The sequence below is a fragment of the Microtus oregoni genome, unplaced genomic scaffold, assembly GCF_018167655.1.
Source record: "Microtus oregoni isolate MIOR12 unplaced genomic scaffold, Mior012 000007F_ref0000211, whole genome shotgun sequence".
Classification (NCBI taxonomy): domain Eukaryota; kingdom Metazoa; phylum Chordata; class Mammalia; order Rodentia; family Cricetidae; genus Microtus; species Microtus oregoni.
The window spans coordinates 7230890-7375068 of record NW_024543066.1 but is presented as its reverse complement, the minus strand read 5'-3'; positions in this window follow the sequence as shown (position 1 = coordinate 7375068).

Below are 144179 nucleotides of genomic sequence, written 5' to 3'. Positions count from 1 at the left end.
CAATGAGATAGTAAACTGAAAGGAAAAGGACAAAGGCAGCAGTGTAGAGTGACCTCAAACACAGAGCTTCACAGATGTAGATCTAAAATACTACATGCCAAGTAAATGCATTCAAATGGCTTTCATGGAAAGAATACAACACTGTGGAAACATTTCTTCAAAGGTTAGTAATGAACGGGGAGGTTATGAAGAAGAGACTAGCCCCAAACTCACATCCCTGTGTGCCAAATAAGATGTAACTGAGTGTGTGCAAATAATATGGGGTACCTTAAGTTATTAGAATATTATAAAAATAGAGACTTTTAATAAGCCTGAAAGAAGTTCTACATGAATATATACATTTCAGTTTTTCAAAAGTTAGGAAGATTTATGGAACAGTAACAAATCAGTAAAACAGAAGGCTGGGACTATAGCCCTAGGGTTAAGTGAATTTGCTGCTCTTCAAGAGGACCTTGGTTCAGATCCCAGCATTCAAGTCAACAGTTCACAACCATCTCTAACTCCAGACCCAGGGGATCCAGCACCTTTTGCTGGTCTTCATGGATACTCACACATATGTGAGGTAAACATGCATAGACACATAACCTTGTGGCTGTTTTACTCTGTGAGGCAAGCTTTATTTATTAAAATAAAATAGAAATGTCACTACAAAATACTTTTGGGTGGGAGAAATGGTCTTTTTCTAGGGAAGAGCACATCATTGGTTATCCAACACCAAATGGTAAGCCTTAAAAACAAATATACTGTAGCGAGCTGCGTGGTGTCACACCTGATGGAGATGTATAATCAACTCCTGAGATGGCTAAGGCCTGACCTATGCTATGATCACGCAATGATCATCAGCTGCCTGCATATGCGTGGACCTATGGGCAGTGCCCACCTGGCAGTTCGGTGTTGGCAGCCCATGCCTACTTAAGGGCTGGGAGAGGTTTGCCCGAGGAGAGAGATCAAAGAGAGAGGGAGAGAGAGGAAGGAGAGAGGTCAACGGAGAGAGAGGAGAGAGAGAGGGGGGAAGAGAGAGAGAAAGTGAATAAAGTCCTGGAATAAACTGCAGTGAGAAGAGCTCCGGTATGTTGCGTGTCATCCTTGCTGGTCGAGGGTGGCCGTCACAATATACAAGTAACATAATACGTATTTTGTAGGTTATGCTAAGGAATACATATGTATGTGCATATGCGTATTTATGTAATATCAATCAAAAGAGGCCATTTATATGAAAGAGTGAAAGAAAAGGTTATGTGAGGGTCTAGAGAAGTGGTTCTCAACCTTTGTAAGCTGTGAGCTTTTCATACAGTCCTCTAGTTGGGGTAAAAGAAACCATAAATTTATTTTGCTGCTACTTTATAACTGTAATTTTGCTACTCTTATTAATCAGAATGATATCTGAACTGCAGGATACACGACCCCTGTGAAGGGGTCATTTGATTGACCATGCCCCCAAAGGTATCTTGACCCACAGGTTGAGAACCACTGGTCTAGAAGGAGGTGATGGAAGGGAGAGATGTAATTAGAATCTCAAAAACACATAACTGAATTGATTTTTAAAGATGCATGTTCATTTATTATTATTTCTGAGTGTGTGTGTGTGTGTGTGCGCGCGCGTGCGAGCATGAGTGCATGTATATGCACACATGTGCTTCAAATGTTCAGGTGTCCACAAAAGCCAGGAAAGGACATGGGATTACATCCCTTAAACTGGAGTTAGTGGCAATTGTGAACCGCTTGACATGGATGCAGGAAACTGAGCTGCGTCCTCTAAAAAACAGGAAATACTCCTAGCTGATGAACCATCTCTCCAGCCCTGGGACGATTGTTAAAAGTACTGTGATTTAACTAACATCTTGCAATTACTCTCATTTGCTTTCCATCCATAATTTTCAAATTATTTCAGAAATTGTATATGGGCAGCGTCCTAACACACGACGAGAAAATAAATACATTAATGGAGAATGAATAGTGCTGTCTATGAATACACAGAATATGAAGAGAGCCCATTAATTTTCTTAAGTTTTAAAAAGAACAAAGCTGTTTCATTCTTATAGATGATGTTTTTCTAGTCATGTGGAGAATTTTAGTGACTGTTTATCTTTAGTTTTTAAACCTCTTAGAAGGTTAAAAATTGCATGGCTATTCATACCAAGATGCAATGAGGGAAGAAGGGAGGAAAGAGGATAAAAGAGAGAAAGAGAAAGTCAGAGATGTTGAGAGAAGGTGGCTTTGAGGGAGGAAGTTTGCTTACTACCAACAAATCCAAAGAAATCCCCAGATCCTGAAACATCCGAGCTTAAAGCATGAGAAGATTAGATTTTCTTCTTCAGTATTAAAATTCATGAAATATACATTTCCTTGTCCCGAGCTACTCAAATTCACTGTTGTTTGTCACGGCACATACTCCAAGTACTATAAAACTGAAATTTAAGACCTTTACTTTTCATTAGAAATTAAACGAGGAAAATAATTATTAAGGAAAATATGAAATTAAATGCCTAAAACCATTCAGCTAAGATTTAAGTGTTGAGAAAATTAAAGAGGCAATTTCAACAGTAATTAAGGTATAGACACTAAAAAATACAATTATAATTTTGTTCAATTACTCTACCTGTTACACTATGAATCAAATTATACCCCCTCAAGTGGGTAAAGTAAAATTAAAAATTTGGCATAGTTAACCTATAAATGAATAAATACTTGTAATAATTCTATACAGATTTCAGAAATACATTTTCAAACATCGAATAAATGGGACCTCCTGAAACTCAGAAGCTTCTGTAAAGCAAAGGACACTGTCACTAAGACAAAATGGCAACCCACTGACTGGGAGATCTTCACCAACCCTGCAACAGACAAAGGTCTGATCTCCAAAATATATAAGGAACTCAAGAAACAAGACTTTAAAATGTTAATTAACCCAATTAAAAAATGGGGCACTGAACTGAACAGAGAATTCTCAACAGAAGAAATTCAAATGGCCAAAAGACACTTAAGGTCATGCTCAACCTCCTTAGCCATCAGGGAAATGCAAATTAAAACAACTTTGAGATACCATCTTACACCTGTCAGAATGGCTAAAATAAAAAACACCAATGATAGCCTTTGCTGGAGAGGTTGTGGAGTAAGGGGCACACTCATCCATTGCTGGTGGGAATGCAAACTTGTGCAACCACTTTGGAAATCAGTGTGATGACTTCTCAGGAAATTCGGGATCAACCTACCCCAAGACCTAGTAATCCCACTCTTGGGAATATACCCAAGAGATGCCCTATCATATGACAAAAGCATTTGTTCAACTATGTTCATAGCAGCATTATTTGTAATAGCCAGAACCTGGAAACAACCTAGATGTCCTTCAATGGAAGAATGGATGAAGAAAGTGTGGAATATATACGTATTAGTGTACTACTCAGCGGTAAAAAACAATGACATCGTGAATTTTGCATGCAAATGGATGGAAATAGAAAACACTATCCTGAGTAAGGTAACCCAGACCCAAAAAGATGAACATGGGATGTACTCACTCATAAAAGGACATTGAGCCTATAATTTGTGACCCTAGAGAAGCTAAATAAGAAGGTGAACCCAAAGAAAAACATATAGTCATCCACCTGTATATGGGAAGTAGACAAGATTGCAGGGCAAAAACTGGGAACTTGGGGGTGAAGTGGGATGGGGGTAAGGGGAAATAGGGTGAGAAAAGTGAGAAGGGGGAGCTTGGGGGAATGGGATAGTTGGGATAAAGGAAGGGTGGATATGGGAGCAGGGAAGTATATATCCTAATTAAGAAAGCCATCTTAGGGTTGGCAAGAGACTTGAACCTAGAGGGGCTCCCAGATGTCCAGGGAGATGTCCCCAGCTAGTACCTTGGGCAACTGAGGAGAGGGAACCTGAAATGACACTATCCTATAACCATACTGATGAAAATCTTGCATATCACCTTAGAACCTTCATCTGGCGTTGGATGGAGATAGAGACAGAAACCCACCAAGGTCCGAATGAGGAGCAGAAGGAGGGAGAACATGAGCAAGGAAGTCAGGACCGCGAGGGGTGCACCCACCCACTGTGACAGTGGGGCTGATCTATTGGGAGCTCACCAAGGCCAGCTGGACTGGGAATGAATAAGCATGGGATAAAACCGGACTCTCTGAACATGGTGGAAAATGAAGGCTGATGAGAAGCCAAGGACAATGGCACTGGGTTTTGATCCTACTGCATGAACTGGCTTTGTGGGAGCCTAGGCAGTTTGGATGCTCACCTTCCTGAAACTGGATGGAGCGGGGAGGACCTTGGACTTCCCACAGGGCAGGGAATCTGGACTGCTCTTCAGACTTGAGAGGGAGGAGCAATGGAATAGGGGGAGGGGGAGAGGAGTGGTGAGAGGGGGAGAGGAGTGGGGGAGTGGGAGGGAAATGGAAGGTGGGGAGGAGGCAGAAATCTTTTTCAACAAAAAAAAAAGTAATAAAAAAATAATGTTTCACCTTAGCAACGATGTTTCGCCTTAGCGACAATGTTTCGCCTTAGCGACAATGTTTCGCCTTAGTTAGCGACAATGTCTCACCTTAGTTAGCAACAATGTTTCACCTTAGTTAGCAACAATGTTTCACCTTAGTTAGCAACAATGTTTCGCCTTAGTTAGCAACAATGTTTCGCCTTAGTTAGCAACAATGTTTCGCCTTAGTTAGTGACAATAATGTTTTGCCTTAGTCCGTTTACCTTAGTTCTCTGTTCATTTGAACAAGATTTCCTCCCTCCTTTCTCACTGCATGGGAATGAGCTCAAATGTTAATTATGGAACTGGCCTGTGTGCCTCCACCTGGAAAAATAAAGAAAAGAAAATGCGAGAGCAAAAAAAAAAAAAAAAAAAAAAAAAAAAAAAAACAGAATTTCTTTTCTTAAATTTTAACTGCAATTTTGATGAAAAGAAAACTATAATAACTGTACTGGTTTATACTTTTGTAGGAGTAATGGATACTCCACACTTCAACTATATTTGTTAAAAAAAACAATTGCCAAGCAATTAATTAAACTCACTGTGACATTTCTGATTTTACTATTTCCATACATTTAGATAATTTAAGTTTGTTTCAACCTGTTTTTCACGACAGCTGTAAAGGCATTTATTATATAAATTTCCCCCACACGCTGTTGTTAAAGGATAATATCAAAAATAAACTCTATTTATATCATTTTATTGTTGTCTTTATTCTCTTGAATCTCCTCACTCTGTAGTCAGGATACTTCTCACTTTTACAGAATAAATAAAATGCAAAGTTGTTAATTTGCAAAGTTGTTCATTTTTATGGGTTTGCTTTAATTTCTTGTCTTTTGACAAATAACGGTCATAGACAGGTACATACTTTTGTTCCCTTGTTTGCTCTATCTCTATAGCTATAGTCAATATGCAGCATCAATTCACCACATGCAGTGTCGGCGAGAAGCCAAAGCAACACCATAAACATAACCACCCAGAAATTCCATTCATGCTGCTCAAAAATGTTGTAAGCATCAGCCCCAGTAGGTGACTTAGTAATCAATAACATCTCCACTACAACCACTAACTCTCAGAGAGAGCATCCAAGGATTTTGAAACAGGAACGGTGAGACACCACATGGTCTGTACTTCCGGAAAAGACTTGTGTTTGTGGTCAGTATGAACAGTACCCTGATGATACAGCCTGTGATAGGTAATATAAATCACCTAAATATTTATGAAGTAAGGATGGAAGGATGGAAAGTATCTGCTGAACAACAATATTTGAAAGAGTGAGTTTGCTTCCTTTTCTTAAAGCCTGAAATGCAATAATTCTAAAGCTTAAGGGTAACGTCAAATATATCACACCCTTGGTTATATTCAAGGTGTTTATACATGGAGAGGAAATCATGAAGGCTACCAAAGACCTCCACTAAACACAGTCTCTTCACTAAAATAGTAAAATAGGATTGCTTAGTACAGTGTAATGTATGACGAGAATACCTCTCATGACACCCGCCAGTATGTATATAGTGAAAGTCATTATTGTTGATAAATACATCAAAAGAACAAAGGAATCCATCAGGGTTTAGGATACGCCTGCTTTCTCACAGATACAAAGAAAACATCATTATCCTAAATACTGTGAATTGGGTATTTTTATCATGTGTATGTCACATTCTGTTTTGGATGCCCAGACCAGACGTCCTCACCAGGAGAGCTTCCTAAAAGAGTGTATATGAGAGAAAATGATTTATTTGCTCTGTAAATTATAGGCTCATAAATAGTTGAGAACAGGGACTAAATCTATGTTGACAGGTGCTTTGCTGACTTTTCTACATTCTATTTTATATTCTGCCTTGTTAACCTAGATGAAGCTTGGTTTATGGACTATTTGTTTTGTTCCATTTATTTATTTTTATTCCCTAATATTCTTTTTTAAGCAAGAAAACCCAAAAGTAAATGATTCACATTTGTCAGATCATGAAACATATGGATATATTTTTAAAATGATACAATATAATGAAAAGGAAAAGGCTCTCATTCCTGAAGCAATGAAATGAAATTTCAAAAGTTCAAATCTCAGAAACATGCTTATAGAATGAGAAAACATTTCATTATGTCTTGCCATTGTGCACTACATTCCACAACCCAAATAAATTTTATGCCAGCAGGTAAAATATGAAAATTATAACTTTCAACACAGCATACAGCATTTCACTCAAAATAGAAGCAAATTATGAAGAGGTGAGCATAGTGTTTCCTGTTGACAAAAGCCACAGATTTAAAATTTATAGCATGATTTCCCAAGCTGAAATTAGTATGACACTACCTGAAAGTTCCCAAGTGTTTTCAAAGAGTGCCAGGCAAGGCTTCACATAGAATTAGTTGTGTATTTGTATGACTCTCATTATTTCATATCAAATACACGTATGCACAATCTAAGTCATTGCGCGCTATCTCTATTTTTCTGGCTATTCACCACTTCCTATAGTCAAAGCAATTTTTGTCACAGTCATTGTGAAATCAGCCTTTTATTTGTTTTTTTGTTTTTTTTTGAGACAGGGTTTCTCTGTGGCTTTGGCGCCTGTCCTGGCACTAGCTCTTGTAGACCAGGCTGGTCTCGAACTCACAGAGATCCGCCTGCCTCTGCCTGCCGAGTGCTGGGATTAAAGGCGTGCGCCACAACCGCCCTGCTGAAATCAGCGTTTTAAAAGAGATTTCTTTATTTTGATTTTATGTTTATATTTATGTTTTTCATTTGTGTGTGTGTCTGTGTGTGTCTGTGTGTGAGATGTGTCTGTAGAGGTTAAAAGAAGATGTTGTATCTCCTGGAACCAGAGTTAGAGATGGTTGTGAGTGTTCTTGTAGATGCTGGGAATAGAACTGGGTCTTTTGTAAAAAGCAATGTTCTTAACCACTGAAGCATCTTTCATCCTCATGCCAAGAGCAAAGCTCACATGAAGGGCTCCTGCTAACTTTGAACATCACCATCTTCATTTCATCCCACGTACAGTGCAGAGTAAAGGCCTCTGGTTTTCTTAATTATGTCAAAAGTAAAAAGGATATTGGCTAAGGCTAATTAACCTCAAAGATTTAAAAAGAGAGATGAAGCTCAACCAAATAATTGCGGTCGACTTAGAATCACCTAAGTCACAGTGCAAGATGGTTGTCTTCATCCTACCAAAGCAAGGCCTGACTAGTGTTTGAATGTGAAACTAACATCATTCATTAGAGTTTCTTCCTTCCTTCCTTCCTTCCTTCATTCATTCATTCCTTTTTTATTTTAAGAAGAAAACAAATTATCTTTTTTTCATTTAACTTGGCGATCCCAGTTCCCACTCCTCCTCCTCCCCTTCCCTTCACCTAACTCCCCCACCTCACTTCCCATCCTCTCCACAGAGAGGGTAAGGCTCCTTGCTTTGGGGAAGGTTCAAGGCCCTCTGTACTACTATATCCAGGCTGAGCAAGGCATCTATCCAAAGAAAAGAGGTTGCCAAAAATCCAGTACAAGCAGTAGGGATGAATCCTGGTGCCACTGCCAGTGTCCCCTCAGTCTACCCTAGCCATACAACTGTGACCCACATTCAAGGGACTAGTTGGGACCTATGCCGTTTCCTTCCCTGTCCATCTGGAGCTGGTGAGCTCCCATTAGCTCAAACTGTTTCTGTGGGTGTTCCCATCATGGCTTTGACATCTTTCCTCACGTTCTTAGTCCTCCCACTCTTCAACTAAACTTTGGGAGTTCAGTTTAGTGTTCCAATGTGGGTCTTCGCCTCTGTTTCCATCAGTTGCAGGATGAAGGTTCTATGGTGCTATTTAAGATATTCATCAGTCTGACTATAGGGCATGGACAGTTTGGGCACCCTCCCCTCTATTGCTTAGGGTCTTAGCTGGGGTCATTCCTGTGGATTCCTGGGCATTTCTCTAGCTCCAGGTTTCTTGCTAGCCCCATAATGGCTCCCTTAATCAAAATATTTCTTTTTTTGCTCTCATCTCCCCACATCAGACAGAGGACTGATTCCAAATTATATAAAAAACTCAAGAAATTAGACATCAAAATTCCAAATCATCCAGTTACAAAATGGTGTACAGAACTAAACAGAGAAATTTCAACAGAAGAATCCTAAATGGCTGAAAGACATTTAAGGAAATGTTCAAAATCCTTAGCCATCAGGGAAATGCAAATCAAAACAACTTTGAGATACCATGTTACACCAGTCACAATAGCTAAGATCAAAACCACTTTGGGGAGAAAAGAAGACTAAGCTAGAAGATTTATAAAGACAAATCCTTATATTACTGACAGAAAAAGTATAAAAATGGAGAACACAGAGCTCACAGTTAGAGCCTCATCTATACAGTCAAAGCATATGGTACAGGGATATTCAATGGAAAAGCCTGTTGTTTGACTACACAGAATTGAGAAAGCTGAGTGCCTTTATACAAAAAAATGAATAAACTATTTCATATTTCACACTAAATAAAATAGAAAACATATAGTCAAACATTATTTAATCCTTGATTAAGTTTAGAAGTCTGGTAATCTTGCCTCTGGTGATGAGCATGAGAAAGGAAACACCATGAAAAAAATCATTGAAATGTTAGATGTGTTCATTATTTGAGAGTAGCGGTGGCAACAATGATGGTTTTGCGACCACAAGTCAAGGCTTATGAAATTATACTCATTAATGTAATAAGCTTTCAGTATATACCAGTGATATATCAACAAGGCTATTTTAAAATTGAAGAAAGAAACAGGACCCTGGGAAACAGTCCTGAGATACATAAACTCTGCAGGTATCCCTTGGCCACAAGAGAACACAAAGTACCCATTGAAGGAGGGCAGAAGAACATCCATTAGAGGCTTTTTGAGTTTTCAACTTTGAGAGACTAAAAGCGGGTGGGAGGTAAAGGAAAATCTGTCTGAAAAACTCCAGGTGTTCAGCTGTACAAGACTGAGGTCAGGGAAAGCCAGGCAAGGCAAACCTTCCTTTGGGTCTGGTTTTTTGCAAACTAAAAGACCCCCTACTTCCTGTCCAATGAAGAGGGAGTGACAATTGGGTGAAGAGAGTTCTGTAGTACAAAGGGTTGGCATCAGGATGACAGAGACGAGAAAGTGAGGGAGCAAGTGAGTAGAGAGAGATAAAGAGTCAGTCAGACAGACAGAAATAAACGGAGAAATAGAGATAGATAGAGACAGAGAGAGGAACCAAAAATGGCAGTTTAGCCACAGAGCAACAATGAAAAGGTAGACGTTCCTCGTTTCTCAAATTAGGCAAGCAGAGCCACAACAGTGCTTTGTCCCTACTGCCTTTGAATCAGAAAGTTTCTCTCATTCTCAAAGGCTGTGAGGGCAAGTGGGATGGGTGGGCAGGTGAAGGCACTTGTCCTTCAATGTTAGGAATCTGAGTTCAATGGCTGAACCCACCCACGTAAAGGTGAAAGGAGAGACCTAACTCCAGATTGTCTTACGGCATACCCTTCCCATCTATAGGTGTATAGAAAATGAGAATCAGGTACCCCTGGGCTTTGGAGAAGGGGTATATCGTAGCCTCAGCAGGAAAACAGATGGAAGAGTCTTAATTTCCCATATCTTACATAGGGGGCCGCCCATAAAGTCTAAAGTCAGTGTTGAAATAAAGTATCTCCAACTTTAAGAACAGCCCACTGACTTGGAATTAGTCTTTCAAATCCTAATTTCCCAATCTGACTTATATAAAAGGTTTGCTTTTTATGGAGGCAAATAACATGTATTGTCCTCTCTGTTGTCACCTATTTTTTTCTTGTATCAAATACAAGTGTGTAATGGTAAATCAAAATTCAAACAATGTAATGCATTTACTCAAAATAACCAAAGTATTTATCATGCATGACTATTTAAAGACACCATTCTCTTTAATCAAACATAATAAATACTAATTACTATTAGTTCCCCAAACCAGAATCTTCCTGTCATCAAATGAAGCAAATAGAAAGAAACACACAGCTGAGCATGTTATAGTGAAAACATTAGCATTCAGGGCTAGGAATATGGGAAAAATTTTAAAAAGGTTTACTATTCTTGCTCAGGATAAAGTTCAAGTCACAGCACCTACATCAGGTTACTCTGACTACCTATAATTCTAGCTACAGATCAATGTTTTATTTTGATGTCTTCTAGACTCTGAGGTCACTTGTATGCAGGTGAACATACCCAAACACACACACACACACACACACATAAATAAAAACAAAATATTTTTTCAACAAATAAGATATCAACACCCCAATCAAACTGCAGTTGTGACAAGCACACACAGTAAATGGCACACCATCAGTAAGGATACAGAATGATGGCATTTATGTATGAAATAATGGAAGCAAAATGGTTAGATGATGAACAAAAAAGTGTACCAAATAAAGTCACTTTGAATTTTTTTACATTTAATATGTTATTCAAGAATCAAGGTAAAGAAAAACTCAGAATGATTAAAAGAAAGACATTCATTTTGAGTCTATTTGTACTTGAATACACAACTTCAATTTGAAGATGAGAAATAACATAGAGAAAGGAAAATCAGTAGGAAGACAGAAAGAAAAGGAAACTGAGCCAATATTAGAATCCAAATATAGTATTTGATATTAGACTGGCTTAACTTGAATACAGAGGCACATACTAAAAGTTAACACAAAAATATATGCAATACAATATAAAATATAATGTAACAGAAAAGCTGTAATAAGTTTGGAGTCACCCATTAAAAACAACAAAGTACAAAAAAAGATCATCAAACAACAAACAAAATAATTATGCAATCAATACTGAGTTGGAAGAGTTGAGTACATTGGGAACATGGGGACCTTGGGAGAGGATTTGAAGAGGAGGGGGGAGGCAGGGAGGAGAGCAAAGAAAAAATGTAGAGTTCAATAAAAAAGAGCTGAATCCAATATATTAAACCACTACAAAAAATATAAGTGAAACACACAATGTAATTAAAAGTCTAATTAATAGTCAAATTAAGCTGGGCAATGGTGGTACATGCTTTTAATCACAGTACTAGGGAGGTAGAGGCAGGCAGATCTCTGCTATTTTGAGGCCAGCATGGTCTACAAGAGCTAGTTCCAGGATAAACTCCAAAGCCACAGAGAAACCCTATCTCAAAAAACAAATCAAATTAAAAGAATAACAAAATTGAATTAGCATACTCACATATATGGACAGTTCAGCTTTAGACACTGATAAGTTGAAAAGAATAAGGCCAAAATATATCCTCAATACAAATATTAAATAGAATAATACTAGCTTAGCTATATGAATGTTGGTGCCTTTCAACTGAGGACTCTGTTAAACATATATGCTGTGGATACACGATGGAGTCATACTCAGCCAGAAACAAGAACAAATTATTCCAAATGCAAAAACAGTTTGTATATAGAGATTAGCATATTATGAAAATTTAATTACGTTCAGAAAGACATATATCAAATTTTCTATCATTTGTGTATCTTGGATTTTAGGTTATATATGAATATATAGAAACATTTATGTGAATATGAGATAACTAGATTAATAAAGGAGACACGGGAATAGGCAGAGAATGGGTAATATGAAAGTACATGATCAAAGTATATTACACACCTGTATGAAAACCTCCTTATGAAACCCAGCATTTTTCTTTTAATTTTATGTGTATGAGTATTTTGCCTTCACGCATCTCTAACCTCATGAGTGGTTAGTGCCCACATGGAGCCAGAAGATGGTGCTGGATCCCCTGGGTTGTGAACTGCTGTGCAGGTGCTTTAAATCAAACTTGGGTCCTCTGAAGAGTAGTCAGTGTGCTTGAGACCCATCTCTCCAGCCCTGAAATCTAGCGTTTAAAAGACAAGCACAGTATCAAAGATAATGAGATAGTGGTATAGACGTGAAAAGAACACTGGACACTTACTAGTAAAAGGATAAACCAATCAATAAAACATAATGACTAAATGTGATCTCATTGACAGGACTTCACAGTTCGCATCATTAAAGGCAGAAGTAGGATTTCTACGCTCATTGTTAAAGATAACAGTATGTAGTTTTCAATGCTCACTACAAAGCTCATTGAAAAGAATGAGGATGAGTTAAGCAACATTGCCACTGCAAAGATACAATTGTCATTTCTACATCTCTACACACAACCATATGTGTTTCCTTTAAATGTCCTTATGTAAACATCTCTAGGTAAATCAGCAGGTTTGGGGCTGGGTAAATGAATTAAACACAGAGAGGGCTTTATGCTGGTAAAATTGTTCTGCATATATTTTCTGTAAAAGTGTATATGCATTCATCAAACCAATAGACTATAAATTAGTAAGAATGAATACTCATATGCTGTGGGAACTCATTTAGTTTGAGTACCAAAGACACTCTACTTGGAGATTGTTTTCTTCTTCGCAAAACTGGCCTTTGGGCAAAAAGCTGTCCATGCCTCCACCACTAACAAAATGCATGCTGTCTGGAATTGACAAGCAGGATACAAAGAAAAAAGACTGCCAAACCTTTCCAAGACAAAGTAAGACAGTTTTAAAAATATTCCTGCCTCTGAAAATGGTCTGTCAGTTACTCTAGGCCTTAGTCTCCAACGTTGCAAATGAGACTTTGGGTGATTGCCCAGGTAGTCTCTGTCATTTATTGCACCTTTTGGAAGTTTCTTGATTGTGCTTTCTGTTTTCTCAAGTAATATTATTTTCCTTCTTAGGTCTTTGATGGGGTTCTTGATGACTAGTTAGTCATAGTTACTTTCTTCTTATGACTTACCCAAGCCATTTCTAATACAAGACTTAGACTCCTTAGGATAGGATAACTACTAAAATATTTAACATATATTTCTTGCTTGATATTGTTTATGCTAGCTGTAATTCTAATTTTCATATTTGATATTTGTTCTTATTGTATATTGTTTTGTATTAGGCTTAAAAAAATTTTATTTGGAGAAAAGGGGGAGGTGCTGTGGGAAATCCTTCAGCAAATAGTCTTTAAGATGCTGGCCCACTCTGGGCATGACCACATGTACCATATATACAGATGTAAAAACGTATACAGCTCCTTGGCTGCTGGGTTTGGTTCCTATTCCCTGCTCACACAGAGGACTGCTGATTTGTGAATCTTCCCCTAAATAAAGAAAATTTTATTATACTCCATTCTGAGCAAATGTGGGACTATTTGATTGTAATTGACAACATTCACAGATACTATGGCATGTCATGGTAGTAGCATCTCCAATTGTAATCAATGTACTGACATTGATGACAGGGAAGAAGTGATCTGTAGATGTGGGCACAGAATAGATGGACATCTCTGTTACTGTGGGATCTTTATTATATGTAGTCATGAAAAAATGTTGCAGGCTATTTATCCCCTCAAATGTGACTAATTCTCTAAACGTGCCCATAATGTGAAGCAAATTCAAATAATTTATCCATCCAGCAAACTAATGAAAAAGTAGACAATGGTCTTGTGGTAAAGAATCTGCCTGATTTTTCTGCTGTTTTCTTATAGGATACAAGGCTATTCTGCCGTAAGGATTTCCCCAGCTAGAAACTCACCAACCAGTAATTAATAACAGAATAAAAGACGTTTTAGAGTAAAATATGCCATTTCGAACTTCTGGAGGGTCCCAGAGTGGGATTCATGAATGACTTCTACAACGTTTTTCTGTCTATAGTCGGAGATCATAATCCAATGACAAACTAAAGCAATAAAGAGGAAGGCATGCTCTTAGCACTGTATCTCCATGCCAACCTGAACTGTGCAAGCTAAATGTCGTGGCTTTGATCTTTGAGCAACTCTCAGAGTGCGCAGTGTAGTAGTGATAACTGTGCCCTTCCCCACATTCATCAACAGCATAAGGTGGAGAAGACAGCAGGGACGGAAGCTTAATTGTGTTACTGAGAAACATGAGCTTCAACTGATTAAACTTCTTTTGGCAATCCAGCTGCAATTGAAGTCCACAAGAACACATCTTTTGTAGTATATTATTATGTAAGAAAATCTGACTATTGAGTCACTTCAATCTATCATTCTAGCCAACAAACACAGGAACTAGGAAAATTCGATGTTGGCCAGTCAACTCAATAAAAAGATGCAAAGTCACAGCAAGAGGGAGGAGCACACAGAATGCTAAGTCTGAACTGGGGAGGACTGGAGTGGAGAGCTGCAAAGTGACAGAAGGAACTGTGTTAGGAACTGCTGGAGAAGGGGAACTCACACCAGCAGTGAGAAGACAAATCATAGACATGCTACCACTAACCATACACAGCAAGAGGTGAATTCCTGGCCCAGAATGCAGAGTTCAAAGTCAGAGTCCAGACCTCAATAAGTTCAAAGCTACAATACTGATGTGATCTCTGAAATAACTAGTTTTCTCTCATAGATGGAATGATAATTTGTATTCATAGAGTTGTTCCACAGATCAAATCAAAATATCAAAATCATGGGCAAATGGTAATTGCTCAGTTATTAGCAACAATGTCTTTCTTTTAAAATTCATGAAAGTAATTGCCTCCTATGTCACCACTACCTGTGAAAAATAGTGATAGTCTTGATAATACACGGAGGATTAATAGTAAAAGATGAAAGACAAAGTCATAAATATCTAATTTTTAAACATCATTTACATACTCCAAACTACCCTGGAACTTCCTATGTAGACAGTGATGGTTTCAAACTTCCGATCCCCTTACCTTGACCTGAAAGCTGGGATTATACCACACCCAGTTTATACAGTGCCTGAGATCAAACCCAGAGCTCTATGCATGCCAAGCAAGGCATGATACATCTGAGCTATACCACCAACCAACACTAATCTTAAAAATCAATAAACAGCATGCATAAAACAAAGTATCTGACCTATGATGTCAGTTAATGAACCCAAGTATAATCCATTTCTATGACTATTCCAGATCTTGAAACCTGAAATCTTCTAATGTTTGGGAATCAGAAGGAAAAAAAAAATGTGCTTATCAAGAACTTCTCGGGGTGTGTTAGGAAGAAAAAAATTACAGATTCCTAAATACTTCTTAATGTCCGTGAACAATTAAACCCCTTTTTTGCTTGACAGATTGTCTATTACTGGCTGTCAAAAGCATCACCCTTTGTCTTAGAATATATTCCTTTATATCCCCAATATGTAAGTGGATTATAACCTGGCCACAAGCTCTGCTGGTGACCAAGGTATAGTTCAGCAATTTGTTTGAAAGAACACTCCATATTCTGCGGTGGCAAGCTTGACCAGCCAGCCATGTTATTTCCCCGCTTGAACCAATCTCGTTCCAAAGCCCAGCTGCTCCAGTATACTGCCAACAAAAATAGACTTTCATAAATGAGTTTCAGATGGGAACTGGGTTCAGCACACAGCATATGAGACTTCTGGGAATGGCTAGATTAACTTTTTTAGGGACTTCGGAGCCTTCCATCTTCTTTAAGTAGCTTTCAGAGTCCCTAGTGTAAAATGGCTGTTTTGTGTCAGAAAACAAAAGAAACTTAGGGGTTGCATCTGCAGCAGAGATCAGCCTCTCTGTTCAATCTGTGTAGAGCCAACATGCCATTGCGAGCCCAGAAGACACGCCCATTTGTAAAACCAAGCATCATTTAGTCTAAGGACCTATCCAGAGAGTCATAGCTTAACTTGAAAATGCAGAAGCTGTGGGTAAATATATACATTGAAACTAAACTTACAGCTTACCTCTCCAAAATTATCAATATCAATAACAACAGCCAGCAACAATTAAGAAAAAGTCTCAGGGTCTCATTATTTCTTTGGTTTTCTTTTTTGAGACAGGGTCTGGGTATATAGCCCAGACTGACCTCAAATGAAATATTCCTGCCTCAGTCTACCAAATGCTGATTTCCAGAATTGAGCAATATGCCCTGTTCTTTCTTACTCTCCTTTTTATTTTTTAATAATTTGGTCTGTCTCCTTGCCCCCACTGGGTGTCTAACTTGTGGATGTCACAATGAGCCATTAAATTGAAGATATTATTGGATAATGATACTTCAAATTCTAGTCAAATATTTTAATAATATTATTATTATTTCAATATAGAGCCAGTACAAAATAAATGATAAAAACAGTGAAATACACAAGTTTGGCCAAAAGAAACACAGGTGTTTCTTAAATTCTTCTGATGCCATGTCATGCTTTATAAAACAAAACCCTAATTCAGACAGCATCCCTACTGCCTTTCGTAGTGCCGAAAAATTCTTTTTCCAAGTGGAAGTAATTAGTGAGTGATTAAGAGTCGGAGAGTAATTAACACAAAAGAAAAATGCCTTTGTTGGCATCTGACCTGCAAACCCAACAGCAAAGAAGCCTTCACTGAATGCTGTGCAAAAGAAACAGCTAAACTTTTAAGGTTAATTGATTCCTAAGTTAAAAAGCTCAAAACCATCACCAAAGATGAATGAATGAAGGCCATGCAAACCCACCTTTAAATGGGGTGCTCACACTGGAGAGCTCTTTCCAGAATTGTCCTTGACCTTCTCATCCTTCAGGCATGTTCATATGGGGCTTCTCCTCAGAAGGGTGCCCTGGTGGTTCTAGCTAGCCGGTTTGACTCTGTCTTTCCTAGTTTTTCATCATTTTAGGAGTCTAAAATTATGGCGTATTTTCTTTTTAGTTATCTGTGTTTTCTGTTTTGATATAAGCTTTATGAGGTCAGGGAGTTCACATTCCATTAGGTCTCCAGTTCTCAAGACAGTGCCTGACCCATAGTAAGTAATCAGTGAAATGCGTGTGGAAAAGTGAATCCCTAACACCTGAAGCTTCTCCACTTCTTATAAATATCACTTCCATGGGCTGGGGCTGGGGCTGGGGCTAGGGGTGGGGCTAGGGGTGGGGCTGGGGTGGGGCTGAGGAGGTAGAGTGCTTGCCCACTGCACATGAGTCCTCGATTCAATCCCCAGCACTTTGTAAACTGGACACCGTAGTGCAAACTTCTAATATCAGTACTCAGGAAGTATAGACAGAAGGGCGGTGCATATAGCAAGTTCAAGTTCAGGCTAGACAACATCAGACTCTTTGTTTTTTTTTAAAAAAATCTTTGTTACAATAAGTAATGGTCAGTTTTATGGGATTATAATTACCATGGAAATAAGCCACTAGGTGCATCTGCAAGGGACTGTCTACCCTGGGTTAAATGATGTGGGAAAGGGATATCCTGTATACAGGAGCACCATTTCATGAGTTGGGATTCTGTATGTAATCAGAGGAGAACAAATGAAGTGCCAGAGTTCATCACCTCCTGCTTTTCCAGTCGGCAGATGCAATGCAACCAACCCCCTCAAATGTCCCAACTGCTGCCATAACTTTCCAGCCAGGATGGACTGCATCCCCTCAAACTGTGAGCCAAAATAACCCCAACCTTCCTTAAATGCTTTTGCTAGGTATATAGACACAACAGCCAGACAAAGACTGGCCATTGAGAAATACTTTTCCCTTGGGTAACAGTTGTATGTGCTTTTCAGCATATAGAACACTCAGCTGGTGTGTGCAATAGTAACCAGAGTCATTATCAGGAAGCCTATCACCGCCTCCTTCAGAACACTCCTTGCCTGAAGATTTAATGAATTTCTCTGTTAGACTCTGCTCAACAGTGCACATGTTTTCTTCTATAGCAAAACTCAGTAGTGAGGTCTGTGTCCATTATAGCTTTACAATTGCTTCAGTTTCTAATACTACATACAGCCTACCTGTCTAAGAAAATCATATCAAATGAGAAAGGCAAAACATATCAGAACACAGACTTTCTTCCTGTAATAGTATATTCTATCCAAATATCTGACCAAAACTCTGTCCACCGGTGCTTCACCGACCCCAAAGTATTGTCCTATTTTCCTTTACAGTCCACTGCATGCCCATTATTATACCTGGATGGTCCAGACAATGTACGATATGTTGTAACACAGTTTATAAAGCAATGGCTGTCACTTGCTAAGTTTGCTGACTTTTATTGGATGCATAGGAATCTAGGTGTTAAAAGCATTGAAATCATTAGAAATCACTGGACATTCTTTTTGCCTGCCCATCTTTCTGCCACAGCAAAGAAGTTGATTTTCTAGCTGATCCTAAAAGATCAACTTGTCTTAAGGGAAAGTGAGATCTAAACCTCTTGGCATTAAGAAGGCCTCAACAGGAGGGTGAGCACACACAGGACTCACTGTTAATTATTCATGCAACAAGCTGTTTGTGAATTTTAAATAAATTTAAGATCTATTTATTCATCTTAATATTGTCAGAAATTTGAGGTAAAATTCCTGTAACTGATTTTCCACTTTGTATTTTACTTGATTCATAATCTTTTATTTATTAAAGATGTCTATTTTGATGAAAGTATTACACATGATAAAACTAGAGATAAAATTCTACAGGTGTTTACAGATTTACAAAGACTTTATAAAGTCACTTTCCAAAAGCTACACATACTTTCTCTTTAGTGAATAATTATTTGTTCCCTTTTTAATAAAGTCGATAATACCTTTATTAAATAATACCTCTCATTTCCTAGAGAAAAACAAGCTCATTCTCGATATTCAAAAATATAAACTGAAACATATTATTGTATATTATACCAAGGTGAAATAAACGTTATAGCCTGAAGTTCTTACATGGAGAAAATAGAAGCAAAACAACATTGGAGTTCTGGTACCATTTAAAATGTTGCCTATAGTCATACACTGAATTTAAAATAATTTTAAAGTCAGTGTGGAAGAGTGCAATTCAAATCAGGGCATTGCTTTAGGTAAGTCCCTCATTCACTTCCAGGGTGAGTATCGTCCCTACTTACCATAAGTGTCACTTAAAAATACCAGGATCCCAAAGGTAATGTGTTACCAAGACAACATCAATCATTCTACCTCTCTAAAGGTACTCTGACTAAAATGTCCACTCAGCAACTTGTGGACAGTTCATATATAAGGGACAGACTTGCATGTTCAAGATCAAGAGGCAGATTCCATCAGTAGGCCTGAACCTACAGGAAGGAGTGTATAGTACTTCCTAGACAAAATTGAGAGGAGCTCTGCTTGTGCACAGCCAACCATGAGCACCATCACACTTTGGGAGACTTATTAATAATTCTGTTGTTAGTAGTTTACTGTCCATTCAGTTTTCCTTAGTACAAATACTATTTTTTTGTGTCTCTATGGTTATTTGAGTCATAAGCTATGTTACTAAACATGTATTATTCTGTTCTTCACGTACCTAGGAATAAACCCTAAAAACCCAAATACAGCTGATACTTTCCTACAGGCATCTTATGTACAGATAGATTTATTGATAAAGAGTAACTTTTGCAACAAAAAAAGATTGTTGACCAAAACATTTATAACTCTAAAAAAACTATTTTTCTGAAAAAATTGTTGGAAGGCATTTTAAATGGTCATCAATCGATACTTGTGTAGCCATATTTGAATACACTATCAACTGGGAACAAATCTATATTTTGCATATCCATATTTGGATACAAACTTCTGATTGGAAACATTGTTATCAAATACACACATGTTCTACTTAAGAAATCTTTGCCCACCTACACAGTTTTTCAAAGCCCTTCGTAGGCTTTTTTCACATTGAGCCCTCATCTCAAACCACCTGAAATGGTGTGAGATGGTAGTCTATTTAAACATTCCTTTTACACCTAGCCATTCAATAGATGCAGAGCCGTTTATTGAAAAGGTGTTCCTTTGCAATGCTCTTTTGTCAAGTCTTTGTGGAAATGAACTGTAGAGAGATAAATCAATCAGGAGATGATGGGTACGTGATGATGGACAGCTGGAAGAGGACTGATAGATACAGGATACATATGTAGGTAGATACTTTGTGAATCTCTGATCATTGCTTCAAATATCACAATATCTAAGCTTCGTGACATTGTTATAGGTCTTGATTTGAGGGTGTAAAAATCATCTTCATAATTATTTTTATTCTCTTGATTTTTCACACTTCTACATAAACTGTAGAGCTGAGCTGACGTCTAAGGATTCACAACTTTATATCAAAGCCTCCTTAAACTTTAAGGCAGATGACATTGGATCAGTGAATTTTGAAAAGTCTTACCTTTAGACTTTCAGGTCTTTCCATCTATAAATATCATTTCCATGTGTGCAAACTATCTTTAAGTAACAGATATTTGTTATTTACATAGCATGGTTTCTCCATTATGGTAAATTTAGTCTTAATTATTTGAATTTAGGCCGATTACTTTACTCTCTTTCCTTTCTATTTGAATATTTCTTTTTTTTTTTTTTTGGTTTTTCGAGACAGGGTTTCTCTGTGGCTTTGGAGCCTGTCCTGGAACTAGCTCTGTAGACCAGGCTGGTCTCGAACTCACAGAGATCCGCCTACCTCTGCCTCCCGAGTGCTGGGATTAAAGGCGTGCGCCACCATCGCCCGGCTTTGAATATTTCTAAATCATGTTCCAGCTCACCAATTCTATGTATTGCATTCTAATTCCTAGTATTTTATTTTGACTCGCTAGACTTTTCACTTGACTAATCACAATGTCCAGTTCTCTAATAACATGTGTAATATATCAGCTATTCTCTTGACACATTATTTATTTTGAATTTGGTTTCAAAAAATTTAATATCTTTTTGCTTTGGGTTTCTGAAGGCGTAAGTCACAAACAATGACACACCAATTCGGGGTTATGATTATTAGGGTGGTATTTATTTAAAGGGGAAAAAACTTACAGATCACTGTCCCAGGCAACAGCCCTCTACGCAACCAGGAAAGGAGTCTAGTCGCAGGCGGAGCAGGAAGTGAAGAGAGCGAGGAGAGGGAAGTGGCCGCTTTTTTAAAGGGAGAGAAACCACGCCCCAGTGGGCTGGTACCTCAGCGGTGATAGGCTGGAGGAGTGGGAGGACCTCCCGCAACACCTCCCCCTTTTGTTTAAATAAGAGAGTTCTAAACCTACTATGAAATTATATACAATAAGTACAAATATCCTATTCTAACTAGCTTAGGTCTTGTATAATAAATAACTTGGCCAAGTCATGAGAGAAAGTAACTACATTTATATAGTCTTCAACCCCATCGAAGATCTGAGAAGGGAAATAATGTTACCTGGGTAATTAGGAAGTTCAGTAAAACAACTTCCAAAACATGCAACAAATTACAGAGACAACTAGCTACCTAGGCAATCACCCAAAGTCACATTAGCAGCGTTGAAGCAACCAACTTTGGCTAAGGCCTAACATAACTGACATACCATTTTCTAAGGCAAGCAACTTTTCAAAACTATCTTACCCTGTCTTGGCAGGATATGACAGTCCTGTTTTATCCATTGATGCATGCTCTGTATCTTTGTCAGTTGTTGAGGTATGGGCATTTCTTTGCCCAAACGCCAGTTCTGCCAAAAAGAAAGGCTCCAGGTGGAGTGTCTTTGGTGCTCAACATTCTCTCGGGAATAGAGTGGTGTTGCCAGGAGCAATTGTGTCTCACTACCACAAAACTCTGAGTTAGATTAAAGGCCATTTTCTACAGCTCTTTGAAGAAGTTGAAGATTATCTATCTATACTGAGTATAATCTCTATATATCTAAAGAACCTGATTAGTCTATTATAAATGACAAACTTAGATGACTATTAGTCTATATAATTCTCAATATCTATCTAACTTAAAGACTAAGACAATAAACGACTGTGAAACAAATGAGGACAATGACCTCCAAATATAAACAATGTACAAATAAACATTGCAGTAGGTAAATATATATCAATACACAATCATTATATAAGTATCTTAATCAGAGGTAGAAATGTACACTGCAATATGGTAAATATATACAATATATATATATATATATATATATATATATATATATCAATACAATATATGTCAATACATAAAAAAATGTTTTAAACAGAGGTAGAAACATGCATGTGTACAATAGTCAATATAATTTAACTTTGTATCAATATACAAGAATCTATAGCAATGTATTTGTCTAAAAACAGTAACTCACAATTACAAATCTATTATCCCATCATCCCTCTTTTTTTTTTTTCAAAATGATCCCTGAGCGTATAAAATTCCTCCCCCAACCCTCAATCGTATACTAATTATAATCAACCCCTAAATGATGTCCCTAAACCCAAGGGCAAGTTTTATTGGGAAAGGGGACGTCGTCCTCTAGAATTACTTCCAGCTGTCATGGGGGCGACGTTCTTTCTGGGGGATCCTGTGAAAGTGAAATGATGGTTAAATTTCAAGATCAATGTCTTTTAAAATTGCCAATAGTCTCTGAGTATTTTGTGCAGGTCTGGCCAAAATGTTGTATAAGATGTGCACCATTTCAGCTAACCAAGTTGGAACTGTCTTGTGCAGCTGGTACCAAAAGCAGGTCTTGTAGTAGCGCTATCAGTATCATGACATCATATCAACCAGGTGGAGTTGTTGTTATGGGGCCCCATCTTCTTCCTGGAAACTTCAAATGTCACTTCAAAAAAAACTCATTGTTCATTATGAAAAACTTAAACATTAATCATATAGACATATATAGACATATATATATATTCAATGAAAGACATGATAGATATATTCAATGAAAAGTATGATAGATATGAAGAAAAGCAAAGATGTTTTCTAAACTCATATTTCTTTCTGTCCCATATCATGGCTCTTGACATGAGACAGAAACTCCAGAAACTCTGGGTTTTTCTCTTACTAACAGGCTTGGAATTGGAGAGGGACTGAGCCAGAGTCCAACTTCAAAACCAGCTTTATAAATTTAGAAATATGGTTTAATATTACTTACACAACCCATTCAGTTGTCTTGATATTTCCTATTGGGCAGGTATTTTTCCATCTGTCAGTATCCAAACATCCAGGGTCCCTTGAATTTCTCAAAGATGAGTGTTTTCCTGTGGAGATAAGAACAGAACCCTGCCCCCATTCTATATGTTTTTCTTACCACCTGTATGAATATCATCGTTGTGGATGAGTTGTCATTTCTCCTTTCCAAGAGGTTTCTCCTCTTCAAATCGAAACTTTATTAATTTTGATGGTATCCACAATTTTTCTTCTCCTGTGGAAACAAGAGCAAAACCCCTTCCCCAACGTAGCACATCTCCTGGCTTCCACTGAGAGGTCAGCACATCTTTGAAATAAATCGGTTGATTTAGTTCAGCAGACTTTTCCATTATCCAATGTCTTTCTGCTGCTGTCGTTCCTTTCTCATTAGCGTTAAGAAAATTCAAGGTTAATAAAGCATTATGTAATCTATTTCTGGGGGTATTTTCAGTCCCTTTCTGTTTGTTCAGCATATCCTTTATAGTACGATTTGATCTTTCTATAACTGCCTGACCTGTAGGATTATTTGGTATACCTGTAATGTGTTTTATATTATAATAATCAAAAAAGCGTTTCATTTTCTTAGATACATATGCTGGACCATTATCTGTCTTTATTTGCGCAGGTATACCCATGATGGCCATAACTTCCAATAAATGTGTGATTACTGAATCAGCCTTTTCTGAGCTCAGGGCAGTAGCCCATTGAAAACCTGAATACGTGTCTATGGTGTGGTGTACATATTTTAATTTACCAAATTCCATAAAGTGGAACACATCCATCTGCCAGATTTCATTTCTCTTAGTACCCTTTGGGTTACTCCCTGCAGGCAACGGTGTTTGGTTATAGAAAGAACAAGTAGGGCATCTCTTTATAATGTCCTTAGCTTGTTGCCAAGTAATGGAAAATTCTTTCTTTAGGCCTTTACTATTGACATGATGCTTCTTATGAAATTCCGAGGCCTGCAACACACTTCCAATCAATAATTGATCAATCTCAGCATTGCCTTGGGCTAGAGGACCAGGCAGACCTGTATGGGACCGGATGTGTGTTATGTACATCGGACAAAGCCTGTTCCTGATTATGTCTTGTACCTGGATAAACAATGAAGTCAACTCTGTGTCATCTGGTATAAATTCAGCGGTTTCAATATGCAAGATAACTCTTTCTGCATATTGTGAATCTGTAACTATATTAAGAGGTTCTTTAAAATCCCTTAGCACCATAAGAATGGCATATAATTCTGCCTTCTGGACAGAATTATAAGGGCTTTGTTCCACCTTACTCAATTCATCTGACTTGTAACCTGCTTTCCCTGATTTATTTGCATCAGATTAGAACGTACGGGCTCCAGTTATTGGAGCATCACGTACAATTCTAGGAAGAATCCAAGAAGTTCTTTTTATGAGATTAAGTCTATCACTTTTGGGATAGTTGCTATTAATTTCTCCCAAAAAGTTAGCACAAGCTCTTTGCCACGGTTCATTGTCTTCCCATAACTTTTTTATTTCTTCAGTAGTAAAAGGCACTATAATTTCTGCTGGGTCTATACCTGCTAGTTGACGAAGTCTCAGCTTACCTTTTATAATTAATTCAGAGACCTTTTCCACATAAGTTTTTAATTTTTTACTTGGTTTATTAGGTATAAATATCCACTCTAAAATAATATCTTCCCTCTGCATTAGAATCCCTGTAGGAGAAATTCTGGAAGGCAATATGACTAGGATGCAGCTAAGATTTGGGTTCACCCTATCCACATGTGCCTCCTGTAATTTTTCCTCAATCATTGTCAGTTCCTTTTCTGCTTCAGCTGTCAGTTCTCTTGGACTATTCAAATCTTTATCACCATCTAAGGTTTTGTTTAAATGAACTATTAGATCAGGTGTTATCCCAACAGCTGGTCGTAGACTGGAAATGTCTCCTAACAATCTTTGGAAGTCATTAAGAGTCTTTAACCGGTCTCTCCTAATTTGTGCCTTTTGCGTTTTAATTTTCTCTAACCCTATTCTGTAACCTAGGTAATTAATAGAATTAACTCTTTGAATCTTTTCAGGGGCAATTTGTAATCCCCACCTAGGCAAGACTTTCTTTACTTCTTCAAACATCCTTTCTAAAGTATCTTTATTTGAATCAGATAATAAGATGTCATCCATGTAATGATAAATGATGGACTTGGGGAATTGTTTACGAATTATTTCCAATGGCTTACTTACAAAATATTGGCACAGTGTAGGACTATTGAGCATATCCTGTGGGAGGATAGTCCACTGATATCTCCTATTAGGCTGAGAATTATTATAAGTAGGCACTGTGAAGGCAAATTTTTCTCTATCCTTTTCTTGTAACGGTATAGTGAAAAAACAATCTTTCAAATCAATAACTATAAGAGGCCATCCTTTTGGTAACAGAGAAGGCAAAGGAATGCCAGATTGTAGTGGGCCCATAGGTTGAATTACTTTGTTGACAGCTCTTAGATCTGTCACCATTCTCCATTTACCAGATTTCTTTTTTACAACAAACACAGGAGAATTCCAAGGGCTGGTTGATTCTTCAATATGGTGAGCATCTAGTTGCTCTTGCACCAGCTGTTCCAATGCCTGTAGTTTATCTTCAGCTAGAGGCCATTGTTTGGTCCATATTGGCTTCTCAGTTAGCCATTTTAAAGGTAGGGCCGTTGGTACCTCTAAAGGTTTGGTATTTGCTGTATGTTCTTGTACAGCCTGAATGGCTGGTGACCTTTTTCCATAATACCTCATCATATCCTTCCCAGAATTATGAGTTCCTGGAAATACAGGAATGTTAATCTGGGTATTCCATTGCTGTAGCAGGTCACGGCCCCATAAATTTATGGCAATATTGGCTATATATGGCCTTAGTCTTCCTATTTGCCCTTCGGGCCCTATGCATTCAACCCATCTTGTGCTTTGTTTTACACGAGATAGGGTTCCAATTCCCAGGAACTGAACATCTACCTCTTGAAGAGGCCAATTCGGATGCCAAGATTCTGGGGTAATGATACTTACATCCGCACCTGTGTCTAATAAGCCTTCAATAAAAGTGCCATTTATACAGACTCTTAGCTTTGGTCTTTGATCATTAATAGAAGTCTGCCAAAATATACGTTTACTCTGTCCTATTGGGTTTTTTGACTCATCCTCCACACGTAATTCTTCATTTAGACCAGTATTACTTTTTACAGCAGAAATTGGAGCTTTTAATTTTCTTGGTGAGGCACGTTCTCCACTGTGACTGGGAATGACTGGGCCACTGTTGGCTTGGGGGCCTGCGAGAGGCCCCCCAAGGAGTTTCCCGATGATATCGGATTGCCCCGTCTGTCTGTTGTTGACCTACATTCGTTGGACCAATGTCTGCCTTTACCGCATCTCCTACATATACCTGAAGGCCGAGGTCTCCTATTTTTGTCATTCCCAGAAGAGATATTATTCCTAGAAATTCTTTGCCTGCAATTCCTTTGCAAATGTCCTAATTTACCACAATTAAAACACCTGGCAGTTTGATGTCTCCTCATTGCTTTGGAAATCGCTTCTCCTACCCAAGATTCATCATTATAGCTAAACGTCTCAACATTCATCGTATGCTGAATCCATTCATCCATAGGTGCTGATCTAGACTTTAAAGGCCCAATTATCTTTTTGCATTCTATGTTTGCATTCTCAAAAGCTAGAGATTCAAGAAGTATTCGTCTAGCTTCTGGGTCTGTTACCCCTATGTCCAGAGCCTTAATTAATCTTTGCAAAAAGTCAATAAAGGGTTCTCTCTGTCCCTGCCTAATTCTGGTATATGATTCAACCCTTTTTGCTGGATCTTGTATCCTATTCCAAGCATTTAAAGCTGCTTGGTGACATAGACACAGTACTTCATCGTCATAAAGAGCAAGCTGTGGATCAGCATATTCTCCTGCACCAAGAATTTGATCTTGGGAAACCTCAATACCTTTTGCTCTTCCTTGCTGTTCCATATGTTTGGATTCTTCTTTGAAATAAATTCCAAACATCAAGGAAGGTCCATTATCTAAAACTGCAGACACTAACTGATGGAAATCATGGGGAGTAGCTCTAGCATTAGAAGCCCAAGTCCTTATCATTTCCTTTACATATGCATTGTGCAAGCCAAAATTAACAACAGCTTGCTTAATTTCTTTCAGATCATTCATTGCTATTGGCGTCCATCTAGCTTCTCTGACTCCCTTTGAGCCTTTAGAAGTTGATGCTTTTTCAGAATTAAGTATAGGGTATGTCGCTAGAACCCTGGGTAAGCCAGTTCTAATAGCTGGTGGAGGCCTTGTATCCTGTCCTTGTGCCTCCTTCCTCTGTTCACCAGCTGCAATAATTTCCCCAATCTTTTCAAATCTTTTTATCATTGTCTCTCTTAAATCCTGAATCTCCTGACCTGTATATATTTCCAGTGATTTCACTGAGGTATCAATTTTTTGGTCCCCATTCTGCACCTGTGATTCCAAAGCTTTAATTTTTTCCTTCAAAGATAACATGTCCTCCTTAAACTTTTCTTGTATATCATGTAGATTCCCATCTTGGAGGTACATTCTGTCTGTTACCTTATCAAAACTTTGTGATAAAGTCTGAACGTCAAATTCAACAGCCTGAACCCTTTCAGGTAACTTTCTAATACCCTTGGATATGGAATCAATTTTGTCTGTCATAGTATCCACTTGTTCAGATAACCTCTGATTTTCAATAATTTTAATCCTGTCAATTAGTTGTTCATTATTAGTTCGTAAAGATTCTATCATTCTTAGGAGTGCCATATTCTTCTGTTCATTATTAGTTTGTAAAGATTCTATCATTTTTAGGAGTGCCATATTCTTCCTTAATGATAGAATATGGAAAAGAAAACTGAAGGCTAGTAACAAGCAAATTAAGGTATCCCCATAATCATATAAACCTTGTATGATGTAATTCATTGTATTAGTAAATATAAATTTACTAATCCATTGTATTAGTGAAAACAAAGCAGTAAAATTTGCGTTAGAAACAAAAACTGCAATATTACCTATTATCCAGCAGGTGGCGCTGTTGCAGAGTCGCGGTGAAAACATGGTCCTGTTTCAGTGCCTTAGTAGATGTTAAAAACTGGAAAATGCAAGTTTCTCAACAAAATAAATCTAATTAAATCAATTCCTGAGACGGAACAAGTCACCCTGAGGGGTTGCAGCTTTCAGCAACCACGTGCTCTGGTTCGTGCCACTTAAGAGCTGTACTTGCAAGGGAGATTTAAAAATGACTCAGAAAAGAGCCAACCAGGTGGCCAGAGACTGCGCGGGCCTGTGGAGTTTAAATCCACGTGGGGAGTCCAAGGCCTCTGGCAGCTGAGGAAGGAGGGGCTCCCGCCAAGCTGAACTAGAGCCCGCCAAGCCCGCAGCTGCCAAGCCGAACTTGGGGCCACCAAGCCGAACTCGCGGCTGCGAGTGGGGAAAGGAGAGGTTCTAAAACCAAACGTTGGGCGCCAAAATGAAGGCGTAAGTCACAAACAATGCCACACCAATTCGGGGTTATGATTATTAGGGTGGTATTTATTTAAAGGGAAAAAAACTTACAGATCACTGTCCCAGGCAACAGCCCTCTACGCAACCAGGAAAGGAGTCTAGTCGCAGGCGGAGCAGGAAGTGAAGAGAGCGAGGAGAGGGAAGTGGCCACTTTTTTAAAGGGAGAGAAACCACGCCCCAGTGGGCTGGTACCTCAGCGGTGATAGGCTGGAGGAGTGGGAGGACCTCCCGCAACAGGTTTCTGCTCTTATTCTCTGCCTTACAGTCCATTGGTACTTGATGATTCTCTACCAAATCTTAAATATTTCTTCTGAAATATGATAAGTTTTTTTTAACACAAGGCTATATTTCTATAGAGGTTACCCAACAGCCTCTGAGAAGCAGAAACAACAGAAGATTCTTTCAATGTAATCGACACCTAAAGGATTTTCACTTAAAGTCAATGTTCATCCATTCGGTTTTACTCCTCTCTACCTATTTCTTTCCTTGGCTTGCCAATCCCCCTCTACACACATACACACTTGAATAGAACCTCTAGACTTCAGCATCTCTGCCCTTCCCCAACGTCTGTTAAAATTTGTGCAAATGTATGAAACTATCCTGTTTCCCATTCTCTTTGCCAATCTTACTAAGTGAACAAATACACGAAAGGAAACCAAACCTGTCAACAGTTCCGGTGCATCCTGCTTGCCGACTTCTCTCAGTCTTGACTAAACTAGGGATTTCTTGTCAACACCAAGAGTTTATCCACTATGATATTATGATGCTATCTCGAGTTTTTCTGGCTATTCTGTCCCTCAGTTGCTTGCCCCTGCCCAGGTTCTTACTTTGTGGCTTTTGCGGTGAATTGGAATGTGTCCTGAAGGAAATGTCATATTTAAAACATTGGTTTCTGTAAAACTAAAGGTGCATGAAAGTTTGGAATATACTTAGGAATTGTTTTTTATTTTCAGACTGCCTTATCTTTATTTTTTTCTTCTTTTTTTATTTGTTGATTTTTATTGAGCTCTACATTTTTCTCTGCTCCCCTCCCTGTCTCTCCCCTCCCCTTCAGCCCTTCCCCAAGGGGAGGAGGTAAAAATTTGTAATAATAATAATAAAAAGAAAAAATACCAACTACAGAGATGAGACCTCTAAAAAGGATAGCTACACATCCTGACAATACCGACTATTTTTACATTAATAAATGCTTTAAGTATTTTTGGCACGGAGGAAACCCTGATAAAGATTTGGTTACAATACTGAACAGAAAGTGTATTCTGAAAAGCATTTAATGGTTAATTATAATATTTTTATCATTGTGGTTTGCCTATAATTGTGGAATATGGAAAGTGTAAGCAGAGGTTATCAGTTCAAGGCCAACTTGGGCTACCGAGAATATTACTACCCCCCCCAAGCTACAGAATGATACACTATCACAAAACAAAACATGTTTCTTACTATGGTAAAAATGCCAATAATCTTACAAACACATCAAACACAAATAATTAATATTTATAGTACATATAAAATGTCTTGTTTCATACATTACATACTATAATATTTCTATCATCAACATCAGGTTGAAAGTCTTAAATGAATTACAATCCTTTTAAAACCTGATTATATACTTTGAGCTATGTAAATGGTCCTCCCATAATTGGGATCTGCCATAAAGCAGATGGTATATTCCTGATATGGTGTGGGACCATCTGAACATAATCAAAAGATTAATAGTCACATTTCATATACACAAATATATTGCCAGGGACCATGCCGGATGAACAGCAAGCAGCTTTGGAACTCATGGAAAATAGGCCAGCAGTGAGCATAGCCCCAATAGGTAGGCCTTAGAGAGGCAGAGCCCTGAGGACTATGTTTCCAGGTGACATCATACTGTTAATGAGCACAGATTGCTCATTTCCCTCTGTCATCAAGTATTTTACAATCTATGAGTTGTATGTAAACTCTTAGCGGGATTCTCGCCCCTTATTGGGCAGTGCCACTACTACTTACAGTAAGAGTGACTGACTTGTTCCAAGATCTGCTGCTGGAGCAGCAGAATGATTCAGCTGCCACCCTTAGAAAGAATTTAGAGATATAGATTGTTAGTAAAGTTAGGACAAGTTCTTTTTCGTTAATGGCTTTGGTGTCAAAATCTTGGGGAAAAACTTAAAATTTAGAAAAATACACTCTTAATAGCTGAGCTAGGTACTCCTTGTGGTCAAGGAATAAAAAAAGCAAAGGCTATCCTTTTATTACTAGCTAACATGCCTTTTCTTGTTAAAGATGGGTTGGTGACCAAGGTGATTAACTTCTGTACCCATTTTTGCCCTTGGCTTACTGGTGTGACTTAATTAAAAAAAAGTTATTGATGAGTGGATATGCTCTCTGAGGACTTAAAATAGAAATGAATGATTGTTTCTTACATATAAAAGTTAAGATTTATGACTCTTTTGAGACCTTTTATAAGATGACCTTTTGAGATAAATAATTAAATGATTCATCCTTTCTCTGTCAATGCAAAATGAAGCCTGTCAGTAAAAGACCTGGCTAACAAGAATGCTTTGCTTGTTTACACTTTGTTAGTCCAAAACAAGTTGCTTAGACAGAGTATTTTGCTTACTTACACTTTGTTAATCAATTAGAAAAGAATCGTGGCTTTGGGGTGAAGACATTATGTTGAAAAAATTAACACAAAATTGCTTAAGTACTTATGAGTTTCTAAGAAAAAACTTGTAACTTGTGGTCAAAATGTGATTTCTTCCTGTGTAAACATTTAAATTTGTTTTGGGAAAATATGTAACTTGTGATTTTGAGGTAATCTTTTTTGTGTAGAAATTTTTTTTGTCTTATGGGATATAAAAGAAACAAGATAAAAATAAGAGAAGTAGGAGGAAATTGTAAAAGGAAAACATCAGAAAAATGTAGAAGGAAAATATCAGGAAAGATACAGAAGAAAAACATCAGGGAAGATAGATATAGAAGAAGTACAACTCAGAAGAAGAAAGAGAAGGAGGGGGAAAACATCAAGGTAGAATAGAAGAACAGAAAAATAACAGAGTAGGAACAAACAACAGAAAGACAAAAATAAAAAGAATTAAGTTATCACCCTCAGAGAAGTCTCTTGTGTGTGTAGCAGTTGCACAGACTCCACATCTCCTCTTCGGTACCTGACTGTAGGTAGAAGTTTCTGTCCTGCCAGCAACTCCCAAATAAACACACTGAGGTTTATATTAATTTTAAATCCTCAGCTGATATCTCAGGCTAATTACTAACTATCACTTACAATGTAAATTAACTTATTTCTATTAATTTATGTATTGCCTCATGGCTCATGGCTTTACCTGTCTTCCAGCATCTCTTGCTCCTTCTGTGTCTCCTAGCAACTCTACTGACTCTGCCCTTCTTCTTCCCAGCATTGTCCTAGTCTGACACTTCTACCTAAACTTATTCTGTTCATCTATTGGCCAGTCAGCTTCTTTATTAAACTAATCACAAGATAAATATTCACATAGTGTAAAGGATTATTCTACAGCATCTGATCTGCTAAGGGTATTTTTTCAGCAATATATTAAATAATATATTTGAGGCACATCCTCATCCTGCTCTTTTTTTTTTTTGAAAGTTTGGAAGATTCTAAATGTGCTCATATTCAGTGGCATGATTAGGAAACACTTACTTCCAACAGAGCTTTTCTTTCCAAAACTGGTGAACACCAGAGTCTTAATGGTTATCATCAATTTTATAAGGAGTTAAAGAGATAAAGTGAAAAGAACTAGATTTTAATCACACAGAGAGACTCATTATCTTTCTAAAACAAAGGATCTTCATGGCCTAATTTTTCCTACACTATATTAGGAACTGACTGTGAACAAATACTGAGCTCCCTGATTTCTCCCCCAGGTTTCATGTCCTTATAATAGGACATAAATTCTGGTTATTCTCAAGCAGATAGGGTACTAGAAACAGTGACAATGAGATTCAGCAGAAAGTGACACAAATTTGAGGAACTGGTGAAAGAGTCCACTCCCCAAAGCAGTCAACTTCCACCTTCCAATGACTTAAAAATAACTCAACACAAACTCGCTGTTTCTTAAATGCAGCTGTCGTCAAGAACCTCTAGACACTCACATTGTAAACACCAGAGAAAAGTGTAAGCTTCCCACATGACACAAATTGATCATCTCTTCTTTAAAGTAAACCAAAATTGAAGCATGTCTGCAGAAAAATTGAACTCTTAATCTTGTGCTGTTTTCTGAAAGTTTCCATTAGAAAAACACTGCAATAATTGTCTTCTTGGTATATCTAATCAAAATTCAAATAAACTATCTCATTAATTGCCTTCTATGAAGTTTGACAGATGCCACAAGTAATAATAGTCTCAAAGAAAATCACAAACAAGAATGGCTGCTACAATACATGGGCGACAAATAGGCCCGTGAGAAGGACGGAGAAAACCCCTCCAATTTTAAAATGAGAAAATCCTCAGTGACTGGAGGAGTTACCCGGTCTGCAGAGAGCGACAGCTCCAGTCTTTTTGGTTTCCAATTCCAATGCAATCACCGCTTGCCACAAGGTAAAAGTCACACCATTTTAGATCCATTGCTATGTGTGTAGCTGTGTGAGTGTCAAGGCCTTTGCTGTTGAATCCCTAGCTTTAAAGTCACACACTTGCTGAAAGCCCCATCTCTGCTGTGAAGATTGACTTTTTCCTGCCTCTCTCCTTTCTTCCTTTAACTCTTCTTATGCCCTTAGTTTTATCTTGTATATCCTCTGTCTGCCTTAAATGTTCAATGTTCAAAAGCCTATATGTTTCAGTGTCTATGTTACTAAGCATTATTATAAATAGAATGAAGGATATTTTGTAACATCTATGTAAAATATTAAAGTGCATGTAAAATATGTTGTTTTTTGCTTACTTTATGAATATGTACCTGTTTCACATTCTCCTCCATAACCTTCATTTTCGCCTGAATTCGGGATCCAAGGCAATTGTTATTGATATCACCTATTAACTGTCATATATACAGTGATATGGACAACCTGAAAAACATTCAGGTAACTCTTACTACAACATATTCTTTTACTTATATTTTATTTAGTCCCTGTGGATGTAGGGCAACATCAGCATCCCACATGTGTTACAATTTCATTGCTAATTGAAGCTTCTCAAGAGTAGGTTAAAAAACATAGACCTAAAATTGTGATATAAATCATTGGATGGATATTAAAATCTATATTTTTGTCCATTTTCAGAATAGCTTTCCCTATATACTTTCTAGTTAAAATTCATGAATTTTACTCATTTTCTAATAAAAAACACAATGTAAGATGCAAAGAATATTGCTACAGTGCTATTTTTCTGATTATTATATTAATGATACTTTTTATTACTCTTAAAATAAGGTATTTCTGTATATTTATTGTGAATGAAGACTTTTGCTTGTACCAGTTTTTGTCTCCAAATGCTTGTGTGTTCTGTCTGTATTTGGTTGTTGGCATTCAGTCCATTGAAATGTATTCTGTATGTGTGCTGTTCTGAGCTACATTTTAAATCTTGTTCTCCACAATTCCTACTTTGCCATCCGAATTCAGTAATTCAGGATGCAACCCTATGTAGCAATGAGGTCAGTGCAGGTGCAAGCAGTCAAATTTATATGGTGTATATTTAGCTGGGGTTCACTGGACTCTGATATGACTTACATGTTTGGGACGCCATCTTTGTGTGGAGACAGGTGTGTGAGCAGTCAGGTCACCCCACTTGAACTTGAAGACACGGGTCAGAGTGATAAAAAAACAACAAAGCAAACGATTACAAAGATGACCAATGGATCACCAGAAGCTACCCAAGGGCCTGCAGTCAGTTCTTCCTCGTGATCCTCAGAAGAAACTGAGCAAGGCATCAGAAATGCCTTGATTTGTTTTTTGGGTAGTTGGTGGGATACTCATCTTGATGATACATGCATAGTGTTTCTATTTTCTTCTGCTAAGTTCAGACTCACCTATATGTTGTATTTAATATAAAGCTTTGAATTTGTTTTGAGGGTAAGGGTCAATGGCATTGAGGACACTCGGAGCACTATGTCAAAGTCATGAAATCTAGTCTCAGCATTTTATCACGTTACCCTAAATCCTAGTCTGTAAACTCCAAACAGGAGAGCATTTAAGTTGTCTGTGATTTGATTATCTGAGATAGTTTATACCATATTTCACGATTGGAGTCATGTGACATGTGCTCTTTGGCACCTGCCTTGTTTCATCGAGCATAATATTTTCAAGGCCCACTCATTCCCCCAACTCATGGTTTTACATGAAGGAAGAAATCATCCCTGAATCGGCACCTTTGCAGAGGTGTTATTGCCCAAGAGTAGGACTCTCTTCAGCGCATTTTAATCTCTCAATTTCAGAGTAAGTTCAAGTTATTACTCTCACCTAACACAAAGCCACACTGTGGCTGTTTGGTTTCTCAAATATAATTAATTTCAGCCTCTATTCTAAGAGGAAGTGTTGTACTCATTTACATGGGAAAAATCAGTGTGTTCATATTTCACACTCTAACTCCGTGTTTACACAGACTGACAATGATCCTGTAGTGATGGTTCATTTTATGTGTCAACATACATGGGCATCAGGTGCCTAGATATTTGATCAAACGTGATTCTGAGTGTGTCGGTACAGGTGTGCCTGGATGAGATTAACATTGGAGTTGACATGCAGAGCAAATTGCTCTCTCCTGGGGGCGGGCCTCACTTCACCAACTGAAGATCTGGATAGCAGATGGAATTTGCCTTACCTCACTTGTAGACTAACCAGGATTTGCTTCCTTTCATGTCTCCAGCTGGAACTTAGATCTTCAGCTCTCTTATTCTTCTCAAGCCTTGCACTCTGCATCTCCTAGGTCTCAAACTTGGTGTCTATGGTTCTAGGGACTGCATCTCAATAATGATATGAACCAATTCCTTATAATAACTACAGATAAATAACAGATAGATGATAGATAGATAGATGAATAGATAAATAGATGATACATAGATGATAGATAGATAGATAGATAGATAGATAGATAGATAGATAGATAGATGATACATACATAGATGATGCATATATACGTAGATGTTTAGATACATAGATATAAATGATAATGGCTGGGTAAATTAGACAGTAAGCAAGCACAGTCATATCAGTTTATGGATATATTGATCCATATTCACCTATCTAGAAATATTTATCTCCCTGTGTAGTTATTTCTAGGTATCTATCAACTATTTGTATCTATATATGTACAAACATCCTCATCTATATATAGATAATATACTTAATAAACAAATTTTGTGCATATGTCTCTGCTTGAAAAAACTTTTATAATCTGCTAGAATACATGCAGACATATGCATATATTATACATTAATGAGTACATAATATGTATATATGTATTTGTATGTAATTAGTTCTCTATCTCTTAAGTGTCCTGAATAGTATGTCTGTCATATTTCATTTATTAGCAAATATGTTTTATAACAGGTCCGAATATATGTTCACAAGCAACAGTATTTACTCAATTCCCTTTCTCTTGAGAAAGCCTTTTTCTAAGGTTGTTCTTCTCTATCTCTGAAATGTAAAGTGATTTAGAGCCCAACATTAAGTCCCTGGTACAGTAAGATGCACTATTTTCCTCCTTCAATCCAAATTCCTCAAACATAAAATATTATTAGTGGTATTAATTAAAATGTGTGCCTTATTTCTCATTAAACCAAGATACTGTCTCATTACTTCTAGCTGACTGAAGACTGGCATTCTCAGTGTTCAGTTTTTACAAGTTATCAATGAGCCTGCTAAAGAAATAATCTACCCCATGAGAAAAGAATGTCAAAATGCTAAAGTTGATATAAAGTGAAAGTGATTTTTGTTGAAGTTGAGAAAAGATGTTGAACACTCACAGCTGAGTCCCTGACCAGACCTTCTGCAGTTCTCAGGCAATGGGCTACAAACCAAGGTCATTCCAGTGCCGGTGGCATCAGCAATGAGACATGGGAACGTCTTAGCTGAGCCGTATAGCTGCTTTCAATAGTTAGGGGGACAAGTGTGAAACCCTTAGTCAACAGTGAATTAGTACAATTTGTAGCAGGCACAACAAGGAGCCACACAACACTGACCTCTGTCAGCCAGCACCAGAATTTTCAGGCAGAATTAGTGTCATCCAAAGTCAATATGGAAAAAGCTATGGACATCTTATTGAGCTCCAGAGGGTGTTTTTTAAGGTCCTTTTAGAGGTAACCTTTGAGAAGATACTTTGGAGGGTATTCAAATTGAAATATGCTGATCGGTCACTGTTGAGAGAATGCCTTGTATGTGTTGGGGGAGGGGTGACAGATAATCTCCACAGAAACTCTGGTGTATTATCTCCTTCCTTGGTGCCAGTTACAAACTTAAATTTCTATTTTTAGGAGCGCATGCCTCCTGCATGCAATCTTGCTTTCAAATCCTGATGGCTTAAATCACATCCACTGTTTATTCTTCAGAAGGGACTTATCTATAACAAATTCAAGCACTAGCCGGCATCTAGGAATTTTGGAAATATAAATTAATTTTGAATCATGCAAACGCCACTATACTCTTCACGATGAAGCTTTTCCATTTAAATTTCATGAAAGATTAGGGCATCTGTAGAGGAAATGTGGATAGACTCAAGGTAACTGTTTGCATTTAGATGTTGGGAAATAGCAAGAGAGATGGTTTTGTGTTCTTTGCATTTGCATATATATGTGGGTAAAGAAAGGGGCGAGGATCAAGAATCTGAACTCTGGAATGGAACTTCAATAAATCAATCTAACAACAAGAATTTTTCATAGATCAACCAATTTCGTTCTTCCCACATTTCTAGATGGGATAAACTTTACTTTCTCACATCGCACAATTTCATGAAGAGAAAATGTAATCAACTCGTTGTTAGGGAGAAAATAAAATCACCATATCTTTTACACTTCAGATTCAATTATGCCTCGATTTCAAAAGTAATATACTAGCCGGGCATGATGATGCATTCCAGTAATCCTGCATTTAGAAGAAGATCAGGAGTTCAAGGTCAGCTGGGATACAAGAGACGCTGTGTCACAAAACCAGAAATAACTAACAATGAAAAAAATATAAAGCATGCATCGATATGGCCATTAGCCTTATATTAGTCAGGACTCAGTACAAGAACAGAACTAATACACTGTGAACATAACTAGGAGGGAATAAAGCTTTCCTTCCAAAAGCCATACAGTCCTATCATACCTATCTGAAGGCTGCAGAACTGGGAAACTATTATTCAGTTTAAAAATGAGAAACCCATGATGCATCCTCAGTCCCAGGCTGAAGACCTGCAGGCTCCCTGGAGAATGTGTCCATCTCAAGGCTGAAGAACATACAATGTGATATCCATAGGTAATGAAGTCTACACAAACATATGATGCTTATAAAGGACCGAGATTTCGCCTTTTGTTCCATTGAGATCCCCACCCACATTCAAAGTGTGTCTTTTTCATCACATTGCTGATTCATATGCTAAACTTTCTGGAAATAACTTCAGGGATCCAACTAGAAGTATACATTGAGAAAGTGTGAAAAAGCTCTCAATCTAATCAAATTGACAACGGGGATTAACCATCACACTCTACAAATAACAGCCCACATCAAACTTCAAAAGGTGTGATGTGGTATGCACCAATTTATGCTGCACATATATTTTGGGCTATGTGGCCTCCCGCTGTGAGTGCCCAACCTTTGAGGAACACACCTTTAGATAAAACTGATTCTCCCTCTCAATATTAGTAGCTGTCAATTACCAGTGAGCCCTCAGGTAGGAATGGGACTTCAATTTCAACTTCCTTCGCCAAGCTGAAATGTTTGTCTGGCTTAAGCTTGCACAGGTCTTGCATACGCTGTCAAAGCTACTCCTGAGTTTTTTCACTCAACTGCCCTGCTGTGCCCAGAAGACAGCTCCTTGTAGTCAACTATCTCATCCGGCTCTTAAGGTATATATATATATATATATATATATATATATATATATATATATATACACACACAATATCCAGGAAGTCCATGATGCAATTCATATGAGATGGCCCTTGGGTCTGGAACTTCCCAGTGATGCAGTTAATTGGGTTTACCCATGCTTCTGAGAATAACATAATTTCCTCACCTTGAAATAAATGACTAACAAGCTGCAAAAGGGAAAAGCAGACCTACAGCTGGAGTTTGGGCATGCATTTTTTTTTCAATTTGAAAATCATGAACTAAAACTGACAACATTCACTTTTGAACCCCAAAGAATAAATGTTTTGTTTTGAGCTAAATTTTTCAAAATCATAGACTCTTAGAAGTCTGAGATAATATAATTTCTGCTAATTTTTTCTTTGATAATTTCCCCTACATAACCTTGCTCACCTCTGTCAAGTAATAGTGATTAGACTATCACCTGAAGAGGTTTCAAAGCTACGGAGGGGAGGAATTAAAAACTTTATAATAATTCAGTCTAATAGGGATTATGAAATTGACTTGAAGATGAATTAAGACATTTTGCTTTATAGACATAATTTTTCTAATAATTTACATATTCCTTATCCTGGAGATATCAATTTCTTTTTGTAGCAGAAGGAGGCTATTGTAAAAGGCCACAACTAGTCAAAATGCAGATAACAACTGACTATGGAGTTTCTAGCTACAACTACTAAAGCTATACCACAACTCCTGTAATGGACTCAGGGACATTGGAGGATAGGAAAGGAAGACTGTAAGAGACAGGGTACTAGGAACTGTAAAATTATGCCATCTAGCTATGACGGGGAATATGCAGTTATGAAATTGTAATAGCATGGCTGCTTAAAGAAGACCCAGACCATTCCAACCAAAGTTGACAAGGCAGTCGAAGGATATTTCATGGGTCTCCACCCCAAGATGAAGAGTTACAAACAATTAACAACTACTGAGAGAGGGAGAATTAGTCTTGCCCAGGAGTGAGCCTTGTTTTTGGTTATCTAACACCAATAATCTCTAAAACATATGTACAGGCAACACTAAAAGGATTACTAAGTTATTTTATCTTTATTCATTTATACATACATATATCTTTGTGTGTATAGGTAAATAGATAAATAGGTAGGAAGGGAGAGAGAGAGAGAGAAAGAGAGAGAGAGAGAGAGAGAGAGAGAGAGAGAGAAACAATGGCTAAAATAGGAAGCTGTTAATTTGGTAGGGAATGGGGCAGGACATGATGGGATAGGAGGGAGAAAAAGAAAGAGGCAAATAATTATAGTATATTTTATAATAAAATTAAATAATAAATATCTTCTCTTTTTAAAAGTTAACACTGTCCATACACACAAAAACCCATCTTGCTATTTTTAAGGCAATGACTTCATAGATATTTACTGGGCACAATATCCGAAAGACAGTGTTAAGTGTCAAAATGAAGAAAAAATGTGCAATCAGAGGGGTATCTAATGTGTCAGGTGCTACATTTTCTGACAAGCATAATCTTATGTCCTTTTAAAATGTCAAAATCCACTAGCTAGCATACTGTTTTATGCAATTATATTTCCTACCCAAGGCATGATTTGAATCAATTTGATCAAATTTGTATGTGTGCCCTGAAAAAAAATATCCAAGGAAGTAAAACAAACTGAAGAATCTCAAGATTATCCCTTACATAATGTGGAAATGTACTGAGTCATACTAAGCAATCACCAGAAAGAATGAGGTAGATTTAGGGAATAATTTTGTTATGAGAGAAGCTGCAATTCTTTCTTTGTATCCAAATAGTCTTGATTATAGATTCACATATATTTTAATTCTCTAGTCCCATTGCATGTCCTATCTTCTCCGTATACTCTAATTGATGTGAATATCTCATTTCAAGAACTCATCCTGGAACATCTGCCACATCACCTAGCAACACAGCAGAGCTGTTTGTATCCATTTGAGAAGAAGTATTTAGCATCTGTTATGCATGCATCCCAAGAAAAGATGGAGGATGGTGTAAGATAAATCCTAATTATGATCAACTCTGACATATACAGAGAAAGGCCCCATCACATTCCACAACTCAACTTTAGAATATTGTTTCTCTCGACATTTTTTTCACATGTTGTGAATGGCCAAGTATACCTAGTTTAACAGAACAGTCAAGGGACAATATGAATGTGGAGTACTTACATATTTGAGCTAGACATAAAAGTCTGTTACGGGACTCTGTAGTGGCTTGAATGAGATCTAGCCCCACGGGAGCATCTATTTGAACATTTGGTCCCCAGCAGGTGTTGCTGTTTATGGGGCTATGGAACCTTTAGGAGGGACAACTATGCTGGAGGAAATATGTTAGCACAGGCAGGCTTTGAGGGTTTATAGGCACTCCCTACTTTGTGCTTTCTCTCTGCCTGCTTCCTCTGTGAAGGGAACTCTGATAACTCATCTTCATACTTCTGTCTGTGATCATGGTATTTTATTACAAGAACTAATACAGACTTGAATGGGGCAGAGGTAAGCATGGAATGAAGTATGGGATGAAGAGAATGGCTAACCTGAACCAAGTAAGGGAGGGGATGAGAAAAAGCCTTGCTTCTTCCCAGAATTCTCTTATGTGGTCGCCCCGCTTATACTTCCTGCCTGGGTACTAGTCAATCAGTGTTTTACTAAACCCACATGAGTGACAAATCATTACAGTGTACAAGAGTATTATTCCACAGCACTTCCCTTCTTTTCTTTTCAAAACAAAAACCCTGAATCTAATCTCCTTTGTTTTGCTTTCTTCCTTACCATTATCCAAAACATCTTGTAAACAACATACTAAACAAAGACAAAAATCCATAAAAGATAAGAATGACTTAATGAAAAAAGGTACCAAGACATGTGGCTAAACACAGACAAGAATTATGAGTTCATTTAAGTTTTAAGAGGTAGTTAGTAATAAGCCTGAAAAATAGGCCAAACCATTTATAACTAATATAAGCCTCTGTATGCTTATTTGGGACTGAATAGCTGTGGGACCAGGCAGAAGAGAAACTTCTGTCTACAGCATGCTCCTAGGAAAAAGACATCAGTATTCTTACCCAGTGCTGCAATACTGACCTGTTCTGTAAGACATGTTTATTGGTTCAATAATGGCATGGCTCTTGTGGGGTGACTAACCACTTTCTGATTGGATTTGAGGTCGGTTTGTTCCACAGGAGGGCCATTTCACCCCTAGTACTATAATCCTGATCAAATCTCCCTGGCTGAAGAGGTTATAGGCCATAGGATAGGATCTTCAGCTGTTATGTTGCTAAGTGGTCAAGCCATCAAATTCCCTTCTAATCATTATGTTTCTATCTATAGACCTGGTTTACTGACAACCTTGGCCAGAGAGGCTTTGTTTTGCAGTGGATAGCAATCAATGGAGGGATTCACAACTGGTAATAGTACAGAGGAAAAGAGACAGGCTGCTCAATCCTAAATATGACAGCTATATTAATACCAAGGAAATGGGCATGCCATATGGATAGAGGACAGATATGTCATTGTACATATGTATTAAATTCTCAAAAATGAAAAAAAAATTATTGAACATCAGAAATTTATTTTTGGTTTTTTCCTTTGTGTGTGTGTTGTGCTTCTGTGTTGTGGCATGAGTGTAGAGGTTAGAAGACCACTTTTGGGATCGGGTTTTCCTATCCATCTTGTAGAAACATCAGCCAACATGAAGACCACAAAAGGCTTTTAATCCAGCTTAGTAAAAGAGAATGGGTGAGCAGACTGATGATCCAGTGTTTTCAAATGGGCTTCTTAGATCCCAAACAGCCTGAAACATTTGATTCTGCGCACTACACAATATCACAGCAACTGTTCTTATAGCACAATTGAAACTCAAGGATTCCTTTGTTCATCCTTTATTCAAATAAGGATGGCTCTGGGATTCAAAATAAATACTAAGGTTCTTCCAAGAACCTTTGTACCAGGAATATGGCAATGTTGCTGTCACAGTCACTGTTGATTTCTTACGTAAATAATTCCAAAGAGAGCTGTCATTAATGATTTTCCTCCTGGACACATATACCTTTGTACCCCTCACAATATGAAGTCTCTGTCTACTGCTCTTGAACCTTGACTGGTCTTTAAGTTGTCTTTCACAATAGACATAGGAGGCCTACAGATCCTGTTTTCTCCCTGGGGATGGTAATACCCAGCTATAAAGAATAGCTGCACTGGTAAATGAGGAAAGGCTAGACGAAGAGCTAAGCCAGGCCACAAAGAGAGAAAATGGGCTGCCAAGTACATTTCAATAAACTCTCACTAGGCTTACAGTGAGCTGCTCAGGAAAGACATGATTGAATGATTTCATCCCTAGGTCACGTAGAAAACAGGACCTCAAGGAACTGTGAACTGTTTTGGTTGCCGGTCAAGACATTGTGGATAGGTATTTTACCTAACAATTAATGGAAACATATACATAAAGTACAAGGAGATAATTTTTATGATAATGCTATTCCTAGGTTTTAATCCCTATGCCTAAATCAAGGTAAGAACATTGTTAACTCATGAAATGGATAAAAACAAGGAATGTAAAGGATGTAATCATACAAGCCAAGACCAAACTAGCACCAAGCCAACTATGGAAAGTCAAAGATAAATAACAGCTTTCTCTTTCCAGTGCATTCTAGCACAGTGAAGCAGCTCTGCCCATGGCTGGATCATGCACTCTTCTTTAGGTGCTCCACACTGAGCCATGATATTTATTTAAGCCCGGAGCAGTGAAAAGTATTGACAACTCTCAAATGGTACCACTAGAAATAGAAAAACTTACAATTGGTCTGTTTCAGTGTCTCTGGTTTCTGCTACACTATCCATGCTGGGCCCTCACTGGAACTCCTCTTGGATATCCTGTTGATGTCCTGTGTCATAATGATCCTGCAGTTTGGGTCTGCAAGACTGGTCCCTTCGCATGACCAACTAGATCACAGATGGGCTCGATACTGAGGCGGGACAACTCAGGACTCTGGTTCTGAGCCTGGGTAGTTGCAGGGTTGGCTAGTTCACCAGCTCTCCCCCAAACCAGACCAATGACTGTTTACAGTGAACATTTGCAAGTAAAGATATATGGATAAAAGTGTTTACTGTGTGACTCACTGTGTCACAGTACTAAAAAAGAAAGTTAAAAAAAAATCTTCTTTTTACTCTGTTAAAAAAAAAGACATACAATACCCTGACAGTGAGGAAGAATTTCTTTAATGAATTAGCATAGTGAGCTGAACAGGTAAGTCAGTAACTGCCTGAATTCAAACATAACTCAAGGTGTCAATATAAAGCCAAGGGCAATACTCTAGTAGTGAAGGACAATATCAGGCAGTCTAAAGTGTGTTTCACTGAAGTGCCAGAGGGGCTCCAGAGAACAGGGATAACAAAACATTTAAATACAATGGCTCAGAGTTCAGCTAAATTCACATGGATTCAATTCCACTGATGCATGAGATGCAAGGAACCTGGGCAAAATAAACTGTAACAAGACAACACAGAAACCTGGACACTTCACAAGCAAAGTGATGCAAAATAAAAATAAAAAAATGATTTAAGCAACTAGAGGAAGCATTATATACATATGCATACACACAGAGAAGAATGAACAACTGAAAGCAGGAAGAGACTTCTCCATGTCCTATGACACAAGTGCATGACATCTTTAGCAAGGGGGTCTTAACACCACCAAGAGTAGTGAGAACATCTGTAATGTTTGAAGATCTCTAGGACCCTGCTGGCCAACAACTCAAAGAAGGAGTCCCATAGGTTTCTGGGAAAGGTAACGTCCCCATTATAGCACAACTATTCTTTTTATGTGTGTGCATCCATGCATTTTGTGAAGCTTATACATTAATATGTTTCCATATGGTTTTTTTCAAAGTTCTTTTGTCATAGTTACCCTTCTCCATACCTCCTCTCTCCCATGACCACCCATTCCCTATCCTATGCAACTCTTCCTGCTCCATTATTTAATGTTCTAATAGATTTCCCTACAACCATACACGTACTGGAAACACTACATGGATAAAGGGAAGGGCTAGAAAAGATGGAATGGGGGTGGATTTGAACAAAACACATCTACTGCACATATAAATTTCTCAAGCAACAAACATTAGTTTTTTGAAAAAAAAGAAGCAAAAGACTTCTTATTTTACTCCATCTACCTACCTATTTGTGTATTTACTTATGTGGTATGAATATATATGTGTGTGTGTGTGTGTGTGTGTGTGTGTGTGTGTGTGTGTGTATGATGTGTGCACACTTATGTGCGTAGACATGCACACCTGTGTGCATGTCCAGAGACCAGAAATGGACCTTTGGTGTCGTTCCATATCACTCTTTACTTTACTTTTTGGATCCAGGGTCTGGGCCTAGCCTGAAGCTAGGCTGTTGACCAGTGTGCCCAGTGATTACCCTGCCTCCACCCTACAGCACTGGGGTTACAGACACAGATGGCTCACTACTCACAGAATTTTAGCCAAACTCAGGTCCTCAGGCTTGCACAACAAGCACTCTCCCCCACAGAGCCAGCTCTTCAGCCCCCACAAGAAAAGATACAATAGTTTGAAAGTATTAGAACAATTTGTTTCCAGCCAGAATTCTAAGCTTAATAAAAGAAAATCAGTGAAAAATGAACAACAAACAAGATTGGTAAATTTGTTTTCCTAAATTCCTTCTGAAATAAAAACAATAGTATGGCAAATAGCTAAAGGGGGTTTTTAGACAGAGCAATATGCCCCAACAAAGTTTGGCTGAAACATAAATAAAAAGCACCAGAATAAAAATAACAGTGGCATAAAATACAGTTTCTGCATATTCTCATTTGAAAATAACTGTTTAAAACAAAAGTAATATCGCTGCTGTGGTATGCACACAGCTTGCCATGGAGTGTGCCCTCTGTGCAGGAGTACGAAGAGAGGGTAGGCTGGAGTGAGGCAGAGGTAGAAGCAGTGGTCATTACAGATTTCCACATCTTCAGTGGGAGCTTGAAGTCAAACATTTACACAGTAAAGGATATTATTCAAGCCCCGTTGTTTACTCAGATCAAATGGCAGCTCCATCAGTTAGAATACAATAAGCCATACCAGCTTTCTTTGAACAGAGGTTCCATCATATATAACGGGTTGTGTAAAATACTCAGAATCATTTAAAGCATGTTAGACGGTTTAAAATAGTGTTAAAGATTTATTTTATGTGTCTGTGCATGTATCTGTGGGTAGGTATGTGCCAGTTGAGAGTGCGGATGCCCACAGAGTTAGAGGAGGGCATCAAATCCCCCATTAACATAGTTAAGAGTGATTGTGAGCCATACAACACCGCTGCTGGCAACCCACTCAAGTCCTCTGGAAGAGCAGCAAATGCCCTTAATGCTGAATTACAAATCTAGCCTCATTAAAAAAATGATTTAAAATTAAGAAAACTTAATCAAGTTTTATCAAGGCATAAATAGGAAGATGCTTCTCCACTAGAACTGAGACAAAACAAAGAGGGGGAAGGATGTGTGTCAAGAGCTAAAAGTGCGAAGGTGAGAACCTGGAACTGCGACTCACGGATCTAAACTGTCCGCTATCTGGCTGCTAGAGCCTCCAGTGGGAATTACAGGATAATCGAAGGGATAGCCCTTACAGGTAGACCAGTTCCTGGAATGGCTGTACCAGAACAAAACATGGAAGCCACAGTTTTCCCTCCCATCGTCTGCCTTCCATTCTCCTCCAGTGCAGTGTTTGGTATAATTCAACAGTCTCAACAGAGGGAGCTTCTAATTTGCAGAGTCCCAGCCACAGCACAACAAAGTATAGAGAAAGCACGTTTGGAGCCTACTGACAATATCTCAGCAATTATCCCAGTGGGAATCATATTTTCTGCAGGGTGAATGAATTGTAAGTAGAGATTTGAAGGTGTTTTCAATTTTATAATCTGTGCCTCATTAAGTTCCAATCCATAAACTACAAAAAATATTATCTAAATGAATTCACTTTTGCGGAAAAATAGTGCTTTCTGAAATCTCTGTGATCAGAGAAAGGGCTGTCAGTTCCAAATTCTTACACCTAAACAGTGTTCTTATAAACTGCACATTGCAGGCTGTGGTAGAAAACATCTTAAGTATTCTTCATTTCCCCATATTTCAGGTGAACCAATGGTGGCATTAACTAGCTGGTTTCTATCTAGGTGTTTAGGTTATTGGTTATGTCATAAATGACCTCTTGTAGCAATGTGTACTACATCACGGATAGGTCTATGTATGTACATACATACAAGCATGCTTGGGAAGAGAGATTTATTATCGAGAATTGGCTTATAGGCGGCTGTGGGTTAAATCAGCAGGCAGGGGCTTTGCTGCCAATCTGAATTTGATCCCTAGACCCACATGGTAGAAGGAGAGGATCAGCTCCCACAAGTTGCCCTCTGACTTCTATACATTATCCTATCCTATGAGCACAGGGAAACCCATAACACACATAAAATCTTTCAAGAAGGAGGAAGAGGAGAAGAAGAACCGATTCATAAAACTAAGGAGTCTGAGCTCTATACTTTGTAAGACCCAGAGACACTCATGTTAGGATTCCAGTCAGTGTCTAAAGGATTGACAACCCTGGGATCCAATGACACAAATCTCAGTTCAAGGGGGAAAGAAGGGACATGCTCCAAATTAAGTCAATAGGCATTCTTTTCAGATCTTTGATTGTTGGGGTAACACTGACCTATACTGGGGAGAGCAATTTACCTTGTGAAATTCAAATATTTCATCAGCTCACTTCTTGTTACAGTCAAATTGACCTACAAAATTAAACATAAAATAAAATTAATATACAATATGTATTATGTGTATGTATGTGCAACTATGTGCTTGTATGTTTAGACCATAGGTCTGCCTCAATGTAGTTCCTCCTCAGGCAATGTCTTCCTTGCTTCTTGAGATAAGGTCTCTCGCCAGGACATGAGTGTAATTGGGTTTTTTTTTCTTTTTCCCTTTTTACTCTTTTAGCTGTTTACCCTATTTGGGGGCCCACTGCTCAGTTCCCAAATAGATACACAAAGATGTATTCTTCTTATGAATGCCCGATCTTTGCTTGGCTTGTTCCTTGCCAGCTTTTCTTAACTTAAATTATCCTGTCTATCTTTTGCTTCTGGGCCTTTACTTTTCTATATACCTTTCTTTGCTTCTCACCCCGTGGCTTTCTGTGTAACTACATGACTAGCCCCTGGAATCCTCCTCTCCTTCTCCTTTAGCTCCCCAATCTTTTCTTTCAGATTTCTCCTCCTATTTATTATCTCTCCCTGCCACCCAGTCTATCCTTTCTCCTGCCTTGCTATTGGCCATTCAGCTCCTTTTTGGGCCAATCCAGAGTTTTAGGCAGGCAAAATAAGACATATTCACATAGTTAAACAAACGCAACATAAAAGAATGCAATACATCTTTGCATCATTAAACAAAGTGTAACACACCTTAAGATAATATTCCACAACACATGAGAATCGCTAATTGGGCTAGACTCCTGGTCAGAAAGCCACAAATATACCCCCATCTCCATGTCTCTGGCATTGCAATTACACATCAATATCACCATACCTGAACTCCTTATATGGATTCTGGTATCAGACTAAGGCCCTCATCCTCCCAAGGCTGGCACCTTGTTACCACCTGAGCCAAACTCATATCCCTAATCTTAAAGACTATTTTCTTAGTCAGGATTTCTATTGCTGCAACACCATAGCCAAAAAGCAAGTTGGAGAGGAAAGGCTTTATTCAGCACACACTGCTCCACCACTGTTCATCACTGAAGTCAGGACAGGAACTCAAACAGAGCAGGAATCTGGAGACAGGAGCTGAGGCCTTGGAGGCAGAGGCCATGGAGGGGTGCTGCTTAGTGGCTTACTCCTCATGGCTTGTTCAGCCTGCTTTCTTATAAAATCTAGGACCACCAGCCAGGGATAGCACCCGGCAAAATGGACTGGGCCCTCCCACATCAATTACTTATTAAGAATGCCTTTCAGCTGGATGGGCTAGAGGCATTTCTTCAATTGAAGTTCCTTCCTTTTAGAGAACTCTAGTTTGTGTCAAGTTGACATAAGACTAGCCAGCACAATTATGAGTAGGAATAGGGACATGACTCAGCAGTTAAAAGAATATGCAGATCTTGCATATAATCAGAATTTGGTTCATAGCACCCAAGTTGTTCAGATCCCAACCACTTATAACTGTCTTCAGGGGATCCAATGCCCTCTTCTGGCCTCAATAGCCTCCTGCACTCACAAACACATACACAAGCATATGCATGATTAGAAGACAAAAATCTAATCTTTGAAACTTAAAGGCGACAATACTTATCAATATAATTCATTTCTGAGTTAAAATTAGAGAGAAAGATTTATAATAGGTGGATAAATACATCGATATGTACCTAGATATCAATGGCAGTCTGAATAAAATTTTTTGATTGTTTTGATTGTAGAACATCCCTTGGCACAAAAACCAAAGGTAATATCTGAATATCTTGTGAGTGTGAGCAGATAACAGCTAGAGAAAATGAAATGGAAAATTGGCTACATTTGTCTCACATTCATAAAATGGACCACTCTTGAAAGAAAGAAAATAAATTAGAAAATATTCACACTATCTACAATGAAAACTTAATTATAAAGAATTTCTTTTGCTCTGGCTCCCTGAAGTAATGGATAGCACCTTTCTTTGTTACTTTTATTTAATTTTAAAAATACATCACCTTCCTTGAAACTATTTTTTTTAATTCATTGAAAGCCAACATAACCAGGAAATTGGGTTCTTCACAGAAGGCACTTATCAAACAGACTGTTTCAAATTGCTTTGGCTTGGACAGAGAGAGAGTCATTTTCAGTTCAAATACTATTTAGTTGAAAAGGAAATATTGCTTTTCTAATCCTGACCAAAATTCATTTCTCAGACTTGGAAAATCTGTCCTTCACAGACTGTTCCCATTAATATTTCACTTTCATAATGTTTGGAGATATTATTACAAATGTATACACATGCAAATACATATATATGTATATGTGTGTGTGTGTGTGTGTGTGTGTATACCTATGCAGTATTCAGAAGTATCTGGTGCCAACATTTATCAGCAAATACCTTTCAAGTTGAGCACAGAGTTTTCACTTACATATACAAATACATTTTTTCTGATTCCTCTGAAGATAAATCCCAGGTAAATATTTGTGTAAATTATGCCTGTAAAGTCATCCCCAAAATGTTCCCTCTCAAATCAAAGATTTGCCAGCCAGTTTTCAATTTATTCATGAAACAGGAAGCTCTTGTATTAAGAGTTGACAATGGATAGTATGAAATATTGTTCTTTTTTATTAAAATGAACACAACTGAATATGGAATTTCCCTCCAATATTCTTCTGACAGAAGGAATTTTTCTACCTTGAAACAGCTCTGATCCTTCCTTGCATATTGTTTACTTCTGCTTTTACATTTTATTTAACTTTCACAGTTATTCACAAAGGGAGGGTTGGTATTAAGTTATTCATCTACCTAAGCATTTCTCCTATCTGTTCTTTTTCTTGGGTTACTACCAATAGCTCAGCTGTCAAACCTCATTTCAAATGTTATGCCTATCTCCTTATTTTTTTATACGCACACACACACACACACACACACACACACACACACACACAGCAAATACAAACAGGCACACTCAATTTAATCCTATTCATACAAAATTAAAGACACATAAGACAACAGAACATGGTGTTGAACATACTAGGTATGAAACACAAAGTTTTTAAGGATATGTGGTTGGGCCAGAAGTATAAAAATATAAATAGGATCTGGGTGTGCATAGAATATTGAAGGGGAGTGGTTTTGTTTTGTTTTTAACTTTCATTAAAAAAAAATATGAGATTAACAGGAGAGCGAATTCTCTAAAGCAGCATGGGGAAAACCTGATGAGGCACCCAACACAGAACTGTCTGTGTTACAGAGCAGAAACATCTTTCCAAGCACTTTCACTTCATACCGTTCAGTCTAATTGACCAGCAGAGTCAATCTGCAGCAGAAAACAAGACATCAAAGCACAAGATTGGGTGTCTCTGCTCATGCCACTGTGAGAAGAGGCCACACAGCCAGGGAACAGTACACCTGGAATGGAATGTCACTTCTTCATTCATCAAGTTTATAAGACACAATGCCTTGATAATGCAGACATTTTGGTCCAAGGTTGTTTCGCTAGAGAACAGTAGCCCTGTCCAATCTGATGTGCAAAGTTTCTTGTTGGCAACTACAACTTGAGTTATTGTACCTAACAGTGTGAGCTCTGTATTAGTAGTGTATAAAGAATTTTATGAATAAATAAGTACTATTATATATGGTATTGTTTGCTACAATCAAGCTCTTGAATTCCTTCCCAAAAGTGTTGATATCTTGTGCCACAAGATTGTCCTAATGGAACTGATGCAACCATTAGGAACTACAGTCTAAAATTGTGCAGAGATGCTAAAGTTTCTTCAGTCAATATTGGTATGCTGTTTAAGGGGAATGTGAAGTGCTGGATCCTTCTTTATTTTTACTGCTTCCCAGACACACAAGACACATTTTGCTCTTCCATGAAATCTCTGTCACTACCACCCAGCAATCTCAACAGACTCTTGGAATAAATCTGCTCAACCAGGGGCTAGAAGCTTTATGAAAATCTACTCTTACTATAGGCTAATTATCTCAATTATCTTGTTAAATCTTTGAAAATATTTCTAATGCAATCTGACATAAGCAAGAAAAACACTTATATTCACATCCAATTGCTTATAAATCCTTAAACAGATTTTTGCAAGCTAGAAAAGCTATGCATGATTTGACTGCATTGGTACACATCTACATTAAACTATAATTCTGCAAATCTTAAATATCTTGTACCTTTATAAAAAAGATGTCCCTTTAAAACAAATAATGGCAATTTAAAGAAACATGAAGTGAAGGAATAGTGGGCAAGGCTTTGGGGCGATGAATTTGAGAAGAACTACTTTCTTCTAAGCTATATTCTAAATATTTATCATACAAGACCATGACAGCTGGCCTGAGTCAGCACTAACCTGTGGCAGGTAGAAGAGAAAGTGGCAATTATAATCTATTTAAGCCAAGGAGAAAAAAAGTAATGAACCAAGGAAGCAAGTAATAATATGATAAAATCTAAGTTGAATGAGATATGAAATGTTTGAATTGAAATCTGAGGCCATGCTAGCCAAATTCTGAGTTCTGGGTAAAAGGGATTCTATCTGGGGAAAAAAACTGAATGAATAAAATCTTGAGGTACACCACCTAAGATTTACTTCTGGATTTAATATGCATATTCATCCATGCGGCACACAGGCAAGCACAAACACACACACACATACACACACACACACACACACACACACACACACACACACACACACTGCAAAATAAGAAAATAAATTCTCCATCAAAAAGCTGAAAAACATAATGATTGATCATGTATGCAATAAATGTTACCAAGTATGAAGCCATGTCGTGATCATCAATCACTGCATTTCACAAGCAGCCATGTAGATTAGAATACCTCTAAACACCCAGAAAGAGGGAACTTGTTTGGAGAAAAATATGAGCAGTGTTTGTAGCTATTTTTATGTGCTTGTAGATCATACGACAAAAGTTAACTGAATGTGTCACCTAATAGACACTTGAAGCTGAGAAAACAATTGCCCCTAATTGAACTAGACTTATTCTATGTCTTAGTATAAGCAATGGAGACTGTAGCATAAACTGATAGACATAAAAATTAAAGGAAATACATATTTCCTTTAATAAACCATTTTTTCGATGTGTCTTTGATGGAGGAAATAAAAAGAAACTGCTTGGTCCCCATTGGTTAGAAGATAGGTGGGAGAAGTAAACAGAACAGAACACTGGGAGGAAGAGGAAGTGAGCTCAGACTCGACAGCTCTCCTCTCGGGAGCAGACGCCTGAGAGAGACACCATGCCCTGCTCCTGGGCAGACACACGCCATGAAGCTCCGACCCAGGATGGACTAGGCTAGAATCTTCCCGGTAAGACCAGTTCTCACAGATTATTAGAGATGGGTTGATTGGGATGTGAGAATTAGCCTGTAAGTGCTAGAGCTAAAGGGCCAAGCAGTGTTTAAATGAATACAGTTTGTGTGTTGTTATTTCGGGGCATAAGCTAGCCGAGCAGGCGGCCGGGGTGTTGGGAACGCAGCCCCACAGCCCCTATTTACTACATGTCTCCTACTATCAGCAGGGTTTTATTTGTAAAAATGAATAACCATTATCTGATATCTTAAATACAACATACATATTGAAATCTTTTGACTAATTTTATTAGCTGTGTTATTGACTTTCCAAAGACAGGAAGAAAACAAAATCAAAACCATTGAATACTATACCCACTCGTCTTTGAAGGCGAATTTGCCAACTATTTACTCAAAAAAGAATTTAAAGCCTCCTGAGACTAGTGGCTTCAATAAGAGCTCAGCTTCTTCCTGTCTCTTGTGTCAGTTCTTTTTACCCAAGACGACAAGGCTTAAGTGAGAAACAGCACTCCATTGGAGTCATCAAACTCTAGAAAAAACTCAAAACCTTCGAGATGGAGAAATAAAACCTGAAATATCTGTAGTCAGAGCAAGATTATACACATAGAAGAAGAAACTACACCTTTCAAAGTAAAGATAAAAGTATTACTCTGTATTTGATAAAGTAGAAGAATGATAGACAAACTTTATTCTGAAAATAACTGACAAGATGGGGCTGGAATGATGGCTCGGGAGTGAAGAATATTTGGTGCTCTTGAAGAGGAGTTTCCAGCACTCACATGAAGTACCTCACAACTGCCTGTAACTCCAGCTACAAGGGACCTGACACCTTCTCCTCAGGTCAAAACCTGCACATATTTGCACAGATACACACACACACACACACACACACAATTAAAATTTAGCCATAGCTTGTATTATGAAAACAACATTTAACTCAATAATGAAAATTATAATAGATATAATTCTGATAAATCAACTAGCCATGCAAACTATGTTCTAAATATCAATTTTTAAAGGTAACTATCCTTTCCTGTCATTTTTATATGATGTGAAATGAAAAATCTCTATTTCATTTTAACTTGGTTTTTCTACATTGGTGTTCCTTTATTCTAGTAAGTAACTCATATTATTATGATCTTCTTAGATATATAAAATATGGATGAGTAAATAAATGAAATAAAGCATCAAGCTTTTAGCATACAAAATCCACATAAGAAAAAAAATATCATTCAAAGGCCCTCTTAGTTTATTCAAATGAGCATTCTAAGTGAATTTTCTCTGGCAGTTGACACTTCAAAAAGATTCTGGTGCAAATTCCTTAATGTGGATATGCTAGTCCTATGCTCCTGAACACATCTTCTATAAAAACTCCTCCCCAGACCTATCACCAACTTCCAAATGAAATGCAAAACAGAAAACAAACTGTTTCCATTTGTTTGATTTTTATTATTCATGCCATGAGAGGCACGAAATTTACATATTCCCACGTATTCACTGTGAATCAAATGCCAAGCAATCGAATATGAATGCATGTGCCACACTGTGAATTGAATTCAACACGGGCAAACTCTTGAAATTTTTTAATGTTACATTCACTTACAGTCATGAACCTAATATTTTCACAAGTCAAACATCTTGTGTAAGGTACATTTTATGAATCTTACACTTATGTAAAATACTCAGAGAATTTCACATAAGTAGATGCACCATGAGGTGCTGTATTAGATTCTGTCAAGAAAAGGGAATCCGTTGAAGAACTGGCATAACTGAATAATGAAAGTTATGTTAATGAAAGTACCTCTATCACTGCAGATATCAAAAGCGAAGTCATTATATAAGACATACAGGAGACATTAACATCAAGAAAAGAGCATAAAAGTATCTTTACTGTTTGTGTACAAATTTTTAACCTTCATATAAATCTTAAATGCTTCAAATTCAGATATCTTTAGCAGAAACAGATTTTTTTTTTTTTTAGAAACAGAATAGTCCATGGATGACATAATTGAGAAATATCGCTCTTCAGAAAGGATCTTAGTGCTGGTCACAAGAACTCTGGTCAGAAGACACCCCTAGCTATCAATTTGTTTGTGATGTCAGGGTAAGTATCTACCAGTGCTAAGGCGAAACACTATGAGGAAAACAAATGGGGGAAGGGTCAACTTTGCTAATAGTTCTGGAAAGGGGAAGGAAGCATGAAGATGGCTTGTCACATTGCATCTGCATTCAGGAAGCAGAGGGTGAATGGGAAGAGGAGCTGGGCTACAAAGCCCCTAGCCTGCCCCCAGTGGCCCACTTTCTGTGATGAAACTGCCTCCTAGAGGATCTACACCCTTCCTTAGCAATGCCTCCTCTAATCAGGGGCCAAGTGTCCACACACATGAGCCTACAAGGGGAGATTTCTCATTCAGACCACACCTGTGTGCTAGAAACAGCCTGTACTGTTCTAACTACAACATAGCTGATGACTAAGAGAGCAAAGAGACCAAGACCTCCCTGTTTGTGTTCAACAGACACCTCTAGGATGAGAAATAATCTTTCCTAAATCCCTGACAAACCTGCCCTGATTGGATGATGCTTGTGTTGGAAATTTCATGCCCAGGGAAGCGATATTGGGGTCTGTGGCTAAGTGAGATTGAGTGGACAGAGTGATGCCATTGTCATGGAATTGGTTTCTTTAACAGGATTGAGGTAGTTATTTTGAGAGTAGATTTCTTGTAAAAAGATGAATCTGGGGCCATAGAGATGGCTCAGCAGTTAAGTTGGAACAAATTTGTATTTTTCAAAACCAATGTTATAGCAGAAATGACTCTACAAAGTAAGTACTCTTTAGATAGTCTCTGATATTCCTCAAATGAAAAGTGCACAAAGAAAATGATCCAGCTTTTCTGTTGGGGGGGGGATAAAGTAAACCATTTAACAGGTCAAGATCCCCATAAAGTCAACATATTTAATTTACTAATGGTCAATTAAAAAGTAAACACACAGATATGAAAATGACTATTCCCAAAAGTAAAATGAAAGAGCTGAGGAGAAAGTCACTGTTTGCTCCTTGGGGTGTCAGGAAATAAATATATTTAGTATGCACACAGATAACAGCATCTTTAATATTTATTGAGTGTTAGATGCAGTGTAGGTTCTTAGAAGAGCAAAGCAAAATAAAATGCATGCCTATTCTCCTGCAGTGTGTGCTCTCAAAACTAGAAGTAGAGAAAAATAAGCAGAGGGTTTATATTTTGTGTGAGAGAGAAAGAGTTAAGTTATGAGAAATTAAGATCAGAACTGGTGATGAGCCAACGACGATGAAGATTTCTCAGAGGGCATCAGAGGGTATTGCCACTCAGGAAGTACCATTTTCAGTTGCAAATAAATTACTGGGGCTGGAAGAGTTGTTCCTTCCATAAAGCATTTGACATGCAAGCATGAGGGTCAAAGTTCAGTCACCACCCACACCAATATGCCCAGCAAGTAGAGCAAGGTTTTAAGTCCAGCTCTGAAGAGTCTGATAGAGACAATGGGATCCTTGGTGTTCACTGCCCAGTCAATCGAGCCTACTGGTAAGCTTCTAGCCAAGGAAAGACATTGAGTCAAAGGAGGTGAAAGACGTTCCTGAAGATGACACTCCAATAGTCTCCCAGATGTGCACACAGACACGTGTGTGTGCACACATGCACACACATACACAATATGCACACACACAAACATGCAAGCACACATGTTTTCTCTCTCTTTCATTATTCTTTATTGCAGGTCTCACAGCAAAGCCTGTGTGCTCACCCCTAATAGGAATTTTTAGTTGCCTGACATCAAGAATCCATTCTTAGTTCAGTAAATTCTCAAATGGTAGATGGCAAAATGGCTTCCAACTAAGCCGGTCAAAAGGCAAGAGCTAAGGCCTTTTCCATTGTGGCAGCCATGTTGACACAGAGTAGTAGACTCTGCTTAAGGTATTCAATTCCTTAAAGATGAGACACAAAAATGCTAGGCCAGTTAGAATTTCTTTTCACCACAATAAAGAAAGTGAACTGGGTTTCAATAGAATGTTTTAAAATTGCTATTGAACGCACAGGTTGACACAGACTCTAAAGGTAAAGTGTTTGTTTCATGAATGTGTATGGGTCCCACTATGTGTTTACTATATGCATATGTATGTATTTGTTTTGTGTGTGTGTGTGTATTAGTGTGTGAATATGTGATAAATGCATGTGCATGGGCCTATGTGTATTTGTGTTTATGTGTGTGTTCCCACACATGTGCCTTTGTGAAGTTGTCCTTGCTTCTCTCTCTCTCTCTCATTTTTCAAGGCGAGGTTTCTCTGTGTAACAGTCCTGGCTGTCCTGAAACTCACTCTGTAGACCAGGCTGTCCTTGAACTCACTGAGATCTACCTGCCTCTGTTTCCCAAGTACTGGGATTAAAGGTGTATGCCACCAATGCCTGGCTAAAATATAAATACCTTAAAAAATAAGTTTTAAAAAAATCTGTCACCTGAATCATAACTTGGCTTAGAAGCTGTTTCCTCTCCCTCAGTCTGATTTCTTAATTCCACAAGATGGCCCATTACCTTACATCTCTAGTCTCCATAATTGCAATTTTATGTTTATAAAGTGTTTTTCAAATAGTGGGTTATATGTCAATCTTCAGGTGTATGAAGATTACCATATTTTTGTCATAGAGGACTTTATTATACCTGGTAGAGGTCATGTAGGATTCCCCTCTGTATGCTGTGAATACCATTGGTTAATAAAGACACTGACATAGGCCTGTCCAGGGCAGAATATAGGTAGGCAGGGAAAACTAAACTGAATGCTGGAAGAAGGGGGGCAGAGTCAGAGAAAAGCCATGGAGCCACCACCAGAGTCAGACATGTTGAAACTTTGCTGGTTGGCTACTACCTCGTGGTGATGCACAGATTAATGGAGATGGGTAAAATTAAGATATATGAGTTAGCCAGAAACACGCTTAACCTATTGGCCAAACAGTATTGCAAATAATATAGTTTCTGTGTGCTTATTTTGGGACTGAGCAGCTGGGAACAAACAGTGGCCTCTTACAACATAGAAGTATCATATTTTTGTTTATGCCTATGTAGCTCAGAGACAACCAGAATTCTTTCAGATAACATCCTATATTAAACCATATGCAAAGTTAATACATGCCACTTCAATGACTGATCCGCCTACTTAAACCCCAACACAATTGGATCCACTGAGAGTTTTATCAAAATACTATTTTAAAGTCTTACCTCAGACAAATTAAATCAGAATCTCTTAGTTTGTGGCCTCAGTGGCAGTATTTTCTCTAATTCCAACAAATGTTACAATGTACAATCATGACTGTAATCTGCCATTCATAAGGGGTGTCACCATGGTGTCTGGGATTAAGATGTAGCCCTGAGCTGTTCAAACCAGACTGTGTACTGGAAAACCACCTCAGAGGTTTCTTAAATACAGGTTCCTAAAACCCCATGAAATTAGAATTTCCGGGGTTGGGATCCAAATATATTCCCCTCATGATGGAGTCTGTGTGGGCCACTGCTTCCAAAGTTTCTTAATACAACTTATAATTCTAGAAGTTTCAACAGAATATTTAGCCCAAATAACACCTCCCTGTGAGTTGTCCCCAGTCAAATCCTTCACTGTCCCTCTCTGAGCGATAGTGTTCTTTTTGTTATGGTTTTTTTTTCCATTTTTATTTTCTATTTCTCTTTTGTGATGGATTTCATCATACAGTCTACACTGGAATGAATCTCTCAATCCTCCTGCCCCAGCATCCCAGATACCAGGATTACAAGTATGTGCCACCACAGCCAGGTCATAGGACTTCTCTATAAACCTGGGGTATCATCTCAAAAGGCATCTGGTAGGAACCAAAATTCTCAAATTTGGATTATTGGTGAATTCTATTCTAGTCTTACAAGATGTACACAAACAAATTCTTAAGTCTCACATAAATCTGAAACTAAGACATAGGATTGTAATAACCCATAGAGGAAAGACAATATCCAAATAGTCAAAGTCTTCTGGGGCATGTAAAACAACACACACACACACACATACACACGCACACACACTAGAACACATGCACACTGGTCCTGCTCTGCGGATTTTACTCCTTTATAACTGCAGTGTAGTTAGGCATGAGTAATTTCTTTTTTAAAGATTTGTGAGTTCAGTAGTTGGCCAGGTGGTTGATTTAAGGCAAGGCACAGAAAACAAGACCTGCTGTCAGGGTCAGGGAAGCTTAAATTGCATCGTAGCCATGCAAAGGACCTCTAGTGACCACTCAGATCGCAGCAGGTGCTTTTTCTAGAAGAGAAGCTCTCTGCTCCCGCGTGATTCAGCGCAGCGGGTGGAGATTTATAGTACGGACACCACGGAATGTCTGAAGAGTTGCCCAGGTCCCCTGTTCACTTATTTGTCATTTGCCTCTTTTCTGTCATCCATGGGAGACAACACAGAAGAATGGGAGCAGGGTTTGAAATAGGAAGGTCTGGATTTTAGCCATGGCTCTAAACTTGACGACATATAACCCTGACTTTGGCCCTCTACCATGTATGCTTTTCAGTTCCCCTGCTTCCAACTGTAGACAATAACCCCCACTGTATATGCCTCAGTGAGACTCAGTAAGAGAGCCACTCACCATTCAGTAACATCTCTGAATACAATTGTCACAAGATTTAACTGATACAATGAGAGTTCCTAAAAGTTCCTCTTCCATTCTCATTCATTTATTAATTTGTTTATTTGTTGATATGCTTGCTTATCATGCACATACTGAGTGTCCATTATATGTCAAAAATTGACCTAAGAGATAGGAATGTAAGTATACAAAAGCTAGGTAAGAGACACTGATATGATTGGTCCCTCAGGATGCTGAGAGTCGCATCTTTGGCTTTTAGTGAATAATTATACAAATAGTCACTAGCTTACAGTTGAAATAAGAACTTCACAGGAGAGAAACCAGGCATAACATTAAAATTCTGACTGAGTAAGATTTCCCAATATCTCCTCATTATCTAAGGGGAGAGACATTTAACTTGATACTGTATTGATTTGTAAGGGAGAGACTGAATTATGATACTGCTACTCTGTCCCACTAGACAAAATGACCTGTTCAAAGTTCCGAGAGAAGAAAGGTGGTTAAGTCACATATGAGGAACTTAATGACATGAAAAAATTATAATCTAAAAATCCAGCGAGCAGGTGAGCAGGTGCAACGAGGACTGAGACTCGAGGTACCAAAGGGCAAGATATTTTTAGATTAAGTCTAACTCCCTTGTGATGGACAATTTTAAGTTTGTATGTACTGTCAGTTGTAAGACGGGAGTGCCGGTATCGGACTGGTGTTTTCATACATTACTGGAGCTATAACATGAAGGATGCGCACGCAGTGAGTGCTGAGAGGGTGTGGAGAAGGCTAGGTGTGTGGAGAGTGGAAATGATGGTGAGTTATGCTGAAATGCTGAGAGAAAGAAAGAAGAAGCACAAGGATTCCAGAGAGATTTGTACTGAGGACAGAATTCCTCTCATATCTGTCTTAGAGGGATTCAGTCGAGTGTCTGATCCAGAGCCATTAGTAAACGACACATCCTATTTTATTACTGAACCATGTTGTTATTCTTTTTCCCCTCTAATACAAGTTACCTTTTACTTCTGGGAAATACACATAATAGTAGAGGAATTACACACACACACATACACACACACACATACACACACACACTGCGATATTGTATAGTTATAACAAGTCCTCATTGCCTGTATCTCCTCTGCAGAATTCCAATGTGTGACTCTCCCTTTCATATGAAGACAACTCAAGGTCTAACCTTCCTTAAATAGGATTTCCAGACTCCCAACCATTCCTCATACAGTCCAGTGCCCTCCAGATCACCATACTTTATCTTAGTATTGGATTTTAAAAACCAGGAAAATCAAGATGCTTCCTTCGTGTGATTTAACTGCTGGAGATGCCAACCCAGTGTGAGCACAGCATCATGGGCTGCCCACACAGAACGATCAGCCTTCCAGTTGATTTTCTAGAACTGAGCTAACCAAGATTATTGGCTTACTAGTTAAATTTGCATGTCAACTTGCTGGGTTAAAGATGCCCAAATAGACAGTAAATATTTCTGGGCATGTTTATAAGGATATTTAGGAATATATTAGCATTTAAATTAATAGAAAATGCACTGCTTGACCCAATTGAGCAGACACCTTCCTATCTCCTAATAGGCAGAGAAAGGGCAAATGGCTTTGCTTGCCATGAGAAACGTTATATTCTCCTACTCTCAAGCACTGGGCTCCTAGTTCTTCAGTCCTCCAACTAGAGAAAAACTAACTCCATCAGCTCCTCTGAATTCCCAGCATTTGGACCTGAAATTAATTATCACCAGCTTTCCTACTTCTTTAGCACATAAATGGCCCACTGTGGTGCTTGTCAGCCTTCATAACCCCGTGAATGACTTATCAGAACAAATCTCATCCTCCTATACCAACATAGAAGAGTAGAGTGGGAGAAACATATATGTGAGACTTTGAGATACTATGTACAGGAGAACTACATAGGCCAAGTTTAGACTGTATTTTGTTCACTCTACATGTAGGGTCTCTCTCCTCTCCCCCCCCCTTTCTCATTCTCTCTTGCTCACTGTGTGTGTATGTGTGTAGTGTATATTGTGCATAGTGTATGTGTATGCACATATGTGTGTTGTGTACTATTTGTGTGTGTTTGTAAGTGTGAATGAACGTGGTGTATGTGTGAATGACTATGTATACAGCTAACAAGTGTAGTGTATGTGTTTGTAGTATATGCATGTAGCTTGTGTGTATGTGTGTGTAGTATATGAAGTATATATTATGTGGTGTGTGTGTGGTATACGAGGTGTATGTGTATGTGGTGTGTGTAGTATATGAAGTATATATGTATGCTGTATGTGTATGTATGTAGTGTATGAGGTGCATGTAGTATATGAGGTGTATGTGTATGTGGTGTGTGTGTGTAGTGTATGAGGTGCATGTAGTATATGAGGTGCATGTGTACGTAGTGTGTGCATATGTGTGTGAATGCATGCGCTTGTGTACCTGCACAGAAGCCAGAGGAAGATACCAGAAGTTCTACTCTGTTACCCTCCACCTTACTCCCTTGAGACAAGGTTTCTCACAGAACATGCACCTAGGTCAGATGATGGAAGGTCCAAGAAATCCTGTTTGCCTTGCAGCCACAGTGGTAGGTTTACAGATAGGTTTGTGAATGATGTCTTAGTTCTTGGAATGCCAAATATTTAGAGTCAAGGTGGGAAGACAGACGAGGTGAAGAATAGGAGACAACTGTGGGAAGGAAAGTCAGCAATAACAAGATCATAGAGAACCTAACAGATCAGAGCAACATGGGTTATGTTGTATATCTATGAAAGGTCTGAGAGAGGGAAAAGGAAAGATGACTAGGAGGGAGGGACAAAGGAAAGAGGAGTGGAAAGAGAGACAGAACATAAGAGAAGCCCAGTACATCTGTCTCCATGTCTCCTATGGGTATTTCCCTGGAGAACTTTAGTTGGCCATTCTATGGGATGCTTTAAACATTGTCATTTGGCATTTCCGGCCTTTTCTATTGTTATCCTCTCTAACAAGGACTTGAATACAATATTTTGTTTTTATTGCTAACATTTTACAATGTAGTTTTTCATGTACAATTTTATTTGCTTTGCCCAAATCCTCTGCAAGGTAGGATTTATTACTTGAGTTTTAAAGATGAGGGTGAGAAATCAAACACCATCAGGGATTTGCTTGTTCTGCTCACATGGCTTAGGGAAGGAAAAAGTCACATAGTTCCATCTATTTAATCTGTTCAAGTACAGTTGATACTGCAGAGAAACAAGTGTGTTCAGATATTAATTTGTGTTATTTTTTTCCTTACAAAATGCAGGTAAGCCTTCACTCAAGGGCATTTTATGAACCAAAGAAGTAGCCTTAGGAAGAAAATTCACTGCTCTAAAAATCCATAATTATTCATGCATTGATTGATTCATTTCATCAATACAGTTTTGATGTCCTTGTAAGATTCACAGGGGGGTCTGGAATGGTTTGAAAGGAGGGAGAGAAAACAAGACCAACACATCAATATGAAGAATGTAGGACAATGCTGGGGATGTATACCATGAAAAGCCATCTTTAGTGGCCATGTGGCGGGCAGCATTAGGTTAGATGCAAAAGAGATTTTCTAGAAGGCAGAGATGTTCAAGCTGTTTTCCAGTTATAAGACTGAAGCATTAAATCTTCAAGTCAAATGCAGAGACTCACCTCCCGGCAGGAACGAACAGCAGGGCAGAGAACAAAGAGTGAGCTCCCAGGACAGAGAAGAAAGTCTACTGTTTCAAATGAGAATGGAGACAAAGTGATGTAAGGAACAGTAAAACATTCATAAGGAGAAAAGGACAGTATCATAGGGGGTCAGACAGGAGAGTGTATCACCTTGGGATTATTCCTGTGGCCAAGAAGCCTAATTACTTTATGTGAAGACAGGTTCTTATTTAGGTCATAGGCATAAAGAGAAACATTGAGGGAGAGAAAACAATTAAAATAGTCAAGTCAAGAAAGTGTAGAGGTATAGTAGTCAACCTTCCATTTCTGGAACCTGGAGCGGGGGGAATCATGTCCGGGAAGGATTATTTTAGCTCAGGGTCTGAGCTAAATATTTAGTTCTGTTTCACCCTGGGTTCACGGTGAGGTGGAACCTTATGGTCTTGTGAATGTATAAAATATGATCCCACCTCCAAGTAGAGAATTCTATGGATGGGGGATGGGGAAAAATGGAAGGCACAGCTCCCAAGATCATGATCCCAGTGATCCACTTCCTGAAGTTGGTCCCCGATAATGCAGACTCTCTAACACCCCCAAAATAACAGTAACATCCAGAGAGGAGCTCTTCAGTAAAGACCATAATGAGTCCATGGGGAAAATGTTTTCCAAATCAAAAGACCCCAGCTTAGACCAGGATAAGTAATTGAAGAGGTAGTAGATGTGAATTATTAAGATCTGGGTTTTAGAGGCAAAATTAACAACACTTGCCAAGACACTACATAAGGGCTGTGGAAGAAGAGAAAACAAGAGGGAAAAAAAACAGGCTATTTCCTCTTTTGCTGGTTCTTGTGTTTTCTCATGAGTGATTCAAGGTTAGTGGTCAAAATACAGAGATGTTGACTGAGACACAAGGGGAAATGTGTGGAGCAGATGGGAATTTTGAAAAGTTTAGAGTTTTATTTTGTTCAAGATATAGTCAAGATTTATACGAACAGGTGTGGAAACATCACGAATTTACATTCAGAAGTCAGTAAGACTGTATGAAATGCTCTGGATGAGGTTTAGAGACAAGCAGGATGTTTTTGAAGCAAGTGAGGTTCAGGGCTTTTTCCACTGACAGACAATGTTGGAGTTCTGTAGAATGCAGGAAGAGCAAGAACGTGAGACTCAAAACCATCTCTCAGTCACACACTGATGGAGGGCTTGGCATGTGAAGCAATGGATACTTTTCCTATACCAGGAGTATGAACCAAGTTTAAAGACATTTCAGTTATTGAAATATATTCAAATGCATTCAGCAGATAGAAAGCAACAGATTTTCAGAACCTCAAGGAAGCATGTAGAACCACAACAGAGGTTATCCTGACTAATTATTGTGGGTGATCAAAAAAGAATAATAGGACAATCCCAAATAGTCTGGGAGATCATAAAGTTAATACAAAGAAACCATCACATAGTCAGAGAAAAATAGGGTCACAGACAAACCTTTAAGAACACTGAGAGTGCAGATTAGAGCCTGGTCAAAAACAGATTAACAGAAAACCACAGACCTCAGGCCCATGCCCCAGCCCCTGTTCCATAAAATTCCAGAGACTGCATACTTAAATGTATTCATAGGATAAGCTGGGAAAAAATTAATATTCACAAAGCTTTGTAGAATATTTAAAATAACAAAATAATATACTAAAGAGACTACTAACAGGTGTCAGTCATGCCATCTTTCAAAGCAAATGTAACTGAAACACAATTTTCCTCCAAGCCACAGATGGTAGCCTAGGGAACCACACGATCTCTCGGCACCCTGAAGAGCAGCCTGAGTGAGTTTTATGACCCTGCTCTTTGAGGAAGTTTTCAGTGAGAAGTAAGCTGTGAATGGAGCCGAGAGGTACAGACCATCAGAAAGCAGATGGTGGAAAAACAGGGTGGCAAACGTGGGACTGTAAGAGCAAACATGTCTTGTTAATCTCCCACACAACAAGGACCGGATTGAGAAAAAACTCCTGATCATTTCAATAGAGGAAGGGTGGGCTTGGATTCCAAAAAAAAAAATAAAATGTATAGGAGTCATTAGGGGGACGCTCAGATTGAATGACAAGCATGTTAACCTTGGACATATGCAAACCAAGAGCCTCTTCTGAGGACTTGGAAACTAACCCTGTCTATGACCTTGTAATTGGTGGAGATGTTGGATGCCTCAGATCTGACTCTGAGCCCCAGATGCCTCTCATTCTGCTTTAGGTAATCTGCCACAAAGAACAGCTAGTTATGCTCCACCTACTTTACACACCCAGTCATGGTGTCTCCAGTACTGATACTGGTCTACTACATGAAAAAGTCACCGGATAACCACTAAGAAACTATTTTCAAAATCAGCAAAATACTTAGGTCTGAGTTGACCCTAAAGAATTATTTTCTTCTAGGTGAGAATATGGACTTATTGAAGTTTTAAAAGATTCTCTCATAAGGTATTTCTTTCTCTCCTTCTAGGTACGATCTGTACAACACAAACCTAACACAAGTATTTTTCTGCAAGTGCATAGGAAGTTCACCCACTTTACCTTCATTCAGCTAAAATAGAATTTATACAGGTACATAGAAATAAAAGCATTCATTCCCTCTAAAACATTCCTCTTGTTTAAAGATTCAGGTAGGCTTCTGCTAGTGTAGAGTTAGGCTCAGTAACTACTGGGTTTCTTTGGTTTCCAGAATAAAAACTTGACTGTGTGTTTCAGTTTAGAATAGAGAGTGATGGGTCAAATGCCATCTTCTGGGTGTAGGAGGACTTTCTTCTTCTGTCATTCACTGTTAGTTTTACATTCAAATCTTCCTCCCACCCCTACCCTGAGGTTGTTCAGATCATATTAGCAAACTTTCATTTTGGATTTTTTTCATCCATATTTGAGAAAATTGTAACATGGAAGAGAGCTCATAAAATAATAAACTACTCACAGAGAAAGAAATATATAAGGTATTCAATATTTTAAAAATATACTCATTCTTACTCTCATAAATAAAGCATATAAATAAGGATAGGGAAAACACAATGGACATATGCTCTAAGACAAGAATGGGAGGTAGGTATTGTTGATGGTGATGTAAATTAGCCCAGTCTCTGTGAAAGGTACCTTTGTAGGGTTAAGCCAGCCCCTTTAGGGGATGGGTTTGCCTCGGGCGAATGTATACTGATAAATCAGGCACACGGGAGGCGGCTCAGCCTTTTTCCTGCCTCCTGTGCTATGTGGGAACCTTGGTTCTGTAAGTATATTTAACCATTAAAGCTGTATATATTCTTTAATATCTGCCTTGCATTTATTTACGCTGATACATTTGGCGCCCAACGTGGGGCATTGCGGATACCCGCCCCAAATCGGAGGCTCCTGGGGCGACCGCTCCTAGCGGCACCTCCCCCCCGGAGGTCTCCCTGGGCACAAAGACTGTACCCTTTCAGCACTGCACCTTGCCGGTCCTACTACGGCCGCAGAAGCAGCTGAGATTCTGAGTGACTTGATTTTTCCTGGTGCTTGCTAGAAAGTCAAACAGGACGGGAGAATTAGCATTCCCCGGCGGTTTGGAATCAGCCAAGTCTGTGCGCCCGGCCCTGCCAGTAGCACAAGCGCCTCTGTAACAGCGTGATCAGTCTCTGTTCCCCTCCCACCTCCGCCGGCGCTCGGGTCACGTGACAGCGGCCCTGCGAGCTGGCTCAAACACGCTGGTGTCCCATTGATTTGTTTACTTTGGCAGCTTTCTCTCTGTTCCTTTTCCGTCCCAATTGCTATTTATTAGCCTGGTGTCTGCTCCAATTGTTGTTTTTGAGTCATTTATTTCAGACTTAGGCCACGTGGACTCAAGTGGACTCTTTCGCCACCACTGGCAGGAACCAGTCATTGCAGGTAAAAGAATTTTTTCTTTTATAAATAAAATGTCTGAGAACGTGACTGTTTTAGATTTTAACAGCCTTTTTGAGTGTACCATGTGGGAGATTTTACAAGAAGTGTCTATCACCCCACATCTATGGATATTTCTGGGATTAGTAGTTCTCCTTGGCACTATATGGTTTGACAATAGAAATACGATAAAGTCTCTGAAGGCAGAGGTTGAACGTTTAAAAACTATTGAGAATGACAACAATCTTCTCAAGAATCAGTTTGAAGTTCTTCAGGAAGAGAACAGATCTTTGCTTAACATGACTTGGTTAACTGAGCAAAATTTAGAAAAGGTACAGGCTGATGTTAAGGAGAAATTCATTACTATGGAAGAAGGAACAGCTAATTTGAATAGTAAATTCCAGCAGTCCCTTTCTGTAGGAACTGAAACATTAACTGAGAGAATCAAAACTGCTGAATGTGACAATCGGATTTTGTCTAAAGCTTATGAAAGATTGGCGGAAAAATTGTCAATACAAGAAGGCACGGTTTATGCCATAAAAAATATGTCCAAAGATGACAAGTTATCTCTAATGGACAAACTTCATACTTTAGAATCCTCAATGAAGGCTTTGGAACATAATTCTGGAAAAGAGATTCAGACATTGCAGAAGGCAATGGTGAATAGAATTGAAAAGATTGAGGAATTTCTAAATTCTGATGAAGAAGAGCAAAGGGTAGAAAGGCAAATTTTAACTACGTCTGTGGATAAATCCCTCTGGGACAATTTCCACAAAGCTCTACCTACAGCTCTACATGCCTTTCCAGTAATAACAACAGAGAAGGTGATTGGTTCCAGAAACCCTAGGGTCATCAAGGAAGATACATGGGAGCCTGTCCGTATGAATGATCTCAAAGAAATTAAACAGGCTGTCATGACTTTTGGGATGCACGCCTCTTTTGTTAAAGAGATGCTAAAATCTTGGGCCACAACAAGCAGAGCAACCCCCTCGGACTGGCTCCAGCTGAGCTCCGTGGTCCCTGAGAGTGGACCGCAATTGAAATGGAAATGCTTATTCAGGAAAGAGGCTAGACTTTTAGAACAGCAGGAAAAGGCGAAGGGAATTGACATTTCCCTAGATAAAATTCTAGGTGAAGGGCTCTTTTCTGACCCTCAGGAACAAGCTAATTTGGATGAAAACAAACTCTCCATGTGTACTACAGCAGCCCTCTCTTTTCCTTTCTTTTGAGATAGGGTCTCTCTTTGTTGTAGTAAGGAGACCACTTGTTTATTTCCTGGCTGCTCAGACTCCAGAAATAATCACACAGAAAGTGTATTAATTAAATCACTGCATGGGCAATTGCCTAAGAATATTTCTAGCTAGCTCTTACATCTAGAATTAACCCATCTCCATTATTTTATATTATATTTTACCATGAGCTTCTACTGGCAAAGTTTAAGCATGTCTGCCTCTGGTGGCGGCTCCATGGCTTCTCTTTAACTCCACCTTCCTTCTCTCAGCATTCAGTTTAGTTTTTCCTGCCTAGCTTTGTTCTACCCTATCAGGCCAAGTCAGTTTCTTTATTAATCAATGATATTCACAGCATACAGAATGGAATCCCACATTACTTTGTAGCTCTGGCTGTTCTGAAACTATGTAGACCAGGTTGACCTCGAACTCACAGAGATCTGTCATCCTCTGATTCCCAAGAGCTGGGATTAAAGCCATGCCTGTCTTCACAACATTATTTCTGCAGGCAAATGTTCCAAACAGAAAAATATATATAATATTTAAAAGAATTAAATACTACTTTCAAAACAATGCATCACAATGAAAAAAAGTCCATGCGAAAATGTGGATAATTTCATTCATCACTAGAGAAATGCTTACTAAACGTACACTATAGTATCATCACATGCTCAGTAGAGTGGTTGAAATGATAACATAAAGTGTTGACAAGACCATAGAGCACCTAGAACTCCCATTCCATTGCTTTTTGCTTAAACTTTACCATACTGCTAATCAATCTTGAGTATACCAGACAAGAGGTCTACAATTGAGATGTATCACTATCCTTTGGGATCTTTTTCTTTTCAGAAACGTGGAATGTACTGCCCTTTAACTTACAAACCTCCATACTGTGTCTCACCACAGCTGGGATTACAGACACATGCCGCTGTGGCTGGTAGAGTAAGACTATATTTTTGGGAAAAACATCTTACAATCTATGCTAAGTCTCAATGTATCATCACATTTTAACTCACAGTAATTCAAACATTCAAAATAAAAACATATTACAACAAAATGACATGTACAATAGTGTTGGTAGCATTGCTCTTTAACAATGTTCAAACCTGAACACAAACATAGTTCACCAACTGGAGCAGACGTGGAATCGAGGCAGATGTCTACAGAAGAGCGACAGAAAACAATGAAAAGAAAACTAGTTAGGACACCCTGTCACAGATGAACTTCATATAGTTAACGTTGAACGACATGCGACCAGCACAAGAGAGGAACACTCTAAAAACACAACTCATAAAAGGTCTAACAAAGAATAACGTGCAATGATACCAGTCAATATATTGCTCTTATAGAAAGAGTTAGTCACAAAATAATGGCCAGAGGGGGCATAGCATGTTTTTGGACATTTTAGTTTTTCTTTAGTTTCTGCTTATAGAAATATATTAACTGTGGAAAATATTTTGGTTGTGACAGTTCTGTCTGTATGTTCTATATCTAAACAAAATTAAATTTTGTAAAATTCATTTTTTCTGTATACAATTAATAAAATAGTCAAGGTTTTTCATGCTTTCAGAAAAAAAAAAGATTCAGAAGGGAGATTCTGTTAATTATTTAGGTTATAGAATAGGTTTGCAAAAAATTAAGACACAAAAGGCACAAATTCAGAGAGATCGCCTACGGACTCTTAATGACTTTCAAAGACTGTTAGGAGACATTTCCAGTCTGTGACCAGCTATCGGGATAACACCTGATCTAATAATTCATTTGAAGAAAACCTTGGATGGTGATAAAGACTTAAACAGTCCCAGAGAATTAACAGCTGAAGCAGAAAGGAACTGACAATGATTGAGGAGAAATTACAACAGGCACATGTGGACAGAGTGAATCCAGAGCTCGATTGTATTCTCGTCATATTACCATCAAAAATTTCTCCTACAGGAATTTTAATGCAGAGAGATGATATTATCTTGGAATGGATCTTTTTACCACATAAACCAAGTAAGAAACTGAAAACTTATGTGGAAAAATGTCTCTGAGTTAATTATAAAAGGCAAGCTGAGACTTCGTCAACTAGCAGGCATAGACCCAGCAGAAATTATAGTGCCTTTCATTGCTGATGAACTAAAGAAATTATGGGAAGATAATGAACCATGGCAAAGAGCTTGTGCTAATTTTTTGGGAGATACTAATAACAACTATCCAAAAAGCAAGCGGCTTAACTTCATAAAGAGAACTGGAGCCCGTACATTCTATATTGATGCCAATAAATCAGGGAAGGCAGGTTACAAATCAGAAGACTTGGTTAAGGTGGGACAAAGTCCTTATGATTCTGTCCAGAAGGCAGAATTATATGCCATTCTTATGGTACTAAGAGATTTTAAAGAACCTATTAATATAGTTACTGATTCACAATACACAGAAAGAGTTATTTTACATATTGAAACTGCTGAATTTATACCTGATGATATAGAACTAACCTCATTGTTTATCCAGGTTCAAGATTTGATCAGGAACAGGCTTTGCCCTATGTACATAACACACATCTGATCCCATACGGGTCTGCCAGGTCCTCTAGCACAAGGTAATGCAGAAATTGATCAATTATTGATTGATAGTGTGCTACAAGCCTCTGAATTTCATAAAAAACATCATGTTAATAGCAAAGGTTTGAAGAAAGAGTTTTCTATTACATGGCAACAAGCTAAGGAGATTGTAAAGAAATGCCCTACTTGCTCTTTCTATAACCAAATGCCACTGCCAGCAAGGGCTAATCCGAAGGGCACCCATAGGAATGAAATCTGGCAGATGGATGTGTTCCACTTTGCAGAATTTGGCAAATTGAAGTATGTTCATCACACCATTGACACTTATTCAGGCTTTCAGTGGGCAACTGCTTTAAGTTCATAAAAAGCTGATTCAGTAATCACTCATTTATTAGAAGTCATGGCTATCATGGGTATACCTACACAAATAAAGACAAATAATGGTCCTGCTTATGTCTCTAGGAAAATGAAATGGTTTTTTGATTATTACAATATCAAGCATGTTACAGGTATACCATACAATCCTACAGGTCAAGCAGTCATAGAAAGATCAAATCGAACTATAAAGGATATGTTGAACAAACAGAAAGGGGTGGAAAACACCCCCAGAAATAGGTTACATAATGCTTTGTTAACCTTGAATTTTCTCAACGCTAATGAGAAGGGAATGACAGCTGCAGAAAGACATTGGATAATGGAAAAGTCTGCTAAACTAAATCAACCAGTTTATTTCAAGGATGTGCTGGCCTCACAATGGAAGCCAGGAGATGTGCTGCGTTGGGGAAGGGGTTTTGCTCTTATCTCCACAGGTAAGGAAAAATTATGGATACCGTCAAAATTAATAAAGGTTCGGTTTGAAGAAGAGAAGTCACTCGGAAAAAATAAATAACAATTCCTTCACAAGGATGGCGAGCATACTGATGGTAAGGATTACAGATAGGTTGGGGGCAGGGTTCTTTTCTTATCTCCATAGGATAATACACATCTTCAAAGAAATTAAAGGACCCTGAATATTTAATTACTGATGGATGGAAAATAGTTACGACCCACTAAGGATCAACAATAAAATTCTATAAATTCTGTAAGTATTGATTTTTTTATATATATTTATATGTTTTATTGAACACTTCTTTATAAATGTGTAGAGCTGGCTTTGGAGTTGGACTATGGCTCAGTCCCTCTTCAATTCCAAGCCTGTTGATAAGAGATATTTCAGAGTTTCTGTCTCAGGTCAGGAGCCATGAAATGGGACAGAATAAGTATAATTTTATACTTGATAAACTTTCTTTGCCTTTCCTCATATCTGTGTCTTTCTTTATATGTCAGTATATGTCCTTGTTGTTAATGTTTAAATTTCCCATAACAAGCAACAAATTTTCCTACAGTAATCTTTGAAGTTTCCAGGATGAAGATGGGGCCCCACAACATCAACTCAATCTGGTTTTTATGACGTCATGAATATTTCTTTTAATCACTAATATTAGACATGTTTTTTTGGTAACAACTGTATGAGACAATTTTGAATGATGCACATTTTTGACAACACTCTGGCCGGACCTTCTCAAAACGCTCAGAGACTAGTTATAATTTTCTTAGGTCAAAGGTTAATTTGGGATTTTACCATCATTTGCTTTCACAGGGGCCCCTAAGAAGAACGTCACCCCCATGTCAGCTAGAAGCAATCTAAGAGGATGACATCCCCTCTCCCAACAGAGTTTGCCCACAGGGTTAGGGACATCTTCTAGTGGTTGGTTTAGGGTTGAGGGGCTGGGGAGATATTGTATGGAATTTGGGGTATATTCAAAAAAGGGAGGGTGGATTAAGTGGTTTGATGGGATGATTGGTATTTGTGACTCACTGTTTTTAGAAAATTATATTGGTACTGTTTCTTGTATAGTGATATATTGAATGTGAGTGTTCCTACCTCTATTTTTGTATAAGAGTATGCTTATATTGTATAGATACATCTACCATATCACAATGTACATTTCTACCTCTGATACTATTTATGTAATAACATTGTTTACATTTGATATGTAATGACATTGTTTACAGGTGAAGATCATTGTCTTCATATATTGCACAGTTGTTTATTCTCTTAGTTTTCAAATTAGATAGGTATTGAGAATTATATGTTTGTCATATTTATTTTTAGGTTAATCAGGTCTTTTAGATACATAGAGATTATATTTAGTATAGATAGTATAATCTTCAGCCTCTTTGAAGAGCTGTAGAAAATGGCCTTTAATCTAACCTAGAATTCTGTGCCAACAAGACACAATTACTCCTGGCAATGCCACTCTACTCCCGAGAGAACGTGGAGCACCAAAGACACTCCACTGGGAGCTTGTCTTCTTGGCAGAACTGGCCTTTGGGTTAAGAAAAGCCCATACCTCAACTACTGACTAAGATATGAAACAGGATTGTCTTATCTTGCCAAGACAGGGTAGGATAATTCTAAGTTCCTTGCATTTGATAATGGTATGTCAGTTTTGTTAGGCCTTAGCCAAAATTGGTTGACTCAACATTGCAAACGAGACTTTGGGTGATTGCCCAGGTAGTCAGTTGTCTCTGTCATTTGTTGCACATTTTGGATATCTCTCATTTGTTAAGTAATATTTATTTCCTTTTCAGATCTTTGACGGAGTTGAAGATTATTTAATTGTAGTTACTCTCTACATTATTTAGACTCCTTGAGATAGAATGTCTAGCAAAACTTTTGTTCTCAATATTGTTTGTTATATTTATCATTTGTTATTATTGTTTATAGTTATATTTGGTTTAGTTCTGCCTTATTTAGACAAAAGGGGGAGATGTAGGGTTAAGCCAGCCCCTTTAGGGGGCGGGTTTGCCTCGGGCGAATGTATACTGATAAATCAGGCGCGCGAGAGGCGGCTCGGCCTTTTTCCTGCCTCCTGTGCTACGTGGGTACCTCGGTTCTGTAAGTTTATTTAACCATTAAAGCTGTATATATTCTTTAATATCTGTCTTGCATTTATTTACGCCGATACATACCTTGACAAATCCTAAGTAGAACGTGCACATGAATTTTTGGTGTGTGCACAAAATGAATTGAACAAGGCTGGTCATTGCAACAATATTACATCATCAAAAGAAGAGCCTAAATTAGATTCTCACTAAATGAACTATTATATAAGCATATAATGGAATTAAATATGATGATATACTATATGAGGCAATTTTGTGCATATTGAGATGAATATATTCCCCAGATAGACTGGTAAATGAAAGTAGCATGAAGCAAAACAATGCCGTGGTATCTCCTCACTCTTGTTAGAGTAAAGAAGAAAATAGAATAGATCTGGAAGGATCCTGGGGACAATAGCTGCCTATGGATTAGGGTATTAAGAAGTGGAAGTTGAGGGAGGCGGGAGAGCTGGTTCAACAGTTAAGATCACTTGCTGACCTTGCAGGGAACCCACATTCAGTACCCACAGGGCATCTCACAACCTTCAGCAACTCCAGTTCTAGGGAAGCTTATACCCTCTTCTGGCCTCAGTTATCAGGCATGCAAGTGAGATGAATAAATACAAGCAAATCTGCATACATATGAAATAAAAATCAAAAGTTTTTAAAGAAATGAATATGAGATTGCATTCAGTTTAGTTTTGCCCAGGTAGCTCTACTCTACTCTAAGACAGTTTCTTTATTAATCACTGGTATTTAGAGTACACAGAGAGGAATTGCACATCAATATGCTTAGCTATGGATCTCTGAATCTACTTCCATCAGTTACTGGATGAAAGTTCTATGATGACAATTAAGGTAGTAACCAATCTGATTACAGGGGAAAGGCAGTTTAGGTACCCTCTCAACTATTGCTTAGATTCTAAGCTGGCATAATCTTTGTGTTTTCCTTGGAGTTTCCCTATAGTGTCTGGTTTCTCACTAACCCTACAATGGCTCCCTCATTCAAGGTATCTCTTTCCTTGTTCCCCCTCTCTGTCCTTTACCCAACTAGTTCTTCCTGATCCCTCATGTTCTCCACCCTGATCTCCGTTTTCCCTCCCCACTCCTGTATCACTCTCCCCACTTCCCCTATGCTGTCAATTTACTAAGGAGATCTTGTGTGCTTCCCTTTCCTGGGGGGATCCACCTATGTCTCGCTTAGGGTTCACTTTGTTTCCTGTCTTCTCTGAAGTTTTGGACTGTAGGCTAGTTATCCTTTTTTTTTTTTTAATTTGGACCACATTGTTAAAGGTTGGGATTTTGAAATACACTCCCAATCCAAACTGTGACATACAAAGCACACAAGAGAAGACATAAAAACAAGAAACATATGATGTGTGATTCTCAAATATTCTAAAATGACAAGTGAAAGGGAAGAAGCAAGTAAGAACTGATTTTGTTGAGATGTTAGCCCAAAGCAAAGACACAGAAAGAACCCATGGACAGAAAGTAAACCCAGAGGCTGTGAACTTCAGAAGAGGAAGTACAGAGATTGTGATGGTGGTGCAGCCCAGAAAGCCGGCATTTTAAAACAGCCAGTTTTTTCCTGCTGCTGAGTCAGGACAATTTCTTTGCGGCACGCAACCCAGAAACAGCAAAAAGCTGTCTTAAATTTTCTCTCTCTCCTTTTTAAGCCCTCTCTGGTTTTACATGGAGTTCATTACCATGCTGGGTGCCACTCTGTAGTAATAAGAGCAGCAGGGCTGCGTCCCCGGCACCCGGCCGCCCTCATGGCTAGCTTATGCCCTGAAATAATTACACGAAAACTGTATTCTTTTAAACACTGTCTGACCCATTAGTTTCAGTTTCTTATTGGCTAGCTTTTACATATTGATCAAACCCATTTTTAACAATGTGTGTAGCACACGAGGTGGCTTACCAGGGAAGATCTTAACCTGCGTCTGTCTGGAGTGGAAGAATCATGGTGACTGCCTGACTCGGCTTCTTTCTCCCAGCATTCTGTTCTGTCTACTCTGCCTACCTAATTTTCTGTCCTATTAAAAAGCCAAGGCAGTCTCTTTATTTGACCAATGAAATTAACACAAAACAGAAGACTCTCCTGCATCAGTACTGATCAAACTATAAAGGGGCAACAAAGATCTTTTTTTATGGAAAAAATGGTTGAGGAGAAACAGAAGGGAGGAGATAGAGAGAGAGGAGGGGAGGTAAGGACAGAGGAAATATATAATAAGTAAGCATCAGGAGCATCTAAGAGGTTGGTTTCCTGTTGTCTCATAATAATTAATTCAGTGGGGACATTGTCTCTGAGCTTGGTAAAAGAGCTGGAATTCTTAGGACAAGATGGAGGATTATGTAAGTGGTTGAACTGGAGCTATGTGACAATAACTAGTGTCTTCCTGTCTTTATCTCAACACAGCAGATTCTCATAAATTCTCCAGGAGAAGGCAGGAAGCAGGCTCTTCTCCCTTTCTCCAGAGAGGCAGCACCATACTCTTGCAATATGCTCCTAGTTCCTAACCTACCTTGCAAACACCCTTGTGCATGGGAATACAGTCTTCATACTGATCAACTAGCCCTTCAACTTGTAAGGGGCAACCTTCTTAATGAGGGATCCTCTTCCTCCTGTGCTTGGCTTTTCCTTGGAATAAACAGTGAGAGTGGTATTCACTCGTAAGAAAGAAAGTCTCTAAAAGTATTTCTCATTTCTTCACTGGAATCCAATTGCTCTGCTACCCTGTCAAAGACACATTCTCATGACATTTTAAGTCTAGTTCTTTTGACATTCTCTTTATATGTCTGATTAAACTTGTTACATTTAAAGTCAGGACTTTTGACCTCTTTGTAACTCTAATTGCTGTTCTCTTTAGAATTAGATAAAAATAACATTGGAAACTAAGAAATAAGCTTCCTCACCTGCCACAAGGAAAGTGGAAATTTATTTTCTAGTTTGGAAATTCTTTCACTGACATATTCTTCGTAAGACAGCAATAAACAGTATTCTATTGGCATGCCATGCTCAGTATTCAGAATTGTATAATTAAGCACTTCTAAAATCCCCAGGAAGATGTCATTTTAAATACCACAAAGAGATACTAAGTGTATCATCTGAAATAAAGAGAACCTCATTAACATTTGTATGAAGACCAAAATAACACCTCCACACTTAAAAAAACAAACTTCTCTTTTTTAATGCACAATTTGAGCTGAAGCCTTCCTTATAAACACTTTGATTAATACTTTCTTATTTGAATGATTCAAGAAAAAGGGTGTGAAAATTACCTGCAAGTCACTTAAGCACATCTGGTTGTGGGTTGTGACAGTAACAAATGGAGTCTTTCTCTGAGCTACAGTCTCATGATAGTGTGATGTTGTTTGCATCACACAGGAGAAGGAATTCAAATATTAATGGAAATGCATTTGTGCAAACACTATGAAAAATATGTTGCCAAAGCACATAATTCCCTCTGTTCCTTCTCTGATCTTCCTAGGTGTTCACTCGGAGTATGCTTGCAAATACATCTCAGACTGTGATGTGACAAACCTGCTATGGGGGAGTAGGTATGGAATAATCCAATATGGCAGCAATTAAAGGGAAGATTCTTATATAATAATATAGGAAACTAGGCTTTCACCATTAAATAGAATAAAATAAATGATACAGAATAAACAGCTTGTATACGATAGAAAGTCAACTATTAAAGATGCTATAACTGAACCAGTAAGATATCTCTGTAGGTTGGGACATTTGCTGCCATGCCTAACAACCCAAATTCAATCACACGGACCCATATGGTAGAAAGGGAACTCACTCCAGCAAGCTCTCCTCTAGACTCCACATATATTCCTTGGCACACAGGTGCCCACACATCTACACACATAATAAATAGATAAATAAGTAATAAATGTAATAAATTAATTTTCAAATACTTTAAATGTGACACTCAGTAAGAAGTCTTTGTACAATTGTGGTGTCCAACATGTAACACATTGTCATAGAAGAAGCTAAAATAAAAGAGGCACACTATTAATTCGCTGGGTATCAGGCCATAGGTCTGTAATCCCCAGAGAGAAACCTGGGTGACACCACACTCTGAAATCCACCATGATGCATCAGAGATGTGCTTGGAATGGATTGACCATTTATTGATTAGCAGATGGTCACCCTTGGCCACTGATGCATATACTCTGAAGAAACCCAGGGGAAAGGAGGGGAGTGATGCATTTCCACAGCCATTCAGGAATACAGCAAGAAGACAAAAATAACAAATAAAAACCCTTCCTTTGCTTCTCTGGGAATCTGCTTCTGGCCTTGCTGTGTGCTACCTAATCTTGAATTTATGGAGTCAACAGAAATACCCTGTCTTTGGCAGCACAGACGGCGGACAAATAGCAAGAGCATTGATTTTGGTATTTGGCCAAACTGATGGTATCATTATGTTGACTGAATATCACTGTCCCTAATAAAAATGGTTTATGTGGCGCCTAAAGGAAGGGGAAGACTGGCTTGGGGACAGGAGAGGAAGAAATGCCATCAGCAAGGCCTGCTTTCTCCCAGGCCACTTGGCCTCTGCGTTTAAGTATTACGTAGTGACTTTCCAGTGCTTGCCTCTGGTGTTTAATTTCATTTCTTTTTTCCTCAGCATGTTAATGTCACCAAACATTTGGCAAAAGGACTAAGAATTGTAAATATAATTGAGTTTTCTGCTTCACTACATATTTGGAATAGAGCAGTTAAAATATTTGATTAAAATGTATGTAAAATATGTAATCAAGCTTTTAATTATTTCGATTACCAAAACTAACACCATTAGCTGAAGATACAATATGTATACTCAGAATGTAAATGGGCTTGAAGAACAGATGCATCTCTGAAGACATCCACTCAACCTGTTTCTACCCAAAATTTAAATGCAGCCACATCAATGCAACATGGGAAAGTAATTAATGGTTATTTTACGATTCATTTTAGGTGTTAGTATGTCCACATTTAGCGCTAATTATAGATCGAGAAAACAGATGTGAGCAAGTCATTTGTGAGTTACAAATGAATTTTAGTACATTAAAGACTATAGAATAAAATAATATTGGCTTAAAGAATCCTGAGTGGTATCAAGCATGAAGAACCTGCTCTTTGAGTTTCTTTGTTATAATGATAAATTTTATAATGTTTTGTGTACATTTAAATTAGTATATAAAATAAACTACAATCCCCAATTTCACATGGGACATCCTGGTCTAGGCAACACAGACACACCTTTCTATTACAAAATGTGATGTGGACATAAGGATGTGTCTGTATCAGTTTCAACAATACTAAGTCTCTGTTGTTTTTTAAGTTATTATTTTTTTCAGTCTATGAGACTTTGCTTATTATTGAGATGTGACAGACACATAAGAACACAGGTTTATTGTATGTATTTGGATGCATGTGGGAAAGTATATATTGGGAAATAGTCACCATATATAATAATATAATAATATGTAATAATAGTATACTTAACTATGACATCTCAAAGGTTCCCCTCTCCCTATTTTTCTAGATTTTCTCTCTTTATATTTCAAGTACATGGTACAGTATTGGAACTCCATACATTATGTTACAGATCAGGCCTCTGGGAATACTCTTTGATCAGTACTTCCAAACTCCTCTTCCTCCCAGAACCCACTAACATCATTTAAGCTTTTGCTTCTATGCTTTGAGCTGTTAGCTTTCTGATGAGAGTGTGATCACGTATTCCTCCGCTTCTTGCTTAATCCACGTAGCAGAACACCTTCAAAGATATATCCATATTGCAGCAAAGACAGAGCTGATTCCCTTGTCTTTTGAAGCTGAATCATATTCCATTGGGTGCACAGGCATGTATGAATTTCACATGTTCATTTGCTGGTGGACATGTAAACTGCTCAAATGGATGCTTTAAATGGTGCTGCAGTTAACGGGAAGTTGTAGATACCTCTTCAAGACCCAATTTCTATTCTTTTAGGTTTCAATTACAAAAGGAATTTCTGAGCCATACATCACTTCCATTTTTAATATTTTGAATAGCCTCTATACTGTTTTTCACAGTGAACAAATTTACATTTCTATCAAATGTGTAAGAAATTTTATTTATTATATATCTATGCTAACAGTTGTTTTTGTTTTATTTTGTATAATAGAGATGTTATTGTCCCATAACTGTAAACATTTAGGAAATATACATTAGTTCTCTAAACATATTTAGCTCATATATGAAATGTTATAACCTTTTACCATGAACTCTTCATTTCTTCTACCTCCCAGCTCTTAGAAACAGCCTTCATGTTCTGCCTATGAGGTCGACATTTCTATCTTCTTCATTCGAGTGAGAGTATGTAGTATTGTTTTCCTGTGTCTGGTTTGATTCAGTCTTTTAGGTTTATATTTGGCTCTGTGTATTTGCATGTTGTGTGTCCTTCATCCATCTACCTACTGACAGAGCAGTGCATCTCTACACCTTGGAAATTCTGAATGAAACTGAAGTTCACAAGGGAGTAATGATGTCTCATTGAGGTTCTTTCCATACCCTTAGTTTTTGGATTGTGGTTGGTTACTAGATCACTGATTATTATGATAATAAATTATGAGGGGGGGTCCTATTTTCTTGATAGCTGTTGTCATGTTAATTTTACCCCCCACGTGATTGGTTGCATGGAATTTTTTTTAGATTGTCAAAATTATAATATAAATTATAAAATTTATATTAACTAAAATGAAAACATTAAAAACTTGAGTACTGATTAAAATCTACCTCAGATTCCCTTGAGGTAACAAGGAGATTTCTTGTCTGTTGAGACCTGTTGGATGGGTTATGTTAAAGGAGTAAGTCACAAAACTATCCCACACCAGTCTGGAATTATGATTAATAAAAGGATCATTGATTTAAAGGGAAAAACTTACAGATCACCGACCTAGACTACAGCCACCTACACGACCAGGAAAAGCGTCTGGTACCCAGAAGTAGAGTCCTAAGCAAGAGAGGGAGCCTGCGGCCTCCTCTGCTTTTTCAAGCCAGAGAGACCATGCCCAAGTGGGGTGGTATCTTAAAGGCTATTGGCTGAAGGAGGAGAAGAAGCTCCCGCAGCATTATGTTATGTTTTAGGATCTTCCGTCAAATCTCTAGCTGTGTCTTCTTGGTCAGGTTCTGAAGGAAATAGAGGCAGCAGCATGTGAAATGGTGTCCCCAAATAATTTGTGCCCACCTGGAACCTTACAGCATGACTTGACTGAGAAGCAGGGATTTATAAAAAAAAAAAAAAAAAGTTCATTGAAATGAGTTTGCATTAGATGAAAGTAGTCCTGCTTTGGTTAGATTAACAGCCAGCTTGACGGTCTACGGTCATCAGAGATGAAAGCCTCCATTGTGGATTTGTTGAGATGAAATCTGTGGCTATCTCTGCCCAGGATTGTCTTGATTATTAATTGATGCAGGAGGGCCTAGCCGATTGTGATTAGTAGAAGTCTTGGGTTTTATATATATATATATATATATATATATATATATATATATATTCTAGCTAAACATGAGCCTATGAGAGAGAAAGTCAGAAAGCAGCATTCCTTCCTTCATGGTCTTTGCTTAAGATTCCTGCTTTGACTTTTCTCAACAATGAATTAACTGTTATCTGAAAAAAACCTTTATCCCCTATGTTGCTTTTCATTAGAGTGTTTTATCATGGAACAGAAAGAAACTAGCACAAGTCCCTAAATCCAATTAGTAGTGTCCTTGTTACAAGAAGAGAGACAGAGACAGTTAGAGGAGGCCACTTAAAGACCAATTAAAATAATGATGTTGCAAAACAACCATGATCAGAAAATGCTGGGGATCACTACTAGCCAAGAAGAGGTAAACAGAGATCTTTCAGGACCTGCAGAATGGGGACAGCCCTGGAGATATACCACTGTTTGCTCTCTATTCTCCACATTTGAAAATAAATGTATGTTGGTTTCAGGCATACATGGTGACTTCTTAGGACAATCCTAAAAGTCACCTCTTCTACTCCAATGGCAACTAAACTCTTTAGACTGCAGTGGGTAATGTTTTATGGTCACCTCCCACTGGCACGCTATGTTAAGGATCCATCTTTACCTGCTCTCTGTGGTCAAGATCTGAAGTGATTCCAGCAAGAATAAACTCCATCTGTGTTTCTCTGGCTCCCCATTTTTGCATTGTTGGTTACAGTCCCTTACACAAATTGTCATGGCAGAGAGCCTACCTTTCTTAAATCAGACTGGAAGACATCCTAGAGTGCATTTGTCCCCTACACTTGACCTAAATCTATCATACCTTGAGAAGCCTGTATTTGGCAGAGAAAATACTATTTTTTCCTTCCATCCACTCAACATTGAGTAGTACCTGGGGAGATCTGTGCAGAGACAGCTGTCTGGCAGTGACTGTAACCTTCAGGAGAGGAACACAGCCAAATTCAAGCCTTGGTCTAGCAGAGGAAGAGACAAAGGTGATAAATGTCTGGACTTCCTTTTCCTCTCACCCCACTCTCATGCCAAAGCTTCTTGTTGTCTGGTGTATACAGGGTCAGGAACACACTAAAGAAATCTACAATGTAGGCTCATCCAGAGCACACAGAATGGAGGAAGTTAGACTGTGGAGCCATAGGGACAAATGGAAGACACTCAGCTAAAAGGCAAAATAATAAAGGGAATGGAAGAAGATAGAGCCAGCAAAACATAGAAATGTAAACAAGCCTCTTGGTTTATTAATTGGTTCTATGACTTTAAGCTAAGAAAGTAAACTGATAAATTAATTCAGAGATTTTAGGCAAGTCAATCAAAATATGCAGAAACCATCACATAATATTTCAACTGACCAGGACTGAAAGAAGTAAGGTTGAACCCTGCCCATATCTACCCTCTTCTCACAGACACCCTTTCAAGCCGGCCTTTGGGGTGTCTCCACAACACCCTGTGGTCTTTCAACTTATCTGCATCAAAGCAGGGGCTACATTCCGCACTGTATAAAATTTAATGCAAAGGATGAGTGGACGGTGCAGAGAACAAAAATCAACCAGCATCCAGGCCTGTATGATTGATTATGCCTCTACACCCATCTACAAGATCAATCTACTCTCCTTGAAAAAGAATCTTTTCTAAGTTCGCATGACTCTGAAGTTAATCCAGTGTACTAGAGCTCCTCACTGAGCACAGCTGAGATGAATGATAGACGTGAGTACACCTGCTTCTGGGAGGAAAAAAATAAAAGTCATCTTTCATAAGGGCACTGCTAGCCATTAAAATGACAAGCAGCTTTAGGAAGGAACTAACATGTGTGACAAAAGACAGCAAAGCATCCTGGAGGAGGGTAGCCTGGTCATGTGAGTTCATCTTCCCCCTTGGGGAGCAGAAGTGGCATCTGCCATCTGGGCTGCTTCCCACTGGTGTCCTGAGGAACAGCGGCAGCTTTATGAGAGGCATCATACCCATGATCTTTGATTTCCTCATAGATACTGTGGCAATAATGAAAAACATGAAAGCTCAGGGGTTTCAACCAGACCGGGTATCCTTGGCCTGTAATCCAAAGTGCTCTTCAGATTGAAGCAGCAAGGTCACCTGAGCTACAGAAAAGAGCTCCAAGTCAATCTAGGCAACTTACGGATAAATTGTCTCAAAGAGGAAATTTAAAAAAATACTCAAGGACTGAGCACATCCCTAAAAGACACAGCATTTCTCCCAGAATATCAACATCCACGAGGCCCAGCGTTCATTCACTGGGACATCAAAAATAAAACAGTGGTGAACATGAGAGCGACCCTCATTTGTACCCAGACTTTGAAATTCATAGTTCACTGAGTGTTGAGTAGACCCACTGACTTGGGTTGTAGTAACAGTGAAACTTGCCATTATACCACAATGGAAGAATAGTTAGATTATCAAAAACTATGTTTAGCAAGACAGTAAAATGGAAAGAATCAAAGGTTTATAGAATGAAGCCCAGGAGAATGAGGATGAGGAGTAATGAGAAACTCAATGGCTCCTCCAGGATTAGCTCGCTTTTCTCCTTCATTTTGATCCTTGATCTTTAAAAAGTTGTTTATTTTACCTTTCAAAGCTAGTTATTCAAATGCCACCCAAGTTATAAAATTATATGTATTCTTATACAGAAATGCATCTTTGCAAAACCGTTGAGTTTTCCTGCACAAATTTTCTCATCTCGGAAAAGTGTCCCCACAGCTACATCTACAGATGCGATCAGGTATTTAAAACTTGAAAAATCAAAAGCTCAGTGTCTTGTCAATTGTGTGTAATACTGATTTATCCAACACTGTTTTAAGTTTACTTGTAGAAGAGAACAGGTTCAAATCTGACAACTTTTCAATTCCAGGTTGCCATCTTTTTAATAGCAATTTGGGGGAAAAAAACCCACAACTGTAATAGCAAAATTTTTGAGCTTTTAACAAAGTATTTTCATAGGAATGACCTGCTTCAGAATTCATATCCTGTCTTGCTTATAGTCATTTGTCTGTACATGTGTACTCAGGCATAAATTGGAATAAAGACAAAGACACCATTTCTACTCTAGGATATGTAATGTAGCCTGGCAGCCAGGCAAATTCAGAGGGACTCGTATCAAAACAGTGCCATGACAAGTTCAATATCTGTGCGGTTGATTAGTACTGATGGAAAGCCAGGCTCTGATCTCCATCTTTAGTCATAACCAGAAACAAGGACTGAACATCTACAAATTTAGCAAAAAAAAAAAAGATATGAAAGCTAGTGCATGCCAATACAGATGTAGTAAGGCAAAGGAGGCTATGTATCTTCACAGTCCAAACGAGAAAGACATCGGAGCTCAGGTCCTGAGTCTTCAAAGTTATAGGTTTCACATTCTTCCTGGCACTGAAATAGGACCAAATCCCTTGATCGTCTTTCAGTGCAGTGTGGACCTGGTTTAATGGCCAGCCTTCACTCTCCTGGAGCAAGACATTTGCTCTTTCTGCGCTTTGGTCTCCTCACCGGTAATGGTGCCCAACTCTTGACAGATTTGTCTGTCTTGTGTGTTCGAAGTGTGAACTGAAAGGCATGCTAATGAAACCCCTCAGAAGAACCACCTTCCTGGCAGTCAAAAAAGAAAAAAGGCTCAAGGTCTGTAGCAACAGCCATTGCAGCAGCAGCTGTCGCTTTGATTGAGAACTACCATGGGAGACTCTTTGTCAACAGGTGGCCAGGAAGCAAAGTGCCTACGAGAAGGATGGCAGCCCACCTTCCACACCACACTGTTGAGTCTGACTCTCATTCTCCTCCCACAATGTTGTATCTCTTCGTTTACCTAAACAGACTATGGTTCTGGAACCAAATGTGTTGAGAATTATTAGCAAAACAAGTAGAAAAGCATACGGGGATGGTAACACTCTTATTAAGCACTTAAAGTCACTACATGCCTGAAACAGTTCGGCTGTCATGGGAACACAGACCGGGCAAAATCTCAGTTGCAAACAATTGATCTATTATTTATAAATAAACAGCACTACGGATCGTTAAAAAAAATAAACCCAGGTCTAGCAAGATAGCCTTGAAAATGATAACAATGAGGGGAAAGAAAAGACAAAGAAAACTTCAGTAGGTCAGTCTAAACTACCGAACTATAACATTCTGTATGGGCTAATGAGACCTCAGCACTGTTGGGAAATGGATCTGTTTTAGCAGTGTCTGTAAAGCATTTGCTGGTTTTAGCAGCACTTGCTAAGAAAATGGCTAGTAATATCCATGCTAAGCACCCCTCAGTGTATTTCATTTGCCCTAAGTGAACAACACTACACCAAATGCTTAAGCTTTTTCCAATGTTAACTTCCTTCTCTTTCCTCAGCCAGCACCTGAGTTCTGGCCCTCATTATCTCGCATTTTACTATTTAGATAACCTGCTCTTTCTCCTGTGGCTTCCTTCTCATTTTTTCCTTTCTGGTCCACCCCCACACCATCCTTTGAGGGGACTTGTCCTTGGCTGTTTATGTCTCAAAGCTTTGTACAGACTGCAGCCCCTTCCCTATCTCCACACCTTGGCTTCACCATGAAGGCTCATTGGATCCATGCCAAATTACTCACAGAAGCCTAATGGTCACCCAAACAGATCTGTTAGCTGTTTCTTAAACATGCAGAGGGCCCTCATTTCCACAAGTTTCATACAGATGCATCTCTTCTTTCCTCTATCTGTTTGTAAAATTAGAATTCCCGCACCACACACTAATGCCCAGAAAGAAGGTTAAACACATGATAGAGATGTCACCAAAATCTAACAGGACGTCAGTCTAGCAGGCTATCATTCCATTTTCCCAAATAATCAATAGTTTTTTAACAGTAAATGGAACATTAATAATAGATGGTTTTAAAATAATTTTGCATGTATATACCGTTAAAATCCACCATTTTGCCATGATAGATTTTTCTATATGAACAAAAATGAAAGAAAATTTCATCCAGATCATACACAAGTTTTGTTACATGTAGTCTATAAGTTTTATACCTTTTTGTTTTCTCAAATTCTCCACACGGACCACAGAGTACCTGGCCCTTAAATTATTTAACATTCTCATTATTGAAAGCATGCTTGGCTTTCCAATTTCCCAATTCCTATATGTGTATTCTGCCTTTGGAAAGGCAGTGACCATGGCCCAGCTAGATCATGTGTGAGAGGTGTCAGCATGATAGGAGCTCTCTTACCCATTCTCTCACTAAATCCTCTGCACAGTTTTAAAGACACTACTACTACTATTATTATTATTTAACTATGTGTGTATGCACATATCTGTATGTAGGTTTGGTAGAGTACCTGTAGAGGCCAGAAGAGGACATCAGATCCCCAGGAGCTGGAGCTATGTCAAGCACCCAGGAGCTTGACAAGGGTGCTAGGTATCAAACCTGGCTCCTCTGGAAGAGACGTATGTGACCTTAAGCACTGAGCAATCTCCCAACCCCTTCCATATTCTGACATACACTAAAATGCCATTTCATACACTTTACTTCTGAACCCAAATGCCTTCTTAACTATGTGGCACTCACCTGGCCCCCAAGCCTCACACCACTGTGACTCTTAAAAGTACAAATTTAATCCTTATCCCATCAGAGCATATTTTGTTCGAAATAATAAATATTTTGTTCTAAAAATTTTTGTTACTTTTATCCAGTTACTCCAGGCATATTAAAGGAGCTATATTTTGCTCACCATCTCCAGGCATGGAAATTTTTAATGAGTGTGGAAAATCATATCATGGTCTCTAGAAGAAAATCTGAAGATATAAATAAAAGGAAATCCCTTGTGGTCCTTATCTGTATCATCATACCCATGACTACCTAAGGTTGTCAATATGTTACTCTCTAAAGATTATAGTAGCCTTAGTTCACAGTCAAGCAATAGACTTTGAAATGAGAACAAAGAAATTGTGGTTTATTTACTTGTAACTCTTGTATCTCGTATCGGAACAGAAACACAAATTGCTGTATTTGGTAAACCCCTGTTTATTCAGACTGGTTGTCGGCGAATACAAGCTGCTACTGTTGAATGCCCCTGTGGAGTCCCCGGCTACCGTGCCTATTTGGGAGGACACTGCTAGCCTACCACAGAATCACATGTCTAGGATGGAATATTGGTGTCCATGCAAATCCCCTGAAAGGACTATTACATCTCCCTTTCTCACACTCTCAGCAAATTCATAAATTAATAAATGCAAGCTCATAAGCTACACACACATCTTGATAGAGTCTTCGAGTAGAGCAGTTCTTAAATTCTGTTAGAAACGTGATGATTTGAAATATCTGTTATGTGGGATGGGGGCTGAAGAGATGGTGCAGCAATTAAGAGCTCTTGCCAAGCTTTTATGAGGGTCAGAGTTTAAGACTCCAACATCCATGTTCCCCAAGCGTTAGTTTCTCCAACTCTGAGTGATCTGACAGCCTCTTCTGGCTTCCTCTCATACATAGGCCTGCACCTTGCACCTGCTCAAACGTGTGTGTGTGTGTATGTGTGTCTGTCTGTCTCTCTCTTACACACACACACACAAATAAATATTTCACAAAAGCTTCTGCTATATTATGTGACAATATCCCAACTTTTTAATTAGCCACTGTGATGGCGAGTCCCAGCTTTCCACTTGGCAAGAAGTGGAATCAACTAAAAGATACTCTGAAGGTTCAGTGAGAAAGAGCATTTCCAAGAATGAATAACTGAGAAGACAAGATGTGGCCTCCTAATCTGTCACACCCAGAGTGAGCCGTGTCTTCCAACAGGTATAAAGAAGTATAAGAAAAAAGCAGTGGTATCTGCCTTCCTGTCCTCACTTCTCGATGGTACATGTAATCCTCTTCCTCTCCATCTTCTTCCTCCTCCCCCTACCTTTCCTGCTCCCCCCTCTGCCTTCCCCTCCCCTCTCCTTTCCCTTACTTCTTATCCTGCTGCAATTTTCATCTCACAAAAGACTTCAATTTCTTTAGCCTTTCCACATGGCGTGGAGACTAGCAGCTTCCTGGGAATCTTCCAGACATTCTGCACCAGATTGGAACTACTGAGGTGTCCAGCTTTATAACTTGAGCAGCTACAAATCTGTCAGCCCACCTGGTGAGCAGATGGCTGCTATTGGACTACCTAACCTCCATCACATGAGCCAAGGTAGTAAATCTCCTTTTATATACAAACCCCCTCATCCTATTCAACTTAAAAACCCTGCCTACTACAACAGTTTCATCTCACAAAAAGCAAGACCCCTCTGCACACATGCTGCTTGCTCTTCCAAATCTGTGGACTAAACCTGAGGTGCAGAAACAACTTGAATTTCATCAGTCTCAGAGGACCAGAGGTCCAACTCCCTTGTGTTTTCTGAATGGTTCTCCTGCTGTTTCCTGTGCTGGGGAAAAAGTTTGTTGCAGGAAAGATTCTCAGAGGTTGCCTTGACCCCTAAAGATCTAGAAAAAACACACCAAAGGCCCTAAGAAGGTGACCAAAAGAAAAGGGACATGGAATGAGAGGGCAAAAACTGACTTTGCTTTTTGTAGCTATGCAAACATGAATGGAAGGTGATTAATAACCAGCAAAATCGGTAAGAATATGGGTCGACAGTATTTCCTTCCAGATAACACATGGCAGCTGTCATCTTCAAACAAAACACTGTCATCCACATGGGACCCTCAGGACACCAGAGCCACTAACATTCCATCATGGAAGGAGGAGCAAGACAGAGAAGGCATAGATGCCTTTGCTGGGGGTTCCAGTGCTAGAGACTCGGGAGTTTATGGAAGATTCCTGCCAGGCATGTATGAGGTAAACGACTAATAGGTTTCCATCTCTGGTGGCACAGTTGCCTGTAAGTTACCTTTCTGATGGGTGTGACTTTCTTTAAATCTCTCATGTTTTTAGAAACCAAACCAGTAAATTCACTGGTTCACCAAGGTGGACTTAAACTTACTTCTTTGGTCTTTGATGCCTTCTATATCGGGGGAAGAGACATTGTCTCCTCCCTAGAAAGCGTCTGTGACAAGAGGGCAGGTTTTGGTGGACATGAGTGATGTGGCTCACTCACTTTGTTACTTAGATTAGTTGTGTATCTGTGGGGGAGGTGTGCACAAGTGAGAGCAGTTGCCTGAAGAGGCCGGAATTGGGAGCTACAGTTATGGGCAGATTTGCACCACCAAATCAGAATGCAGGACTCTGGTCCTCTGCAAGGACAGTACCTGCCCTTAACTGCTACACCATTCTTTAGTGCAAGCATCTATAGTCTTAAGAAATCATGATACAACAGAAGAAAATTTATTCAACCACAATAAAAGTGTGTGTGTGTGTGTGTGTGTGTGTGTGTGTGTGTTTGGAGATGACATTTATTAAACTAAAAATTTATATGCACAATTCAGTATTTGAGAGCTATCATTGTAAACTATGAAATTAGGCAGCCCCATTTCCTTTATCCTTTAAAAACTTCCAAATTTCTCATGTGTATTATAACTTCTCACTATAAAACACTTTGTAACTGAGGGTAAGGATTGGTTCTACAGCACCTTGAAAAATGATTTCCCCATAATAAACAATATATGAATAGTGAACATAAGACTGGGGTATCAAACAATCACACCTAATAGAGTTTGAGGTGAGAGTTAATTCAGGACCATCTTTAGGGTGCTGGTCTTCCTGTGACTCAGTTCATACCCCTGAAAGACTGCCCCTTTCTGTTCAATCTCTAGATTCCAAGGAGAGGGTTGGAGTCCTTCTCATCTTTCTACTTCTGCACCCCCACCCCCAGCCATGGATATGGTATAGAAGGATGATATCAATCCAGCAGAACTAGCATTATTCTCAACCTGTGGATCACGACACCTTGAGTGCCAAGTAACCCTTTCACGGGACCATCAGGAAACACAGATATTTGCATCATGATTCATAACAGTAGTAAATTACACTTATGAAGTAGCAGCAAAAATAATTTTATGGTTGGGGATCACTACAACTTGAGGAAGTATATTCAAAGATTACAGCATTAGGAAGGAAGAGGACCACTGCTCTAAGCCAAGGTGCATTCTAATTTTGAGTTTGTCACAGGTGCTCACTCTCCTCAGGACGGGTGGGAATTTTTGCTTTTGAAAAACCATGGAAGAGCTAAGTCAATGACAATGGATAGCATGTCTGATTACGAATCCGAAAAACATTAAAGATTACACATAAGAGGCAGTGACATGGCTCAGCAGGTAAAAGCAATTTCTGTACACACCTGAGGACCTGAGTTCAATTCCCTGACCCCTTGGCGGAAGGAGAGAACTAATCTGAGTTCCACTAGTGTGGCAACCATACACACGCTAATAATAATAATTATTATTATTATATTACACATTAATATATTGGCTATTGTAATTATATAATATGTCATGTATTACATATTTATTACATGAGCATGTAGCTATAATATATTATATAATTAATATAATTGATAGTTATAATATGATATTATAATGATATAATGAATAATAACATATTTTGTTATTATTATGTTATATACAAGCTTAATCCTGGAAGTTTTACTTATCAAGCCTGACTTTATCAATGCAAATCCTGAGGAATTGTTACCCTTCATCACCGACTCGGAAAGAGTGGGAGAGCGGATTCTAGCCAACAATACCTTGCCTGCAAAACATCGGGTGATTTAAGCCCAGCATTAATGAAATGTGCATATAATTCCAAGCATGAAGAACGTAAAGAGAGGAGATGACTGAACTGTACAATGACAGGCTTGGGGAGACAGGCAGACATAATGAGATGAGAATTTACATGAACAGCACTGGATAATTTACCCGGGGAAACTCATCAGCTACTGAGTTTTAAAATGAAAACCCCTTTCTCCTCTTGGAAATAAATAATGCTTAAAAAGAGCCTGGGTACAGTGGATAATCATGTGTATGTGCACGTACTTTGTAATGCTGTTGTGAAACAGCCAACTGCTCTCCCAGGAGGATGAGCATAAAGGATGATTTCAATCAGACACACACACACACACACACACACACACACACACACACACACATGGGGAGAGAGCATGCCTTCAGTGGCCCCTAGGAATCACCTGGGTCTGCTCTCTGTAACCAGAACATTCTCAGTACAGAAAGAACACCTTAAAGTTTAGGAAAAGGCAATAAACAGCCTAAAATGAATTAGAGCCCATTTAATTTGGAAAACCTTGAAAGCAATCAGAAAGAAGGTTATCCTGCCCACTCCAGTGCCATCACCCTCTGGCAACTAGACAGAAAGAGGAAGGATTATTGCTGTCACAGACACTGAGTGCTTACTGTGAGCTCTGACTTACTCGGGTTCATCAGCACCTACATCCCACACAGATCCCAGACATCAGTGTTTGACTTGGCTCCATTTTACAGGTAAGGACACCAAGGCTTAGACACACTAGCTACATCAAGTAGAGTATGAAAGCATTGAAATAGCTTCACCCTTGCTGTCAGAACCAGGTCTGAGCTCTCCATCACTCCAAAGTATTCTGCTATGGACGCTGTAAGCCCATCTGTTTCTTTTTGACTTCCAAGGCCCTCTATTAACCGAAGAGGAGGCCATCACTTTTATCTTCACTCTGATGGCTTGCAGAGATGCATTCATTACTGTCCTTTGAATTCCGAACTTTATACATCATGTCTACGGGCCTTGACGGGGATGCAAGCTAACCTTGACATTTCTTTTCCACTCAGCCAGCTATGCCAATTCTCTCCACAATTACTCATGATTCTCAGAGAACCCTAAATATTACAGCTCTAGAATAATTTTCGGTTGATTCAGATTCATGCTTACACCCCATCCTCCCTTCAGTGCAGCCATCCCCTGTCCTCCCCCAACCCAAGCCTAGCATCCTTCTGGGTGCCATGCTTAAGTTATACCTTGTGGTACACAAAGATGGAGCAAGTTAGGAAGTTAGGGGAGATTTTAAAATCAAAAGGTCATTCAAAGAGATTGATGCTATTCACAGAAAAAGAAACTTAAAATCTCAGTGTAATGTTCAAACTCATAGAACAAAAATCAGAAGGAAAAAATTGGTGTGAAAAGAATTAATTTAAAGACTTCTGCTCTATCAGAGGAAAATCGTGTTTGATCAGGGTTATCAGCTGTTGCTGGTTCTGGGTACTTTGCTCAAAAATTTACTCTAACCGCCACATATAGGATATGAGATATGAGATCATGAAAAAGGCATAGAGACTGAATACATCCAAACCTAATGACCTCAGTTTCAAAGAATGTCTACCTTGAGGAAATCTACCCATTGGGAGAGAAATGAGAGCCTGGGGATAGCTGAAGGTCCGTGTCTTTTTCCAAGGCAATCCCGTAGAAAGAAAGGCAATGATGAAGTTATCAGCTCTCCTATACCACACATGTTCCAGTGCCATTGAAAAATGTCCCACATCTGTGTCTTAATGCTGGCATCTGCTTCAAATTATTCTCGGATGAGCTCTACAGCTCTTGCCTAATTGGACACTATCAAAATGACATGGCTGTTATTGCTTAGCTTCAAGCTGCCCCTTATACAGGAGTCATTGCTTACAATAAATCTTCATTTTTATGGGGGCGTAATCTTTTTGTTATGAGAAATTCTAAGGGTAGTATGTTCCAATCACTTGCGCAAAACATTATTTCCATAAAAGAATTACTTCTCACCTGAATTTCTCATCACCAACTAACTGGGCGATTTTTAAATCCACTAGTCCAGAAGCAGTTGGAACAGAGATAATCAGACTCCAGTGTAGACAGCTCATCAGGTCATTAGAACTTTGCAGGGAGCAAAGACTTTTTAGCAGATGATCAAACTCAGGTTAGGTCAAGTAAACTTGCTTCCTCAAGGTCAAATGCTGAACGAGAAGCAGAACTCTATAGGAACATTACCTTCTCCGGCACAGCCCCTCCACCTGCTATTCTGACCATCGGTTAAGACCATCTTGGGATCAGCAGAGCCGTGTGAAAGTTGAGCTGAGTCCGCACTCTACCTGCCCATCCTTCATGATGAAACTTGACACAATGTCAAGATGGAAGACATGAGTGAGTGATGGGGTCACAGAGTACAAGTCAATGGCCTTGAGAAAACTGATGGAGAATTTAAACTTGACAGCCCCAAATAAGATCTGTTTGTGATTTAATATATAGACAGTTCAAGAGAGAGTTGGCACAGCATTATTTTGGTAAGATACAGTTCACCAATGAGATGAACCTTTAGGAGAGTGCTTTCAGATTAATGATGCCTCATCATGAAGAGAAAGTTAAGAAGATGCATCCCAGGTGTAATTAATTCAAATTACTTATATTATAAAAGGTAGGCAAGGCGAACCCTAACCCTATCCCTAACATCTGTGTCAGTGATTTTCCTAAACTTTAAAATACACACCAAAAGGCAAAACCATCTCACTGCAAATATTTCTCTAACTACGTAACATAGAGTTGATAGGGAATAGGAATGCATTTCATGATCAAATTAATTATGTGAATTAACTATTGTATTGAATTCCATATGTTGGTGAATGCATTGCCGTTGGTTCCAATTCTCCAGCAAGGATCTGCACCACCTTCATCCTTCCCCATGCATAAGTTTCTAGCCTTTGGTTCAAATCTTGACTCGCTTTTGAGTCACTTCTCTGTCCCCTGACACTGTTCTAATTCAATCTCATTTCATCAAGTGATTAAGCAATTAATCATAACCGACCTGGTAGTTTTGTCAGGCTCCTTCCTACCCTCACTGGCCTCAGCTTAGACTCTGCCTAGCATCGGTAATACAGTTCCCAAGAAAAGGACTCTCATATCATAATATGCTATGTGACCTTCAATTACCTGAATGCAAAACACGCAAAAGAAACATGGCCACAAACCTTTTAAAATTATTTTGTTTTCTGTATGCCTCTCTCTGTGTACCATGTACGTGCAGGTGCCCACAGAGACCAGAAGAGGGCCTCCAATCCCAAGTGCTGGAGTTACCAGCCGTTATGCACTGTTTAGAATGAGTGCTGGGGACCAAGCTTGTGTCATGTGGAAGAGTAGCAGCAAACACTGTTGAGTGCTAAGAGATCTCTTTAGCCCCAACCTGACAACTTTCTCGAGTGATCCACATGGCATCAGACCCGGGCCAAGCCATACTCCCAGCCTCATTTCCAGGCTCCATCACCTGCATTACCCTTTGTGCTGTCCTGAGCTAGGCTGAACACACTAATCTTTCCTAATTATTTTCCCGCTAATTAAATTTACTCACTTAGCCACTCGATGAACTTTATTTGTCCTTAATGAACCAGCTTAAATATCAGCCCTTCTGAGTCACATTCCCTGACTCTCCAAGGCCTTACAACACACTCTGAATTTCCCCACCATTTTACCTGTTTACCCACGACTGCACCTGTGGTAGGAATAGTATTGCTTTAAGTCCACTTCTCCCATTTGTTAAACAAATTCCCAGCAAGCAGTATCTAAAGCTACTTGCCTTTACCCCAGGTATGTATCTTACATGATTACAATGCTAAGTTAATAATAAAGAGGCTATGTATATTATATGATTACTAGGCTAAGTTAATAATGAATTAGCGGGTCAATACTTTGTGCCTTTTCCAATAATATTTTTTGATAATTTGATAATTGTTTAACAAATGTTAGGGGTTTTTTTGTAATATTAATTCTCTGGTGAGTTTTCACAGAAATATCAAAGAAAAAGCAAACTTTTCAGAAAAAAAAATGAACAATACACTGGACTGAACAATCAAAATGGCCATTAATACCATCTTCTGGGGAAAAACACCTTGAAATGAAGAGAAATCACAGCAGGTGACTGGAGCATAAAACTAAATGCAACGTGGGCACACTGTCAGCCTCATCCCTCCCAGGGCTCTGTTCTCTGTTGTCTATAAGACCTGTAGGGAACAAGACCCCATCAAATGGTGACGCTTTTAGTCCAAACTTATATGTCAAAGTCAGCAAAGCATGGCTCCGAAACTGAGTAGCTAATTACATATCTACTGGAGCTCCTTGACGCCACTGCAAAATGACCCTGTCAGGAATTTTCTGTGATTGGCTTCATTTCAGGCACAGGAATGAGACACAATAACAAGGAAGTTAGGCAAATCCACAGCGGATCAGCTGCAGGTGAACACTAAAGCAATACTCTCAACTTTTGATCCCTTAAAGGTCTGTCTCCCCTGTAACAGAAACCTCTCACCTACTTGGAACATCCTGCTAGGCAAGAAAGGGGATTCTCTTCAGGAAGTAGTTTAGCAAAACTCATTTGGGGCAAGCTAAGATTTTTTTTTTCTTTCAGAAAAGTTAATTCCTATCAGAGTTCAGAGAAGGGATGGGAAATTCCTAGAATAAAAAAAAACCTACAGAATAAAAAGTCACAAATGTTAAGTTACTTAATACAAACCTAATTATAACTTAGGTTATACTTATATATATATTATATATTAGGACCATGCTATTATGATCGTGAGCCTAAAACTCCATTATCGCTCATGCCTCGGGCAGCAAGTCACCTGGGTCAAGTATGGAGAAAGGTAGAGAGATGACCCAGAGAAATAAGAGACAGGATAATTGGATAGGGTGCCCAGGCCTACTTCCTGAGGTCAGGAACTTGGATGCACCTTCTTGATGAACCTTCCAGTGTAGAGAAGTATATTCTAGACTAAATGGTAAAAAGTGTTTATTTAAGCTGGATTACAGAGCCCACGTGTAGGTGAAGACAGGTGTTCCTTTGATTCTCACTGTCCAAAAGAAAATGGCCAAACTATAAGCTTCCATCTAGCGAGGGTCCCAGGCTCTAAAGAAAATGGCCAAACTATAAGCTTCCATCTAGCGAGGGTCCCAGGCTCTACAGCCATTGAGTAAGGTGCAACTGCCCAAAATCTTTCTCATGGAAATGCAGACACAGGGTATATTGTTTTATGAATCTGATCTTGGTCTTACTCTCTTTTTGTGCTTCTGGGTAAAAATCAAGCTTTTTGCAAGCAAGGCAAGTTCTCTGACACTGAACCACATCCCAAACCCTTCACTTGTCATTTTGTTTATGAACTTTAGAGATACAGATTTATGAAAGAACTAAAAGAAAGCATGCAATCACAATACTGAGCACTTTTTTTTATTTTTAAATTTTCTTCTAGTTACCAAAAGCCTAGCACTAAAGAGAGAAGGTGAAAAATCTTTAAAAATCTCTCTGCTTGTCCAAACTCTTTGTTCCATTCACTTTCCATTTTAAAATTTTATTGCTTTAACAGCCACAGATTCCTGAATTATGAGAAATACATAAGCCTAAGCTATCTTGCTATGAGGGTCTTCTGCACCACGGTGAGCTCATAGCATATATAAAGTACGTAGGAAATCAAATACATGCATTGCGAACAACACAGACTCTATAGGAAGTATAAGTCAATGCCTTTGCTTCAAGTACCTTCGTGGAAGACTGAAATTATAAATCATAGAACACATGAGATAGTACATGTCTTCTTATTTGTAAAGCCTTGAAACATCATCTCAATATTTTTGAGTCAAAATTGGTAAAAATTGCAATCTTCCATTTTCTTCTATATATTCTTCTATTTTCTTCCAATTATTCTATATAGAATGATTGCTGGCACAAATCATTACTATAAAATAAACGTAATTGTGCATTAATTTTTCTACATTATGTATGTATATCTACTTAAAGTATAATTATATGCTAACTACATATTTTACTTTTAGCAATGGTAAAAAATTGCTCCTTGTAAAATGGTAGAGAAATAGAATCTCATATAGCTAGATTTATTAGTAGGACCCATACTCTCCCATTACGGCACATCCAATTATTATTAAGTCTCATGAGGTTGCTGAACAATTTTGCAAAGAGAATAATTTTGATATTTTCTTTCTTCTCATTTATTACTATATATAATTACAAGTTATAGTGGCTATATTAATAACTGTGTTCCAATAAGGGTGTGATTAAATATTTGAAGTATATATGTTATTAAGGAAAATTACTTTCCCTGACTGTAATTCTAAGAGACTTCATAATACCATAGTATACACCATTACTCAGAGTGGATACTCGTTAAATTAGCCACAGTAATTTTTAACATTGGAATTTGGGAATCATTTATAGTAAGAAAGGTCATGATCAAGTAGATATTTGCAAAATATGTTTTTAAAGGGATTTCTCAATGTAATTTACAACTGGCAAAGTAGCAGGTTGTTTTAATGAATAGTGATGTTCCTTTGGCATGTGAATTATTCATGAAAACATCATGGTAGAAAATGGAGATTATCATATTTAGGGATCTCTCAAGTGGAGCCAGCTATGATCAGTTTCCTCAGAGGGAACTTCTGTCTTTTGCTCTGATGCACATCCAAATGAGTCTCAGACACAATCTTGTGTCCAGAGGGGTATTCTGGCAGCAGGATTATGAAATAGAGAGTAGGAGCAGGCTGGTGGCATGGACCAGACAAAGTAAGTGGGTAGGTGACCCCATACCTACCTGACTGGAGCAGGGGTCTTCATCAAGAAACCATCCTAAGAGCATCTAGGTGACATGTGAAGCATTCCTTTCCTAGAGTAAAGGGTTTGAATCAGGGAAATTCACACCAAAGCTTGGGAGAACTGTACCTGTGCTGAAGCAGTCTTATCTGCTGAAAATCTCTGGACCAGACTGAGTCACATTGGAGAGTGCCAACCTTGTGAGATGCTCCAAGATATCATAATGTCTATTCTTAATTTGACAGCTGCATCTAGTCCCTTACAATATATTACAAAGGTTCTAGCCACTTCTAACTCATTATAACTAGGAAGGAGGAGGTAGGACAAGCATGACCAACCTTCTTAGTGTGATAACACTTACTTCGACACCTGCTCCTTCTCTAGGCCCCTCAATGCTCTTTGTGGTAGCATTGCATGGTATCTGAAATATTTGCTCACTGTCCTTCAGACCATTGTTAACTCCAATCCCCACTCAGCCAAATTTCTAATTATCTTGAGTCACTTGCACACACTTGGCTCTATCCCACCAGCCTCTGGGCTGTCTTCATTCTGTCTGCCTTACAGTAGAACTCTAACAGAGTTTTCTATCTCATATTACTATCATAACCGTCTCCCTGTTATATCAATCTTATGTAGTTGGAAGGAGTTCACAAAAAAGGTGGTTGCCAAGCTGAACAGTGGTGGCTCATTCCTTGAATCTCAGCACTCAGGAGGCAGAGGGAGGTAGATCTCTGTGAGTTTGAGGCCAGTTTGGTTTACAAGAGCTAGTTCCAGGACAGGCTCCAAAGCTACAAAGAAACCATGTCTAGAAAAAAAACAAAAAAAAAAGGTATGTGTGCCGCTTTTATTGCCCTGTAGATTTTATGAAACAAAGAGTAGAAGCAATGACACATGGTTTTATCCTAAGGGTTACATCATAATCAAACAGTGATATGGAAAGCGAGTATACGTTTTTATGAAAACATAGACTATGAAATTATGGGTCTGTGAGTGTTTGTACTAAAAACACACTTTTAAAGCGTGCTGAAAATGCTTTTGTTTTGGGAAAGGGGTGTCCTGGAGCATTCACTTTCCCAGTATTTTTGCGTAGTTGTGTCTTACTAGCAAAGCTGGTGCCAGCAGAGCACAAAGGCTGAGGGAAGCTGCTGAAGAAGTAAGGAAAGTTTCGCCTCACAATTCTGAATGTTCAAAGGCTTGCTATTGACATCAGTTCAGTTCTGAGAAGGGCAAAAGATGATAACAGGAAACACATGTCTGAATGATGGGGGAGTGTCATATATCAATTTGTTGATTTCATTGGTTAAGCAATAAAGAAACTGCTTGGCCCTCATAGGTTAAAACATAGGTGGGAGGAGTAAACAAAACAAAAGGCTAGGAGAAAGAAGCTGAATCAGGAGTCTCCATGATTCTCCCACTCCAGGCAGACGCAGGTTAAGATCATTCCTGGCAAGCCAGCTCGTGGGCTACAGCAGATTATTAGAAATGGGCTAGTCCAGGTGCGAGAGCTAGCCTAGAAGAGGCTAGAAAAAATGGGCCAAGCAATATTTAAAAGAATACAGTTTCCGTGTAATTATTTCGGGTAAAGCTAGCAGTGGGGGCAGCCGGGTGCCGGGGACGCAGTCCGCCATTCCAACTACAAAATCTGAATAAGTTACTCACTTTTCAATCCAGAGAAGAAAGGAAGGGACCAGGATCCTCTAGTTCCTTTGGAGATCTTGTCTCCACTAGAACTTCCTACTCATTTCTTTTTTTTTCCATTTTTGTGATTTTTTTTATTGAGAAAAGGAAAAAAAAAGTTTCCCCCTCCTCCCAGCCTCCCATTTCCCTCCCCCTCCTCCCACCCTTCTTCCCCTCCCCCCACTCCTCTCCCCCTCCCTCTCCAGTCCAAAGAGCAGTCAGGGTTCCCTGCCCTGTGGAAAGTCCAAGGCCCCCTTCATCCATGTCTAGGAAGGTGAACATCCAAACTGGCTAGGCTCCCACAAAGCCAGCACATTACGTAGGTTCAAAACCCCGTGCCATTGTCCTTGGCTTCTCATCATCCCTCATTGTTCACCATGTTCAGAGAGTCCGGTTTTATCCCATGCTTTTTCAGTCATAGTCCAGCTGGCCTTGGTGAGCTCCCAATAGATCAGCCCCACTGTCTCAGTGGGTGGGTGCACCCCTCATGGTCCTAACTTCCTTGCTCATGTTCTCCCTCCTTCTGCTCCTCATTGGGACCTTGGGAGCTCAGTCCAGTGCTCCAGTGTGGGTCTCTGTCTCTATCTCCATCCATCACCAGATGAAGGTTCTATGGTGATATGCAAGATATTCATCAGTATTGCTATAGGATAGGGCCGTTTCAGGTTCCCTATCCTCATCTGTCCAAGGAACTAACTGGGGACATCGCCTTGGGCTTCTGGCAGCCACTCTACATTCAAGTCTCTTGCCAGCCCTAAGGTGGCTCCCTTAACTAAGAATTGTGCTTCCGTGCTCCCCTATCCAGCCTTCCTTTATCCCAATCATCCTGTTTCCCCAAGTTCCCCCCATCCTCCCCTTCTCACTTTTCTCTCCCCATCTCCCCTTACCCCCAACCCACCCCACCCCCAAGATCCCACTTTCCTCCCTGGCAATTTTGTCTACTTTCCATAAGCAAGAGGGTAACTATATGTTTTTCCTTGGAATATACCTGAGAGATGCCCGATCATATGACAAAAGCATTTGTTCAACTATGTTCATAGCAGTATTATTTGTAATAGCCAGATCCTGGAAACAACCTAGATGTCCTTCAATGGAAGAATGGATGAAGAAAGTGTGGAATATATACACAGTAGAGCACTACGCTGCGGTAAAAAACAATGACTTCTCGAATTTTGCATGCAAATGGATAAAAATAGAAAACACTATTCTGAGTGAGGTAACCCAGACCCAAAAAGATGAACATGGGATGTACTCACTCATAATTGGTTTCTAGCCATAAATAAGGGTCACGGAGTCTACAATTGGTGAACCTAAAGAAGCTAAATAAGAAGGTGAATCCTACTCATTTCTTAAAGGGCCACAGCATTCCCCCACTATAAGACCCTAGGCCTTAAAGATAGAGCTTAATATGGGACATTTATCCAAAACATAACATTTAGATTTCCATGAAAATTATTTTGGCTCGATTACATATAATATTAATTTCATATTGAAGTATATGATTTAGAAATTTAAAATCTATAAGGTGATCAAAATCACAACAATATAATAATTGGAAACTAACTGGAGTATATCACCACCTGTGAAAAATATGGATTTGAACAATATCCAGAATAAAATATGATTATCTTTTTATAAACATCTTTAATATCACTTCAAAAGCAGACCAGTTCTGTACTACTGACATAAAGATGACCCCACCAATGGATCACTGTAGATAAGCTTAGGACTCTGTCCATGAAGATAAGAAAGAAGTGACGAGAAGTGAGAGCCACATCTCAGAGGATACATGACAGGATGTTAAGGTAAGAGAAAGTAAATGAAACTGATATTTCTTGACATTTGAAATAAAAGAGACTTGATAAGCAAAATGTGATAGGTATGAGAGATGTCTTGCCACCTCCAAATGGAAGTGTCAAGTACACAACTTCATCTCTGTGTCTAGGAATAAGAGGAAAGACCAGAAATGTCTAAAATGTCACATAAGGTAGTATTTAAAACATTTGTGAAACAAACCAGAGAATGTGTCTAGATTAAAGGAGAGGTTAATGCCAAGACCTGGTAGAGGAGACAGAGGCAGGAACGAAATCTAAAATTGAGAAATCCAGCAAATGGGAAAAAATTAGTATATCTCAGAAATGAAGACAGCAGAGGACTATATTCTTCCCACTCTTTTAAGCAGGACATCAACTGGATCCAGTGTTGGTAAGCAAAGGATGAATAAAGGATTAGAAGGTCTTCCCTGAGAGTTCCATTTCTCAGTGTGAGAGGTTAACCCTGAGAATCCTTTCCCAGTAACCTGGAGGTTCAAGAGCACAACACAAGGCTTGGGATCTGGATTGGAAAGTCTGGAAAGATGTGATTTCTGCTGAATTACATTTAACGTATGCAGGGAAACAAAGGAAAAGAGAGGTTTAGTGGCAATTTGTCTCTTCTGGGGTGCATAAAAAAGAGGGTGAAGTCTTCTGATTGTCTGTGCCTGAAGAACTGGACCCTGCTGTGTTGGTTTGTACTTAGAATGCTTTCTGAAAGTTTCAAGCCAAATTCTTAAACAGTTGATCTGCAACCTCTATGAAGTCACCAATCCCATTTCCTTCTAAATTATTATATATTTCATCAAAAATTAAATGTCTTTAGAAATCATTCAACCCAAAATGATAGCTTTCCCGAGTCTCCACTAACCATCACCTTCACTCATCTTCGATTCCTATGTAAAGATTTATCTCCAACCAGATCAAAACTTAACACAAACTATTACATCCCCCCTTTTTAAATAGTAGAGCTATCTCCAATGGCAATGATAATGAGGAGGATGATGAGGATAATGATGATAAGTTTACTAATTCATTGTTGGGTCTCTAAGATCTTTTGAGATATCCTGGCTCAACATATAAAATGAATGAATTTTAAAGTTTATTAGATTAGGATAAAATGAACATGAGAAATGCACAAAGAAAAGAGCTACATAAAATGATTACAACAGAGACACAAATGTGTTAAACACAGAGCCCCGAGTAAAAGGAATTTGATTCTGCTTAGAAATTTTGGAGCAGACATTAAATTGAACTTACAGTGTGTGGCTTATTCTTAATTCTTTTTTTTATTTCCCATGTTCCAGAGAGCTGTGCAGTACACTGCTTCTTTGTTGGCAAATATCACTGACATAGGTACATAAAATAGAAGTGATTTCATATGTGCAAAAAGTACAGAGGTGCCACTAACCACCCAGAAAGACTCATCTGGAACTTGGCTGAGGTATAGTTCAAGACCCATAGTTACCTTCCTTTAAAAGAGAGGAACCCAGTGAAAGAATATGAGCTCACCTTCTAGCATTTCCATTTTCTGGAACATGCAAATCCATGGGCCACCTGCTACAATGCAGTTCACCTACAACTATTTGCAATTTACATAATGACAAGCACACAGAACTGACTAAACACTTCAATTAGAAAAGAGACAGATCCTACTTCAACTCTACTCTCTCGTATCTACAGTTTTCTAATGCATTCAATTTCATTTAAAATATACCAGACCTTATCCTTTTGTTAGTTATGTGAAGCTATGAAGGTAAGTAGTTGTCAGTACTACTTTGGCTCAATCATTAATTTGATAGGAAAGAAGGAGAGAAACTAAATCAATTTAATAGTAGCTAATAGGATTGGACACCTACTGAGAACCTTATGGCCCTAGGATCTTTTAAAACATATGCAGGTAATGGATTTCACAGTTAGATAAAATGTCAAAGTAATAAAATTAAAGACAAAAAGAAACACTCCAAAACTCATAGGTGAGGTTGGCAAGACAACTCAGTTGGAAATAAAGCTTGCTACCAAGTAGAAGAACTGAGGCCAATCTGTAGGACCCACATGGTAGGAAAAAAACCCATGAATCCTGAAAGTTGTCCTTTGACCTCCATACATGCAGGGTGGCATACATGTCCACACATAAACATCATTAGCACATGTGCACACATACACAAGCCACACCACACACACGTAATAATAATGAACAACATTTTTAATGAATACCATTTTAAAAGATAATAAAACTGACATCAGTACTTTGATAGCAATGCAAATGAATTGTCTCAGCAGAGAATTTAAATTAATGCAAAATCAGCTTTCAACAGGTTTTAATTTGATGGTTCCCATATTAATCATGGAGACATTTAAAACTTGAACTCATGTTTATTTTATTTTTGCATGAGAGTTCTGTTCTTTGCTTTTGCAGATCTTATCTGTAGCAACCTCTTCCTCTGGCAATAGACATGGTGATCCCACAGACAGGGATCTAATAGGAAACGCAGCATCAAGCCCTCTGCATTGCTGATTTAGAGCAAGAAATTTTGAGCCTCTAGACCAATTAGGCCACTCGCCAAAGGATGCAGGTGGCCACCAGAAGCTGAAAAGGAAATTAAATCAATTATGTCCTAGAGTCTCCAACAGGCTGGCCCACACCAACCCAGTGAGGATTCATCTCAGATTCCTGACCTCCAGAACTATAAAGTATCTAATGCATGTTGTCTTAAGAACCCAAAATTTACAGTGCTTTGTTATAACTAGTTACCTAGCACACTAGCCTACTGGGGAACTTATCTCCTAGCCAAAGATAGACAAAACATTTTCAGATACCTGAATCTTTCCCGAATATGCAAAATAAGCCAAGGTATAGATTACTCGCATGCAATCTGCTCCTACTTTCCTGTGCAAATCAAAGGAAACATCATCCACAGATCTAACCTTCGATCTGAGATGCTCCTGCCACTGCTGTAGTCTGAATTACAAACACCTCCTTGGTCTTCTCTGCCCTGACCTTCACAGTGTGGTGCTGGGACTATGAAAGACTCAGATTTCCCTTTTTGATTCTATCTTATTCCCAGGTAAGGGAGCCTCTAGGAATCCTTTATAAATCTATTCCTCACAGCTTCCTGGGGATCCAAAAGTGAATGTCTTTTGTCTGTGTTCCAGGCTCCTGCTTATATAGATAGCACTTAAGGAGATAAATTCCTTGTAAGTGATAAAGGCTATTAGTGCTCACTATTCTGGATTTCATGGTCTGACCATGTGGGGATTTCTGTGACGCACTCATGGGTCAGAGAGATCTTGTGTCCTTTGGGTACAAAGATGGCAGAGTTGGCTAGTACCACTACTCTCCATCTGAATGGATATTTTGGACTTAAATCAATTAGGCATTTAAGCTACTAAAAAATAGAATACTTGGAGACTGTGAAGATGGCTCAATTAGTAAAATGCTTGTTAAGAAAGCGTGAGGACTTGAATCCAATGCATGGGACCCAGAGAGAAAAAAAGCCAGGTGTGGTCAACTCTAGCACTGAGAAAGTAGAGACCAGCAGACCAAAGGGCATCTGAGGAACTACACCAAAGGTTACCCTCTGACCTCACTGCATATCCACACATACAAACTCTTGAATACTCACATGAACACATATAGGGGACTCGCTTGATATTAACTAAGTTTATTGGCCAAAACAAGCTAATGCTTCTACTAAATATTTAGGGGATTAAAAAATGTGAATTTGTGCCTAATGAAATAAGCTGACTGTTTCTACACATCTATTTGGAAAGACGTGATGTTTTGCAGGTATGGAAATATCACTTGGAAAATTATAGAAAGTTTCCAAGAGGTTTAGGTAATTTTAAAATATTGGATTGATGATAATTAGTGCACAGTCATTATCTCATGGAATTATTTCTAAATTTCAAAATATTAATTACTAAATTGTTAAACATGATCTTAATTTTGCCTCTCAGTTCGATATGCCACAGAGAGACCACACGAATCTCTAACTTCTGCGAATGGGGTCCTTTTGTCACCTTCTTTGACTGTAAGTGACAACTGTGGCCATAGAAAGTTGTGTGTTTGTTTCCAGGAATCCTTCCATTCCCCTGACAAAGCTGCTATGTGGTAGGAAATGTGCAATTAATCATCGCCTGTAACTGGGAAATGAACATTGCTTGGAGTTAAAGCTGTAGTCAATACCTGGACTGTACCAGAAACAGTGGCAGGAGAAGGATGCAACTCCGTATAAAATGGGTGGAGGGAGCACCTCTGTCAAGGGAATGAAGACTGGTCTGTCCTAGTGAAAAATGACTCACTACTGCAGCATAGGAAAGGGAAAACCAGCATGGGAATAGAAGGTTCTTTTTTTTTTTTTTTTTTTTGTTTTTGTTTTTTTTTTTTATTTTAATTTATTTATTTATTAAGAATTTCTGCCTCGTCCCCACAACCGCTTCCCATTTCCCTCCCCCTCCCCCGATCAAGTCCCCCCCCCCCCCTCATCTGCTCGAAGAGCAATCAGGGTTCCCTGACCTGTGGGAAGCCCAAGGACTGCCCACCTCTATCCAGGTCTCCTAAGGTGAGCATTCAAACTGCCTAGGCTCCCACAAAGCCAGTACGTGCAGTAGGATCAAAAACCCACTGCAATTGTTCTTGAGTTCTCAGTATTCCTCATTGTCCGCTATGTTCAGCTAGTCTGGATTTATCCCATGCTTTTTCAGACCTAGGCCAGCTGGCCTTGGTGAGATCCCAATAGAACATCCCCATTGTCTTAGTGTGTGGGTGCACCCCTCGTGGTCCTGAGTTCCTTGCTCGTGCTCCGTCTCCTTCTGCTCCTGATTTGGACCTTGAGATTTCTGTCCGGTGCTCCCGTGTGGGTCTCTGTCTCTGTCTCCTTTCATCGCCTGATGAAGGTTAATATTCCTGAGGATGCCTATGTGTTTGTCTTTGGATTCACCTTATTTAGCTTCTCTAGGAACATGAATTATAGGCTCAATGTCCTTTATTTATGGCTAGAAACCAAATATGAGTGAGTACATCCCATGTTCCTCTTTTTGGGTCTTGAGAAGGGAGTTTTATTTACTGGGTACAAAGATAGGCTACCTATAATCCAATGAGGTTATCTATAAGATTATCAAAAGGAACGTGTTTACAGGGTTTTCTTAGAGCATTATTCTCCAACAAGGTCTTATAAAATACTGTTTTTTCTCCAGAACTGTTGATCTGTCTTGAAGTCAGTCTCTAAACCTTTTCTGCATTTATCATGGACCTGTGTATAGAGGAAACCGTTTCCATTTTGAAAGCTCTAAGATTTTGTATCATGTTACATCCCCAGTTTGTTGCTTTAAAATCTTTTACTGTCACTGACTGAACAGCCAATCATTATTTCTTGGTGATTCATGATTTAATCATAATCAAGTGTTCTACTGTCCTAAGAACTTCTCCAAATTGAGTTCTAACTGGTATCTTTTGTTCCTTAAACACCTGAGATTTCTCCCAGGGGATGAGCTAGGGATCAAACCCTTCTTGGGATTTGTTCTTTTAGTTTGTAACTTGATTGTGTTTTTCTTTCTCCATAATCACCCATGTATTCACATTTCCCTCTATGAAACTCATAGTCATCCAATAGTTTCTAAATGAAAATTAAGTATTTAATTTTATCTTCTGGGTTGATCACTCCATAATTGATGAACTACCATGAATATTCTTATTTTGTGGCAATATAGTTAATCGTAGACATTTAGTAGGCAGCTCTGTTTCTCAGAAACAGCACATATTGGAAGCATTGGTTATGTCACTAAGATATGACCTGGGATGCCATACTTTAGAAGAAGGTTGTTCATTGAATTAGATACAACCGACATAATGGATATAGGCTTGACTTTACAGAATCGAGGCTTAAAAGAAAAACACTAATGTCTCTCTTCATCAGCTCTCAGTCTTAGAGACAAATGGGAGAGGTTGCTTCTTGAAAAGTTCAGGAAATATATAATGGCTATGTGGGGAAGCTGAAATATAATGATGAGATCTTGGCTTTGAATCCCGTTACGATGTGGATGTGAAATGCACCCTCATGCTTGGGAGTTCAAACACTCGGTGCCCAGTTGGTAGTGCTCTTTCTAAAACCTTTAAAAGACAGAGCTCCACTGGAAGAAATAAGTGAGGTTATACTAGCCCCATGCCAGTTAGAGTTGCCCTACCACATGACTGTAGACAGATGTCACGAACTGTCTCATGCCTCGCTGCCCCTCCCCGGGGTTGCTTCCATCTCTTGCTTCCCTCACTGCTTAGACTCGACTGTGAGACAGGGTAAATCTTTCTTCCCTTAAGCTGCTTCTGTCAGATAATTTATCACAGCGACTAGAAAACTAACTACTGCACGCCTCACATTGAGAAGGCTTTTAAAGTTTAATCAGAGATACGTTATGAAAGTGCTAACAAAGCAAACTTAAGAAGGCTCACATTAGCCCGATGACTGGCACGTTGCCCTTGCTCTGTATTTATTTCTAGGATGAGTGAATAAATCCCTACCTGCCACTAGCAATCTTACTCTTCTCCAAGTCAGTAAATACTTAAAGAGTTAGTTCTAGTTGCTCTCATAGGTTTCAGAGATACTATGGCAAAGAAAAGAACATCTCAGAAATCATAATCTTGATTAACTTTTTGATGCACACCTAAAAAACAGCATTTTACTCTCTTTAAGTGGATTTTGTATAAACATACTATACAAAACCATTTTTCCTTGGGGAAAACATACCAATCCGAAATATAAATTTATCTTTAAATCTAGAAGTGCCAAAAGCAGAAAATTCTGTCTACAGGAATAAGTCAGAATAGAAAAAGAATTTTAATAAGTGAAAAACATTCTTATAGTCAAAGGTTAAAAAAATACAAATACGAAGTTTCAATTGTATCTTTGCACAACTCATAAATATTTCCTACATATAATTTCTTCATAATGTGAAGTTTAAATCAATGATACAATGAGTATAGAAAATACCTGTTTAATAGATCTGACATTTCTTTCAGCTTAAAATAAAAATTTAGAAGACAGAAATTAGTCAAACTTCCCAACAAGCATTAAAAGGATTTGCTTGCTTTTGGCAAATAAATCATTCAAAACAAAATGTTCTTTTTGATTTAACCTCCATTTGGGGGGTCTTTTGTTTGCTTGTTTTTTTTTTTTTTGGTTTTTGGTTTTTTTTTTGTTTGTTTGTTTGTTTGAAAATAGATTCTTCTCTCACAGAATATATCCCGAGCACAGTTTCTCCTTTTCTCCTCCTTCCACTCCTCCAAGCTATCCTCCGCCTCCCCTCTTCCCAAAGACCCACTTCCTGTTCATTTCACTTCAGAAAAGAGCAGATCTTCAAGAGACAACAGTCACATAAGACAAACAAGATACCGTAAGATAAGGCACTTGAGGCTATACAAGACCAACCAATAGGAGGAAGGCAATCCCAAGAGCAGTCGAAATAGTCAGATACGCCTGCTCCCACTGTTGGTAGGCTCACAGAAACACCAAGCTAACAGAAATCCAATATACACAGAGAACGCAGTGAAGACCTATGCAGACCAGGTGCTGTGGCTTCAGTCTCTGTGAATCCATACACGCCCTGCTTAGTTGATTCAGTGGTGTTCCTCATCCTCTCCGACTCCTATGGTCTTCCCTTTCTCTCTTCCATGGGGAAATACACAAAACAGTACAACTTTAGAAGTGTCACAGCCTTGTCAGGCATGGTAGTGCACGCCTTTAATCCCAGCACTTAAGAGGCAGGTGGACCTGGGTGAGTAAAGGCCAGCCTGATTTACCAAATGAGTTTCATGACAGTCAGTCAGGGCTATACAGAAAAATCCTATCTTAAAAAAAATGTGGGCTGGAGAGATGGCTCAGTGGTTAAGAGCTTTGCCTGTTCTTCCAAAGGTCCTGAGTTCAATTCCCAGCAACCACACGTGCTCATAACCATCTGTAATGAGATTTGATGCCCTCTTCTGACCTGCAGGGATACATGCAGGCAGAACTCTGAATACATAATAAATAAATAAATCTGTAAAAAATAAATGTGAAGTCCTTGATACAGAGGGAGGACCTTGGTCCCACCTTAGACTTGATGTGCTTTGCTTTGTTACCTCCCCTGGGAGGCCTGCCCCTTTCAAAACAGAGGGGGAGGGAGGCAGCCGGAACCCGGATGGCGGGGGTGGCCAGAGGAGGCCCTCCTCAGCTGGCGGGGACCAGCTGGGACCAGAGCAGCAGAGGACACAGGCTGCAGGCGGCAGGAACCGTCGTGGCAGCAGAAGCAGGCTGCAGGGACTGCAGGCAACACCGAGAGAAGATCGCACCATTACAATTAAATCAAAGAGGTAGGCCTTTGGTTGGGGAGGTCCCTGACAAAGGAGGAGCCGGGTCCTATTCCTGAAGACCCTTCTGAGGGGTGAGAGGGATCTTGCCCCCGGCAGGAACCAGGAAACAGAGCGAGGGCATTTTGTAAGAGGAGCCCCTGGCCAGGAGGGAAACCTGAACCAGTTTTTTTTTTTTTTTTTTTTTTTTTGGTTTTTCGAGACAGGGTTTCTCTGTGGTTTTGGAGCCTGTCCTGGAACTAGCTCTTGTAGACCAGGCTGGTCTCGAACTCACAGAGATCCGCCTGCCTCTGCCTCCCGAGTGCTGGGATTAAAGGCGTGCGCCACCACCGCCCGGCTAACCTGAACCAGTTTTAACAGACCCCTTAGATAGCATCGATAGGAGGAGATGGGCAGGGGCCAAGGCAAAATTCACCCAATAATCTGAAAAACAGCATGAAAAAACCAGAACCCAATGATCTTACAACAGAAGGTCTTCAACACCCTAACACAGAAGAAGTGGAAAAAATTGACTTTATGAAGGCAATAGAGTCCCTTAAACAACATGTGAAGAATGCCCTTATAGAAATGGAAGAGAAGTATAACCAAAAATTTGAAGAAATGAGTAATATGTACATAATACCCTGGGAAAGGAAGAAAGAACGATCAAACAGGTAATGGAAACAGTTCAAGAATTGAAAACTGAAATGGAAGCAAGGAAGAAAACACAAACTGTGGACCAGCTAGATATGGAAAATCTAGGTCAACGAGCAGAGCCTACAGAAACAAGCATAATCAATAGAATACAAGAAATAGAAGATAGAATCTCAGATTCTGAGGACACCATAGAGAAAATAAACACACTGATCAAAGAAAACTGCAAAGCCAACAAATTCTCATCACAAAACATTCAGGAATTATGGAACACAATAAAAAGACCAAACCTAAGAATAATAGGAATAGAAGAAGGAGAAGAGTCACAGCTCAAAGGCCCAAAAAATATTTTTAACAAAATTATGAAGAAAACTTTCCCAACATAAAGAAAGATATTCCTTTGAATATTCAAGAAGCATACAGAACACCAAACAGACTGGATCAAAGAAAAACATCCCCTCGCCATATAATAATCAAAACACAAAATATACAGGTTAAAGAAAGAATATTAAGAGCTGCAAAGGAAAAAGGCCAAGTAACTTATAAAGGTAAACCGATCAGACTTACACCTGATTTCTCTATGGAAACAACGAAAGCCAGAAGGTCCTGGATAGAAGTACTGCAGAAGCTAAGAGACTATGGATGCAAGCCCAGACTACTATACCCAGCCAAGCTTTCATTCACTATAAATGGAGAAAACAACACATTCCAGGATAAGAACAAATTTAAACAATACGTAGCCACGAATCCAGCCCTATAGAAAGTAATAGAAGGAAAATCGCAACCCAAGGAATCCAACATTGCCAACACTGCCTACAATAACTGAGGCATCTAGCGACCCTTCACTAGCACAACTCAAAGAAGGGAGACATACAAATTCTATTTCCAAAAATAATAAGAATATCCGGAGTACACAACCACTGGTCATTAATATCACTTAATATTAATGGTCTCAATTCGCCTATAAGACGGAGCACGAGCAAGGAACCCAGGACCACGAGAGGTGCACCCACACACTAAGACAATGGGGATGTTCTATTGGGAACTCACCAAGGCCAGCTGGCCTAGGTCTGAAAAAGCATGGGATAAATCCGGACTAGCTGAACATAGCGGACAATGAGGAATACTGAGAATTCAAGAACAATTGCAGTGGGTTTTTGATCCTAATGCACGTACTGGCTTTGTGGGAGCCTAGGCAGTTTGGATGCTCAGCTTACGAGACCTGGATAGAGGTGGGCAGTCCTTGGGCTTCCCACAGGTCAGGGAACCCTGATTGCTCTTCGAGCAGATGAGGGAGGGGGACTTGATTGGGGGAGGGGGAGGGAAATGGGAAGCGGTTGTGGGGACGAGGCAGAAATCCTTAATAAAGAAATAAATTTAAAAAAAAAGGCACAGGCTAAGAGATTGGATACGAAAACAGGATCCAACATTCTGCTGTTTGCAAGAAACACATCTCAACCACAAAGACAGGCATCTACTCAGAGTAAAGGGTTGGGAAAAGGTCTTTCAAGAATATGGTCCTAAGAAAAAAAGCAGGTGTGGCCATATTAATTTCTAACAAAACTGACTTCAAACTAATATCAATCAGAAGTGATCAAGATGGACACTTTATACTCATAACAGGAACAATTCGTCAGGATGAAGTCTCAATCCTGAATATTTACGCCCCTAATATAAAAGCACCCACTTATGTAAAAGAAATATTACTAAAACTCAAGGCAGACATCAAACCACACACACTAGTAGTAGGAGACTTCAATACACCTCTCTCAGCAATGGACAGGTCAATCAGACAGAAACCTAATAGAGAAGTAAGAGAACTACTGGAGATAATGAAGCAAATGGACTTAACAGACATCTATGGAACATTCTACCCAAATAGGAAAGAATATACCTTCTTCTCTGCAACTCATGGAACCTTCTCGAAAATTGACCACATACTCGGAAACAAAGAAAACCTCCACAGATACAAAAAAAATATCAGTGTCCACCTGTGTCTTATCAGATCACCACTGATTAAAGTTAGAATTCAACAACAATCCTACCTCCAGAAAGCCGACAAACTCATGGAAACTGAACAGTCAACTTCTGAACCACACCTGGGTCAAGGAAGAAATCAAAAAAGAAATTAAAGTCTTCCTTGAATTTAATGAAAATAAAGGGACAACATACTCAAACCTATGGGACAATATGAAAGCAGTGCTAAGAGGAAAGTTCATAGCACTAAGTACCCACTTAAAGAAAACAGAGAAAGCATACATCAGAGACTTAACAGCACACCTGAAAGCTTTAGAAAAAAAAGAAGCAGACAAGCCCAGGAGGAGTAGAAGACTGGAAATAATCAAACTGAGGGCAGAAATCAACAAAATAGAAACACAGAAAACAGTCCAAAGAATCAACGAAACAAAAAGTTGGTTCTTGGAGAAAATCAACAAGATCGACAAACCCCTATCCAAACTAATTAAATAAAAGAGAGAGAACACGCAAATAAATAAGATCAGAAATGAAAAGGGGGACATAACCACAGACACAGAGGAAATTCAGAGACTCATTAGATCTTACTACAAAAGCCTGTATGCCACAAAACTAGAAAATGCAAAAGAAATGGACATTTTTTTAGATAAGTACCATATACCAAAGCTAAACCAAGACCAGGTGTACAATCTAAATAGACCTGTTAGTCGTGAAGAACTAGAAACCGTTATCAAAAATCTCCCTTCCAAAAAAATCCCAGGACCAGATGGTTTCATTGCAGAATTCTACCAGAACTTCCAAGAAGAGCTAATACCTATACTCCTTAATGTATTTCACAATATAGAAACAGAAGAGTTATTGTCAAATTCCTTTTATGAAGCTACAGTTACTCTGATACCAAAACCACACAAAGACCCAACCAAGAAAGAGAATTACAGGCCTATCTCACTCATGAATATCGACGCAAAAATTCTCAATAAAATACTGGCAAACCAAATCCAAGAACACATTAGAAAAATTATCCATCATGATCAAGTAGGCTTCATCTCAGAGATGCAGGGCTGGTTCAACATACGAAAATCTATCAATGTAATCCACCATAAATAAACTGAAAGAAAAAAAAAACATATGATCATTTCATTAGATGCTGAAAAAGCATTTGACAAAATTCAACACCCCTTTATGATAAAAGTCTTGGAGAGATTAGGGATACAAGGGCCATACCTAAATATAATAAAAGCTATTTACAGCAAGCCGACAGCTAACATTAAATTAAGCGGAGAAAAACTCAAATCCATCCCACTAAACTCAGGAACACGACAAGGATGTCCACTATCTCCATACCACTTCAATATAGTGCTTGAAGTTCTAGCAATAGCAATAAGACAACATAAGGGGATCAAGGGGATTCATATCGGAAAAGAAGAAGTTAAGCTCTTGTTATTTGCAGATGATATGATAGTATACATAAGCGACCTCAAAAATTCTACCAAAGAACTCCTACAGCTGATAAACAGCTTTAGTAATGTGGCAGGATACAAGATCAACTCCAAAAAATCAGTGGCCTTCCTATACACAAAGGATAAGGAAACACAGAGGGAAATTAGAGAAGCATCACCTTTCACGATAGCCACAAATAGCATAAAATATCTTGGGGTAACTCTGACCAAGGATGTGAAAGATCTATTTGACAAGAACTTTAAGTCTTTGAAGAAAGAAATTGAAGAGGACACCAGAAAATGGAAGGATCTCCCTTGCTCCTGGATTGGGAGGATCAACATAGTAAAAATGGCAATTCTACCAAAAGCAATCTATAGATTCAATGCAATCCCCATCAAAATCCCATCAAAATTCTTCACAGATCTGGAGAGGACAATAATCAACTTTATATGGAAAAACAAAAAACCCAGGATAGACAAAACAATCTTATACAACAAAGGATCGTCTGGAGGCATTACCATCCCTGACTTCAAACTCTACTACAGAGCTACAGTATTGAAAACAGCTTGGTATTGGCATAAAAACAGAGAAGTCGACCAATGGAATTGAATAGAAGACCCTGACATTAACCCACAAACCTATGAACACCTGATTTTCGATAAAGGAGCTAAAAGTATACAATGGAAAAAAGAGAGCATCTTCAACAAATTGTGCTGGCAAAACTGGATGTCAACCTGTAGAAGAATGAAAATAGATCCATATCTATCACCATGCACAAAACTCACGTCCAAATGGATTAAAGACCTCAATATTAGTCCGAACACACTGAACCTGATAGATGAGAAAGTGGGAAGTACTCTACAACACATGGGCACAGGAGACGACTTCTTACGTATAACCCCAGCAGCACAGACATTAAGGACCTCATTGAATAAATGGGACCTCCTGAGACTGAGAAGCTTCTGTAAAGCAAAGGACACTGTCGCTAAGACACAAAGGAAACCCAATGACTGGCAGAAGATCTTCACCAACCCCGCAACTGACAAAGGTCTGATCTCCAAAATATATAAAGATCTCAAGAAACTAGACCGTAAAAGGCCAATCAACCCAATTATAAAATGGGGCACTGAGCTGAACAGAGAATTCTCAACAGAAGAAGTTCAAATGGCCAAAAGACACTTAAGGTCATGCTCAACTTCCTTAGCGATCAGGGAAATGAAAATCAAGACAACTTTAAGATACCATCTTACACCTGTCAGAATGGCTAAAATAAAAAACACCAATGATAGCCTTTGCTGAGGAGGTTGTGGAGAAAGGGGTACACTCATCCATTGCTGGTGGGAATGCAAACTTGTGCAACCACTTTGGAAAGCAGTGTGGTGGTTTCTCAGGAAATTCGGGATCAACTTACCCCTGGACCCAGCAATACCACTCTTGGGAATATACCCAAGAGAGGCCTTATCATACAACAAAAGTATATGCTCTACGATGTTCAAAGCAGCATTGTTTGTAATAGCCAGAACCTGGAAACAACCTAGATGCCCTTCAATGGAAGAATGGATGAAGAAAGTATGGAATATATACATATTAGAGTACTACTCAGCAGTAAAAAACAAGGGCTTCTTGAATTTTGTATGCAAATGGATGGAAATAGAAAACACTATCCTGAGTGAGGTAAGCCAGACCCAAAAAGAGAAGCATGGGATGTACTCACTCATATTTGGTTTCTAGCCATAAACAAAGGACATTGAGCCTATTATTAGTGATCCTAGAAATGCTAAATAAGGAGAACCCAAAGAAAAACATATAGGCATCCTCCTGAATATTAACCTTCATCAGGTGATGAAAGGTGACAGAGACAGAGACCCACATTGGAGCACCGGACAGAAATCTCAAGGTCCAAATCAGGAGCAGAAGGAGAGAGAGCACGAGCAAGGAACTCAGGACCGCAAGGGGTGCACCCACACACTGAGACAATGGGGATGTTCTCTTGGGAACTCACCAAGGCCAGGTGCGCCTGGGTCTGAAAAAGCCTGGGATAAAACCGGACTCTCTGAACATAGCGGACAATGAGGACTGCTGAGAACTCAAGAACAATGGCAATGGGTTTCTGATCCTACTGCACGTGCTGGCTTTGTGGGAGCCTGGGCAGTTTGGATGCTCAACTCACTGGACCTGAATGGAGGTGGGGGTTCCTTGGACTTCCCGCAGGGCAGGGAACCCTGATTGCTCTTTGAGCTTAGGAGGGGGGGGACGTGATTGGGGGAGGGAGGTGGTGGGCGGTGGAGGGGAAGAGACAGAGATCTTTAATAAATAAATAAATTTAAAAAAAAACAGAGGGGGAATGCACTGATAGGGAATAGATGGAATCAGGGGAGGGGGTGGGAGGAGAGGAAGCAGGGGTAACCATGACTGGTATGTAAAACAAAGGAAAAGTTTTTATTTAAATATTGATGTCTACAATGTCCTTAAAAATCCAGTCTATTATCTGTGCTCCTATAAAATCCTGTAGCTGGGACTGTGGTTCTTCCCTCTTCTTCATATGAAACTAAAGCAGGAGTAAAAATTATCTAAACAGTTAAAAAAAATGCAACCCACCGAGATGCTGACTTCTGAGAACTTTTATATTAAACTTTTGCAAAAAGAAATAGAACTCACAAAGCAAGTCCTTGAAAGGTCATGCTAAATTTAGAGGCTAAATGTACCTCTAAAACCTGACATCAAATCTCAAATGCTCCTTAAGACATAATTTTTACAACTTCCCCCAGTGATATCTTTTTAAAAAAATATGGAACTCTTTAATTTTCTCTCTTTAATCCTTATTATTATATTACTTTGAGATCTTACATAGAACTGATGTTGGGATGTGCTATTTCCTTTCAAAGTCTACTATTTATTTCTGATTTGAAGCCACAGAGGGTGTTTTCCCCCCTTTTCTAAATTTGTGAGCTTGCATGTTCATTATTGAGCATCAAGAAGTTGCCAAAGTGACATAGATAAATGAAAATGACAGGAAAAATGCCTACCATTCCATTCTAAATCCTACACCTGCTGGGAAGCCTGGGTTTGCGCTTGCGGACCTTTGAAATGTCACTGATGCTTGGCCCCTGCAATCTGGTACAAGACCAAAGCAAACCTGGATTCCACATATTACAAATTTCACACTCCAGGGCCTTCATTCAAAAGAATTTTGTCTCTTCTTTCTGCCAGGACATGATAAGAAAGCACAATGGAGCGAGGGGATGGGCCGTGCTATCCCATGCCAGGAGTTTGAAGGGGGAGCTCTCCGCTGCCAGCAAGCCAAGGATTTCTTAGTAGAAGAATTTTCAGCACTGTCCACATATTGCATTGAGATCACGTCCAGCCTTTCTCTCTGCCTGTCATGTGAATGCTGAGAAACCGGAAACTGAATACAATAATGCCAGGCGAGAGTGTGGATGGAAAAGCGAAGCTCCAGAAATGCACACTGCCCACAAATCCCCTGCCATCCTGCATCTTGTGAAGGACAGTCACTGTAAACAAAGTTCATGGGTGGACACTACGGGTGCTTGCCCAGAAAGGAAACAATTCTCAGGCATGCATTAATCCATCCTTAATCATCATCAAATCCCACTACCAAAACTGCAGTTATCGATGTCTTGGCAGGAAAAAAAAAAAGCAAGCAGCAGTTTGATCTGTGACAGTTAATGCAAAGGTTGGGGGATGAACAAAAGCTGACAAATACAACAGCTTGCGGAAAGAAAAATACAACTTATTCTAACTGACACCTAAGGAGATAATCATTGTACATATCTAGGGACATTGCAGGATTCTACTACATATACGTGTCATGTAGCGTTCACATTGTGTTAAACATGTCTCCTCAGTCATCCATCTTTTTATGGTGAAAAGATGTAAGATCCATTTGTTTGAGATTTTGAGATACATGCTGCACTACTGCCCTCCGTAGTCACCATTGTATGAAATGCCACAGCGGGGCTTGTATTCCCACCTAGCAGGGACTTAACCAGTCTTCCCACCTAACGGTGACAGTCACCAACTTTCCTCTTCTACTCCCCTGCTCTTTCACAGCCTCCAACAACAACCATTCTAGCCTGAACTTATCTGACATTTCACCTACGGCGGCATTGTACAATATTTAGCTTTCTGTGCACACTTTAGTTCATTTAACATAATAATATTCCAGATTGTCTGTGCTCTTGTAACACAAACAGAATCAAATCAACCCTCAAAATCTTCAGTACAGCAAAGATACAACCAACAGAGGGAAGAGATGACTTATAGGAGGGATATTTTCAAATTTTATGTCTGAAAAGGGATTAATTTGCAAAGTTTATGAGTGACTCAACTCAGTTCGACATTAGAAAGGAAATAGTAGCTGGGCTGTGGTGCCGCACTTTAATCCCCAGCACTTGGGAGGCAGAGACAGATGGATCTGATCTCTGTGAGATCGAGGCTAGTCTGGTTTACAAGAGTTAGTTCCAGGACAGGCACCAAAGCTACAAAGAAACCCTGTCTTGAAAAACCACAACTGAAAAAGAAAGGAAGGAAGGAAGGAAGGAAGGAAGGAAGGAAGGAAGGAAGGAAGAAAATAGTGATAAGAAAAGGAACTGAGTAGCCATTTATCAAAAGATGGCATAATGTCTAAAGGGCATATGGGAAAATGCTCAATATCGTTGGAAAATGATCATTAAAACTCCTGCAATAACTATCTCGTTGACTTGTTGAGCTGTGAATCATCCCAGGAAGACTGGCTACCACCAAAAACAATCGCAGATGCTGGTGAGGACATGAAAACATGAGAATCCTTGTATAGCATAATGGAATACAGCATAACATTTTCACAAACCCTGCAAGTAGAATTAGCAGATGATAGAGAAATATCACTCATGGGGCCATGACAGAGTTAGTTCTCTGAATGGCAATAGATAACACATTCTTTACAGTCACATGCTGCACTGCAATATAACACAGGGACATGTTACTGAAAAGTGTTATTAGTATAGAAGGTTTCTTGTTGCTATATTACTGTGATGACTTGAGGAATACATCAACTGTATCTGCCTACTCATAATGATATTTAAAGGACAGTCCTAATGAATTTAATGTGTTGTGTGTGTTCATATGTACAGGTACATATATGTATATAGCCTGCATGTGTGTGCTAGTATATGTACATTTGTGTGCATGCAGCAGAAGACAAATTCTTATGTCCTTCCTCAGACACTTTCCATGTTTCTTGTCCTTATTTTTGTTGTTGCTTGCTTATGTGGACAGGGCCTTAACTGCCCTTTAACTCACCAAACTGGCTAGGTTTGGAGACCACGAACCCAAGGAATCTGCCTGTCTCAGTTGGCCTATCACTTGGACTATACCATGCCTTTTTTCATCAGTTCTGGTGATCGAATTCAGGCCCTGTGTCATCAAGATAAGCACTTTACCAATTAAATCATCTTTTCAAACCTAATTGAATATTTTTAAGAGGTGATATATTAGGTCTTACTAGTGCTAGGATCATCCAAATGATCCAACCTGGAATTTCTGAAAAATGAACTAAAAGATATACTCCATCCCTTGTCCTTGAAATCATGTGTTTATCTTATTAACTTAGAGTACATTATAAATAACAATGTGCCTATGACTTCTCCATGTGAACCAATGAAACCTGTTCACGCTTTGTTTCCCTGTATTAGTATGAGGGGGAAAATGATCATATCACTTAAAATAAATTATTTAAAAAAGTCAAGGGGTTCTATTTTCATTACAAAGATAGCTTCAAGTTTTATTACATGTTTACTTAACTTTGTTGTTCTATAAAAAAAGATACATTGAGAGTAGAAAAATAAGAAAATATAAATTAAAAATTCTAAAGAGAGAAAATAAAATATACCCCCCTTTTTTACAACATGCAAATAGAAATAATATCATTGGATTTGAGTACAGAATCTTTAAGTTTGTTTTACTTCTATAGATTTATTAAAGGTCAAAAACTTTCAATTTGTCAATTTCATATAAATTTCTAAATGAAAAGTAATATACATGACATGTTAGTTATCGCAAGGTTGTTATTTTGTGGCTTTCAGAATGCTCTCTGTGGTTCTAGAATGGTAGGAAGGACATCAGGTGGCTTACCTCAGAATCAACTAGATATTGACAAAATATCAAGGAGCAAGTCCGGAAAAGAATTAAACCAGATATTCAATGCAGAGAAGAAATTCATTATCTTCTGATTTTCTCTAGGCAGTACACGGAATTAAAATAACTATTTCACTATCCAACATACAATATATAATATTCAACATATAATACTTTATCCCTTGGTAAATTCTTCCAGAAATAAACCATATCAGGTTAGTATATATATATTGAAGACCTGTCTGGGTAGCATTGTCAATATATTATGGATGTTTTGCCTTATTACATCCGTGAGGCAAATGGTTTTTTGAAACTTAATCAAATTATCTTTAATAAATATGCTAATATAGCCTCCTTAATTTGAGAAGTCTGGGCCTGACATCACAATTTTATGGTACCATAGTTTCGCAAAAACTGTAATAAGCAGCATTTATGTGTTTAAGTTTCTTTGTCACACATGAATAAATTTGCTAACTCCACTTCAGGAGCCACATGGTTTTGAAAATATGTGATGAAGTTACCAGTGTTATCCAGTTTCTGTAATACCCAAGGCAAGGAAATCTTTAACAATATTTATTTCAATACTAAATGGGCAATTGATTAATGCTTGTTATATAAAAATAATATTTTTGCTTAAGCAAGAAGAAGTTTGGAAAAAAATATTGAAATCTGCCAAATTAATCTGAGAGGAAATCAAAATACTGTAGGGTTTCTGGTATCTAAAAAAGCACTAACATGAGCTAACCCATCTTTGTTTTTCAAGTCCTTGTTTTGAGATTGTTTGCTTCCATCCCAGGCCTCCTCATGTCATCTTTTCTCCTTCATTTATTTGCTGTTGTGGGTAAATAAAGCAGCCAATAAAAGGCTGTCTGCTGCCAAAACTAATTTCTTTGGCAAAATGTGAAGTTTGGCTTTCAAATATTTAATTATGTATGAAATTGCACAAGAGGAATTTAATAAGGCAAGACTTATATCAGAAGAAGTAAACATTCATAACAAAAAAACCTTTATCCTGTTCAAAGTTAGTAAAGATTCATTCTTTTAAAAAGGAAAGAAAATATAGATGTATTTTTTTTCTCATCTTCCAAACTTGAAGACAATTTTCCCTCCAGAAAATGACTAATAGGATTACAAGGTTTAAGCTTCTTGAAGCACAATACTGGCAGCCTCCCCCAAATCCTCTTCCCTGTCCAGACTGTCCAACTATTGGATTTCTGTGCTTTCTGAAATGAGTCTCCCCTGTGACTGAAAAGGGAACAATAGGGATCTAACAAAAACCAACCAGTTCAATCTAGCTCAGGCTGAGTAATTGAATATTCGAGTGAGGTTGGGGTAATAAAAAAATAAAAAATAAATAAAATAAAACCCTCAAAAATGCTTAGAAGTCTAGAACCAAGGATTTGTCTTGGAAACATAAATAAAGTTCTAATCACAATACTGTAATTTATGTGAGCAAATGAGAAATAAACAGGATGGAGCTCATCTTGTGTTGGTTAGTATGTTCTTAGGACTCTCCAGCATGGTCAAGGTAACATCAAAGTCAGATGGGTTTTGTAGTACTTAGTCACTTATTCGCTTGCTTCCTCTAAAGACCCAGTGTCACGTAAGATGACCTAACTGCTGGTGGTCTAGTTGCCTTGTATGCCTTAGCAATAAAATTCACTGACTTGTTGATAAAAAAAAAATTATTTAGTTACTACAATAACAACAGGGATATACTCCACAAATGTCTGTTAATTACGAGATGGTCTCTATGCTCTAAAAGAAACTGGACATTTCATTATATTCCCCACCAGTATATCTTTCTTCTAAATGACCTATGCTTAAAGCACTGATCTATTTGTGACCATTTTTTGTAACCTTCCCTTTCTTGTCCACATAGCTGACAGTTTTACACTAGTTGTGCAATGAGTGTTAAAATAATGGTGATTATTTGGGGCTGGAAATACAGCTCAGTAGTTGAGTGTATACTGCTCTAGGGAAGACTGGAGTTCAGATCCCAGGGCTCACATCATGTAGCTCAAAAATGCCTGTAACGCCTGCTCCGAGGGATTCACTGGCCTCTTATGGTCTCTGTGAGTGCCCGTGCATGCACACACACACACACACACACACACACACACACACACACACACACGCATACACACACGTGCATAAATGTTTAGAATAAAGGTGATACATATAATATGCCTAGAACTTAGTAGGATATACTTGCATAAGACAGAAAAAAAAATAGTTTATGTCTACTCTGTAGTTCTTGGGTTGGGAGGCTTTCCAGAGAACAGGTGGCCATTTGTCTACATGCAAAGTGCTCTCTAATGAGAATCTTAACAGAATTATAGGAAGAAACAGTGGGCACCTCTTTTCAGCTTCTCTGTATGCACATACATACGTTCTGTCTGAAGCTTGCTTCAGAGAAAGAGCTATGCAAATCATTAGCATTTTCATTTAATTCCTTATTCGTTGCCATCTTGCATTTTTATGTGGCTACTTTATACCCTCCTCACTAATTGTGCTTGAAAGCCCTAAATATCTGCATAACACTGAAGTGGCCCACGTAGCTCCTTGGCTTGCTTCCTTCCGTTCTTTATAAGAAATTGGTATGAAGAATTTTATTCTTGCAGATTAAAGACATTTCATATTTGCAGGTTCAAATGGAGGAGTGCCATCAAAAGAATTGTTCTAATTTATATTCCCAGAGCATGCCTAAGTGTCTGTGTTCTAACACAGAGCAATTGAGACTCATGACTTGCACACATGCCGTAATCTATTCTACTCTCAATACAGTTTCCAAGCTAATATGTGAGCGTTCAATAAGTTTCACTCATTTTCCAACTATATTTTCTAAGTGTATTTTCATACATAAATTGAAAATTTCAGCTTGATAAACCTGGTGACAAGGTCTCCTACACAAAATGAAGCTTCCCTGGCTGGAAGCACCATATTTTCTATGTTGCTATAGCAATGTGGCTGCCAATCAATGCAAGAAGCCAGTCACCAACTAAGAACAAAGACTTTCTGCCAAATAAAAGCAATTAATGAATCTTAATACACCCGTCAGAAAAGAATAACCTGGTGCCAACTCACCAGCCCGTTTTCTATAAAACACTTAACGGTAACTCCACAGAAAAGCCTTCCCGTTCTGAGACTTGGCTGATGCATATGATTAGTGAGGCTGGGAAAAAGTTCATGATAAGCAAGTCTATGTAAACCACCTACATCAATATCCCCATGAAAATCTAGGTTTTGCAAACACCAAGTGGCATTTTAATATCCTAACATTCCTTGGAACAAAATTTCCTTGTCGTACTCTGGTTCTGGCTTTTCAAAACGACAGAATATTCACACGTATAACATTTACCGCAACATATCATGGTGTTTGCAATGCTACGGGGAATTAACGATTTTAAATTGGCATGGTGTTTGACATACTTAAAGTCAAACTTAGGAGTACACGGATATCACATGAAATAACTATCAAAAATATAAGATATAAGATTCTGTCTCTCCCTCACCCTCTCTGTCTCTCTCCCTAAATATAAGATGGCTTAATATATAAAGGTGATGGAAAAAAAATTCATTTCTTTGTTTCTTTGAGAGTATGTGTGGTGGTTTGAATGAGAACGCCTCTCACAGACTTGGTCCACAGCTGGCGGCACTGTTTGGGAAAGTGTTGGGTCCTTGTTAGAGGAAGCACACCTCTGAGCGCGGGCTCTTGAGAGTTCACTGTCTTACTCTGCTTCTAATTCCCTCTGTCTGCTTTGTGTTTTTGGTTGAAGATGTGATCTCTCAGCTTCCTGTTCTGGCCACCATGTTTGCCCCTGGCTGCCATGCCTCCCTGCTATGATGGGCACTTAGCACTCTAGAACCATCAGTCAAAATAAACCCTTTCTTCTGTAAGTTGCTTATGGTCATGGTATCCACCACAGCAACATAGAAATAACAAATAAATGGGCAAAAGACAATGATGCTACTGTCTATTGTACATAACTGTTCACCACATTTTAACTGCAATCAAAGTACTGACATAGGGTAATACAGTATACTAAAATTCACCAAAGTAGTGGTGAAATACTACCTGTGGGAAATGTATACCCATTCGGGACAATCGAGACAATTTGTTCTAGCTAAGATGGTGAAATCAGAGCAGATGCAGGCCAGCATGACACCACAGGTGAAGGTCCTGGAGCAGGCAGGCAGTTTTGGGTCAAGCACTGCAAAGGGCTGAAAAGTCAACTCACATTCTCTCAGAAAGCCGATGACTTTTAAGATCCGCCTGAGAACAGAGGTCACAGGGCAGATGGTGACAGATATCTAAAAAGATACAGAAACAGAGACTCCACAGCAGCAACTGAAGCTGGTAGAAGTATTTAAACTTTTAGGATTAGACATTGGGCATTAAAAGAGTTTGAGAGCCACAGGCTCATCTACCAGAGTTGTGTTACTGGTGGCCCTTCTGCACATAGATGATTTTACAGAGGGTGCTTTCCTCCTTGTGTGTTCAGTACTCTTTTGGCCATAGGCCTGACATTTGTAATCTTATCCATGTTGACATGAACGGACCTTTTATTTGTATTCTTCTGATGTGGGATGCCCCCTCTGTATGCTGTGAATACCATTGGTTAATAAAGTAGCTGTTTTGGGCCTGTGATAGGGTAGAGCAGAACTAGGTGGGGAAAGCTAGCCTGAATGCTAAGAGGAAGAGGGCAGCAGCATTGAGGAGAAGTCATGGAGCCGCCGCCAGACACAGTTGCATTGAAGTTTTGCTGGTAGGCCACGACCTCGTGGTGATGCACAGATTAATGGAGATGGTTTAAATTAAGATGTAAGAGTTAGCCAATAAGAAGCTAGAGCTAATGGGCCAAACAGTGATTCAAATAATATAGTTTCTATGTGATATTTTGGGGCTGAGCAGTTAGGAAACAAACAAACGGCCCTCCCCATGTATTTATCACGGACTGTTTTGTCAGAGGCTTTTCCAGCTTCTATTAAGATGATTGCACAACTCTGTGTTTCAATTATTTTTGGTTGTTTCTGTGATTGAGGGTCCCATGTAATACTGACTCCCCTTCAGTTTTCTGTGCTGCCAAAGATGACTGGAACTCTTGATCCTCTTGCTTCTATCTCCAAGTGCTAGCACTACCAGTGTGCACTACTTGAACTCCTCACCAATTATGTGATTCTTCCGTGGTTCAGTTTAGATACTGTATTACATTTATCAATTTGCATGTGTTAAATATGTGAATTTAATTCTGAAGTGAATCCAACTTGATCATGGCATATGTTTATAAAAATGCATTGTTTATTGAGTTTAAAACTATCTTACTGATGGGTTATGATTCTTTGTTTAAGGAACACTCTGCATGGTAATGAAAGGGGGCATGCTTTGAAGTTGTGAACATATTCTCATTACCTATTATCCCTTCACAGGAATGCGGCAATGTCTCCCTGTGCCTCTTCTGAAACCGTCCTAAAGTACCCACGCATCATAAGTGAGTTCACTTACTTAAAATGCATCAAATGTTCCTATCTCTAAAGCTGTGTCAAAACCAAGATTTTCAGGAGAAAAGTACTTCATAGTCTAATAGCTTCACTCACAGAGCCGTTTATTTTCAAGAATCAAACCAACAAGGATTGCTTGCCATTTGACTTGCCTCTTCAGTTTCTCTTTTAAGTGGGTATGTTCATTCCCAACTTATTTTTTTCTATGTGGGTACCGTTACTTCACTCCTAACTGAGGACACATTAGCATATATTTACCATAAAAAGATATTAGTTTCTGTTCAGAGCACTTTTCTTGTCATAATTTTTAATCTTTGTTTTCATGAGTTATACGGAATAATCTGTTGGCTTCTCTCTCAGCAGTAAATTAATAAATTGTTCTGCTTGGAAAGCTAAATGACTTGGAATGGAGCAATTGATGAGACACTGGAGAGGTAGTCCTACCATGCAGTGTTGTGCATTCATGTATTGCTTTGATGAGATCCAGGCTCCAGACCTGCTGGTAAAGCAGACAGCCACTCACATGAGTGCTGGAAGCAACAAATACAAAGAAAATAGAAAAATAATGAGAACTGATGCCAAAGGCCCTAAGAGCACAAAGGGTCCAAGGGTCTAAACATGTATGTTTTATAACATGAGTTTTAAATCATATTGAAATTATATATTTCCTTATCCATTAGCCCCACCCATCTTTAAGCTTCATGAGAAAACAAATCCTGCTATATTTTCACCCTTTTAACCCTAACTACATTCAAAACTCCATGTTTGTATTTTTTGCTTATTGACTACTTGTGAGGCAAAGTTAGTAGATTAAATAATTGAGGAAAGTTGCATAGATTCAAGCAGTATACCATAGTAAAATGTCAATTGGTATGTGAATATTGTCTCTGCCATTACTAAAGATCGGGATTTGCCCACTTAAATTTTATAAACATTATTTTCTGTAAATGAAAACAGGTAAAAATTATTTCAAAGTATTTTATAGGGAATTAAATTGCTTAGCTTACGTAAAACCCTATCACATTGATTTAAAGTAAAAATTAGTCATTTCCTTTCTTTCTTTCCTCCTACCTTCCTTCTTTCCTCATTTGTTTCTTCTCCCCCCCCCCATCATTCTTTCTCATGGTAGACTTTTTCCTGCAAGTCTTAAATACCAAGTAGGGACATACTTTCAAAAGTATGTATGTTATCTTCCAAAAATTCAATCACTAAGTAAATAATGTTTTCAAAAGAGCTTTTGATGTTAATTAAATTCAGATACTATAATAAGAATACAATATATCAAAATGCTCACTTTCTTTCCTTGAAGATTGTCTTAGTTAGGGTTTCTATTGTTGTAAAAAGACACCAAGACCAAGAAAAGTCTGATAAAGGAAAATATTTAACTGGAGCTGGCTTAGAGCTTCAAGCCCATTATTGTCATGGCAGGAAGCATGGCAGCATGCAGGCAGACATGGTACTGGAGAAGGAACTGTTAGTTCTACGTCATGACCCACAGGCAGCAGAAGGAGACTATTGTGTACCACAATGGAGCATGGAAGACCTCAATGCCTGCCTCCACAGTGACACAATTCTTCCAACAAGTCCATTCCTCTTAACAGTGCCTGTCTCTATAGACCAAGCATTCAGACACATGAGTCTATGGAGGCCATACCTATTCAAACCAGCACAAAGACATGTGTGTATGTATGTATGTATTATGTATGTCCGTTATATGTTATATAATATATATAATATTATATTAATGCTTTATTACTAAGTAATTGAATTACCCATCTTAATAGGATGCTTGTAACAAATACAAACCCAGAGAAGAAGATAAACATTCCCAAAATCTTGGCAATGGTTTAGCATCTCTAAGTTGCTGGAATTTGGTTTTCCTGATCAAAAAAGTGAAATATCTTATGATTCTCTTATTTAATGTAAGTCTAACAAAGTAAGGAATCTTGAGTGCAACCATCTCTTCCTAACACGCAGCCCACAGGACACTGTGAAGTCACCAAAAGCTTTGCATACAACCGTCAACACAAATATAATAGGTAAATTGAATTGTACTGGTGCTGTAATTAAATACAATCTCACTTTTTATGTTCTCTGAGAGACTTAAAATATTATAACCTGAATCTATAGAAACAGTCTAACCAATTCACATGATAAAATGCTGCATGTTGACTGAATTGTATAACTCACAAGAGATTTTATATACATCATCGCTCATCATCTTTGTGATAGAAATAACGCGGATATCATACAGTTTTACTTATTAAAAAAATAAGTCACATAGAGGTGGAATTACATGCCAGGAACCGTCACAGCTTGCAAATAGATGACTGAGTATATATTCCAGCTCTATCTTCAAATAAAGGTAATGTATTTCTAAGCCTTTCTCAGAAATACAGGGGTGAACATTTTAATAAAAGTTCATTTTTAAGCAGACATAGTAGCATGTGCCTGAAACCCTAATACACACAAGACTAAGGCAAAAGGATTTCTGAGTTGAAGGCCAGACTAAGAGTTTGAGGTTAGGTTGGATGACAAAGTGAGATTATATCTTGCCAAACTCCAATAAAAATAAAAATCACTTTAAACTCAATATTTAAAAAAAATGGAAAGATGGCTCAGAGGTTAAGAGCATTGCCTGCTCTTCCAAAGGTCCTGAGTTCAATTCCCAGCAATCACATGGCTGTAATAAGGTCTGGTGCCCTCTTCTGGCCAGCAGACATACACACAAACAGAATATTGTATACATAATAAATAAATAAATATTTTAAAAAATGGTGACATTAGAAGAAAGCAGTTGTGGTCAGTATGACTTCTCAAAGTTGGCTTTATACTGAAAACAACTGTTTGGCCTCTGCTATCCTGATTAGCAAATGCCTCTTCATATTCGGAAATCCTGTGTTCTACTTTCACTTCTGTTGCTATGACAATAGATACCCTGATAAAAGCAACTCATGTGAGAAAGGAGCTCACTTCAGCTTATAATTCGACGTTATAGTTAGGAACAGTGGGGAACCCCTCCTCACAATAGATGGCGATTGTTACAGAAAACCACAACCAATCAAAATGGATATTTGTGCAGCTCAGTCCCAATGGATACATCTATAACACAATTGCTGCACCTAAGGCCCGGAGAATATTGCAGAAGAAAATGCAGAAAGATTGTAAGAGCCAGATGATTAGAAAGTTCACTGTGAAATATGTCTCCTAGGTTGTCAGAAGCTACACCCAGGAAGTCTCACCAAGACTGCCTAAATGTGAGCCAAACAAGGACAACAATGGACAGGCTAATGTGGATGAGGAAAGCCCAGAAGGCCTCAAACCTACACACACACACACACAAAAAAAAAAAAAAAAAAAAAAAAAAAAAAAACTATAGGCAACTATGGAAATCTCGGGGGAGGGAAGAGAATAAAATGTCCAGGGAAGAGTACACCAATTGCTTATCCAATACCAAATGGTCAGTCCAAAAAACACACATACAAACAACATTATACTACAATTGTGCAGGTTATATTTATTTATTTAGGACCACACACACACACACACACACACACACACACAAATGTAACAATGATAATGAAAATGAGGCATGAATATGAAAGAGACCAAGTTAGGGTATTACAGGAGGGTTTGGAGGAAGGAAAGAGAAAACAGGGAATGGTGGAGTTATAATCTCAAAATATAAGAGATATGATATTTAAAATAAAAAACAAATAACAATAATAAAAAAACTGAAAAGTTAAACCTGAATTTAAAGCCAGAAAACCAGTCCTGACCTCTGGCACCTAAATCCATATTTGCAATATTATTTATTTATTGCTTTTTCCTAGCCTTACTATTCCCTTGTCTGTTCTTCACTTTTCAAAAAACAGAACATGTCATGACAGGAGTTGTGCAAAAGAAATCCAGAGGGAAAATAGCATCGCTTATTTTTATGGCACTAGGGTTCATGTCTTATGTGTGGCACTACAGAGCTACCATCTGTGGCAGGGAGTAATCGCAGAGGTAGATTCAGAAGGAGCCACTGTGGGAACAGGCAATGGTTCCAAAGGGCCGCTAAATCACCCAGCTGCCATGGTTTTAGATGCTGGAAATGCCATTTTAGTAAATAATCCAAGCTTCTCTCTTCATTTCCAGACACAAGGGCAAGGACCATCCAGCAGCAGATCCGTGACCTCACACATGACTCTGTGTGGTTTTGCCAAAGCTCTAAGGGGATGGGTTGGTGGGTGAGCATTGAAGAGGATAGGTATCCATTCACAGACAAGCAGATGCTGTCCTTTCTTTAACCCCCTAACTCACCTCAATACCTCCTGTCACTTCTCTGATCTGTAGGCAACACCAGGTGTGCCAAACATTCAATCTTAGAATCAGAAGAGCCTTTTCAACACACAGCACAGGAGGTAAGACACAGGGAACTTGACAACAATTTAGAATCATAATAGTTGGTTTATTATCTGGCTATACTTGCATTCATTTTTATTACAAGCATATGCCAAAATGGACATTTAAAACGGTATCAGATGTCTCCTAATTAATGATAGACAACTGTGATAAAATAACAGCACTAAGACAAATTTGGAGGAAAATCTGTGTGGTTGATATGGAAATTTCTGGGCAGAGGGAATTGATAAATCACGTGTTCTGGTCTCTTTGTTTCACATCATTCAATTTATAGATTTTTCAGTCTTCCTGGGAATATGCCTGGCTGATATTCCTGGGAATAGCAGATGGCTGAGTTCCAAGTGTCATTTCAATTCCTTTATACAGAGTAGCATTTATTAAAATACGCATTCACAGTGACTTGGTACACACAGATCAGTAAAGCAAACTAAATCAGGAACATTTTTTTTTTTTTGCAAGTGACCCAATCTTGTATGATTTACCTGGAACAAGGAATGCAAATCTTCAGCAACTCAAACTGGAGTTGAAATTCTAGGTTCATTGCCTTCCCCATTTTTTGATTCACCAAAAGAAAATGCATTTTTTTGTGAATTAGAGATTGGGGAAATGATATTAAATTATCTGCATAATTTGGGGGTACTGAGCTTCCTCATTAATTTGTGACTCTACAAATCCAACTCAGGGTGACAGATTCTAGTGACATTTTATCACCATGAAAGAAACAGATACAGCAAATTCACCTCATTGTCTTTTTTAAAAGTAGATATAGCAGATTTCCTCTGAAGCCGTGTGCACTTCAGCACACAAACACATTTGCGAATTGGACCATTGAAGAGTTGTTAGGCTCAAATTCTCATACAAATATAGAAAATGTAACTCTGGCTCTTGATCAAAAACATATTCTCAATGTGCTCATGAAATAGCAAAAAATGAAATGAAACAATTTCACCAAACCCTGGGCTTATTATTACCTTATTTTCAATTCCAGGTGTCAAATGGAAGCCTGGAAAGATCAGATATAATACTAGTAAGAACATTATAGAGTTTTTTGGGGGGTGAAGGGGGCTAGACATTAGCCTGATAATAAAAATACCTGAACAAAATGCCTCTTTCCTTCCTGAATTTTCCAGGGCAGCATCCTGCCTGTAGGGAAAAGTGTAAGTTACAAATAGAAGCTATCAAGTAGCCCTGTATCAGCCAACTTAAAGTGAAATATTCAACTCTGCTTCTTCTTATTACCTCCAGTGGAAAGAGGGGCAAAACAATACAAACAGATGAGAACAGTTTTGTAAACCTGCTCAGCTGGTACCCTCATGATGTGGGATTCCTCCATCACAATCCCAAACTGCTTTCAATAGCAAATTCTATGGTCATTCTCCATGTATCATCATATAAAAATGATTATAAAAAAGGGGAGGGGGAGTAAATTTCAATCAAGTAATTTTTTTTCATTTTTTCTATGACGTTTTAATAAAATATGGTTATTGCTAAAAATCCGTCTTTGAAAGAAACCACTTGCTGATGAGTAAGGAATAAAAGTGGAGAACATTCTAATCACAAGAGGGGTTGTAAATGCCGTATCCATCATGGAGATTGGGTTAAGCTAGAAGCATCAAAGACTGCTTGATCTGGGTTTGTGTGTGAGGCCATGCCTCGCTCTCTGTCGGAGGATGCAATGTTAGGGACAACCCTGCCTTAGTTGGGGATGTTTGGCTGTAACACAAATGACATAGTAATGGGACACGTCATTTCAGTCACGAATAGGCAAGGACTTTTTGAGTGGGGATGGTGGAAGGAAAAGTTTCAAAGAACAGACCTTGTCAGTAAGTTATTTCACTTCTATTCGGACATGTAAAATAAAGTTAAAGGCATTAAAACTGCACAAATCTGAAATGTGCTTTAGAGATTGCTCATTCCAATCCACACTCTGGTCATGCTACTGGATCCACTGCAGGCGAGAGTGGGCTTAAGGACTGCTAAAATCATCAAACCATCAGTTTCCATCTCCCAGAGCATGGGAGATGAGTCACTGTCTGATAACCAGTTCTTCACACCAAAATTCCTAACTCTACTCCATGTATCTGGATATATCTTGAGACATTTAATCCGCCACACCCACTTTGCCTTTACTAGATACTAACCTGAGCTGTATTAGGAAGTGTTGCCTAATAATAAGCCTAAGTAGGAGAATGGGGATCTGACCCTTTGGGGCTTGGTGATTTCCCTAGCAGGTGTTGTTTGCCATCCAGAAGTCAAGGACTGTGGCAATCAGACAGCCACGGTAGAAAACAGTCTGGCAATTCCAGTAAAGATTGAACAACTTAAGTCATGACCCAGCAGTTCCATGTAAGAAAAATAAAAAACTACATCCTCTAAAATATTATATATGAAGGTCCAAGGTATGACACATAGAAGGTAGAAGCAAAAGTAACATGAAGGTCTCTCAATGAATGAATGGAAAAAAAACATGTGATCTATCAAGACAATGAAGGGACATTCACCAATAAAAAGAAATGGAGTACTGATGTGCACACTGTAGTAGCAACCTTAAAAACAATTGTGGGATGTGTCAATTCTAAAGGAAGGAGTGCTACCAAGTTCCATTTGCATAAAATATTTAGAATAATCAGACTCATAGCATATTTGTGGTTGCTTAGGTGTGGTCGTTTGAATAAAAAATGGTCCCTATAGAACCATAAAGAGTGAGACTATTAGGAGTTGTGGCCTTGTTGGAGTAGATGTAACTTTGTTGGATGAAGTGCATTACTAGGGGGTGAGCTTTGATTTTTAAGATGCTCAAGCCAGACCCAGTTTGACTTCCTGTCACTTCCTGCTGCCTGTCAATCCAGATGTAGAATTCTCAGCTCCTTCTCCATCACCACATCTACCTGCATGCTGCCATGCTTCCAGCCATGATAACAAGGGACTAAACCTCTGAAACTTTAAGCCAGCCCCACCTAAATTTTTTCTCTTATAAGAGTTGCCATGGTCATGGTGTCACTTCACAGCAATAGAAAACCTAACTAAGACACTAGAGATATAAGAGTAAAGGGATGGGGCTTGGGAATAACCCCTAAAGGGATAGGCCTTCTCTTTTTGCTGACTAAACTAGTCTAAACTTGTTTTGGGGTGGTGTTTGAAGGCTCCATGAATAGACTAAAATCCATAGACTGGTAACCTTAAAATGTCTGAGTGACAAGTTGTCAGAATTATATCTTAATAAAACATTTACCAAAAATATTCCAATTTAATTTACTCCCAGAATCATCTTCTTTTCCTGTCACTGGATAAGACTTCCATCTTCTTGTATAATGGAAATAGTAATGTCTAAAAAGGAGCATGATTATCTAGTCAACAATTCTGTGTTGACAAAGTGTTACTGAAAGACTCAGAGCCCAACAGGGCCATGTGTGCATAATATAAATATGCACCTTCGTACACTCAAATTTTAGATACACATTGACTCCAATAAATAGCCTGGACCACTATTCAACAGGTTGAGTATTCCCTCTCATTTCATTCAATCACAGCCAGTTTTTCAACAGTCTCCCTCAGGGTTTTATGAGCAGGACCAATTAGGCAGTATTGCTTTATTGGATTGTTAAGGTCTGCCAAGAGTTTGGTGAATTACAGAGCTGTCCCATCAGTTCCTGAGTGATTGTCAGCAGAAAGACAATAACAGTAACGTACACGCAGTGTACAAATCACAGGGGGGGGAGGGGAACCAGATGAGCCTAGTTGTAAAGTATTTGGGAAATCATTATAAGAAAGGAGAAACATACATTAAGTTCCTGATATCTGACGAGGAATGTCAATCAAGAATGGAGTAGGAGAAGGTCAGGGAGATGGCCCAGCAAACAAAGTAACTGTGGAGCCGCTGTGAGAACCACATCCTCAGAATTCACATAACGCCACATGCACTACAGCATGCCCACAATCCCAGCACTGCTAAAACGAGATGGGATGAAGAGCCAGAAGAATTCCCAGAAGCTCACGGTCTAGCTAGCCTGGCATATGCAACATGTGAACAAGTTATCCTGTCTCAAACAAGAGTGAAGTCAAGCACCTTCGTCTACCCAACAGAACACCAAAGTGCACCTTTCCTATACGCTACTGTCCAAGACAACCATAGAAATTAAAAGACAGAGACACGGAGAGAAACAACTACATCTGCCTGTAGGGATAAGTCTCGCCCCTTAGGGGGCGTGTTCGCCTCGGGCTAATGTCTGCCTATAAATTTGGCGAGCAAGCTCCGAGAGCTTGCTTCTGCTTTCCTGGTCTCTGCGGGAACGGTGGTTCTGTAAGTCTATTTCTACATTAAAGCTATATATATATTTTTACACTCTGTCTGCATTCATTTACGCCGTTACATTTTGCTAGCTCAGTCGGTAGAGCATGGGACTCTTAATCCCAGGGTCGTGGGTTCGAGCCCCACGTTGGGCGCCAAAATGTAACGGCGTAAATGAATGCAGACAGAGTGTAAAAATATATATATAGCTTTAATGTAGAAATAGACTTACAGAACCACCGTTCCCGCGGAGACCAGGAAAGCAGAAGCAAGCGCTCGGAGCTTGCTCGCCAAATTTATAGGCAGACATTAGCCCGAGGCGAACACGCCCCCTAAGGGGCGGGACTTATCCCTACATCTGCCTCTACAGATTTATGAAGATAACTTCTCAGCTTTAGTTATGATTTTCTTTGTTTATGGAGATGCGTGATTATAGGCCCCCCTGAGCAGTGCATTTTGAATGCTACAGTGGGGTTTTCTATGTGCAAGCAGTCTGCTAGGGAAAGCATTTGTGGAAGGAAATGGCAGGAAGGGGAAGGCAGGTATGAGGAGAGGCTAGCAAAATCATCATGCTTTCTCTAAAAGAGGGACAGGGAAACACTTAGGAAGGAACCTCCTAGACCATTATCTGTCTGACAAAGTTTGGGTAAGGCTATTATTCAAGGGTTAATGAAGCAGAGGCCACAATGGAAGTCCATATCTCTCCAAAGCACGTCTACTGATCTCTCTTAAAGAACTTGGGAGAAGGAGGATTTTTACCCAAGAAGGAATGCTTTTGAGAGCACAAGAATTCAAGGATTTTGTCCACTACTATTCTCAAAAGTTCCCAGACTACAGAATTATCAAACCTATCGGATATTCTTAAATGTCAATAAATAACTTAATAATAAATGTTACTGAGAAAATATACTGAAAGAGAATTCTTGATTTGTAGCCATACAATTTGCTTTGGCTGATTGCAATTCTGTGATATTGCTTATTGGATGTGGTAAGTTGCAGAAATGTCCACAATTGTCCTCTGTTCCCTATATCTACTTTGCCATCAGATTTTGCCATCCTCCTAGCAAAATGTTATCTTTCGTTTTCCAATATAGATTAGCATTGTAAATTGCACTGCTCAGTAGAATGTAAAAAACAGATCATGTGGGTTTTTTTTTCTGACCTAAAAATCAGGAGTTTTTTTTGAGTGCCCAGATTCTTTCTGTTCTTTTCTCCAATTAAGAATCTGGCTAGCCTCGCCCTGCATGACATGGGCATAGGAAAAGACTTCCTGAAAAGGCCTCCACTTGCCAAGAAACAAGAACAATTGACACATGAGACTCCATAAGACAAAAAAGCCCCCAAAGAAACAACCTGGTGAAGAGAAAGCCAATAAATACTCAAGGCTGTTTGTCAACCATACATCTGACAGAAGATGACTATTTAGAATATATGATTAATCAAATAACAGAGAATAAATATATAAATAATTCAAATAACAAAGAATCAAAAAAGAGCAACAGCAACAAAAACGACCCATTCAAAATAACAAATATCTACTTTAAAATCTAGATGCATACATTTAGCAGTTACTCTTCCCAAAATTATCTAAAAGTTCTTTTTTTTCTTTCTTTTTTTATTGTATTGAGAAAAGGGAAAAAAAGTTTCAGCCTCCCATTTCCCTCCCCCTCCTCCCACCCTTCTTCTCCTCCCCCCACTCCTCTCCCCCTCCCTCTCCAGTCCAAAGAGCAGTCAGGGTTCCCTGCCCTGTGGAAAGTCCAAGGTCCTCCCCCCTCCATCCATGTCTAGGAAGGTGAACATCCAAACTGGCTAGGCTCCCACAAAGCCAGATCATGAAGTAGGATCAAAACCCCGTGCCATTGTCCTTGGCTTCTCATCAGCCCTCATTGCTCGCCATGTTCAGAGAGTCTGGTTTTATCCCATGCTTTTTCAGTCATAGTCCAGCTGGCCTTGGTGAGCTCCCAATAGATCAGCCCCACTGTCTCAGTGGGTGGGTGGGATAAAGGAAGGTTGGATAGGGGAGCACAGAAGCACAATTCTCAGATAAGGGAGCCACCTTAGGGTTGGCAAGAGACTTGAACCTAGAGTGGCTCCCAGGAGCCCAAGGCGATGTCACCAGTTAGTCCCTTGGGCAGCTGAGGATAGGGAACCTGAAATGACCCTATCCTATAGCAATACTGACGAATATCTTGCATATCACCATAGAACCTTTATCTGGTGATGGATGGAGATAGAGACAGAGACCCACACTGGAGCACTGGACTGAGCTCCCAAAGTCCCAATGAGGAACAGAAGGAGGGAGAAGAGGAGCAAGGAAGTCAGGACCACGAGGGATGCACCCACCCACTGAGACAGTGGGGCTGATCTAAAAGTTCTTTAAACTCCATTTTTCTTTGGCTTTAAAAAAAAATCAGAAAAATGAAAGAAAAAAAAGGTATACTATCTTCCCCCAAAATTTAAGAAAGGATATAAAATTCATGTTTTATTGGATATTTTTACACTTATTACTTGCATTTTGTGAAAAATTAAATGTATTGACTTTTAAAATTATCAGTGCTGTCACTGTGCCAAGTTTGCCACATGCCAACCAACGAACGTCAAGGAGAACTCTGTTTCAGATAGAACTTCATATTTTGAAATTGATAATCTTCCAGAAATAGCGGGATGAGCTTGATTGTCATTCAATGCATAAAAAAAAATACTTTAAATGGCATTTTGCTAACATTTAAGTCCTCAGAAGTAAAAACCATATAGGAGTATTTTTTTCTATCAAAGATCCTTTATTCCAAGTAGCATGGGATAGTTAACTCCTTCATTAATTTTGAATATGTCAACGTAAAGACTAAGATGTGAGCAATTTAAAAGCCCCCAAATTATGTGCATTCTCTGAAAGTTTGTCCAAGCTATTTATCATCATTAAAGAAGAATCTAGACTTGGGGAGAGAGTTCAGTGGTCTAGTGCTTGGGCAACATATGCAAGGCCCTAGGCTCAATCTCTAGTTCTGCAAAATAAAAACAATAAATAAAAAAGAGAATCTATAATTCTACCAAGAAAAAAGCATTCACCCATTTCCTATCTCTAGCATCACATGACACTGGTGCAGGCTATCACACCAAGTACCAGACAAAATATACATAAATTTGGGATAAACACATTTCAGGACTCAAGGGTTAACTGATATGACCACAGATCTTATTCTGCTAGTAAACTGTTGTGCATAGAAACTATATACAAAGTCATACAGTATGTGAACTCTCATTAATTCATTAATTTATTTCCCATTAATTTAGTTCAACATTTCATCAAGATCCTCTAATAATTTCTCTAATGTCACCAATCAAGCAAGCAATCAATGTAGCATCTTGTTTACTCTGAACCCTAATGCTATATAAACCATTTGAATTGTTTTCTCCTTTTAAAAATATATTTATTTACCTTACATCCCTACTGCAGTTTCCCTTCCCTCCTCTCTCCCAGTCTGTCCCCCTCCAACCCCCTCTCTGACTCCACCTCCTCCATTTGATTTACTTTGTTGTCTCAGCACTTTGAGAGTTAAAAAATGAAGTGTTAAGCTAGAAATAGCAAAGTCCAAATTCTGGTGTGTTGATCCTAGACTCTAATAGACTCTCTTTTTCTCTGTACCATACTGATGTGGGTGGAAATTGAACTCTGTTACAGAGTCGAGGTCTACAGATACCATAGAATAAGAAATATGATTTCTCTGTGCTGATATTAAGTCTGATGCTATGATTCTTTATAACTGTAACTTCCATTAAAAGCAACAGACAATCCACTCTACTAGGAAATGAATGGAAAGTGATAAGTTCAAAAACGTGATACTGAAACAGTTCATTATTAAAGCCTCATGAAAAATTATGAATGTTAATGTTCTCAGAGAATACACTAAAGAAATAAAGCTGCTTCTCAACAGGAAAATGATTTGCCTATTTGCTCCACCCCACCAAGAGGTCCCCAAGTTTTCTGAGTACATTTCTAACACCCAGCACTCCCTTCCTAGAACCTCATACCAAAGCATGCAGCAGTTCATCCTCCTTTCCTAAGGCTTGTCCCAATCAGTATGCGCTCACCCAAGGCAAGAGGAAGTGGAATCGGATGTGATTGGCATCTTGAAGAATTTGAGTCGTCACCCTGAGCTGTAAGATACCTTGTGAGCAATGGGAGTTACATCAAATATAGAAACCCATTAGCAGTTTTCTCCCTTGCCAGGAGTACTTAGGTTTCAAAATGGAATCTTGAAGCCCCCTTGTACCCTGCATGACCCTTCCTTTCTGAGGTTGCAGCGGCAGATCATTTGAAGCCATCTAGCTAAACTGTATAATATTATAATTATACTGTCACCTAAGGAGATTTCACAGAAAATTAATGAAACACCACTCACCTCAGACAAGCTGAAGCTTGGAGCACTCTCCTGGGGTTCAATTTTTCTGTATCAAGTTTGTCTTAAAGAAAAGAAAGAAATCTCAAATCATCATGCAAAGTAGAGTTCAAGGAAACAATTTCACTAAATGTTTTTATTTTTTTAATTTGGGGACAGTTCTTGTTTCTCATGAACAGAGAACTGCTCCAATAAAAGCCATTAGAAAATAATAAAGAGAAAATAACAGGCACACAGTGCCATATCTGGGAAATATCCAGTAACCCTCATTGGTCGCCATATAATTACAAGGTAGCAAGGCCGTTAATTAATTCTTCAGGGATCTCAAAAGAAAATGTGCTCTCTCAGATGTAGCATAGAATGTGCTTTTGAAGATTACATTCTGAAATTTGAATACAAAATGCACAGTAATGTCCAAAAAGCATTACATTTCAATAATATTTGCATTCTCTCAGAATGAGTCCTCTTGGTATCACATTTAGGGAACAATAGGAAGGGCATGCAAAACAGCATTTGCCTTTTATGACTTCCCCAGTCTTCTCGTGTGGATCTGACATCTGTCTCTCACATGCCCCTTAATTTATCCACTCACTGTTATCTGATTGTTCATTTTTGGCCACAATATATCCAGTACATCATATAACCAAACATCATCATTTGACTGCATTTTAATATTTATGTTACGGAAAACATGTCCATAAGAAGGAAGCTGATATGAACCTAATTACTGTGCCATGAGCAGATTGAAGTGACGCATGGCTTCCTCATCTACAGCCACTGGCCTCGTTACCCAGTGCACACACCAACCATACTCATCCTTATTCATTGGTTAGTGTGATAGATAATGGATACTGAATGTCAACTTCATGCAATCTGAAATTTTTTAGGAGGCGAGCTTGTGAACACACATGGGAGGGATTATCTAGGTGAGATTAGTGCCTGAGTATGTTGGTGAGAAGTTATCTAGAAGAGGTTAATTGAGGTGGAAAAAATCATATTAACTGTGGGAAGTACCCTAAACCCCCAGCTGGGATCTGACTGAAAAATAAAATGAGAAAGTGAGCTGAGCACTGGCATTTGTCTCCTACTGGCTTTTGATGATAGAGTCACCCGATGCCATGATCTCTCCACTATGAATACAAACATACCTTCCTTCCTTGATTTTTTTCAGGTATTTTTATCAGGATAAGTAGCAAAGAAAAGCACCCACACCAGCTAAGAGACCATGTCATCCTCAACCTCTGCATTTCTAGTACTAATGTTACAAATGCCTGAAAATTACTGTCGAGCTATTATTACACATTAGGCATCTATTAGACCACTATTATACTCTATCAATGATGAAAACCCTTTATCTTTTCACCTACTGTGTAAAAAGCATGCACTACCCTCTAAGCACCAGGAAAATGGTGGTAAAACAAAATCATCTCACTTGCCTACAAAAAGCTTAGAGTTTGTTTTTAGTGTAGAGGTGCTGTGGCATCTAGCAAAACTGACACTAAAATTAAATGCTTATTGGAAGATATTTAGCATTAGGATAAGAAGGTACTGCTGAGGTTCGATTGGGTCATGAGAATTCTACCCTTATAAGTGGGTTAATCCTTTTGTGTCTGAATAGATTAGTGAGTTACTGGGTTGCCAGAAGAGTACTTTATTATTTTTTAAAAAAAATGAGCTCTCTGGCTTCCTTGCTCTATCTCATCATGTCTTTTCAATTCCGTATGGACAGAAGACCATCACTAGATGAGAAATAGATGTAAGTGCCTTCTTCTTAGATGGCTAAACCATTTGCGAGCTAAACTTCTTTCCTTTATAAATCTCTCTGTCTGGGATGTTCAGTCCCCGCAACAGAAAATGGGCTAAGTTCATGTCATTTTTAAGTCTGAAATAATTTTGAGCATAGTCACACACAGAAGAATATTTTTACATTTATAAAAGTATAAAATAATACTGAGATTCTTTCAATTGATTGATATTGAATGAATTACGGCATCTATGAATTCAAAGAATGTGACTACAAAAATGGAAAAGGCTATTTACCTGGAAAGAGAGGAACACTATCCTGAGTGAGGTAAGCCAGACCCAAAAAGAGGAACATGGGATGTACTCACTCATATTTGGTTTCTAGCCATAAATAAAGGACATTGAGCTTATAATTCATGTTCCTAGAGAAGCTAAATAAGAAGGTGAATCCAAAGACAAACACATAGGCATCCTCATGAATATTAACCTTCATCAGGCGATGAAAGATTTTGGATTTGTTTGCTTGTTTCTTGGGGGTGGGGGTAGGAAAGGGTTCATTATCCCTACAGGTTACAAACCATTGTAGAAGGAAACCAAGGAAGGGATCCAAGGCAGGAACTGAGGCAGAGGGCATAATGAATGCTGCTAACTGCCTTGCTCTCACTAGCTTGCTCAGACTACCCTCCTTATACAACTAAAGATCTCCTATGATAGGTAGCATCACTCCTGATGAGCTGGGTCTTCCCACATCAATCACCAACTGAGCCTTCTTAGTCCGGGGCAACCTTGCTTTGGAAGGGGGTCTATCTCTTCAAAACTTATTTACTAATGAAAAAATGGGCAAAATATATCTGTACCTCTAAACATATAGATTAAGTAAGACTGGAAGATATACCGTGACTACAAAAGTAACAACAGCATAAGGCTGACTCCAACACCTCTCAAACAGAACAGTTAATGTCACTTCCAAGTATGACAGAATAGTGTGAGGATGTCTCATCCTTATCCAGTCCCCCTCCGCCTACCATGCTTGAAAATATAGAAAGACCAACTCAACACAGGTGCCACGCTCCATGCGCATAATTTCAAAACTATCTGGATTTTGAAACCCAGAGTTTACATCTTGAACCACAAACAGAAAACAGAGATACAGGACTGAAAATGACAAGAGGCGTTGAAACCTCAAACCATGCTCTCTCTGTGACATTCTCTTTCTAGTAAAGCCACACCTCCTAAGCCTACACTCAGTGTCACTAACCAGGAACCAGGTGTTCAATGCCAGAACCAATGGCAACATTCCCATTCCAACTACCACATAGGCTTTCTTTTGGGGAAATGGCAGCTTTTCCATTTCCCATTATGTCTGGAGACTGCAGCTGAAGAGAGGGGATATTAGAGTCTAGTGAATAAGGAATTGGTACAAGTGTCTATTAATTCTCCACTTGGGACCAAAGAACAAAAGGCTCAGAAAGGAAAGCTATATGTAAGGAAGAGACATGTTCAAAGAGCCCGTGATGAAAGGCGGTTTCACCAACAACAGGCATCTCCATTTAATACAGATAAACTAAAAGCAATCCTGGGAGAATGCACACCTTACATTTATACTACCCACCTAAAGCACGTTGTAGGCATTCAATAACTTACTCTTGTGTTAAGTAGCTGTTGACAAATTTGGGAGATAAGAAAGGAGAAAAGGAAAGCCGTTTCAGGCCCCTTATCTGTAAATGAAGAACCACACACAACAGTTTTATCTAAACCCAGAGAAGCTTATAGAATTGGATCGTTGCCCATACTGCAAGGAAAATTCATACTACCTCCAAATTTTGTTCTTTCCTCAGCCTCATTCCAAAATTTTTACTGTGCCACTTGTCCCTAGCCACAATATTTTCATACCTAGGTCTTCCTTCTTTTTTATTTTTTCACTAATTCATGCCCCCAGTTTACTACAGCCTTAGAAGTTAAACCTTTCACAACTGAACTGCGAGCTCTTGGGTGAACTCTCAGAAGGATGAAGTAAAATAAGCCTGAACACCAGAGAAGGGCAGCATGGGAATGCAGACAATCAATCTTCAAATATGGATGAACCTATTTTATGAAAAATATATGAAGACTGTGAAGTGGAGGCAAAATGGGATTCATTTTCAATAACAACGTGCATGACCTTAATGTTCCCGCTCCTCTGTACTTTCCCAGAACACACAACAATTGGCACTTAAAAACGCATTTAAATCTTCTCCTGCGAGTATTCAACTTTTAAAGCATTAAAGAGTGCCCGCCATCGAGAAGGAACTTATCTAGGATGTGACGTTTTGTGGATGCCTTCTCTCTGAATTTTAAGAACAGATTTTTCACATCCCCACTCACATTACACAGAGTGAATTAAGTCACAGCATCTCACATTGGAATTGCTTTCTGGTCCGGCCTCTCTGCCCTCTTCATGAGGAGGTTGGTCACAGACACAGTTTCTCATGCAGTCCATTCTCCAACTTCGTATGAAGGTCATAAGAAGGTCACCCACTGGTGCTACAGCTGGCAGATGCTAAAAAAATAAGTGAGTTTAGCCCTGTGAGAAACCAGCCACCCAGAATAGTATTGCTAGGAGTGGGAATGTTTCCTGAGTACCTTCTGAGGACTTCTCATAATTTCTCTCAGGATCATCAGACAGACTGTACACTCAGTGAAAACTAGAGTACTGTCCACTAGAAAAATAACCAGAACAAAACACACAAACCAAAGGGTTCCAGCCTAGGGAACACAAATGGAAGTGTTTTGATGCACTTATGGCTAAGATATGTTTTAAATAGAAGATAGCCTAACTTTGTTGATCCTTATTGATAGGAAAATACATAAAACTGATCAGAACCTGTCTGGGCAGGGCCAATATCACTGTATTTAAAAGTTCATTGGATAGCCATTTACAAGGAGTCTAGTGGTAGTAATTAATGGGAATCCTTTATTAATGTTCTCTATGGATACTGTACTGTTTGTTTAATTAATTGTGTGTCTCTCTCTGTGTGTGTGTGTGTGTGTGTGTGTGTGTGTGTGTGTGTACAGCAATGATGAGCAAGCATGCAGAGAACAGAAGTCAACTCTCCAGAGTTGATTCACTCTCGGTAACGTGTGGGTCCCTGGGACTGAACTCAGGTCTTCGAGTCTGTGTAAGAGCCTCTACATGCTCAGTCTTCTTGCTGACCCACAAAGTGCTGCGATGTTTTTTTTTAAATCCATTTAGCATTTATTTTCTATGTGAGGCTTTCATAGTTAATATCTGATTATTCAAATATTTACATGAAATATTAAAAACAGAGGGAAAAATCATATATGTGCTACTTTCTCTCTTTTAAGTGAATATACTTGAGTATTTTTATTTGCTTTTTTATTAAGAATCTTTTTAATACAATCTTTTCTCATTTTACATAACTATCCCTATTCACACCCCACCCTTCTCCCACCCCTCAATCCACTCCTCAGACAGGGTAGGGCTTCCCATGTCAACAAAGCCTGACACTTCTCTTTAAAGGAAAGACCAAGGCCCTCCCTCCAATATCTAGACTGAGCAAGGTATTCTTCCATAAAGAACGTGCTCCAAGATGCCAGTTTAAGCACTAAGGGCAAATCCTGGTCTCATTGCCAGTGATCCCATAGACTGCCCAAGCCTCAAAACTGTCCCCCACATTCAGTGGACCTAGTTTGGTCTTATGCAGGTTTCCCCACTATCCAGTCCAAAGTCAGTGAGCTCTCACTAGCTCAGGTCAGCTGTTTCTGTGGATATCATCATCATGGTCTTGACACCTTTGCTCATATTATTGCTCCTCCCTCTTTTGGACTGGACTCAGTTGTTGTGGTACGGAGCGGCGGGCTGTGTCCCGCCACCCGGCTAACTTTACCCGAAATAATTACACGGAAACTGTATTCTTTTAAACACTGCCTGACCCATTAGTTTCGGTTTCTTATTGGCTAGCTTTTACATATTGATCTAACCCATTTCTATTAATCTGTGTAGCCCACGAGCTGGCTTACCAGGAATGATCTTAACCTGCATCTGTCTGGAGTGGGAGAATCATGGCGACTCTCTGACTCAGCTTCTTTCTCCCAGCATTCTGTTCTGTCTACT